Genomic DNA, 144,179 nt, shown 5'->3' with positions numbered 1-144,179 from the left:
GGCAGTCTTTGGCCAGGGACTCCCAGGTGTCGGTGGGAATGTTGCATTTTATCAAGGAGGCTTTGAGTGTATCCTTGAAAAACATCTGTGGAGAGGAAGCAGATTTAACGATTCTGGTCCAATCTGACCAAGGGTCATTGACCCGAAATGTTAACTCTGCTTCCTCTCCACAGATGCTGACTGACCTGCTGAGAATTCCAGCATTTTCTGGTTTTTATTAGAGATGTGACAGGTTTTAACCAACTGCAGGGATAGGGAAAGGTGGGGAGGGGCGCATTGGGGGGAGGAATGAACAAAAGGGAAGGTCTGTGATAGGGTGGAAAGCAGGAATGATGAAATAATAAGACGTATGATTGTACAAAGCAAAAGGAGATGGTAATGGGACAAGTAAAGAAAGAAAAGATAGGTCGAGAAGAGATGTATCTGGGAATATCAGAACAATCAATAGCTGCCATCCGAAAATATAGGGGCAGAGTTTATGGAATGAAATTGTAGATCTCGATGTTGAGTCCAGAAGTATGTAAAACATGAGCTGCTGTTCCCTGCGCTTACGGTGAGCTTCATTCGAACAGTGTAAGAAACCGAGGACCGAGAGGTCAGAGTGGGAGTGGAGTGGAGCGGAGAATTAAAGTGACATGCGACCGGAAGCTCAGGGTCACACTTACGGACTGAACAGAGTTGTTCCACAAAGCAGTCACCCAATCTGCGTTTGGTCTGCCCAATGTAGAGGATGTTTGGGGCCCTGAACGGTGGGAAGGGAGGTGGTAAAAGAGCGGGTGTTGCATCTCCTGCGCTTGCACAGGAAGATGCCGTGGGAAGGGGAGGGGGTGCTGGGGATGAGAGAGGAGACCAGGATGTCGCGGAAGGAGCGATCCCTTTGGAATGCTGCTGTTTTCGAGAAGGGGTCCACATTGGAAAGGCTGCTTTTATTGTCCATCTCTAATTCAAATTCCAGTGTTTATCACCCATTCCATGGAGAAGTGCTTCCGATCATCCGCCCTGAACCTGGCTTTTACTAGTTTATATCTCTGGCTCCTTGTCCCACATCGTGATTTACATTTACACAGTGATCTGTAATTTTGATTTTGTATTCCACATGTTGTACGGCAATGGTCGGCAAATCGATCGAGCTCAGTTACATGCTTTATTTGAAGGTTCTCGGTAGAAGCTTTGCAATCATGGCTGGGGACAGGTGAACAACAAAAGTGAGAGAATAATTCCAAACAGTGTTACCTGTTTGTGGGAGGGATCAGAATACCGTGGCTGTTTCAAGCTCATGGTGAAGAGGGCAACTGAAGTGTCTGATATTAGCTTACATGTACGCTAATGACAGCCAACTCTACCTCACCACCACCTCTCTCGATGTCTCCACAGTCTCTGAATTGTCATGTTGTTGTCGGACATCCATAGAAACATAGAAAGTAGGTGCAGGAGTAGGTCATTCGCACTTTGAGCCTGCACCACCATTCAATAAGATCATGGCTGATCATTCACCTCAGTACCCCTTTCCTGCTTTCTCTCCATACCCCTTAATTCCTTTAGTCGTAAGGGCATTATCTAACTCCCTCTTGAATATATCCAATGAACTGGCATCAACAACTCTCTGTGGCAGGGAATTCCACAGGTTAACAACTCTCTGAGTGAAGAAGTTTCTCCTCATCTCAGTCCGAAATGGCTTATCACTTATCCTTAGACTGTGACCCCTGGCTCTGGACTTCTCCAACATCGGGAACATTCTTCCTGCATCTAACCTGTCCAGTTCCGTCAGAATTTTATGTGTGTCTATGAGATCCCCTCTCATCCTTCTAAACTGAAGTGAATAAATGCCCAGTCGGTCCATTCTCTCCTCATATGTCAGTCCTGCCATCCCGGGAATCATTCTGGTGAACCTTCGCTGCACTCTCTCAAAAGCAAGAACGTCCTTCCTCAGATTAGGAGACCAAAACTGAACACAATGTTCCACGTGAGGCCTCATCAAGGCCCTCTCCAACTGCAGTAAGACCTCCCTGGTCCTATACTCAAATCCCCGAGCTATGAAGGCCAACATACCACTTGCCTTCTTCACTGCCTGCTCGACCTGCATGCCTACTTTCAATGACTTGATGTACCATGGCACCCAGGTCTCGTTGCACCTCCCCTTTTCCGAATTTGCTGCCATTCAGATAATATTCTGCTTTCATCTTTTTGCCACCAAAGTGGATAACCTCACATTTATCCATTATACTGCATCTGCCATGCATTTGCCCACTCACCTAACGTGTCCAAGTCACCCTGCAGCCTCTTAGCATTCTCCTCACAGCTCACACTGACAACCAGTTTAGTGTCATCTGCAAACTTGGAGATATTACACTCAAATCCTTCATCCAAATCATTAATGTATTTTGTAAATAGCTGGGGTCCCAGCACTGAGCCCTGTGGCACCTCACTGGTCACTGCCTGCCATTCTGAAAACAACCCGTTTATCCCAAATCTCTGCTTCCTGTCTGCCAACCAGTTCTCTATCCACGTCAGTGCATTACCCCCAATACCATGTGCTTTAATTTTGCACACCAATCTCTTGTGTGGGTCCTTGTCAAAAGCCTTTTGAAAGTCCAAATACACCACATCCACTGGATCTCCCTTGTCCACTCTACTAGTTACATCCTCAAAAAATTGTATAAGATTTGTCAAGCACTATTTCCCTTTCATAAATCCAGACTGACTTGGACCGATCCTGTCACTGCTTTTCAAATGCGCTCTTATTTCATCTTTAATAATTGATTGCAACATTTTCCCCACTACAGATGTCAGGCTAACTGGCCTATAATTCCCCGTTTTCTCTCTCCCATCTTTTTTTAAAAAGTGGTGTTACATTAGCTTCTCTCCAGTCCATAGGAACTGATCCAGAGTCGATAGACTGTTGGAAAATGATTACCAATGCATCCACTATTTCTAGGGCAACTTCCTTAAGTACTCTGGGATGCAGACTATCAGGCCCCGGGGATTTATCGGCCTTCAATCCTATCAATTTCCCTAACACAATTTCCGCCTCATAAGGATATCCTTCAGTTCCTTCTTCTCACTAGCCCCTCGATCCCCTAGTACTTCTGGAAGGTTATTTGTGTCTTCCTTTGTGAAGACAGAACCAAAGTATTTGTTCAACTGGTCTGCCATTTCTTTGTTCCCCATTATAACTTCACCTCAGTCTGACTGCAAGGGACCTACATTTGTCTTCACTAATCTTTTTCTCTTCACATATCTATACAAGCTTTTGCAGTCAGTTTTTATGTTCCTAGCAAGCTTTCTCTCATACTCTATTTTCGCCCTCCTAATTAAACACTTTGTCCTCTTCTGCTGAATTACAAATTTCTCCCAGTCCTTAGGTTTGCTGCTTTTTCTGGCCAATTCCTTGGATTTAACACTCTCCTTAATTTCCCTTGTTAGCCACGGTTGAGCCACCTTCCCCGTTTTATTTTATACTCAAGACAGGGATGTACAATTGTTGAAGTTCATTCTTGTGAACTTTAAATGTTTGCCATTGCCTATCCATCATCAACCCCTTAAGTATCATTTGCCAGTCTATTCCAGCCAATTCAGGTCTCATACCATCGAAGTTACCTTTCCTTAAGTTCAGGACCCTAGTCTCTGAATGAACTGCGTCACTTTACATCTTAATAAAGAATTCTACCATATTATGGTCACTCTTCCCCAAGGGGCCTCGCACAACAAGATTGCTAATTATTCCTTTCTCATTACACATCACCCAGTCTAGGATGGCCAACCCTCTATTTAGTTCCTCGACATATTGGTCCAGAAAACCATCCTTAATACACTCCAGGAAATCTTCCTCCATCGTATTGCTACCAGTTTGGTTCGACCAATCTATATGTCGATTAAAGTCGCCCATGATAACTGCTGTACCTTTATTGTATGCATTCCTAATTTCTTGTTTGATGCTGCCTAGTTGAGCAATAATTTTCACCAATTCAACATTGGGAAGACTGAAGCTGATGTTTTTGTTCCCTGCTACAAACTCTGTTCCCTAGCATTGACTTCATCCCTCTCCCTAATATCTTTCTGACACCGAACCAGACTGTTCACAATGTTGGTGTGATATTTGACCCTGAAATGAGCTTCCCACCACATATCTACAGCATAACTAAGACCGCCTATTTGCACCATTCTAACATGCCTCCATTGCTGAAGCACTCATCCATGCCATTGTTAGGTCCAGGCTTGACTATTCCAACGCACTTCCGGTTGGCATCAACATTCTTTGCTTAATAAACTAGAAGTGATCAAAACTCGGCTACCCAAGTCTTAAATCATACCACGTCCCGCTCACCCATCACCCTGGAGCTCACCATTGACCAGGACCTTAAATGGACCAGTCACATAAGTGTTGTGGCAATAAGAGCAGATCAGAGGCCGGGTATTCTGCGGCGCGTGTCTCACCTCCTGAATCTTCAATGCCTTTCCACCATCTACAAAGTACAAATCAGGAGTCCGATGGAATACTCTCAACTTGTCTGGATGAGTGCAGCTCCAACAACACTCAAGAATCTCGACAGCATGCAGGACAAAGCAGCCCACTTGATTGACATCCCATCCACCACTTTCAACATCCACTCCCTCCACCACCGGTGCACTGTGGCTGCAATGTGTACCATCTATAAGATGCACTGCAACAACTCATCAAAGGCTTCATCGGCAGCACCTCCAAAACCAGCGACCTCGATCACCTAGAAGATCAAAGTCAGCAGGCGCATGGGAACACCACCACCTGCAAGTTCCCCTCCAAGTTACACACCATCCTGACTTGGAAATATATCGGCCATTCCTGCATCGTGGCTCGGTCAAAAAATCCTGGAACTCACTCCCTAACAGCACTGTGGGAGCACCTTCACCACACGGACTGCAGCGGTTCAAGAAGACATGCTCAACATTATCTTCTCAAGGGTAATTATAATGGGCAATAAATTCTGTCTTACCAGCGATGCCCACATCCTGGAAAGAAGAAAAAAAACCTGTGCTCACTGACCAAATTGGCTCCCAGTTAAGCAAAGCCTCAATATCAAAATTCTCCTCCTTATTTTCAAATGCCTCCATGGCCTCGCCCCTCCATGCGGCAGAATTTGGTCAAGGCCTCTGCCCGGCCAAGTGACGGCCAACATTCCGCCGATGGCCGCCGAGGTACCGGACGGTATTTTGCGTGGGATTTTCATCATCGAGGTCCCTCGAAGGTCGGCGGGTGGCAAATGGACGACGTACACCACCAATCTGAGCGGCAGCGGGCAGGAGGTCTCATTCTCGGCGGCAGAGGCGCTTGCTGCCCAAGTGTCACCGAGGGTGGAGTCGGGCCCACGGAGGGTCGAAGAGATAAATATAAAAATCATCAACAAACAAAAAAAGAGGAACATCTGAGAACATCAGGAGACCCCATCCAGGTGAGTACCTGTAAAGAAATGATTTAAAACCATTTTTTACCGGATCTTGACACTCATCGTTCAGGATAGAGCAGCCTCAACGCAGCGGTCCACCGCCGACTCCCGCCTGCACCAAATCTGGCATCTCGGCGTGTGGGAGTCTACTCACATGCAACAACCATCCGCTGACGTCAGCGGGCGCTTGCTGGCGGCTCTCCCCTCCCGCCCGCTCCAGGCCACTGGCACTGGGCGGTTCGAGCAGAGGAATGTTGGCGGCAGTGGGCGGCAGTCGTCGGCAGTGGGCGGTGAGTTCATCAATATCGGCTCCCCCTGCTGTAAGGGGATGGTAGCATAGCGGTTGTGTTACTGGACTGCTAATCCCGATGCCTGGTTTAATGAACCAGAAAAGATGTGAGTTCCAATCCTGCAATGGCAACTGTGAAATTCAAATTTTGGTTAATTCGATAAATTTGGAATTAAAAAGCTCGTATTAGTAATGGTGAGCATGAAATAACAAAATTGTTGTAAAAACCCATCTGGTTCACCAATCTCTGTGAGGGAAGGAAACCTGCTGTCCTCACCCGGTCTGGCCTGTATGTGACTCTGGACTCTTAACTGTCATCTGAAATCACGTAGCAAGCCGTTCAATGGCACTTAGAGATGGAGAGTAAATGCTGGACTTGCCAGCAATACCCACATCCCATGAACGAATTGAAATAAAATATCTCCTCCAGCAGGACCCCCACCCTGCCGTGTGGTTCTTCTGCTTTCCTCTGGAGCATCCCAGATTATATTCGCTCAACCATTGGTGGCTGTGCCTTATGTTGCTCTGGAATTCTCCGCCTCTCTATCCTTCTTTAGGACGCACCTTAAAATCCACTTCTTCCACCAACTATGGCGTCACCTGCTCTACTTTCTCCTTATGTGGCTCGGTGTTAAATGTTTTCTCTTATAATATTACTGTGAAGAGCCTTGGGATAACTCACTACATTAAAGGTGCTATATAAATACAAGTAGTCGTGGTACAGCACACAAGGTGATGTATCTGATATTAGCATACATGTACAGGTGGTGAATGTGGAGTTCTTAATTGGGTAACTAACATCATTCAAGTTTAAAATTGAACCAATCCCAGGGGTGGTAAATGTGTTGTACCCTTTGTGCTAGAGAATCTGGGCCAAGGGGGAGACTAACCTATTATAGAATATTAGAAATTTACAGCACGAAAGGAGGCCATTTCGGCCCATCGTGTCCATGCCGGCCGACCAAGAGCTATCCAGCCTAATCTCACTTCCCCACTCTCAGTCCATAGCTCTGTAGGCTACAGCACGTTAGGTGCACATCCAGGTAATTGTTAAATGTGGTGAGGGTTACTGCCTCTACCACCCTTCATGCAGTGAGTTACAGACCTTCTCCACCCTCTGGGTGAAGAAATTTCCCCATATATCTCCTCTACACCTCCCCCCAATTAATTTTAATCTACACCCCCTGGTTGTTAACCCCTCTTCCAAGGGAAACAGGTCCTTCCTATCCAATATAACCAGGCCCCTCATAATTGTATACACCTCAATTAGTTCTCCGCTCAGCCTCCTCTGTTACAAAGAAGTCAGACCCAGCATCTCCAATCTTCCCTCAGAGCCAAAATGTTCCAGTCCGGCAACATTCTTGTGAATCTCCTCTGCACCCTTTGCAGTGCAATCACATCTTTCATGTAATGTGGTGACCAGAACTGCATGCAGTACTCCAGCTGTGGCCTAACAAGTGTTTTATACAGTTCAAGCAGAACCTCCCTCCTCTTTTACTCTATGCCTCTACTAATAAAGGCAAGCATTCCATATGCCTTCCTACCTACCTTATCTACCTGGCCTGCAACCTTAAGGGATCTGTGGATCTGCACTCCAAGGTCTCGTTGTTCCTGAACACTTTTCAGTGCCCTACCATTTAATGTGTATTCCCTTGCCTTGTTGGCCCTCTCCAAATGCATTAACTCATAATTATCCAGATTGAATTCCATTTGCCACTGTTCTGCCCACCTGAGCAGTACACTGATATCTTCCTGCGGTCCGCAGCTTTCTTTTCATTATCAACCACACAGCCCATTTTAGTGTCATTTGCAAACTTCTTAATCATACCCCCTACATCCAAGTAAGATTATCCTTGATCAATACTGCCACCGCCTCCCCCCCGCCCCCACCCCCGCACCCCCCTCCTTCCTGTCTTTTTCTCATCCCAATCCTTCCTGAATATATTATAGCCTGGAATGTTTAGTTCCAATTCTTTCCCATGTTGAAGCCAACTCTCCGCTTCAGCCACTATATCATAATCCTGTTTGATTTATCTCTCCATTTACTTCCTGCTCCTTTTACACTATTCTTTGCTCCGTTAATGGATGTCCATCCACAGCTTGCCACGGGAAACAGTTGCGAATACAACCCACATTCAAAATGCTGTCAATTTCTATTCTTGTGCGTTATTATTAGTGTCTCAGTGGATAGCACTCTCACACTGTGTGTCAGAGGTTTGCGGGTTTAAGGCCGACTCCAGGGACTTAAACAAAAAAATCGAGGCTTGGTACTCCAGTGCAGTACGAAGGGAACGCCGCACTGTCGGAGGTATTGCCTTTTGCAGGAGACGTTAAACCGAGGCCCCTTCTGCTCTTTCAGGTGGATTGAAAGGATCCCATGGCACTATTTCGAAGAAGATCAGTGGAGTTATCCCCAGTGTCCTGGCTAATATTCATCCCTCAATCAGCAGAAGTAAAAACAGATTATCTGGTCATTATCACATTGCTGGTTGTGGGAGCTTGCTGTGCGCAAATTGCCTGCTGCGTTTCCCTCATGACAACAGTGACTACGATTCAAAAGTACATCATTGGTTGAAACGCGCTTTGAGACGTCCAGTAGTCGTGAAAGGCGCTATATAAATTCTAGACTTTCTTTCATTCTCTGTTTAACATTGTCTATAGATCCACAATTTACTGATTAAACCTAAATACTGACTGATACTGTCCTGTGAGCGGATTGTTTCATTTTCCATCAACAGAATGTAACATTGAACAGCGAACATACGAAAAAACCAAACAGAAGAGTTCATCGGTTCTCCCCAGACTGTCCCATACAGTTGTGCTGCCTTCATGTGTCGTCACAGAGACACTCCAAACCCCCAGGGAGTCACATAATCTCCTGGGGGTGGGTAGAATCTGAAAAATTCCTCTCCGGCTCCTTTAGGTCATGAAAAGTAACCTAGGAGATCACACTGTCCCTAGCCATCAGGCTAGCTATCTGTGGTCCCAGGCCATCTCCTCCCCACCCAGAAACAGGTCCAACTCTCTCCTGAAGGAATCCCGTCAATCATCGCCCACTGTCAGCGGGCACCTGGATCCACAGGTCCAGTGTTCTCTGGGAAGAGATGAAGCGCTTAACGTCCTACTGGGAAATCTCCACACAAACAACGCTCCATCTTTTCCCTCGTGTATTCTAATGTCGGCGTTTACCTCTGAGCACTGGTAAACATCTCAGTGCTGAACAGGTCGGGCAGGTTTGTGTCGAAACTCGCTCTGGCTCCTCCCTTTAAACAAACATTGAAACTGGGAGCGGATTGAATCAGGAAGTGCTGAGAGAGAACATGACTTCCCCACAGCAGTCCCAGACTTTGTCCGAAGATTTAAATTGTCCCATTTGTCTGGATTTCTTCACCGACCCAGTAATGCTGGAGTGTGGGCACAATTTCTGCCGCTCCTGTATCACACAGTGTTGGGATAAGACGGAGACAAACTGCTGCCCGGAATGAAGAGAGGAGTTTCCGGAAATAAACCTCAAGGTTAATCGGGCCTTGGCGAATCTGGCGGAGAAAGTTCGAAAAATAACCGTGAATGCCAAAGATAGAGACAGTAAACATCTCTGTGGGGAACATCAGGAAGAACTGATGCTGTATTGTGAAACTGACAAGAAACTGATCTGTGTGAAGTGTCTGGTCGTGACAGAGGGCCCGGGGCATAAGACCCACAACTTCGTGGGACTGATGGAGGCTGCACAGATGTACAGGGTAACATGGAGGGTAGAATCTCTGGCAACATTTAAACATCTTGTGTTTAAACTTTACACTAATTTAATTTCTAATTGCAGGATAAACTGAAATCATCCCTGGAATCGGCGACAAAGAGAAAGGATTCGGCTCTGGACACCGCACGGCGACAGGAACAGCAGATTTCCGGAGTTAGGGTAAGGAACTGGACAGGTTCGATGCAGCAAGAATGTTCCGGATGTTGGGCAAGTCCAGAATCAGGGGCCTCAGTCTGAGGATAAGGGGTAAGCCATATAGGACCGAGATGAGGAGAAACTTTTTCACCCAGAGAGTGGTGCACCTGTGGAATTCTCTACCACAGAAAATTGTTGAGTCCAGTTGTTGGATATATTCAGGAGGGATTTAGATTTGGCTCTTACGGCTAAGGGATTCAGCGGTTATAGAGAGGAGGCGGGAGTGTTCTGAAGTTGAATGATCAGCCAATGAACATATTCAATGGCGGTGCAGGCTCGAAGGGCCGAATGGCCTGCTCCTGCACCTATTTTCTATGTTCCTATGTCTCCCTGTGCTGATTTTCTGGGATCTCGGTTAGTTTTGTTCCCTATTTCACGGTACATGAATTATGTTTCACATTTCATTTGGTAGGAACAGTCGAGCATTCTGCAGAACCACATAGCATCAGAGTTCGCTAAAATGCACCAGATTCTCAGTGATAAAGAGCAGCGTTTGATCAGAGATCTCAGGAAACAAGAGGGGAATATTCTAAAATCAATGGATGTGATCCTCAATGGAATCCAACAGAAGTTAAATGGTATTAATCGAGAGATATCCGAGTTAAAGAGACAGATGGAGGAGCAAGACACAATCTCATTTCTGAAGGTAATACCTTGTCTTATTTAAATACATTCAGTGACATCATCTGAAACACAACGTCACATGTGCTGATCTCACCCAGCTCACCTCGCGACCCCGGCAATGTTCTGGATGTGTCACGGTGCTTGTCCGATATCCAGAAGTGGAAGAATAGCAATTTCTTCCAACTAATTATTGGGATGGTCGAAGCCATTTTCTTTGGTCCTGCCACAAATTCCGTTCCCTCGACACCAACTCCACCCCTCTCCTCGGCCACTGTCTGAGGCTGATCCAGGCTGTTCACAACCTTGGCGTCTTATTTGACCGCGATATAGAATTCCGACCACATATCCACGCCATCATCAACACCACTTATTTGCACCTCCGTAACATCGCCCGTCACAGCCCCTGCCTCATCATCAGCTGCTGAAACCCTCATCTATGCTTTTGCTACCTATGAACTTGACTAAGTCCAATGCTCTGCAGGCTGGCCTGCGATTTTACACCCTCCATAAACTTGGGCTGATGCAGAACTCGGAGGCACATTTCCAAACTTACACCCAGTCCCGTCCAGCCATCACCCCTGTGCTCGCTGGCGCAAACTGTCTCCCGGTTAAGAAACATCTCAATTTTGACATTCTCATTCTTGTTTTCAACTCACTCCATGGCCTCTCCCCTCCCTATCTCTGCAACCTCCTCCAGGTAAACAACCCACCAAGATATCTGTGCTCCTCAAATTCTGAACTCTTTGCACATCCTAAATTTTGTAACAAGTAGTGTAAGCGGTTTTGATCTTAGCCCAAATGCTAGCCGGACGGTTCGAATCGCCTTACGAAAGTTCCAGACCCGGGAATTATTATTTAGAGTGTAAATGAAATGAGTCATGGTCAGTGATGGGCCATCCAACCCATGTGTATTTGGCTGATGGCTCTTAATCTGGGCATCTCTCTCAGTCTTTGTGTTGGGAAAGACCTGGCTCCTCTTTGTCTGACCAGGCTAGTGGGTTCATTGTTCTGCTTTCCTTCGGAGATGCAGGTGAGAAGTGCTTTTGCATGTTAGAGTGGCTTTGTCAGTGGCCCCCTTCCTGGCCGACAGCTCTTTTGTCAATATTCATGGCCCCCTTCCTTTAGCTGGGACTGGTGGGCAAACCCGTTCTGGATGACTGACAGTTCTTTTGTCACAGCTAACTGCCACGTGGTCTCTGGAGTGTTAACAACACCAGCTTTTTCACTGATCGGCACAGGGTGATCCCACCACAGGGAAAATACCCTCAGAAAAGCCCATAAAGTCCACGATATATTCTTGACTGAGTCCATTCTTTAAACCGAAACTTTGTGATCTCTTCAGTAGCTCCATTGTTTGTTTCTACATACCTTGTCTCACTTAAATAAGACCATGATATTATATCGTGTTGCCCCATAAATTGATTTTTTCTTTCTTCATATTTACATTTCCTGATTCCAGGCAGCATCCGAGACCATCTGTGCTGTCTCCACATTCAACCCAGATTAGCGTCACTCTGGTGTGGAGCCTAATACTGCATCATTGCCTGTTTATTTTATATGCTATATCTCTTGTGATACAACCTGTTATGGTGATAGATTTAGATGAGGAAAGACAGGAGGAGGCTCGAGTGGAGCATGAACGCCGGCATGGACAGGTTGGCCCGAGTGGCCTATTTCAGTGTCGTATATCCTATTTAATCCTATCTAACCTGGTATCCTATTAGGTTTTGTTAAACAGCATTGTCAAGCCTTGGAGCTGCCTTTAATGCTCTGTGAACCTATATCCCCAAATCCTTCTGCTCTTCTACCACACCAAGCCAACATCCATTCGGTGTGGGATTCCTGCTGTTACTTCCCCTGTCTCAGCCCACACTTACTGGCAGATAATTCTGACCAACAAAAATTTAGCCCATTCACGCATGTTCTTATTAACCCTTCACCACTTCTTTTGGTCTTGTATCAAATTAATTCTATCCCCAGAACGAAACACTGTGGGACCCGACTGCCCACCTCTATTCGCCCTGAAAACCCACCATTAATTCCTATTCTCTGATTTTATCCGAAGTAATTTCTAACCCAATTTGCTATCCTTCCCGAATTCCATATCCCACGAGCTTCTCTCGTCATCGCCTGTGTGGTACCTTATCAAGGCTTTCCTAAACTCCATGTACATTGCATTCACTGTATTGTCCCATCAACCATATGTATTCGATCCTCAAACATATCTATGAAGTATTTCCAACAAGGTCATCTCATTTGAAATCTGAGCTTTAATATAAATAGGCTTCTTGCTTCATTATTTTTCCATGGACATCAAAAATTACTAGCAATTGCATTCTGTTTTAACAGAATGCATTTATTCTACATTGTTCGAATCACATTTTAAAACATCCCATTTTTGATGTTCATTTCTGTGTATCTATCTTTCTTCTATTGCCTCAAGCTAGTTAGCTCGCTACTCATTTTACTGAAATCTGCCTCACTGCATTCTCATTTTCTTCCAAACGTTTCCATTTCATTTCGATCTTAATAAGTTATGCACCAACAGTTTGCTCATATACCTGATCATTACTTACAACCAGACCAGGCACCTGAAGGCACCAAAGTGACACTCAATGCCCTGAGTCCAAGCGGTGTAAGATCCCCAGGGATAAGCGCCCATCACGGTGCTACATGCACAGCGTAACTCCGGGTTGTGGGAGGTCCGGTTCAATAATTGCTATGGAAGTTCTTCCATCTCTCAGTTAGTTTGTGTAGAAAGTAGAATCGATCACATAAGAACATAAGAAATAGGAACAGGAGTAGGCTATACGGCCAGTCGAGCTTGCCCCTCGGTCAGCAGCCCTGAAGGTTACATATAAACCTATGAACAATGAATAATGACGGGAAGGCAAAGAGTACCCAGCCCAACCAGTCCACCCCACACAACTGCGACACCCCTTGCACTGAAACATTCTATACTCCACCCCAGCCAGAGCCATGTGATCTCCTGAGAAAGGCAAAAACCAGATAAAAATCCAGGCCAATTGGGGAACAAAGCGTGAAAATTCCTCTCTGTCCCATCCAGGCGATCGAAACTAGTCCAGGAGACCACCCGGTTCGTATTCAATGCCCTGCATGACTTACGATCGTATCTGCGCCAGCCAACAAAAGGTTATCCAGTCTAATCCCACTTACCAGCTCTAAGTCAGTAACCCTGCAGGTTACGGCCGTTTAAGTGCCCATTCAATCACCTTTTAAATGTGATGAGGGTTCCTGCATCCACCACCCTTCCAGGCAGTGAGTTCCAGACCCCCACAACCCTCTGTGTCAAGAAGACCCCCCCCTCAAATACCCTCTGAACCTACCACCAATCATCTTAATACTATGGCCCCTCGTAATTGATCCCTCCACCAAGGAAAATAGGCCCTTGCTATCTACTATATCCAGGATCCTCACAATGTTGTACACCTCAATGTCCCTTCTCAGCATCCTCTGTTCCAATCTTTCGTTGAGGTATTTTACAGCCTTCTGGACTCAACATCGAGTTCAACAATTTCAGAACATAACCTCTGCCCATATTTTGTTCTTTTTCCACTTTTTTTAACAAACCACCCTCCCCTCGTTTACTTTTATTGTTTCTCTCTTTCCCAAGGCAGCTGGAAGTTATTCCACCATTCACACACCATCTCGGCTCATATTTTGTTTCCTAACTTGTGCTATTACCAGCTCAATTTGGAGATCAATCCCTGTTGTCTCTAAAATTACTCCTGTCTTCCAGAATATCACAGACCTTCCGTTTTGTTCTTCCATCGTCTTCCCCTTTCAGTGCCCCTCCATTTATTTAACAATCTGTTTCTTTTCGGAGGTTTCCAGTTCTGACGAAGGCTCACAGACACAAAACATTTACTCTGTTTCGCTCCACAGATGCTGCCTGACTCACAGAGATTTCCAGCATTTTCTGTTTTTATTTATGAACTATTTCTCACTTGGTGCCATGTGTAGCGTATGACACTGAATTCTGAAATTTTGCCCCCAGACTCTCCCTGTGAACTCAGGTCTGTGTTTCTGTTTTATTTCAGGAGGCAGCTTCCCGGATGAGAAGGTATGAGGTTCACTTTACTGAATTGTTATTTCACCTGTTAAAGGAATGCACTGCGAGAATTCTAGAGTTGAATGTTTCATATTTTCAGAATCAGTGACGAGGGTAATATCCTTTCATTGGATGGCCGGAATCTGCCGCTGGGAATATTCAAAGGGCCCGGTCAATACAAAGCATGGAAAGAAATGATAGAGAACATCAGCCCAGGTAAAACGTTTTCAGCACCCCAATTTCAGACTTCGTAAAAATCTCGTTGCATGAATACATCGAAATAATGAAACACAGCTTCAGTATTTGTGCAATTAAATACAAAATATTATGTAATAATCTCCAAAAGGAGATTAAAACTGGTGTGTGAAATCAGTGTAACTGTTTGTGACCCTATATCAGATCCAGGAGTGCGGGTTCGATACAGAAGCAGTGTATGGTATTGTCGACACAGAACAATGTTCTCACCCTTCAGACTGACGGTGACTGCAGCGTCAGTAAAATACCCAGATTGCTCATCACAAAACAGGTTCAAGATATAACGGAATCCATGATTCCTCCTCTCCCGGCAACACGTCCCACCCCCCATCCCACGGAACTCCCCCGACTTTGAGGGGCTCATCGAGGAGGCGTGGGAGATTGGAGGGAGGCCGAGAAAAGGTCCGTTAGTCAGAGTAGTGGGAGTTCGTCGAGGAAATGCGGGAGATCGGAGGGAGGCCGATAAAAGGCCCATCAATCTGAGCGGCGGGAGTTCATCGACCAGGCGGAGGAGATCGGAGGGAGGCCTATAAAAGGCCCATCAGTCTGAGCGGCGGGAGTTCATCGACCAGGCGGAGGAGATCGGAGGGAGGCCTATAAGAGGCCCATCAGTCACAGTCGGGGAGCGGGAGTCGAGGAGGAGCCAGCTGGTACACCTGTAGCAGGGTGAGAAGGCAAAAAGGGACGGAGAAAGAAATCGAAGGGTGACGTCACAGCCAAGGGGGTAAGTGATTGGCTCGTAATTGGTGAGTAGCTTTTCTTCTTTTACTTTTTCTTTATCAGTAGGTAACCTTTATCATTGTTGCCAAATTAAATAAAGTTAATCTAAGGGTTAAGTGATGGCAGGAAATCTCGGACACGTGTCATGCTCCTCCTGTGCTATGTGGGAACTCAGGGTCGCTTCCAGAGTTCCTGATACTACATGTGCAGGAAGTATATCCTGCTGCAGCACCTGACAGACCACATTGCGGCACTGGAGCTGTGCATGGATTCAGTCTGGAGCATCCGCGATGTTGAGGATGTCGTGAATAACACGTTGAGTGAGTTCGACACACCGGACCTAAAGTTTACACAGCCAGATAGGGAATAGGTGATCAGCAGGAAGAGCAGTGGAAGGAAGGTAGTGCAGGGGCCCCCTGTGGTCAACCCCCACCAAAACAGACACAGCATTTTGGGGACTGTTGGGGGGATGAATCATCAGGTGAGGGCAGCAGCCAAGTTCATGGCACCGTGGGTGGCTCTGCTGCACAGGATGGCAGGAAATAGAGTGGAAGAGCTATAGTGGTAGGGGATTCTATTGTAAGGGGAATAGATAGACGTTTCTACGGCCAAAATTGAGACCCCAGGATGGTATGTTGCCTCCCTGGTGCAAGGGTCAAGGATGTCTTGGAGCAGGACATTTTGGAGGGTTAGGGTGAACAGCCAGTTGTCCGGCTGCATATAGGTACCAACGTTATAGGTAAAAAATGGGATGAGGTCCTACAAGCTGGATTTAGGGAGCTAGGAGTTAAATTAAAAAGTAGGACCTCAGGATTGCTACCAGTGCCACATGCTAGTCAGAATAGGAATTGCGGGATAGCTAAGATGAATACGTGGCTTGAGGAGTGGTGCAGAAAAGAGGGATTCAAATTACTGGGACATTGGAACCGGTTCTGGGGGAGGTAGGACCGGTACAAAACGGACGGTTTGCACCTGGGCAGGACCGGACACAATGTCCTACTGGGAGTGTTTGCTAGTGCTGTTGGGGAAGGGTTAAACTAATATGGCAGGGGGATGACAACCTATGCAGGGAGACAGAGTGAAGTGGAATGGGGGCAGAAACAAAAGATAGAAAGAAGAAAAGTAAAAGTGGAGGGCAGAGAAACCCAAGGCAAAAATCAAAAAGGGCCACTGTGGCAAAATTCTAAATGGGCAAAGTGTGTTAAAAAGGCAAGGCTGAAGACTCTGTGCCTCAATGCGAGGAGTATTTGTAATAAGGTGAATGAATTAACTGCACTGGCAGCAATTAACGAGTATGATATAATTGGCATCACGAAGACATGGCTCCAGGGTGACCAAAGCTGGGAACTCAACATCGAAGCATAGAAAATAGGTGCAGGAGTAGGCCATTCGGCCTTTCGAGCCCGCACCACCTTTCAATAAGATCATGGCTGATATTTCACCTCAAGACCCCTTTCCTGCTTTCTCTCAATGCCCCTTGATCCCTTTAGTCAAAAGCGCCATATCTAACTCCCTCTTAAATATATCCAATGAACTGACATCAACAACTCCAGCCCCCATCCCATATCACTAATCCGACTTTGAGGGGTTCCATCCCACTACACCACCCCCCCCCAACCTGTTCCCTCTCGAGGTCAGCCGCCGTCTTCCCGGTGCCATATGTTGCCATATGTTGCCACTTTGTTTCGGTAACAATGCTTTGATGGCCCAGCCTGATGATTGATTTTTACAAAGTATATACAGCACAGAAACAGGCCATTCAGCCCAACAGGTCCAAGCCGGTGTTTATGCTCCACACGAGCCTCCTCCCACCCCTCTTCATCTAACCATATCAGCATATCCTTCTGTCCCTTCCTCCCTCATGTGTTAATCTTGCTTCCCCTTAAATGCTTCTGTGCTATTTGCCTGAACTGCTTATCGTGGTCGTGAGTTCCACATTCTCACCACTCTGTGGATAAAGAGGTTTCTGCTAAATCCCCTGTTAGATTTATTACTTAATTTTACGTTTTTATGGTGTCTAGTTTTTGTCTCCTCACAAGTGGAAACGTCTTCTCTACATCGACCCTTTCAGACCCTTTCATAATATTAACGACCTCTGTCATTTAACCCCTCAGCTTTCCCATTTCTAGAGCCGATTCAATCTTTCCTGATAATTATAGCCTCTCACCTTTTTGTACTATTTCCTTGTAAATCTATTTTGCACTTCCTCCAATGCCTCTATATCCTAATTATAAAATGAAAACCTGTAATATCAAATAGTGCTCTATCTTTGTGCATTTACTTGAATGCGCGTCTTGCAATCCTTGAGTTTCATCCTCTCTGAATTTGATTAGTTTACCATTTACTTGTCTTTTCTATCTTAAATATAATTGCATCTTATTTGATCAATTTTTCTCTGTCATGTTCAGCTGGCCAGGCGTGCTGATCAATACTGAGACAAAGTAATTTTTCAATAATATGCAGAAAGCTGAGGATTTGAAGAAGGAATGTCACTCAGAGTTTGATTCTGTCACATCAATAAATTATCGGGGAATTTTTCGCGGGATCAGTGGGAAAAATAGCATTTGTTTCAGTGGGTCAAAGGTCTCCAGACGTCATCAGACCCGCTGCCTGCAATTGGCCGGCAAGCCCGCTGGGCGGGGCTTAACAGGTGTAATCAGGGAAGTAATTTCAGACAGCGGGCTGGAGCCAGCAGCGAGTCCGGGACCTGTCACCGACATCGCCCGCCACCGACCCGCCGAGACAGCGGAAATCGCGGCTTAAATCACTGACTGTGTTATTTTAACTTCCCCCCAGCTCCAGCCTCTCTGACTCTGGATCCGAACACAGCGAGTCCCTGGCTCATCCTGTCTGAGGACCGGACCAGTGTGAGACTCGGAGACAAACAGCAGCCGCTCCCTGACACCCCGGAGAGGTTTGATTACTGGCCCTGTGTCCTGGGATCGGAGGGATTCACATCAGGGAGACACTACTGGGAGGTGGAGGTGGGGGACAAGTCACAGTGGGGTCTGGGAGTGACCCGAGAGTCTGCCGGGAGGAAAGGGGCAATCACCCCGAGCCCAGAGACTGGATACTGGATTGTGGGGCTGAATGCCGGTAATGTTTATTCTGCCAGCACCTCCCCCTCACGGACCCCCCTCACCCCGAGTGTGAAGCCCCGGAAGATCGGGGTGCACCTGGACTATGAGGGCGGACAGGTCATTTTACAATGCGGACAACATGTCCCATCTCCACACTTTCACCCAGACTTTCGCTGAGAGAATCTTTCCCACCTTCAATCCGGGATGGAATTACAGCGGGGAAAACTCCGCACCACTGATAATCTGCGGGGTTAAATGACACTAACATTAATGGGTCTGTTTCCATCATTTTCCCTCCAATTCCAGTTTCTGACTCCATTCACTCCCCGGGTGTGTTTGTGTGATGAACATTTCCATTTGTATCTCAGTCTGTAATCAGTGTTTGACTGTAACCCCAGCAGGGCCGGGTCACTGAATAACCCTCCCATCCTCACCCTACAACATATCACCCCCCGCCCAACCTGTACTGGGATAGAGTCTCTCCCTCCAGGGACCACAGCCTGGCATTCCTCTGGAGATATTACCCGGATCGACATTTAACTTTATTCCCTGTGACCTTCCTTTGACTGTGGTTTTAGCGGAACCGTCAAGCCATTGAATATAAACAGCTCAGCGCCTTCATTAAGGAGCAGAGAGTGTGGGGTGTTGGTGCAATCTGTGCAGCACTCACTGGGGAACATCACAAACTGGGCCCCGTTCCCAGTGCGGGGGGAGTTCATTCTGAGGAGGGAGACACTGTCCAGAATTCCCGTGAGAGCGAAATCAGGAAGTCCAAGTGCGGTGGGCGGGGGCTGGGCAGCGCATCTTGAGGCGGAAACCTGGCGGATGTAAAGCCGGGCTGAATGGAGCTGGTGTGGAACGGGGAAATGGGGGGAGCAGGATCGGCAGGGTGAGCGATTGGGGTTAGGGTTACGGCTGCTGCCGAACGGAATCCGAAAATATAATCTTCCGTCTTGAAGCAGAATGGCGAGCTGTTGACCAGAAATTCCTGGCTTTGCGGCCAACGCCTGAGTTACGCTCCAGCTGCAGCAAGCGAGTCTGATACAGTCACTGATTCAAAGACCGAAAATAGACTCTATACTTGCCTTTCACCCTATCCCCTGTGCTATTGCTGTCCTCTCTGGTTTGGGGACCACCCATTGTCCCTGCCAACATGTGATCATTGCTGGATCTTCTCTGCTTTGATAATGTTGTGTACTGACACCAACTGGCTGATACCGGTTGTTACTTTTGTGCGGAATTTGATGAAACAAAAATGCGCAAGAATGTGTCACGGTATTTAGATCGTGTTTCAAGTAATATCGTGATCTTCAGAAAAAAATAGTGGCAATTCCTATGAAAACATCTCCGACAGTGCATCGGCCTCTCAGTGCAGCACTGTGATGCGGTGCTCAAGTCTCTGGAGTGGGACGTGAACCCACAACCTTCTGACTCAGAGGCGAAAGTGTTGCCCATTGAGCCACGGCTCGCAACTGTTGAGCATTTTGCTTTAAAACAACAATTAACTCGCTATCTGATCGTTATTAATGGAGAATGTAAGAGAATTGTAAAGGAGATTATATTGCAGAATCTTAATCAAAATAGATTTAAAAGGAACACTTTTCTACCTGTCTCCTGCTTTTTCTGAGTCATATGGAAACCTAAATAAGTCACAAACCAGTAGAAAGCTGCTTGGGTTGGTCTCGGATACCTGGTTAATTTCAAAGCTCTAAGTGGGAAAGGGCCGAATGATTCTTGACGCTGTCAGTCCGCAGACAGGTTTGCTATAATTTGTTACCATCTCCAATATTGTTCTATTATGCAACAGCCGCGAAGGTAGAAGGGGATTTTGGTGGCCCTCAGTCCTTTTCGGCTTGTGGTTCCTATGTCCATTTGTTTGCATCGGGCTAAACTGAATATTCCTGTCTCAAAGCGAGTTTGTCTCCCCAGGTCCCTGGTTTTAAGGCAGGACGACTTGCATTGGACAATACTGGGAACCGCTGCAGGCATCTCTGGCAGAACCGAGCGCCTGCTGTAACTGAGCAGACAACAGCGTCACCACGTGGCAGAATTGGGAAACAAACAAAAACACATTTTTCAACCTTGAGGAGTTCCTCTGTACGCTTCTCCGCCCGTCCGTCCGTCTCTTTTTTTTAATTCACTCATGTGATGCGGGCGTCGCTAATTGCCCCTTGAGAAGGTAGTGGATAGCACGTTCTTGAACCGCTGAGATAGTTGGACAGGTGACTAAATGCTTGCTCAAAGTGATAGGTTTTAAGGAGCGTCTCAAAGGTGTTCCCACAGTGCTGTGAGTGACCGAGTTCCAGGGTTTGGACCCAGCGATGAAGGAACGCCTGATTTATTTACACATCAGGATGGTGTGCAACTTGGAGGGGAACTTGGAGGTGATGGAGTTACAATGCACCTGCTGCCCTTGTCCTTCTGGTTGGAAAATATCTCGGAGTTGAGAGGTACTGCCGAAGAAGCCTTGGTGAGTTGCTGCAGGGCGTCTTGTAGATGGTACACATTGCAGCCACGATACAGCGGTGGTGGAGGGAGTGAATGTTACAATGTGGTGGATGGGGTGCCAATCAAGCGAGCTGCTTTGCCCTGGTCGGTGTTGAGATTCCTTTAAGAACAATAGAACGAAAGAAATAGGAGCAGGTGTCAGCCATTTCACCCCTCGAGCCTGCTCCGCAATTTAATAAGATCATGGCTAATCTGATCACGGACTCAGCTCTACTTCCCTGCCCGCTCCCCATAACCCTTTACTCCATTATCGCTCAAAAATCTGTCTATCTCCACCTTAAATATATTCAATGACTCAGCCTCCACAGCTTTCTGGAGCAGATAATTCCACAGATTCACGACCCTCTGAGAGAAGAAATTTCTCCTCATCTTAGTTTTAAGTGGCCGGACCCTTATTCTAAGACTATGTCCCATTGCTTTAGTTTCCATTATGAATGGGAATATCCTCTCTGCATCCACCTTGTCGAGCCCCCTCATTATCTTATAAGTTTCAATAATATCACCTCTCATTCTTCTGAACTTCAATGTGTATAGGCCCAACCTAATCAACATATCCTCATAAGTCAACTCCCTCATCTCCGGAATCAGTCGAGTGAACCTTCTCTGCAAGCATATCGGCCCTTCAATGCAGAGATCAAAACTGTAAGCAGTTTTCCAGATGTGGCCTCGCCAATAACCTGTTGAGTTGTAGCAGGACATCCGTGCTTTTATACTCTATCCGCCTTGCAATAAAGGCCAACATTCCATTCGCCTTCCTGATTACTTCCTGTGTTAGTTCACTTCTTGAATGTTGTTGGACCGACACTGATCCAGGCAGGTGGAGAGTATTCCATGAACTGTATCCCAGGCTGTTAAGAGAAGCAACAGTGGAAAAGGCAGAAGGTCTGACCATCATTTTTCAGTTTCCTCTGACAACAGTTGTGGTGCCAGAGGACTGGAGGACTGCTAATGGTGTACCTTTGTTTCAAAAGGGAGAAAGTGATAGACAGAGTAATTCCAGGCCAGTCAGCCTAAACTCAGTCGTGGAAAAATTAGAGGAAATATTCCTCAGGGACAGAATAAATCTTAATTTGGAAAGACATGGATTAACCAAGCATCGACTTGTTAAGGGAAAGTCGTGTCTGACTAACTTGATTGAAATTTTCGAGGAGGTATCTGGGACAGTCGAAGAGGCAGTGCATATAATGTAGTGTATATGGATTTTAGCAAAGCTTATGATAAGGTCCCACATGGCAGGCTGGTCACGGAAAGTAAACGCCCATAGGATCCAAAGCAAAGTGGCAAGTTGGAACCAAAATTGGCCCAGAGTCAGGAAGCTATATCCAGTGGGATTCCGCAAGTCTCAGTGCTGGGTCCCTTGCTTTCCATGGTATATAACAATAATTATACTTGAATGTTGGGGTTATGATTAAAACGTTTAGGGATGGCACTGCGTGGTTGAAAATGAAGAAAGCGGCAGACAGCAGGAAGATATCAATGAACTGGTCAGGTGGGCAGATCAGCGTCAAATTGAATACAATTAGATTAAGTGTGAGGTGATGTATTTGGGGAGATCTAACAAGGCAAGAGAGTACATATTAAATTGTATGACAATGAAAAGTAGAGGAATGAATGGACCTTGGAGTGCAGTTCCACAGGTCACTGAAGGAAGCAAGCCAGGTAGATAAGGGGGTTAAGAAGGCCTGTGTAATACTTGCTTTTAATACGTGATGCATGGAATACAAGAGCAAGGACTTTATGCTTAAAATATATCAAATACTGGTTAGGCCGCAGCTGGAATATTGTTTGCAGTTCCGGTCACCACATTATAGGTAAGATGTGATTGCACTGGAACGGGTGCAGAGGAGATTTCCAAGAATGCTGCATGGATTGGAGAATTCTACTTATGAGGAAAGATTGGAGATGCTTGGTCTGTTTTCTTTGGAACAGAGGAGGCTGAGTGTAGACCTGATTGAGGTTTATGAAATCATGTGGTGCCTAACTAGAGTGGGAAGGAAGAAATTGTTTCCCTTGGCAGAGGGGTCAACAACCAGGGGGCATAGATTTAAAGTAACTGGAGGGAGGTCGATGAGGGGAAATATCTCGACGCAGAGGGAGTTGGGGTCTGGAACTCACTGCCTGAAAGGATGGAAGAGGCAGAAAGCTTCACCCTATTTAAAAAGTACTTGGGTGTGTAGTAAGCTACAGAGCACGAGCTGGAAAGTTCTTATTCGGCATGCACGGACACGATGGGACCAAATGGCCTCTTTCTGTGCTGTAAATTTATATGATTCTATGCTGCGATACTGAAGTGTCTGGAGTGGGATATGAACCCACAACCTTCTGACACAAAGGCGAGAGTACCCCCCCACTGAGCCACGGCTGGCACTTGTCATGCACCTTGCTTTAATGCAACAATTAACTCGCTATCTGATTGTTATGAAAGCAAAATGTAAGAGAATTGTAAAGGAGCTTACATTGCAGCTTCATTATAAAAACGGATGTAGAAGCAACATTATACAATCTGTCTCCTGCTCTTGCTGAGTAAATTGGAAAGCCAAATAAGTCACAAATCAGTGGACAGCCGCTTGGGTTGATCTCTGTTACCTGTTTAATTTCAAGGCTCCAAGTGGCAAAGGGCCGAATCATTCTTGACGCTGTCAGTCCGCAGACAGGTTTGCTATGATTTGTCACCATCCCCAATATTGATCTATTATGTGACTGCCGCGATTGTACCAGGGGAACTTGGTGGACCTCCGTCCTTTTCGGCTTGGAATTCCTATGTCCCTTTGTTTGCATCCGGATAAACTGAAAATACCTGTCTCTGGGCGTGTTTGCCTCTCCCGGCCCCTGGGTTTAAGGCAGAACTATTTTCATTGTACATTATTACGAACCATTTCTGGCAGAACCGAGCGCCTGCTGTATCTGAACAGGCAACAGCGTCACCACGAGGCAGCAATGGTAAACACAGAAAAAAGCATCTATTTTGATCCATGAGGAGTCCCTCTGTCTGGCTGTCCGACCGTCCATCTCTCTCTTTATTAATTCGTTCATGCGATGTGGACGTCGCTGCCAAGGCCAACATTTATTGCCCAACACTAATTGCCCTTGAGAAGGTGGTGGTGAGCCGCCTTCTTGAACCGCTGCAGTCCGTGTGGTGATGGTATCGAAAGACTGCAAGTGGGAGGGTGTGAGCTATTGCTGAGACGTCAATACATTGTGCGAGGAATCAGTGCGAATAGCACTTCAACCTGGAGGTGGGGAACTGTAGGCTTTGATAGATTCACATATGTTGTCTTAACTATAACTCTGCGTTACTGACGTTGTGTTATTACTTGCTTTGTACACTGACTTTGTATTGTTACTTGTATTGATAAAGCGGAACCGTAACCAGAATGCAAGATAGGAAGGCTAATCTAATATGCTGTAAGCACTTGCATTAGTGAATAGGGTTCTGCTGAAGTGTGGTGACGTGGAATCGGCATGACTGTTGCTGAGGGACATGTTTTTCAATGTTAACATTTGTGTAATAACAATGGCAGAGACACTGTAATTCATCTGTACTTGTCTGCGAGAACTGACGATCCGAATAGACGGTTGAGAAATCGCAGGGTGGCAGTTAGACGAATTCTGAACTTTGTGTCACCAGCAAGATCAGAAAACAAGAACCACCCGTACGAGGTCTGCATGTTGGGACATGAGGAGATCAGGAAAGAACAACATGCGTCCATGATACAATCATTTCGGCCTACACGATACATGACCTAATGTGGGGAGGCACCAGCACCCCGAGCCGGATAAACTTGAGGCGACAGAAAATCGGTGGCACATCGAGAGGAAGAATATCGACTGCGGTCAACAGAACAGGAGATGGTGCCCCAGAGAGTTTGGAAGCAGGAACCGTCGGACTGAAGTCTCGCTGTATATCTATTGCCTTTGTTGAATATTAACTTTGTATATCTTTGTGATGCACAATAAATTATCTGGCTTGATTAAACAACGCGAGTCTGTACGTTGCAGGGCAAAATTGGTCAAGAATCCTAGGTGAGACCAGTTGGGTGTTCCCTGTTTCATGAAGATTAGCTTATTGAGGGTTCTCCCTCGGTGATTACTTACAGTGGTTTTCTTTTTCAGGGAAGTAACCTCATCCAAGTTCAAAATTGAAACAATATCCAGAAGTGGTGAATGTGTTGCGCCCTTTGTACTGCAGAGAATCTGGGCCAAGGGGAAGGCTCACACATCATAGCATCTTAGAAATTTACAGCTTGGAAGGAGGCCATATCGACTCATCGCGTCTGCACCAGCAAACCAAGAGCTACCCAGCCTAATCCTACTTTGCAGCTCTTGGTCCGAGTTCTGTAGGTTACGGCACTTTAAGTGCACATGCAGGTATTTTTTAAATGTGGTGAGGGTTTCTCCCTCTACAACCCATTCAGGCAGTGAGTTCCCGACCCCAACAATCTTCTGCGTGACGCGATTTTACCTCATATCACCTCTATACCTCCCTCCAATAACTTTTATTCCGTGGCCCCTGGTGGTTGACCCCTCTGCCAGCGGAAACAGCCCCTTACTTTCCACTCTATCTAGGCCCCTCATAATTATATACACCTCAATCAGGTCTCCCCTCAGCCTCCTCTGTTCCAAAGTAAACAGACTCAGCATCTCCAATCTTTCCTCATAGCCAAAATTCTTCAGTCCAGCCAACATTCTTGTAAATCTCCTCTGTACCCTCTCTAGTGCAGTCACATCTTTCCTGTAATGTGGTGATCAGAACCGCACACAGTACTCTAACTGTGGCCAAACCAGTGCTTTATTAACTTCAAGCATAACGTCCTTGCTGTTGTATTCTATGCCTCGACAAATAAAGGCAAGTATTCCATATGCCTTCTTCATCACCATATCTACCTGGCCTGCTTCCTTCAGGGAGCTGTGGACCTGCACTCCAAGGTCCTTTTATTGCTCTACACTTTTCAGCGTCATACGATTGAATATTTATTCCTTTGCCTTGTCAGACCTCCCCAAATGCATGACCTCCAACGTATGTGGATTTAATTCTATTTGCCATTGTTCTACCCATCTGACCAGTACATTGATATCTTCCTGTCGTCCGAAGCTTTCTTTCCATTTTCATCCACGCAGTCTATCTTTCTGTCATCTGAAAACGTCCTATTCATACCCTTAACATTCAAGCCCAAGTCATTGATATATACTACAAAAAGCCAACGTCCCAGCACTGAGCCCTGTGGAACCCCACTGGATACCGCCTTCCAGTTACAAAAACACATATCAACCTTTACCCATTGTCATTTTCCAGCGGCCCCCACCTTTCATATTTACGCATGCACACATGTCTCCGCTAATCAGTACTTCATCGGGTCCGCTCTGTCAGGGTGCAAATCCACATTTTTCTGTTAACACCTTAACCATTACCCTTGCCCCCACCTCGTGTACCAGTGCCGGGGGTTTTGTTCCTTTATCCTTGTCTTCCTCTTCCTCGTTATCGCACACATCCTTTCACATATCTTTCAACTGCCGACTCAGTTCCGTCACATACTTGCTAATTCTATAGTGTAAAGATCCGAACTCTACTTCTCCCTTCACTGTTTCCTTGGGAAGTTTTATTGCTCGTCCAGTTATTAGTACATAAGGGGTAAGTGCTGTTGTGCGGTTCGGTGTAGCACACAGTCTCATCAATAAGGTGGGCAGGAGTACCGGCCATGCTTGTCCGGTTCCCTGGATTGCTTTACTCAGGGAGGTTTTGCCTGCGCTTGGTTTCTGCATGCTCTCGGCGACAAGACTCGAGGTGCTCAGCGCCCTCCCGGATGCTCTTCCTCCACTTAGGGCAGTCTTTGGCCAGGGATTCCCAGGTGTCGGTGGGAATGTTGCATTTTATCAAGGAGGCTTTGAGTGTATCCTTGAAAAGCATCTGTGAAGAGGAAGCAGATTTAACGATTCTGGTCCGATCTGACCAAGGGTCATTGACCCGAAATGTTAACTCTGCTTCCTCTCCACAGATACTGACTGACCTGCTGAGAATTCCAGCATTTTCTGGTTTTTATTAGAGATGTGACAGGTTTTAACCAACTGCAGGGGTAGGGAAAGGTGGGGAGGGCGCGGCGGGGGGAGGAATGAACAAAAGGGAAGGTCTGTGATAGGGTGGAAAGCAGGAATGATGAAATAATAAGACGTATGATTGTAAAAAGCAAAAGGAGATGGTAATGGGACAAGTAAAGAAAGAAAAGATAGGTCGAGAAGAGATGTATCTGGGAATATCAGAACAATCAATAGCTGCCATCCGAAAAATATAGGGGCAGAGTTTATGGAATGAAATTGTAGATCTCGATGTTGAGTCCAGAAGTATGTAAAACATGAGCTGCTGTTCCCTGCGCTTACGGTGAGCTTCATTCGAACAGTGTAAGAAACCGAGGACCGAGAGGTCAGAGTGGGAGTGGAGTGGAGCGGAGAATTAAAGTGACATGCGACCGGAAGCTCGGGGTCACACGTACGGACTGAACGGAGTTGTTCTGCAAAGCAGTCACCCAATCTGCGTTTGGTCTGCCCAATGTAGAGGATGTTTGGGGCCCTGAACGGTGGGAAGGGAGGCGGTACAAGGGCATGTGTTGCATCTCCTGCGCTTGCACGGGAAGATGCCGTGGGAAGGGGAGGGGGTGCTGGGGATGATAGGGGAGTGGACCAGGATGTCGCGGAAGGAGCGATTCTTTTGGAATGCTGCTGTTTTCGAGAAGGGGTCCACATTGGAAAGGCTGCTTTTATTGTCCATCTCTAATTCAAATTCCAGTGTTTATCACCCATTCCATGGAGAAGTGCTTCCTATCATCCGCCCTGAACCTGGCTTTTACTAGTTTATATCTCTGGCTCCTTGTCCCACATCGTGAGTTACATTTACACAGTGATCTGTAATTTTGCTTTTGTATTCCACATGTTGTAAGGCAAATCGATCGAGCTCAGTTACATGCTTTATTTGAAGGTTCTCGGTAAAAGGTTTGCGATCATGGCTGGGGACAGGTGAACAACAAAAGTGAGAGAATAATTCCTGTTTGTGGGATGGATCAGAATACCGTGGCTGTTTCAAGCTCATGGCGAAGAGGGCAACTGAAGTGTCTGATATCAGCTTACATGTACACTAATGACAGCCAACTCTACCTCACCACCACCTCTCTCGATGTCTCCACAGTCTCTGAATTGTCATGTTGTTGTCGGACATCCATAGAAACATAGAAAGTAGGTGCAGGAGTAGGTCATTCGCACTTCGAGCCTGCACCACCATTCAATAAGATCATGGCTGATCATTCATCTCAGTACCCCTTTCCTGCTTTCTCTCCATACCCCTTAATTCCTTTAGTCGTAAGGGCATTATCTAACTCCCTCTTGAATATATCCAATGAACTGGCATCAACAACTCTCTGTGGCAGGGAATTCCACAGGTTAACAACTCTCTGAGTGAAGAAGTTTCTCCTCATCTCAGTCCGAAATGGCTTATCACTTATCCTTAGACTGTGACCCCTGGTTCTGGGCTTCCCCAACATCGGGAACATTCTTCCTGCATCTAACCTGTCCAGTCCCGTCAGAATTTTATGTGTGTCTATGAGATCCCCTCTCATCCTTCTAAACTGAAGTGAATAAATGCCCAGTCGATCTATTCTCTCCTCATATGTCAGTCCTGCCATCCCGGGAATCATTCTGGCGAAGCTTCGCTGCACTCTCTCAGTAGCAAGAACGTCCTTCCACAGATTAGGAGACCAAAACTGAACACAATGTTCCAGGTGAGGCCTCATCAACTGCAGTAAGACCTCCCTGCTCAAATCCCCAAGCTATGAAGGTCAGCATACCACTTGCCTTCTTCACTGCCTGCTCTACCTGCATGCCTACTTTCAATGACTTGATGTACCATGGCACCCAGGTCTCGTTGCACCTCCCCTTTTCCTAATCTGCTGCCATTCAGATAATATTCTGCTTTCAACTTTTTGCCACCAAAGTGGATAACCTCACATTTATCCATTATACTGCATCTGCCATGCATTTGCCCACACACCTAACGTGTCCAAGTCACTCTGCATCCTCTTAGCATCCTCCTCACAGCTCACACCGCCAACCAGTTTAGTGTCATCTGCAAACTTGGAGATGTTACACTCAAATCCTTCATCCAAATCATTAATGTATATTGTAAATAGCTGGGGTCCCAGCACTGAGCCCTGTGTCACCTCACTGGTCACTGCCTGCCATTCTGAAAACAACCCGTTTATCCCAAATCTCTGCTTCCTGTCTGCCAACCAGTTCTCTATCCACGTCAGTACATTACCCCCAAGACCATGTGCTTTAATTTTGCACACCAATCTCTTGTGTGGGTCCTTGTCAAAAGCCTTTTGAAAGTCCAAATACACCACATCCACTGGATCTCCCTTGTCCACTCTACTAGTTACAACCGCAAAAAATTGTATAAGATTTGTCAAGCACGATTTCCCTTTCATAAATCCAGACTGACTTGGACCGATCCTGTCACTGCTTTTCAAATGCGCTCTTATTTCATCTTTAATAATTGATTGCAACATTTTCCCCACTATAGATGTCAGGCTAACTGGCCTATAATTCCCCGTTTTCTCTCTCCCATCTTTTAAAAAAAAGTGGTGTTACATTAGCTTCTCTCCAGTCCATAGGAACTGATCCAGAGTCGATAGACTGTTGGAAAATGATTACCAATGCATCCACTATTTCTAGGGCCACTTCCTTAAGTACTCTGGGATGCAGACTATCAGGCCCCAGGGATTTATCGGCCTTCAATCCTATCAATTTCCCTAACACAATTTCCGCCTCATAAGGATATCCTTCAGTTCCTTCTTCTCACTAGCCCCTCGATCCCCTCGTACTTCTGGAAGGTTATTTGTGTCTTCCTTTGTGAAGACAGAACCAAAGTATTTGTTCAACTGGTCTGCCATTTCTTTGTTCCCCATTATAACTTCAGCTCAGTCTGACTGCAAGGGACCTACATTTGTCTTCACTAATCTTTTTCTCTTCACATATCTATACAAGCTTTTGCAGTCAGTTTTTATGTTCCTAGCAAGCTTTCTCTCATACTCTATTTTCGCCCTCCTAATTAAACACTTTGTCCTCTTCTGCTGAATTACAAATTTCTCCCAGTCCTTAGGTTTGCTGCTTTTTCTGGCCAATTCCTTGGATTTAACACTATCCTTAATTTCCCTTGTTAGCCACGGTTGAGCCACCTTCCCCATTTTATTTTATACTCAAGACAGGGATGTACAATTGTTGAAGTTCATCCTTGTGATCTTTAAATGTTTGCCATTGCCTATCCACCATCAACCCCTTAAGTATCATTTGCCAGTCTATTCCAGCCAATTCAGGTCTCATACCATCGAAGTTATCTTTCCTTAAGTTCAGGACCCTAGTCTCTGAATGAACTGCGTCACTTTACATCTTAATAAAGAATTCTACCATATTATGGTCACTCTTCCCCAAGGGGCCTCGCACAACAAGATTGCTAATTATTCCTTTCTCATTACACATCACCCAGTCTAGAATGGCCAACCCTCTATTTAGTTCCTCGACATATTGGTCCAGAAAACCATCCTTAATACACTCCAGGAAATCTTCCTCCATCGTATTGCTACCAGTTTGGTTTGACCAATCTATATGTAGATTAAAGTCGCCCATGATAACTGCTGTACCTTTATTGTATGCATTCCTAATTTCTTGTTTGATGCTGTCTCGATGAGCAATAATTTTCACCAATTCAACATTGGGAAGACTGAAGCTGATGTTTTTGTTCCCTGCTACAAACTCTGTTCACTAGCATTGACTCCATCCCTCTCCCTACTATCTTTCTGACACCGAACCAGACTGTTCACAATGTTGGTGTGATATTTGACCCTGAAATGAGCTTCCCACCACATATCTACAGCATAACTAAGGCCGCCTATTTGCACCATTCTAACATGCCTCCATTGCTGAAGCACTCATCCATGCCATTGTTAGGTCCAGGCTTGACTATTCCAACGCACTTCTGGTTGGCATCAACATTCTTTGCTTAATAAACTAGAAGTGATCAAAACTCGGCTACCCAAGTCTTAAATCATACCACGTCCCGCTCACCCATCACCCTGGAGCTCACCATTGACCAGGACCTTAAATGGACCAGTCACATAAATACTGTGGAAACAAGAGCAGATCAGAGGCTGGGTATTCTGCGGCGCGTGTCTCACCTCCTGAATCTTCGATGCCTTTCCACCATCTACAAAGTACAAATCAGGAGTCCGATGGAATACTCTCAACTTGTCTGGATGAGTGTAGCTCCAACAACACTCAAGAATCTCGACAGCATGCAGGACAAAGCAGCCCACTTGATTGACATCCCATCCACCATTTTCAACATCCATTTACTTCCTGCTCCTTTTACACTATTCTTTGCTCTGTTAATGGATGTCCATCCTCAGCTTGCCACGGGAAACAGATACTAAAACAATCCATATTCAAATACTATCAATTTCTTTTCTTGTGTGTTATTATTAGTGGCTCAGTGGGCAGCACTCTCACACGGTGTGTCAGAGGTTTGTGGGTTTAAGGCCGACTCCAGGGACTTAAACACAAAAATCGAGGCTTGGCACTCCAGTGCAGTACGAAGGGAACGCCGCACTGTCGGAGGTATCGTCTTTTGCAGGAGACGTTAAACCGAGGCCCCTTCTGCTCTTTCAGGTGGATTGAAAGGATCCCATGGCACTATTTCGAAGAAGATCAGTGGAGTTATCCCCAGTGTCCTGGCTAATATTTATCCCTCAATCAGCAGAAGTAAAAACAGATTATCTGGTCATTATCACATTGCTGGTTGTGGGAACTTGCTGTGCGCAAATTGCCTGCTGCGTTTCCCTCATGACAACAGTGACTACGATTCAAAAGTACATCATTGGTTGAAACGCGCTTTGAGAAGTCCAGTAGTCGTGAAAGGCGCTATATAAATTCTAGACTTTCTTTCATTCTCTGTTTAACATTGTCTATAGATCCACAATTTACTGATTAAACCTAAATACTGACTGATACTGTCCTGTGAGCGGATTGTTTCATTTTCCATCAACAGAATGTAACATTGAACAGCGAACATACGAAAAAACCAAACAGAAGAGTTCATCGGGTCTCCCCAGACTGTCCCATACAGTTGTGCTGCCTTCATGTGTCGTCACAGAGACACTCCAAACCCCCAGAGAGTCACATAATCTCCTGGGGGTGGGTAGAATCTGAAAAATTCCTCTCCGGCTCCTTTAGGTCATGTAAAGTAACCTAGGAGATCACACTGTCTCTAGCCATCAGTGTAGCTATCTCTGGTCCCAGGCCATCTCCTCCCCACCCAGAAACAGGACCAACTCTCTCCTGAAGGAATCCCGTCAATCATCGCCCACCGTCAGCGGGAACCCCTGGATCCACAGGTCCAGTGTTCTCTGGGAAGAGATGAAGCGCTTAACGTCCAATTGGGAAATCTCCACACACACAACGCTCAATCTTTTCCCTCGTGTATTCTAATGTAGGCGTTTACCTCTGAGCATTGGTAAACATCTCAGTGCTGAACAGGTCGGGCAGGTTTGTGCCGAAACTCGCTCTGGCTCCTCCCTTTAAACAAACATTGAAACTGAAAGCGGATTAAATCAGGAAGTGCTGAGAGAAAAATGGCATCTGGATGGCAGTCGGAGAGTTTGACCGAGGAGGCAATTTGTCCCATTTGTCTGGATTTCTTCACCGACCCAGTAATGCTGGAGTGTGGGCACAATTTCTGCCGCTCCTGTATCACACTGTGTTGGGATAAGGAGACAAACTGCTGCCCGGAATGTAGAGAGGAGTTTCAGGAAATAAACTTCAGGGATAATCGGGCCTTGGCGAATCTAGCCGAGAAAGCTCGAAAAATAACTGTGAATACCAAAGATAGAGACAGTAAACATCTCTGTGAGGAACATCAGGAAGAACTGACGCTGTTTTGTGAAACTGACAAGAAACTGATCTGTGTGAAGTGTCTGGTCGCGACAGAGGGCCCGGGGCACAAGTCCCACAACTTCGTGGGACTGACGGAGGCTGTACAGATGTACAGGGTAACATGGAGGGTAGAATCTCTGGCAACATTTAAACATCTTATGTTTAAACTTTACTCTAATTTAATTTCTAATTGCAGGATAAACTGAAATCATCCCTGGAATCGGCTACAAAGAGAAAGGATTCGGCTCTGGACACCGCACGGCGGCAGGAACAGCAGATTTCCGGAGTTAGGGTAAGAAACTGGACAGATTCGATGCAGCAAGAATGTTCCCGATGTTGGGCAAGTCCAGAACCAGGGGTCAGAGTCTAAGGATAAGGGATATAGGACCGAGATGAGGAGAAACTTTTACACCCAGAGAGTGGTGCACCTGTGGAATTCTCTCCCACAGAAAATTGTTGAGTCCAGTTGTTGGATATAGTCAGGAGGGATTTAGATGTGGCTCTTACGGCTAAGGGCGTCAGCGGGTATAGAGAGGAGGTGGGAGTGTTCTGAAGTTGCATGATCAGCCAATGAACATATTCAATGGCGGTGCAGGCTCGAAGGGCCGAATGGCCTGCTCCTGCACCTATTTTCTATGTTCCTATGTCTCCCTGTGCTGATTTTCTGGGATCTCGGTTAGTTTTGTTCCCTTTTTCACGGTACATGAATTATGTTTCACATTTCATTTGGTAGGAACAGTCGAGCATTCTGCAGACCCACATAGCATCAGAGTTCGCTAAAATTCACCAGATTCTCAGTGATAAAGAGCAGCAATGGATCAGAGATCTCAGGGAACAAGAGGGGAATATTCTAAAATCAATGGATGAAAACCTCAGTGGAATCCAACAGAAGTTAAATGGTATTAATCGAGAGATATCCGAGTTACAGAGACAGATGGAGGAGCAAGACACAATCTCATTTCTGAAGGTAATACCTTGTTTTATTTAAATACATTCGGTGAGATCATCTGAAACACAACATCATGTATGCTGACCTCACCCAGCTCACCTCGCAACCCCGGCAATGTTCCAGATGTGTCACGGTGCTTGTCCGATATCCAGAAGTGGAAGAATAGCAATTTCTTCCAATTAAATATTGGGATAGTCGAAGCCATTTTCTTTGGTCCCCGCCACAAATTCCGTTCCCTCGACACCAACTCCACCCCTCTCCTCGGCCACTGTCTGAGGCTGATTGAGGCTGTTCACAACCTTGGTGTCTTATTTGACCCCGATATGGGATTCCTACCACATATCCATGCCATCATCAACACCACTTATTTCCACCTCTGTAACATCTCCCGTCTCATCCCCTGCCTCATCATCAGCTGCTGAAACCCTCATCTATGCTTTTGCTACCTATGGACTTGACTAGTCCATTGCTCTCCAGGCTGGCCTCCGATTTTACACCCTCCATAAACTTGGGCTGATGCAGAACTCAGAGGCACATTTCCTAACTTACACCAAGTCCCGTCCAGCCATCACCCCTGTGCTCGCTGGCGCAAACTGTCTCCTGGTTAAGAAACATCTCAATTTTGACATTCTCATTCTTGTTTTCAACTCAATCCGTGGCCTCTCCCCTCCCTATCTCTGCAACCTCCTCCAGGTAAACAACCCACCAAGATATCTGTGCTCCTCCAATTCTGGATTCTTTGCACATCCTAAATTTTGTAACAAGTAGTGTAAGCGGTTTTGATTTTAGCCCAATTGCTAGATGGATGGTTCGAATCGCCTTACAAACGTTCTAGACCCGGGAATTATTATTCAGAGTGTAAATGAAATGAGTCATGGTCAGTGATGGACCATATGTATTGGGCTGATGGCTCTGAATCTGGGCATCTCTCTCAGTCTTTGTGTTGGGAAAGACCTGGCTCCTCTTTGTCTGAACAGGCTAGTGGGTTCATTGTTCTGCTTTCCTTCGGAGATGCAAGTGAGAAGTGCTTTTGCATGTTAGAGTGGCTTTGTCAGTGGCCCCCCTTCCTGGCCGACAGCTCTTTTGTCAATATTCATGGCCCCCTTCCTTTAGCTGGGACTGGTGGGCAAACCCGTTCTGGATGACTGACAGTTCTTTTGTCACAGCTAACTGCCATGTGGTCTCTAGAGTTTTAACAACACCAGCTTTTTCACTGATCGGCACAGGGTGATCCCACCACAGGGAAAATACCCTCAGAAAAGCCCATAAAGTCCACGAAATATTCTCGACTGAGTCCATTCTTTAAACCGAAACTTTGTGATCTCTTCAGTAGCTCCATTGTTTGTTTCTACATACCTTGTCTCACTTAAATAAGACTATGATATATCGTGTTGCCCCATAAATTGATTTTTTCTTTCTTTATATTTACATTTCCTGATTCCAGGCAGCATCCGAGACCATCTGTGCTGTCTCCGCATTCAACCCAGATTAGCGTCCCTCTGGTGTGGAGCCTAATACTGCATCATTGCCTGTTTATTTTATATGCTATATCCCTTGTGACACAACCTGTTATGGTGATAGATTTTGATGAGGAAAGACAGGAGGAGGCTCGAGTGGAGCATAAACGCCAGCATGGACTGGTTGGCCCGAATGGCCTATTTCAGTGTCGTATATCCTATTTAATCCTATGTAACCTGGTATCCTATTAGGTTTTGTTAAACAGCCTTATCAACCCGTGGAGCTGCCTTTAATGCTCTGTGAACCTATACCCCCAAATCCTTCTGCTCTTCTAACGCACTGAGCCAACATCCATTCGGTGTAGGATTCCTGCTGTTACTTCCCCTGTCTCAGCTCACACTTACTGGCAGATAATTCTGTCCAAAAATAATTTAGCCCATTCACACATGTTCTTATTAACTTCTTTTGGTCTTGTATCAAATTAATTCTATCCCCAGAGCGAAACACTGTGGGGCCCCACTGCCCACCTCTAATCACCCTGAAAACCCACCATTAAATGCTATTCTCTGATTTTATCCTAAGTAATTTGTTATCCAATTTGCTATCCTCCCCGAATTCCATATCCCACGAGCTTCTCTAGTCATCGCCTGTGAGGTACCTTATCAAGGCTTTCCTAAACTCCATGTACACTGCATTCAATGTATTGTCCCATCAACCACGTGTATTATATTCTCAAACATATCTATGAAGTATTTCCAACAAGATCATCTCATTTGAAATCTGAGCTTTAATTTAAATAGGCTTCTTGCTTCATTATTTTTCCATGGACCTCAAAAACTACTAGGAATTGCATTCTGTTTTAACAGAATACATTTATTCTACATTGTTCGAATCACTTTTTAAAACATCCCATTTTTGATATTCATTTCTGTGTATCTATCTTTCTTCTATTGCCTCAAGCTAGTTAGCTCGCTACTCGTTTTACTGAAATCTGCCTCACTGCAGTCTCATTTTCTTCCGACCGTTTACATTTCATTTCGATCTTAATAAGTTGTGCCGAAACAGTTTGATCATATACCTGATCATTACTTACGACCAGACCAGGCACCCGAAGGCACCAAAGTGACACTCAATGCCCTGAATCCAAGCGGTGTGAGATCCCCAGGGAGAAGCGCCCATCACGGTGCTACATGCACAGCGTAACTCCGGGTTGTGGGAGGTCCGGTTCAATAATTGCTATGGAAGTTCTTCCATCTCTCAGTTAGTTTGTGTAGAAAGCAGAATCGATCACATAAGAACATAAGAAATAGGAACTGGAGTAGGCCATACGGCCAGTCGAGCTTGCCCCTCAGTCAGCAGTCCTGAAGTTACATATAAACCTATGAACAATGAATAATGACGGGAAGGCAAAGAGCACCCAGCACAACCAGTCCACCCCACACAACTGCGACACCCCTTGCACCGAAACATTCTACACTCCACCCCAGCCAGAGCCATGTGATCTCCTGAGAGAGGCAAAAACCAGATAAAAATCCAGGCCAATTGAGGAACAAAGCTTGAAAATTCCTCTCCGTCCCATCCAGGCGATCGAAACTAGTCCAGGAGATTACCCGTGTCGTATTCGATGCCCTGCATGACTTACGATCGTATCTGCGCCAGCCAACAAAAGGTTATCCAGTCTAATCCCACTTACCAGCTCTAAGTCAGTAACCATGGAGGCTACAGCCCTTTAAGTGCCCATCCAATCACCTTTTAAATGTGATGAGGATTCCTGTTCCACCACCCTTCCAGGCAGTGAGTTCCAGAACCCCACAACCCTCTGGGTCAAGAAGCCCCCCCCCAGCCCCCTTAATTCCTCTCTGAACCTACCACCAACCACCTTAAAACTATGCCCCCTCGTAATTGAGCCCTCCACCAAGGGAAATAGGCCCTTGCTAGCCACTATATCCAGGATCCTCACAATGTTGTACACCTCAATGTCCCTTCTCAGCATCCTCTGTTCCAATCTTACGTTTAGGTATTTTACAGCCTTCTGGACTCAACATCGAGTTCAACAATTTCAGAACATAACCTCTGCCCATATTTTGTTCTCTTCCCTCCTTTTTTTTTTACAAACCACCCTCCCCTCTTTTACTGTTATTGTTTCTCTCTTTCCCAAGGCAGCTGGAAGTTATTCCACCATTCACACACCATCTCGGCTCATATTTTGTTTCCTAACTTGCGCCATTATCAGCTCAATTTGGCGATCATCCCTGTTGTCTCTAAAATTACTCCTGTCTTCCAGAATATCACAGACCTTCACTTTTGTTCTGTCCTGCCCTCCCCCTTTCAGTGCCCCTCCATTTACTTAACAATCTGTTTCTTTTCGGAGGTTTCCAATTCTGACGAAGGATCACAGACACAAAACATTTACTCTGTTTCGCTCCACAGATGCTGCCTGACTCATAGAGATTTCGAGCATTTTCTGTTTTTATTTATGAACTATTTCTCACTTGGTGCCATATGTAGCGTATGACACTGAATTCTGAAATTTTGCCCCCAGACCCTCCCTGTGAACTCAGGTCTGTGTTTCTGTTTTATTTCAGGAGGCAGCTTCCCGGATGAGAAGGTATGAGGTTCACTTTACTGAATTGTTATTTCATCTGTTAAAGGAATGCACTGCGAGAATTCTGTATTTGAATGTTTCATATTTTCAGAATCAGTGAAGAGCATAATCTCCTTTCATTGGATGGCCAAAATCTGCCGCTGGGAATATTCAAAGGGCCCGGTCAATACATAGCGTGGAAAGAAATGATAGAGAACATCAGCCCAGGTAAAACGTTTTCAGCACCCCAATTTCAGACTTCGTAAAAATCTCGTTGAGTGAATACATCAAAATAATGAAACACAGCTTCAGTGTTTGTGAAATTAAGAACAAAAATATTATGTAATAATCTGCAAAAGGAGATTGAAACTGGTTTGTGAAATCAGTGTAACTGTTTGTGACCTATATCAGATCCAGGAGTGCTGGTTCAATACAGAAGCAGTGTATGGTATTGACGACACAGAACAATGTTCTCACCCTTCAGACTGACGGTGACTGCAGCGTCAGTAAAATAGCCAGATTGCTCATCACAAAACAGGTTCAAGATATAACAGAATCCATGATTCCTCCTCGCCCGGCAACACGTCCCACCCCCCATCCCACGGAACTCCTCCGACTTTGAGGGGCTCATCGAGGAGGCGTGGGAGATTGGAGGGAGGCCTAGAAAAGGTCCGTGAGTCGGAGTAGTAGGAGTTCATCGAGGAAACGCGGGAGATCGGAGGGAGGCCTATAAAAGGCCCATCAGTCTGAGTGGCGGGAGTTCATCGACCAGGCGGAGGAGATCGGAGGGAGGCCTATAAAAGGCCCATCAGTCTGAGCGGCGGGAGTTCATCGACCAGGCGGAGGAGATCGGAGGCAGGCCTATAAAAGGCCCATCAGTCTGAGCGGTGGGAGTTCATCGACCAGGCGGAGGAGATCGGAGGGAGGCCTATAAAAGGCCCATCAGTCACAGTCGGGGAGCGGGAGTCGAGGAGGAGCCAGCTGGTACACCTGTAGCAGGGTGAGAAGGCAAAAAAGGACGGAGAAAGAAATCGAAGGGTGACGTCACAGCCAAGGGGGTAAGTGATTGGCTAGTGATTGGTGAGTAGCTTTTCTTCTTTTTCTTTTCCTTTATCAGTAGGTAACCTTTATCATTGTTGCCGAATTAAATAAAGTTAATCTCAGGGTTAAGTGATGGCAGGAAAGCTCGGACACGTGTCATGCTCCTCCTGTGCTATGTGGGAACTCAGGGATGCTTCCAGAGTCCCTGATACTACATGTGCAGGAAGTATATCCTGCTGCAGCACCTGACAGACCACATTGCGGCACTGGAGCTGTGCATGGATTCAGTCTGGAGCATCCGCGATGTTGAGGATGTCGTGAATAACACGTTGAGTGAGTTCGACACACCGGACCTAAAGTTTACACAGCCAGATAGGGAATAGGTGATCAGCAGGAAGAGCAGTGGAAGGAAGGTAGTGCAGGGGCCCCCTGTGGTCATTCCCCACCAAAACAGATACACCGTTTTGGGGACTGTTGGGGGGATGAATCATCAGGTGAGGGCAGCAGCAGCCAAGTTCATGGCACCGTGGGTGGCTCTGCTGCACAGGATGGCAGGAAATAGAGTGGAAGAGCTATAGTGGTAGGGGATTCTTTTGGAAGGGAAATAGATAGACGTTTCTACGGCCAAAATTGAGACTCCAGGATGGTATGATGCCTCCCTGGTGCAAGGGTCAAGGATGTCTTGGAGCAGCTGCTGGACATTTTGGAGGGTTAGGGTGAACAGCCAGTTATCGGGGTGGATATAGGTACCAACGTTATAGGTAAAAAATGGGATGAGGTCCTACAAGCTGAATTTAGGGAGCTAGGAGTTAAATTATAAAGTAGGACCTCAAAAGTAGTAATCTCAGGATTGCTACCAATGCCACATGCTAGTCAGAGAAGGAATTGCAGGATAGCTAAGATGAATACGTGGCTTGAGGAGTGGTGCAGAAAGGAGGGATTCAAATTCCTGGGACATTGGAACCGGTTCTGGGGGAGGTGGGACCGGTACAAACCGGACAGTTTGCACCTGGGCAGGACCAGACCCAATGTCCTTGGGGGAGTGTTTGCTAGTGCTGTTGGGGAAGTGTTAAACTAATATGGCAGGGGGATGACAACCTATGCAGGGAGACAGAGGGAAGTAGAATGGGGGCAGAAGCAAAAGATAGAAAGAAGAAAAGTAAAAGTAGAGGGCAGAGAAACCCAAGGCAAAAATCAAAAAGGGCCACATATGGCAAAATTCTAAATGGGCAAAGTGTGTTAAAAATGCAAGGCTGAAGGCTCTGTGCCTCAATGTGAGGAGTATTTGTAATAAGGTGAATGAATTAACTGCGCAGGCAGCAATTAACGAGTATGATATAATTGGCATCACGAAGACATGGCTCCAGGGTGACCAGAGCTGGGAACTCAACATAAAAACATAGAAACAGGGAAAATAGGTGCAGGAGTAGGCCATTCGGCCTTTCGAGCCTGCACCACCTTTCAATAAGATCATGGCTGATATTTCACCTCAAGACCCCTTTCCTGCTTTCTCTCAATGCCCCTTGATCGCTTTAGTCATAAGCGCCATATCTAACTCCCTCTTAAATATATCCAATGAACTGACATCAACAACTCCAGCCCCCATCCCATATCACCAATCCGACTTTGAGAGGTTCCATCCCACTACACCCTCCCCGCAACCTGTTCCCTCTCGAGGTCAGCCGCCATCTTCCCGGTGCCATATGTTGCCACTTTGTTTCGGTAACAATGCTTTGATGGCCCAGCCTGATGATTTATTTTTACAAAGTATATACAGCACAGAAACAGGCCATTCAGTCCAAGCCGGTGTTTATGCTCCACACGAGCCTCCTCCCACCCCTCTTCATCTACCCATATCAGCCTATCCTTCTGTCCCTTCCTCCCTCATGTGTTAATCTAGCTTCCCCTTAAATGCTTCTGTGCTATTTGCCTGAACTGCTCCGCATGGTAGTGAGTTCCACATTCTCACCTCTCTCTGGATAAAGAGGTTTCTCCTGAATCCCCTGTTAGATTTATTACTTAATTTTATGTTTTTATGGTGTCTAGTTTTTGTCTCCTCACAAATGGAACCGTCTTCTCTACCTCTACCCTATCAGACCCTTTCATAATATTAACGACCTCTATCATTTCACCCCTCAGTTTTCCCATTTCTAGAGCCGATTCAATCTTTCCTGATAATTATAGCCTCTCACCTTTTTGTACTCGTTCCTTGTAAATCTATTTTGCACTTCCTACAATGCCTCTATATCCTTATTATAAAATGAAAACCTGTAATATAAAATAGTGCTATATCTTTGTGCATTTATTTGAATGCGCGTCTTGCAATCCTTGAGTTTCATCCTCTCTGAATTTGATTAGTTTATCATTAACTTGTCTTTTCTGTCTTAAATATAATTGCATCTTATTTGATCTATTTTTCTCTGTCATGTTCAGCTGGCCAGACGTGCTGATCAATACTGAGACAAAGTAATTTTTCAATAATATGCAGAAAGCTGAGGATTAGAAGAAGGAATGTCACTCAGAGTTTGATTCTGTCACATCAATAAATTATCGGTGAATTTTTCGCGGGATCAGTGGGAAAAATAGCATTTGTTTCAGTGGGTCAAAGGTCTCCAGACGTCATCAGACCCGCTGCCTGCAATTGGCCGGCAAGCCCGCTGGGCGGGGCTTAACAGGTGTAATCAGGGAAGTAATTTCAGACAGCGGGCTGGAGCCAGCAGCGAGTCCGGGACCTGTCACCGACATCGCCCGCCACCGACCCGCCGAGACAGCGGAAATCGCGGCTTAAATCACTGACTGTGTTATTTTAACTTCCCCCCAGCTCCAGCCTCTCTGACTCTGGATCCGAACACAGCGAGTCCCTGGCTCATCCTGTCTGAGGGCCGGACCCGTGTGAGACACGGGAATAAACAGCAGCCGCTCCCTGACAATCCGGAGAGGTTTGATCTCTGGCCCTTTGTCCTGGGATCGGAGGGATTCACATCAGGGAGACACTACTGGGAGGTGGAGGTGGGGAACAAGTCACAATGGGGTCTGGGAGTGACCCGAGAGTCTGCCGGGAGGAAAGGGCCACTCACCCCGAGCCCAGAGACTGGATACTGGATTGTGTGGCTGGATCCCGGAAGTGACTATTTTGCCCGCACCTCCCCCTCACAGACCCCCCTCACCCCGATTGTGAAGCCCCGGAAGATCGGGGTGTACCTGGACTATGAGGGCGGACAGGTGTCATTTTACAATGCGGACAACATGTCCCATCTCCACACTTTCACCCACACTTTCACTGAGAGAATCTTTCCCATCTTCAGTCCGGGATGGTATGACGGGAAAAACTCCGCACCGCTGATAATCTGCGGGGTTAAAGGTCACTAACATTAATGGGTCTGTTTCCATCATTTTCCCTCCAATTCCAGTTTCTGACTCCATTCACTCCCCGGGTGTGTTTGTGTGATGAACATTTCCAATTGTATCTCAGTCTGTAATCAGTGTTTGACTGTAACCCCAGCAGGGCCGGGTCACTGAATAACCCTCCCATCCTCACCCTGCAACATATCACCCCCGCCCAACCTGTACTGGGATAGAGTCTCTCCCTCCAGGGCCCACAGCCTGGCATTCCTCTGGAGATATTACCCGGATCGACATTTAACTTTATTCCCTGTGACCTTCCTTTGGCTGCGGTTTTAGCGGAAACGTCCACCCACTGAATATAAACAGCTCAGCGCCTTCATTAAGGAGCAGAGAGTGTGGGGTGTTGGTGCAATCTGTGCAGCACTCACTGGGGAACATCACAAACTGGGCCCCGTTCCCAATCCGGGGAGAGGTCATTCTGAGTGGGCAAAGTCAGGATATCAATTGGGGGAGGAGCGCATCTTGAGGCGGAAACCGGGCGGATGTAAAGCCGGGCTGAATGGAGCTGGTGTGGAACGGGGAAATGAGGGGAGCAGGATCGGCAGGGCGAGCGATTGGGGTTAGGGATGTGGCTGCTGCCGATCGGAATCTGAAAATATAATCTTCCGTCTTGAAGCAGAATGGCGAGCCGTTGACCAGAAATTCCTGGCTTTGCGGGCAACGCCTGAGTTGCGCTCCAGCTGCAGCAAGCGAGTCTGGAACAGTCACTGATTCAAAGACCCAAAATAGACTCGATACTTGCCTTTCACCCTTTCCCCTGTGCTATTGCTGTCCTCTCTGGCCTGGGGACCACCCATTGTCCCTGCCAACATGTGATCGTTGCTGGATCTTCTCTGCTCTGATAATGTTGTATATTGACCACCCACTGGCTGATACCAGATGTTAGTTTTGTGCGGAATTTGATGAAACAAAAATGCGCAAGTATGTGTCATAGTATTTAGATCGTGTTTCAAGTAATATCGTGATCTTCAGAAAAAAACAGTGCCAATTCCAAAGAAAGCATCGCCGACAGTGCATCGCCCTCTCAATGCAGCACTGTGATGCGGTGCTCAAGTCTCTGGAGTGGGACGTGAACCCACAACCTTCTGCCTCAGAGGCGAAATTGTTGCCCATTGAGCCACGGCTCACAACTGTTGAGTATTTTGCTTTAAAACAATTAACTCGCTATCTGATTGTTATTGATGGAAAATGGAAGAGAATTGTGAAGGAGATTGTTTTGCAGAATCTTAATAAAAATGATATGAAAAGGAACACTTTTCTACCTGTCTCCTGCTTTTCCTGAGTCACATGGAAACCTAAATAAGTCAGAAACCAGTAGACAGCTGCTTGGGTTGGTCTCGGATACCTGGTTAATTTCAAAGCTCTAAGTGGGAAAGGGCCGAATGATTCTTGACGCTGTCAGTCCGCAGTCAGGTTTGCTATAATTTGTCACCATCTCCAATATTGTTCTATTATGCAACAGCCGCGAAGGTAGAAGGGGATTTTGGTGGCCCTCAGTCCTTTTCGGCTTGTGGTTCCTATGTCCATTTGTTTGCATCGGGCTAAACTGATTATACCGGTCTCTAAGCGAGTTTGCCTCCCCAGGTCCCTGGTTTTAAGGCAGGACTACTTGCATTGTACAATACTGGGAACCGCTGCAGGCATCTCTGGCAGAACCGAGCGCCTGCTGTAACTGAGCAGACAACAGCATCACCACGTGGCAGAATTGGGAAACAAAAACACATTTTTAAACCTTGAGGAGTTCCTCTGTACGCTTCTCCGTCCGTCCGTCCATCTCTTGTTTTTAATTCACTCATGTGATGCGGGCATCGCTAATTGCCCCTTGAGAAGGTAGTGGATAGCACGTTCTTGAACCGCTGAGATAGTTGGACAGGTGACTAAATGCTTGCTCAAAGTGATAGGTTTTAAGGAGCATCTCAAAGGTGCTCCCACAGTGCTGTTAGTGAGGGAGTTCCAGGGTTTGGACCCAGCGATGAAGGAACGCCCGATTTATTTACACATCAGGATGGTGTGTAACTTGGAGGGGAACTTGGAGGTGATGGAGTTACAATGCACCTGCTGCCCTTGTCCTAGGTGGTAAATATCTCGGGTTTGGGAGGTACTGCCGAAGAAGCCTTGGCGAGTTGCTGCAGTGCGTCTTGTAGATGGTACACAGTGCAGCCACGATACAGCGGTGATGGAGGGAGTGAATGTACAATGTGGTGGATGGGATGCCAATCAAGCGAGATGCTTTGTCCTGATCGGTGTTGAGATTCCTTTACGAACAAAAGAACGAAAGAAATAGGAGCAGGTGTCGGCCATTTCGCCCCTCGAGCCTGCTCCGCAATTTAATAAGATCATGGCTAATCTGATCACGGACTCAGCTCCACTTCCCTGCCCGCTCCCCATAACCCTTTACTCCATTATCGCTCAAAGATCTGTCGGTCCCCACCTTAAATATATTCAATGACTCAGTTTCCACAGCTTTCTGGAGCAGATAATTCCACAGATTCACGACCCTCTGAGAGAAGAAATTTCTCCTCATCTTAGTTTTAAGTGGCCGGACCCTTATTCTAAGACTATATCCCATTGCTTTAGTTTCCATTATGAATGGGAATATCCTCTCTGCATCCACCTTGTCGAGCCCCCTTATTATCTTATAAGTTTCAATAATATCACCTCTCATTCTTCTGAACTTCAATGTGTATAGGCCCAACCTAATCAACATATCCTCATAAGTCAACTCCCTCATCTCTGGAATCAGTCTAGTGAACCTTCTCTGAACGGCATATAATGCAAGCATATCGGCCCTTCAATGCAGAGATCAAAACTGTAAGCAGTATTCCAGATGTGGCCTCACCAATAACCTGTTGAGTTGTAGCAGGACATCCGTGCTTTTATACTCTATCCGCCTTGCAATAAAGGCCAACATTCCATTCGCCTTCCTGATTACTTACTGTGTTAGTTCACTTCTTGAATGTTGTTGGACCGACACTGATCCAGGCAGGTGGAGAGTATTCCATGAACTGTATCCCAGGCTGTTAAGAGAAGCAACAGTGGAAAAGGCAGAAGGTCTGACTGCCATTTTTCAGTTTTCTCTGACAACAGCTGTGCTGCCAGAGGACTGGAGGACTGCAAACGGTGTACCTTTGTTTCAAAAGGGAGAAAGTGATAGACAGAGTAATTACAGGCCAGTCAGCCTAATCTCAGTGGTGGAAAAATTAGAGGAAATATTCCTCAGGGACAGAATAAATCTTAATTTGGAAAGACATGGATTAACCAAGCATCGACTTGTTAAGGGAAAGTCGTGTCTGACTAACTTGATTGAAATTTTCGAGGAGGTATCTGGGACAGTCGAAGAGGCAGTGCATATAATGTAGTGTATATGGATTTTAGCAAAGCTTATGATAAGGTCCCACATGGCAGGCTGGTCACGGAAAGTAAACACCCATAGGATCCAAAGCAAAGTGGCAAGTTGGAACCAAAATTGGCCCAGAGTCAGGAAGCTATATCCAGTGGGATTCTGCAAGTCTCAGTGCTGGGTCCCTTGCTTTCCATGGTATATATCAATGATTATACTTGAATGTTGGGGTTATGATTAAAACGTTTAGGGATGGCACTGCGTGGTTGAAAATGAAGAAAGCGGCAGACAGCAGGAAGATATCAATGAACTGGTCAGGTGGGCAGATCAGCGTCAAATTGAATACAATTAGATTAAGTGTGAGGTGATGTATTTGGGGAGATCTAACAAGGCAAGAGAGTACATATTAAATTGTATGACAATGAAAAGTAGAGGAATGAATGGACCTTGGAGTGCAGTTCCACAGGTCACTGAAGGAAGCAAGCCAGGTAGATAAGGGGGTTAAGAAGGCCTGTGTAATACTTGCTTTTAATACGTGATGCATGGAATACAAGAGCAAGGACTTTATGCTTAAAATATATCAAATACTGGTTAGGCCGCAGCTGGAATATTGTTTGCAGTTCCGGTCACCACATTATAGGTAAGATGTGATTGCACTGGAACGGGTGCAGAGAAGATTTCCAAGAATGCTGCATGGATTGGAGAATTCTACTTATGAGGAAAGATTGGAGATGCTTGGTCTGTTTTCTTTGGAACAGAGGAGGCTGAGTGTAGACCTGATTGAGGTTTATGAAATCATGTGGTGCCGAACTAGAGTGGGAAGGAAGAAATTGTTTCCCTTGGCAGAGGGGTCAACAACCAGGGGGCATAGATTTAAAGTAATTGGAAGGAGGTAGATGAGGGGAAATATCTCGACGCAGAGGGAGTTGGGGTCTGGAACTCACTGCCTGAAAGGATGGAAGAGGCAGAAAGCCTCACCCTATTTAAAAAGTACTTGGGTGTGTAGTAAGCTACAAAGCTACGGACCACGAGCTGGAAAGTTCTTATTCGGCATGCACGGACACGATGGGACCAAATGGCCTCTTTCTGTGCTGTAAATTTATATGATTCTATGCTGCGATACTGAAGTGTCTGGAGTGGGATATGAACCCACAATCTTCTGACACAAAGGCGAGAGTACCCCCCCACTGAGCCACGGCTGGCACTTGTCATGCACCTTGCTTTAATGCAACAATTAACTCGCTATCTGATTGTTATGAAAGCAAAATGTAAGAGAATTGTAAAGGAGCTTACATTGCAGCTTCATTATGAAAACGGATGTAGAAGCAACATTATACAATCTGTCTCCTGCTCTTGCTGAGTAAATTGGAAAGCTAAATAAGTCACAAATCAGTGGACAGCCGCTTGGGTTGATCTCTGTTACCTGTTTAATTTCAAGGCTCCAAGTGGCAAAGGGCCGAATCATTCTTGACGCTGTCAGTCCGCAGACAGGTTTGCTATGATTTGTCACCATCCCCAATATTGATCTATTATGTGACTGCCGCGATTGTACCAGGGGAACTTGGTGGACCTCCGTCCTTTTCGGCTTGGAATTCCTATGTCCCTTTGTTTGCATCCGGATAAACTGAAAATACCTGTCTCTGGGCGTGTTTGCCTCTCCCGGCCCCTGGGTTTAAGGCAGAACTATTTTCATTGTACATTATTACGAACCATTTCTGGCAGAACCGAGCGCCTGCTGTATCTGAACAGGCAACAGCGTCACCACGAGGCAGCAATGGTAAACACAGAAAAAAGCATCTATTTTGATCCATGAGGAGTCCCTCTGTCTGGCTGTCCGACCGTCCATCTCTCTCTTTATTAATTCGTTCATGCGATGTGGACGTCGCTGCCAAGGCCAACATTTATTGCCCAACACTAATTGCCCTTGAGAAGGTGGTGGTGAGCCGCCTTCTTGAACCGCTGCAGTCCGTGTGGTGATGGTATCGAAAGACTGCAAGTGGGAGGGTGTGAGCTATTGCTGAGACGTCAATACATTGTGCGAGGAATCAGTGCGAATAGCACTTCAACCTGGAGGTGGGGAACTGTAGGCTTTGATAGATTCACATATGTTGTCTTAACTATAACTCTGCGTTACTGACGTTGTGTTATTACTTGCTTTGTACACTGACTTTGTATTGTTACTTGTATTGATAAAGCGGAACCGTAACCAGAATGCAAGATAGGAAGGCTAATCTAATATGCTGTAAGCACTTGCATTAGTGAATAGGGTTCTGCTGAAGTGTGGTGACGTGGAATCGGCATGACTGTTGCTGAGGGACATGTTTTTCAATGTTAACATTTGTGTAATAACAATGGCAGAGACACTGTAATTCATCTGTACTTGTCTGCGAGAACTGACGATCCGAATAGACGGTTGAGAAACCGTAGGGTGGCAGTTAGACGAATTCTGAACTTTGTGTAGCTTGCAAGATCGGAAAACAGGAATCACCCGTACGAGGTCTGCATGTTGGGACATGAGGAGATCAGGAAAGAACAACATGCGTCCATGATACAATCATTTCGGCCTACACGATACATGACCTAATGTGGGGAGGCACCAGCACCCCGAGCCGGGTAAACTTGAGGCGATAGAAAATCGGTGGCACATCGAGAGGAAGAATATCGACTGCGGTCAACAGAACAGGAGATGGTGCCCCAGAGAGTTTGGAAGCAGGAACCGTCGGACTGAAGTGTCGCTGTATATCTATTGCCTTTGTTGAATATTAACTTTGTATATCTTTGTGATGCACAATAAATTATCTGGCTTGATTAAACAACGCGAGTCTGTACGTTGCAGGGCAAAATTGGTCAAGAATCCTAGGTGAGACCAGTTGGGTGTTCCCTGTTTCATGAAGATTAGCTTATTGAGGGTTCTCCCTCGGTGATTACTTACAGTGGTTTTCTTTTTCAGGGAAGTAACCTCATCCAAGTTCAAAATTGAAACAATATCCAGAAGTGGTGAATGTGTTGCGCCCTTTGTACTGCAGAGAATCTGGGCCAAGGGGAAGGCTCACACATCATAGCATCTTAGAAATTTACAGCTTGGAAGGAGGCCATATCGACTCATCGCGTCTGCACCAGCAAACCAAGAGCTACCCAGCCTAATCCTACTTTGCAGCTCTTGGTCCGAGTTCTGTAGGTTACGGCACTTTAAGTGCACATGCAGGTATTTTTTAAATGTGGTGAGGGTTTCTCCCTCTACAACCCATTCAGGCAGTGAGTTCCCGACCCCAACAATCTTCTGCGTGACGCGATTTTACCTCATATCTCCTCTATACCTCCCTCCAATAACTTTTATTCCGTGGCCCCTGGTGGTTGACCCCTCTGCCAGCGGAAACAGCCCCTTACTTTCCACTCTATCTAGGCCCCTCATAATTATATACACCTCAATCAGGTCTCCCCTCAGCCTCCTCTGTTCCAAAGTAAACAGACTCAGCATCTCCAATCTTTCCTCATAGCCAAAATTCTTCAGTCCAGCCAACATTCTTGTAAATCTCCTCTGTACCCTCTCTAGTGCAGTCACATCTTTCCTGTAATGTGGTGATCAGAACCGCACACAGTACTCTAACTGTGGCCAAACCAGTGCTTTATTAACTTCAAGCATAACGTCCTTGCTGTTGTATTCTATGCCTCGACAAATAAAGGCAAGTATTCCATATGCCTTCTTCATCACCATATCTACCTGGCCTGCTTCCTTCAGGGAGCTGTGGACCTGCACTCCAAGGTCCTTTTATTGCTCTACACTTTTCAGCGTCATACGATTGAATATTTATTCCTTTGCCTTGTCAGACCTCCCCAAATGCATGACCTCCAACGTATGTGGATTTAATTCTATTTGCCATTGTTCTACCCATCTGACCAGTACATTGATATCTTCCTGTCGTCCGAAGCTTTCTTTCCATTTTCATCCACGCAGTCTATCTTTCTGTCATCTGAAAACGTCCTATTCATACCCTTAACATTCAAGCCCAAGTCATTGATATATACTACAAAAAGCCAACGTCCCAGCACTGAGCCCTGTGGAACCCCACTGGATACCGCCTTCCAGTTACAAAAACACATATCAACCTTTACCCATTGTCATTTTCCAGCGGCCCCCACCTTTCATATTTACGCATGCACACATGTCTCCGCTAATCAGTACTTCATCGGGTCCGCTCTGTCAGGGTGCAAATCCACATTTTTCTGTTAACACCTTAACCATTACCCTTGCCCCCACCTCGTGTACCAGTGCCGGGGGTTTTGTTCCTTTATCCTTGTCTTCCTCTTCCTCGTTATCGCACACATCCTTTCACATATCTTTCAACTGCCGACTCAGTTCCGTCACATACTTGCTAATTCTATAGTGTAAAGTTCCGAACTCTACTTCTCCCTTCACTGTTTCCTTGGGAAGTTTTATTGCTCGTCCAGTTATTAGTACATAAGGGGTAAGTGCTGTTGTGCGGTTCGGTGTAGCACACAGTCTCATCAATAAGGTGGGCAGGAGTACCGGCCATGCTTGTCCGGTTCTCTGGATTGCTTTACTCAGGGAGGTTTTGCCTGCGCTTGGTTTCTGCATGCTCTCGGCGACAAGACTCGAGGTGCTCAGCGCCCTCCCGGATGCTCTTCCTCCACTTAGGGCAGTCTTTGGCCAGGGACTCCCAGGTGTCGGTGGGAATGTTGCATTTTATCAAGGAGGCTTTGAGTGTATCCTTGAAAAACATCTGTGGAGAGGAAGCAGAGTTAACGATTCTGGTCCGATCTGACCAAGGGTCATTGACCCGAAATGTTAACTCTGCTTCCTCTCCACAGATGCTGACTGACCTGCTGAGAATTCCAGCATTTTCTGGTTTTTATTAGAGATGTGACAGGTTTTAACCAACTGCAGGGGTAGGGAAAGGTGGGGAGGGCGCGGCGGGGGGAGGAATGAACAAAAGGGAAGGTCTGTGATAGGGTGGAAAGCAGGAATGATGAAATAATAAGACGTATGATTGTAAAAAGCAAAAGGAGATGGTAATGGGACAAGTAAAGAAAGAAAAGATAGGTCGAGAAGAGATGTATCTGGGAATATCAGAACAATCAATAGCTGCCATCCGAAAAATATAGGGGCAGAGTTTATGGAATGAAATTGTAGATCTCGATGTTGAGTCCAGAAGTATGTAAAACATGAGCTGCTGTTCCCTGCGCTTACGGTGAGCTTCATTCGAACAGTGTAAGAAACCGAGGACCGAGAGGTCAGAGTGGGAGTGGAGTGGAGCGGAGAATTAAAGTGACATGCGACCGGAAGCTCGGGGTCACACGTACGGACTGAACGGAGTTGTTCTGCAAAGCAGTCACCCAATCTGCGTTTGGTCTGCCCAATGTAGAGGATGTTTGGGGCCCTGAACGGTGGGAAGGGAGGCGGTACAAGGGCATGTGTTGCATCTCCTGCGCTTGCACGGGAAGATGCCGTGGGAAGGGGAGGGGGTGCTGGGGATGATAGGGGAGTGGACCAGGATGTCGCGGAAGGAGCGATTCTTTTGGAATGCTGCTGTTTTCGAGAAGGGGTCCACATTGGAAAGGCTGCTTTTATTGTCCATCTCTAATTCAAATTCCAGTGTTTATCACCCATTCCATGGAGAAGTGCTTCCTATCATCCGCCCTGAACCTGGCTTTTACTAGTTTATATCTCTGGCTCCTTGTCCCACATCGTGAGTTACATTTACACAGTGATCTGTAATTTTGCTTTTGTATTCCACATGTTGTAAGGCAAATCGATCGAGCTCAGTTACATGCTTTATTTGAAGGTTCTCGGTAAAAGGTTTGCGATCATGGCTGGGGACAGGTGAACAACAAAAGTGAGAGAATAATTCCTGTTTGTGGGATGGATCAGAATACCGTGGCTGTTTCAAGCTCATGGCGAAGAGGGCAACTGAAGTGTCTGATATCAGCTTACATGTACACTAATGACAGCCAACTCTACCTCACCACCACCTCTCTCGATGTCTCCACAGTCTCTGAATTGTCATGTTGTTGTCGGACATCCATAGAAACATAGAAAGTAGGTGCAGGAGTAGGTCATTCGCACTTCGAGCCTGCACCACCATTCAATAAGATCATGGCTGATCATTCATCTCAGTACCCCTTTCCTGCTTTCTCTCCATACCCCTTAATTCCTTTAGTCGTAAGGGCATTATCTAACTCCCTCTTGAATATATCCAATGAACTGGCATCAACAACTCTCTGTGGCAGGGAATTCCACAGGTTAACAACTCTCTGAGTGAAGAAGTTTCTCCTCATCTCAGTCCGAAATGGCTTATCACTTATCCTTAGACTGTGACCCCTGGTTCTGGGCTTCCCCAACATCGGGAACATTCTTCCTGCATCTAACCTGTCCAGTCCCGTCAGAATTTTATGTGTGTCTATGAGATCCCCTCTCATCCTTCTAAACTGAAGTGAATAAATGCCCAGTCGATCTATTCTCTCCTCATATGTCAGTCCTGCCATCCCGGGAATCATTCTGGCGAAGCTTCGCTGCACTCTCTCAGTAGCAAGAACGTCCTTCCACAGATTAGGAGACCAAAACTGAACACAATGTTCCAGGTGAGGCCTCATCAACTGCAGTAAGACCTCCCTGCTCAAATCCCCAAGCTATGAAGGTCAGCATACCACTTGCCTTCTTCACTGCCTGCTCTACCTGCATGCCTACTTTCAATGACTTGATGTACCATGGCACCCAGGTCTCGTTGCACCTCCCCTTTTCCTAATCTGCTGCCATTCAGATAATATTCTGCTTTCAACTTTTTGCCACCAAAGTGGATAACCTCACATTTATCCATTATACTGCATCTGCCATGCATTTGCCCACACACCTAACGTGTCCAAGTCACTCTGCATCCTCTTAGCATCCTCCTCACAGCTCACACCGCCAACCAGTTTAGTGTCATCTGCAAACTTGGAGATGTTACACTCAAATCCTTCATCCAAATCATTAATGTATATTGTAAATAGCTGGGGTCCCAGCACTGAGCCCTGTGTCACCTCACTGGTCACTGCCTGCCATTCTGAAAACAACCCGTTTATCCCAAATCTCTGCTTCCTGTCTGCCAACCAGTTCTCTATCCACGTCAGTACATTACCCCCAAGACCATGTGCTTTAATTTTGCACACCAATCTCTTGTGTGGGTCCTTGTCAAAAGCCTTTTGAAAGTCCAAATACACCACATCCACTGGATCTCCCTTGTCCACTCTACTAGTTACAACCGCAAAAAATTGTATAAGATTTGTCAAGCACGATTTCCCTTTCATAAATCCAGACTGACTTGGACCGATCCTGTCACTGCTTTTCAAATGCGCTCTTATTTCATCTTTAATAATTGATTGCAACATTTTCCCCACTATAGATGTCAGGCTAACTGGCCTATAATTCCCCGTTTTCTCTCTCCCATCTTTTAAAAAAAAGTGGTGTTACATTAGCTTCTCTCCAGTCCATAGGAACTGATCCAGAGTCGATAGACTGTTGGAAAATGATTACCAATGCATCCACTATTTCTAGGGCCACTTCCTTAAGTACTCTGGGATGCAGACTATCAGGCCCCAGGGATTTATCGGCCTTCAATCCTATCAATTTCCCTAACACAATTTCCGCCTCATAAGGATATCCTTCAGTTCCTTCTTCTCACTAGCCCCTCGATCCCCTCGTACTTCTGGAAGGTTATTTGTGTCTTCCTTTGTGAAGACAGAACCAAAGTATTTGTTCAACTGGTCTGCCATTTCTTTGTTCCCCATTATAACTTCAGCTCAGTCTGACTGCAAGGGACCTACATTTGTCTTCACTAATCTTTTTCTCTTCACATATCTATACAAGCTTTTGCAGTCAGTTTTTATGTTCCTAGCAAGCTTTCTCTCATACTCTATTTTCGCCCTCCTAATTAAACACTTTGTCCTCTTCTGCTGAATTACAAATTTCTCCCAGTCCTTAGGTTTGCTGCTTTTTCTGGCCAATTCCTTGGATTTAACACTATCCTTAATTTCCCTTGTTAGCCACGGTTGAGCCACCTTCCCCATTTTATTTTATACTCAAGACAGGGATGTACAATTGTTGAAGTTCATCCTTGTGATCTTTAAATGTTTGCCATTGCCTATCCACCATCAACCCCTTAAGTATCATTTGCCAGTCTATTCCAGCCAATTCAGGTCTCATACCATCGAAGTTATCTTTCCTTAAGTTCAGGACCCTAGTCTCTGAATGAACTGCGTCACTTTACATCTTAATAAAGAATTCTACCATATTATGGTCACTCTTCCCCAAGGGGCCTCGCACAACAAGATTGCTAATTATTCCTTTCTCATTACACATCACCCAGTCTAGAATGGCCAACCCTCTATTTAGTTCCTCGACATATTGGTCCAGAAAACCATCCTTAATACACTCCAGGAAATCTTCCTCCATCGTATTGCTACCAGTTTGGTTTGACCAATCTATATGTAGATTAAAGTCGCCCATGATAACTGCTGTACCTTTATTGTATGCATTCCTAATTTCTTGTTTGATGCTGTCTCGATGAGCAATAATTTTCACCAATTCAACATTGGGAAGACTGAAGCTGATGTTTTTGTTCCCTGCTACAAACTCTGTTCACTAGCATTGACTCCATCCCTCTCCCTACTATCTTTCTGACACCGAACCAGACTGTTCACAATGTTGGTGTGATATTTGACCCTGAAATGAGCTTCCCACCACATATCTACAGCATAACTAAGGCCGCCTATTTGCACCATTCTAACATGCCTCCATTGCTGAAGCACTCATCCATGCCATTGTTAGGTCCAGGCTTGACTATTCCAACGCACTTCTGGTTGGCATCAACATTCTTTGCTTAATAAACTAGAAGTGATCAAAACTCGGCTACCCAAGTCTTAAATCATACCACGTCCCGCTCACCCATCACCCTGGAGCTCACCATTGACCAGGACCTTAAATGGACCAGTCACATAAATACTGTGGAAACAAGAGCAGATCAGAGGCTGGGTATTCTGCGGCGCGTGTCTCACCTCCTGAATCTTCGATGCCTTTCCACCATCTACAAAGTACAAATCAGGAGTCCGATGGAATACTCTCAACTTGTCTGGATGAGTGTAGCTCCAACAACACTCAAGAATCTCGACAGCATGCAGGACAAAGCAGCCCACTTGATTGACATCCCATCCACCATTTTCAACATCCATTTACTTCCTGCTCCTTTTACACTATTCTTTGCTCTGTTAATGGATGTCCATCCTCAGCTTGCCACGGGAAACAGATACTAAAACAATCCATATTCAAATACTATCAATTTCTTTTCTTGTGTGTTATTATTAGTGGCTCAGTGGGCAGCACTCTCACACTGTGTGTCAGAGGTTTGTGGGTTTAAGGCCGACTCCAGGGACTTAAACACAAAAATCGAGGCTTGGCACTCCAGTGCAGTACGAAGGGAACGCCGCACTGTCGGAGGTATCGTCTTTTGCAGGAGACGTTAAACCGAGGCCCCTTCTGCTCTTTCAGGTGGATTGAAAGGATCCCATGGCACTATTTCGAAGAAGATCAGTGGAGTTATCCCCAGTGTCCTGGCTAATATTTATCCCTCAATCAGCAGAAGTAAAAACAGATTATCTGGTCATTATCACATTGCTGGTTGTGGGAACTTGCTGTGCGCAAATTGCCTGCTGCGTTTCCCTCATGACAACAGTGACTACGATTCAAAAGTACATCATTGGTTGAAACGCGCTTTGAGAAGTCCAGTAGTCGTGAAAGGCGCTATATAAATTCTAGACTTTCTTTCATTCTCTGTTTAACATTGTCTATAGATCCACAATTTACTGATTAAACCTAAATACTGACTGATACTGTCCTGTGAGCGGATTGTTTCATTTTCCATCAACAGAATGTAACATTGAACAGCGAACATACGAAAAAACCAAACAGAAGAGTTCATCGGGTCTCCCCAGACTGTCCCATACAGTTGTGCTGCCTTCATGTGTCGTCACAGAGACACTCCAAACCCCCAGAGAGTCACATAATCTCCTGGGGGTGGGTAGAATCTGAAAAATTCCTCTCCGGCTCCTTTAGGTCATGTAAAGTAACCTAGGAGATCACACTGTCTCTAGCCATCAGTGTAGCTATCTCTGGTCCCAGGCCATCTCCTCCCCACCCAGAAACAGGACCAACTCTCTCCTGAAGGAATCCCGTCAATCATCGCCCACCGTCAGCGGGAACCCCTGGATCCACAGGTCCAGTGTTCTCTGGGAAGAGATGAAGCGCTTAACGTCCAATTGGGAAATCTCCACACACACAACGCTCAATCTTTTCCCTCGTGTATTCTAATGTAGGCGTTTACCTCTGAGCATTGGTAAACATCTCAGTGCTGAACAGGTCGGGCAGGTTTGTGCCGAAACTCGCTCTGGCTCCTCCCTTTAAACAAACATTGAAACTGAAAGCGGATTAAATCAGGAAGTGCTGAGAGAAAAATGGCATCTGGATGGCAGTCGGAGAGTTTGACCGAGGAGGCAATTTGTCCCATTTGTCTGGATTTCTTCACCGACCCAGTAATGCTGGAGTGTGGGCACAATTTCTGCCGCTCCTGTATCACACTGTGTTGGGATAAGGAGACAAACTGCTGCCCGGAATGTAGAGAGGAGTTTCAGGAAATAAACTTCAGGGATAATCGGGCCTTGGCGAATCTAGCCGAGAAAGCTCGAAAAATAACTGTGAATACCAAAGATAGAGACAGTAAACATCTCTGTGAGGAACATCAGGAAGAACTGACGCTGTTTTGTGAAACTGACAAGAAACTGATCTGTGTGAAGTGTCTGGTCGCGACAGAGGGCCCGGGGCACAAGTCCCACAACTTCGTGGGACTGACGGAGGCTGTACAGATGTACAGGGTAACATGGAGGGTAGAATCTCTGGCAACATTTAAACATCTTATGTTTAAACTTTACTCTAATTTAATTTCTAATTGCAGGATAAACTGAAATCATCCCTGGAATCGGCTACAAAGAGAAAGGATTCGGCTCTGGACACCGCACGGCGGCAGGAACAGCAGATTTCCGGAGTTAGGGTAAGAAACTGGACAGATTCGATGCAGCAAGAATGTTCCCGATGTTGGGCAAGTCCAGAACCAGGGGTCAGAGTCTAAGGATAAGGGATATAGGACCGAGATGAGGAGAAACTTTTACACCCAGAGAGTGGTGCACCTGTGGAATTCTCTCCCACAGAAAATTGTTGAGTCCAGTTGTTGGATATAGTCAGGAGGGATTTAGATGTGGCTCTTACGGCTGAGGGCGTCAGCGGGTATAGAGAGGAGGTGGGAGTGTTCTGAAGTTGCATGATCAGCCAATGAACATATTCAATGGCGGTGCAGGCTCGAAGGGCCGAATGGCCTGCTCCTGCACCTATTTTCTATGTTCCTATGTCTCCCTGTGCTGATTTTCTGGGATCTCGGTTAGTTTTGTTCCCTTTTTCACGGTACATGAATTATGTTTCACATTTCATTTGGTAGGAACAGTCGAGCATTCTGCAGACCCACATAGCATCAGAGTTCGCTAAAATTCACCAGATTCTCAGTGATAAAGAGCAGCAATGGATCAGAGATCTCAGGGAACAAGAGGGGAATATTCTAAAATCAATGGATGAAAACCTCAGTGGAATCCAACAGAAGTTAAATGGTATTAATCGAGAGATATCCGAGTTACAGAGACAGATGGAGGAGCAAGACACAATCTCATTTCTGAAGGTAATACCTTGTTTTATTTAAATACATTCGGTGAGATCATCTGAAACACAACATCATGTATGCTGACCTCACCCAGCTCACCTCGCAACCCCGGCAATGTTCCAGATGTGTCACGGTGCTTGTCCGATATCCAGAAGTGGAAGAATAGCAATTTCTTCCAATTAAATATTGGGATAGTCGAAGCCATTTTCTTTGGTCCCCGCCACAAATTCCGTTCCCTCGACACCAACTCCACCCCTCTCCTCGGCCACTGTCTGAGGCTGATTGAGGCTGTTCACAACCTTGGCGTCTTATTTGACCCCGATATGGGATTCCTACCACATATCCATGCCATCATCAACACCACTTATTTCCACCTCTGTAACATCTCCCGTCTCATCCCCTGCCTCATCATCAGCTGCTGAAACCCTCATCTATGCTTTTGCTACCTATGGACTTGACTAGTCCATTGCTCTCCAGGCTGGCCTCCGATTTTACACCCTCCATAAACTTGGGCTGATGCAGAACTCAGAGGCACATTTCCTAACTTACACCAAGTCCCGTCCAGCCATCACCCCTGTGCTCGCTGGCGCAAACTGTCTCCTGGTTAAGAAACATCTCAATTTTGACATTCTCATTCTTGTTTTCAACTCAATCCGTGGCCTCTCCCCTCCCTATCTCTGCAACCTCCTCCAGGTAAACAACCCACCAAGATATCTGTGCTCCTCCAATTCTGGATTCTTTGCACATCCTAAATTTTGTAACAAGTAGTGTAAGCGGTTTTGATTTTAGCCCAATTGCTAGATGGATGGTTCGAATCGCCTTACAAACGTTCTAGACCCGGGAATTATTATTCAGAGTGTAAATGAAATGAGTCATGGTCAGTGATGGACCATATGTATTGGGCTGATGGCTCTGAATCTGGGCATCTCTCTCAGTCTTTGTGTTGGGAAAGACCTGGCTCCTCTTTGTCTGAACAGGCTAGTGGGTTCATTGTTCTGCTTTCCTTCGGAGATGCAAGTGAGAAGTGCTTTTGCATGTTAGAGTGGCTTTGTCAGTGGCCCCCCTTCCTGGCCGACAGCTCTTTTGTCAATATTCATGGCCCCCTTCCTTTAGCTGGGACTGGTGGGCAAACCCGTTCTGGATGACTGACAGTTCTTTTGTCACAGCTAACTGCCATGTGGTCTCTAGAGTTTTAACAACACCAGCTTTTTCACTGATCGGCACAGGGTGATCCCACCACAGGGAAAATACCCTCAGAAAAGCCCATAAAGTCCACGAAATATTCTCGACTGAGTCCATTCTTTAAACCGAAACTTTGTGATCTCTTCAGTAGCTCCATTGTTTGTTTCTACATACCTTGTCTCACTTAAATAAGACTATGATATATCGTGTTGCCCCATAAATTGATTTTTTCTTTCTTTATATTTACATTTCCTGATTCCAGGCAGCATCCGAGACCATCTGTGCTGTCTCCGCATTCAACCCAGATTAGCGTCCCTCTGGTGTGGAGCCTAATACTGCATCATTGCCTGTTTATTTTATATGCTATATCCCTTGTGACACAACCTGTTATGGTGATAGATTTTGATGAGGAAAGACAGGAGGAGGCTCGAGTGGAGCATAAACGCCAGCATGGACTGGTTGGCCCGAATGGCCTATTTCAGTGTCGTATATCCTATTTAATCCTATGTAACCTGGTATCCTATTAGGTTTTGTTAAACAGCCTTATCAACCCGTGGAGCTGCCTTTAATGCTCTGTGAACCTATACCCCCAAATCCTTCTGCTCTTCTAACGCACTGAGCCAACATCCATTCGGTGTAGGATTCCTGCTGTTACTTCCCCTGTCTCAGCTCACACTTACTGGCAGATAATTCTGTCCAAAAATAATTTAGCCCATTCACACATGTTCTTATTAACTTCTTTTGGTCTTGTATCAAATTAATTCTATCCCCAGAGCGAAACACTGTGGGGCCCCACTGCCCACCTCTAATCACCCTGAAAACCCACCATTAAATGCTATTCTCTGATTTTATCCTAAGTAATTTGTTATCCAATTTGCTATCCTCCCCGAATTCCATATCCCACGAGCTTCTCTAGTCATCGCCTGTGAGGTACCTTATCAAGGCTTTCCTAAACTCCATGTACACTGCATTCAATGTATTGTCCCATCAACCACGTGTATTATATTCTCAAACATATCTATGAAGTATTTCCAACAAGATCATCTCATTTGAAATCTGAGCTTTAATTTAAATAGGCTTCTTGCTTCATTATTTTTCCATGGACCTCAAAAACTACTAGGAATTGCATTCTGTTTTAACAGAATACATTTATTCTACATTGTTCGAATCACTTTTTAAAACATCCCATTTTTGATATTCATTTCTGTGTATCTATCTTTCTTCTATTGCCTCAAGCTAGTTAGCTCGCTACTCGTTTTACTGAAATCTGCCTCACTGCAGTCTCATTTTCTTCCGACCGTTTACATTTCATTTCGATCTTAATAAGTTGTGCCGAAACAGTTTGATCATATACCTGATCATTACTTACGACCAGACCAGGCACCCGAAGGCACCAAAGTGACACTCAATGCCCTGAATCCAAGCGGTGTGAGATCCCCAGGGAGAAGCGCCCATCACGGTGCTACATGCACAGCGTAACTCCGGGTTGTGGGAGGTCCGGTTCAATAATTGCTATGGAAGTTCTTCCATCTCTCAGTTAGTTTGTGTAGAAAGCAGAATCGATCACATAAGAACATAAGAAATAGGAACTGGAGTAGGCCATACGGCCAGTCGAGCTTGCCCCTCAGTCAGCAGTCCTGAAGTTACATATAAACCTATGAACAATGAATAATGACGGGAAGGCAAAGAGCACCCAGCACAACCAGTCCACCCCACACAACTGCGACACCCCTTGCACCGAAACATTCTACACTCCACCCCAGCCAGAGCCATGTGATCTCCTGAGAGAGGCAAAAACCAGATAAAAATCCAGGCCAATTGAGGAACAAAGCTTGAAAATTCCTCTCCGTCCCATCCAGGCGATCGAAACTAGTCCAGGAGATTACCCGTGTCGTATTCGATGCCCTGCATGACTTACGATCGTATCTGCGCCAGCCAACAAAAGGTTATCCAGTCTAATCCCACTTACCAGCTCTAAGTCAGTAACCATGGAGGCTACAGCCCTTTAAGTGCCCATCCAATCACCTTTTAAATGTGATGAGGATTCCTGTTCCACCACCCTTCCAGGCAGTGAGTTCCAGAACCCCACAACCCTCTGGGTCAAGAAGCCCCCCCCCAGCCCCCTTAATTCCTCTCTGAACCTACCACCAACCACCTTAAAACTATGCCCCCTCGTAATTGAGCCCTCCACCAAGGGAAATAGGCCCTTGCTAGCCACTATATCCAGGATCCTCACAATGTTGTACACCTCAATGTCCCTTCTCAGCATCCTCTGTTCCAATCTTACGTTTAGGTATTTTACAGCCTTCTGGACTCAACATCGAGTTCAACAATTTCAGAACATAACCTCTGCCCATATTTTGTTCTCTTCCCTCCTTTTTTTTTTACAAACCACCCTCCCCTCTTTTACTGTTATTGTTTCTCTCTTTCCCAAGGCAGCTGGAAGTTATTCCACCATTCACACACCATCTCGGCTCATATTTTGTTTCCTAACTTGCGCCATTATCAGCTCAATTTGGCGATCATCCCTGTTGTCTCTAAAATTACTCCTGTCTTCCAGAATATCACAGACCTTCACTTTTGTTCTGTCCTGCCCTCCCCCTTTCAGTGCCCCTCCATTTACTTAACAATCTGTTTCTTTTCGGAGGTTTCCAATTCTGACGAAGGATCACAGACACAAAACATTTACTCTGTTTCGCTCCACAGATGCTGCCTGACTCATAGAGATTTCGAGCATTTTCTGTTTTTATTTATGAACTATTTCTCACTTGGTGCCATATGTAGCGTATGACACTGAATTCTGAAATTTTGCCCCCAGACCCTCCCTGTGAACTCAGGTCTGTGTTTCTGTTTTATTTCAGGAGGCAGCTTCCCGGATGAGAAGGTATGAGGTTCACTTTACTGAATTGTTATTTCATCTGTTAAAGGAATGCACTGCGAGAATTCTGTATTTGAATGTTTCATATTTTCAGAATCAGTGAAGAGCATAATCTCCTTTCATTGGATGGCCAAAATCTGCCGCTGGGAATATTCAAAGGGCCCGGTCAATACATAGCGTGGAAAGAAATGATAGAGAACATCAGCCCAGGTAAAACGTTTTCAGCACCCCAATTTCAGACTTCGTAAAAATCTCGTTGAGTGAATACATCAAAATAATGAAACACAGCTTCAGTGTTTGTGAAATTAAGAACAAAAATATTATGTAATAATCTGCAAAAGGAGATTGAAACTGGTTTGTGAAATCAGTGTAACTGTTTGTGACCTATATCAGATCCAGGAGTGCTGGTTCAATACAGAAGCAGTGTATGGTATTGACGACACAGAACAATGTTCTCACCCTTCAGACTGACGGTGACTGCAGCGTCAGTAAAATAGCCAGATTGCTCATCACAAAACAGGTTCAAGATATAACAGAATCCATGATTCCTCCTCGCCCGGCAACACGTCCCACCCCCCATCCCACGGAACTCCTCCGACTTTGAGGGGCTCATCGAGGAGGCGTGGGAGATTGGAGGGAGGCCTAGAAAAGGTCCGTGAGTCGGAGTAGTAGGAGTTCATCGAGGAAACGCGGGAGATCGGAGGGAGGCCTATAAAAGGCCCATCAGTCTGAGTGGCGGGAGTTCATCGACCAGGCGGAGGAGATCGGAGGGAGGCCTATAAAAGGCCCATCAGTCTGAGCGGCGGGAGTTCATCGACCAGGCGGAGGAGATCGGAGGCAGGCCTATAAAAGGCCCATCAGTCTGAGCGGTGGGAGTTCATCGACCAGGCGGAGGAGATCGGAGGGAGGCCTATAAAAGGCCCATCAGTCACAGTCGGGGAGCGGGAGTCGAGGAGGAGCCAGCTGGTACACCTGTAGCAGGGTGAGAAGGCAAAAAAGGACGGAGAAAGAAATCGAAGGGTGACGTCACAGCCAAGGGGGTAAGTGATTGGCTAGTGATTGGTGAGTAGCTTTTCTTCTTTTTCTTTTCCTTTATCAGTAGGTAACCTTTATCATTGTTGCCGAATTAAATAAAGTTAATCTCAGGGTTAAGTGATGGCAGGAAAGCTCGGACACGTGTCATGCTCCTCCTGTGCTATGTGGGAACTCAGGGATGCTTCCAGAGTCCCTGATACTACATGTGCAGGAAGTATATCCTGCTGCAGCACCTGACAGACCACATTGCGGCACTGGAGCTGTGCATGGATTCAGTCTGGAGCATCCGCGATGTTGAGGATGTCGTGAATAACACGTTGAGTGAGTTCGACACACCGGACCTAAAGTTTACACAGCCAGATAGGGAATAGGTGATCAGCAGGAAGAGCAGTGGAAGGAAGGTAGTGCAGGGGCCCCCTGTGGTCATTCCCCACCAAAACAGATACACCGTTTTGGGGACTGTTGGGGGGATGAATCATCAGGTGAGGGCAGCAGCAGCCAAGTTCATGGCACCGTGGGTGGCTCTGCTGCACAGGATGGCAGGAAATAGAGTGGAAGAGCTATAGTGGTAGGGGATTCTTTTGGAAGGGAAATAGATAGACGTTTCTACGGCCAAAATTGAGACTCCAGGATGGTATGATGCCTCCCTGGTGCAAGGGTCAAGGATGTCTTGGAGCAGCTGCTGGACATTTTGGAGGGTTAGGGTGAACAGCCAGTTATCGGGGTGGATATAGGTACCAACGTTATAGGTAAAAAATGGGATGAGGTCCTACAAGCTGAATTTAGGGAGCTAGGAGTTAAATTATAAAGTAGGACCTCAAAAGTAGTAATCTCAGGATTGCTACCAATGCCACATGCTAGTCAGAGAAGGAATTGCAGGATAGCTAAGATGAATACGTGGCTTGAGGAGTGGTGCAGAAAGGAGGGATTCAAATTCCTGGGACATTGGAACCGGTTCTGGGGGAGGTGGGACCGGTACAAACCGGACAGTTTGCACCTGGGCAGGACCAGACCCAATGTCCTTGGGGGAGTGTTTGCTAGTGCTGTTGGGGAAGTGTTAAACTAATATGGCAGGGGGATGACAACCTATGCAGGGAGACAGAGGGAAGTAGAATGGGGGCAGAAGCAAAAGATAGAAAGAAGAAAAGTAAAAGTAGAGGGCAGAGAAACCCAAGGCAAAAATCAAAAAGGGCCACATATGGCAAAATTCTAAATGGGCAAAGTGTGTTAAAAATGCAAGGCTGAAGGCTCTGTGCCTCAATGTGAGGAGTATTTGTAATAAGGTGAATGAATTAACTGCGCAGGCAGCAATTAACGAGTATGATATAATTGGCATCACGAAGACATGGCTCCAGGGTGACCAGAGCTGGGAACTCAACATAAAAACATAGAAACAGGGAAAATAGGTGCAGGAGTAGGCCATTCGGCCTTTCGAGCCTGCACCACCTTTCAATAAGATCATGGCTGATATTTCACCTCAAGACCCCTTTCCTGCTTTCTCTCAATGCCCCTTGATCGCTTTAGTCATAAGCGCCATATCTAACTCCCTCTTAAATATATCCAATGAACTGACATCAACAACTCCAGCCCCCATCCCATATCACCAATCCGACTTTGAGAGGTTCCATCCCACTACACCCTCCCCGCAACCTGTTCCCTCTCGAGGTCAGCCGCCATCTTCCCGGTGCCATATGTTGCCACTTTGTTTCGGTAACAATGCTTTGATGGCCCAGCCTGATGATTTATTTTTACAAAGTATATACAGCACAGAAACAGGCCATTCAGTCCAAGCCGGTGTTTATGCTCCACACGAGCCTCCTCCCACCCCTCTTCATCTACCCATATCAGCCTATCCTTCTGTCCCTTCCTCCCTCATGTGTTAATCTAGCTTCCCCTTAAATGCTTCTGTGCTATTTGCCTGAACTGCTCCGCATGGTAGTGAGTTCCACATTCTCACCTCTCTCTGGATAAAGAGGTTTCTCCTGAATCCCCTGTTAGATTTATTACTTAATTTTATGTTTTTATGGTGTCTAGTTTTTGTCTCCTCACAAATGGAACCGTCTTCTCTACCTCTACCCTATCAGACCCTTTCATAATATTAACGACCTCTATCATTTCACCCCTCAGTTTTCCCATTTCTAGAGCCGATTCAATCTTTCCTGATAATTATAGCCTCTCACCTTTTTGTACTCGTTCCTTGTAAATCTATTTTGCACTTCCTACAATGCCTCTATATCCTTATTATAAAATGAAAACCTGTAATATAAAATAGTGCTATATCTTTGTGCATTTATTTGAATGCGCGTCTTGCAATCCTTGAGTTTCATCCTCTCTGAATTTGATTAGTTTATCATTAACTTGTCTTTTCTGTCTTAAATATAATTGCATCTTATTTGATCTATTTTTCTCTGTCATGTTCAGCTGGCCAGACGTGCTGATCAATACTGAGACAAAGTAATTTTTCAATAATATGCAGAAAGCTGAGGATTAGAAGAAGGAATGTCACTCAGAGTTTGATTCTGTCACATCAATAAATTATCGGTGAATTTTTCGCGGGATCAGTGGGAAAAATAGCATTTGTTTCAGTGGGTCAAAGGTCTCCAGACGTCATCAGACCCGCTGCCTGCAATTGGCCGGCAAGCCCGCTGGGCGGGGCTTAACAGGTGTAATCAGGGAAGTAATTTCAGACAGCGGGCTGGAGCCAGCAGCGAGTCCGGGACCTGTCACCGACATCGCCCGCCACCGACCCGCCGAGACAGCGGAAATCGCGGCTTAAATCACTGACTGTGTTATTTTAACTTCCCCCCAGCTCCAGCCTCTCTGACTCTGGATCCGAACACAGCGAGTCCCTGGCTCATCCTGTCTGAGGGCCGGACCCGTGTGAGACACGGGAATAAACAGCAGCCGCTCCCTGACAATCCGGAGAGGTTTGATCTCTGGCCCTTTGTCCTGGGATCGGAGGGATTCACATCAGGGAGACACTACTGGGAGGTGGAGGTGGGGAACAAGTCACAATGGGGTCTGGGAGTGACCCGAGAGTCTGCCGGGAGGAAAGGGCCACTCACCCCGAGCCCAGAGACTGGATACTGGATTGTGTGGCTGGATCCCGGAAGTGACTATTTTGCCCGCACCTCCCCCTCACAGACCCCCCTCACCCCGATTGTGAAGCCCCGGAAGATCGGGGTGTACCTGGACTATGAGGGCGGACAGGTGTCATTTTACAATGCGGACAACATGTCCCATCTCCACACTTTCACCCACACTTTCACTGAGAGAATCTTTCCCATCTTCAGTCCGGGATGGTATGACGGGAAAAACTCCGCACCGCTGATAATCTGCGGGGTTAAAGGTCACTAACATTAATGGGTCTGTTTCCATCATTTTCCCTCCAATTCCAGTTTCTGACTCCATTCACTCCCCGGGTGTGTTTGTGTGATGAACATTTCCAATTGTATCTCAGTCTGTAATCAGTGTTTGACTGTAACCCCAGCAGGGCCGGGTCACTGAATAACCCTCCCATCCTCACCCTGCAACATATCACCCCCGCCCAACCTGTACTGGGATAGAGTCTCTCCCTCCAGGGCCCACAGCCTGGCATTCCTCTGGAGATATTACCCGGATCGACATTTAACTTTATTCCCTGTGACCTTCCTTTGGCTGCGGTTTTAGCGGAAACGTCCACCCACTGAATATAAACAGCTCAGCGCCTTCATTAAGGAGCAGAGAGTGTGGGGTGTTGGTGCAATCTGTGCAGCACTCACTGGGGAACATCACAAACTGGGCCCCGTTCCCAATCCGGGGAGAGGTCATTCTGAGTGGGCAAAGTCAGGATATCAATTGGGGGAGGAGCGCATCTTGAGGCGGAAACCGGGCGGATGTAAAGCCGGGCTGAATGGAGCTGGTGTGGAACGGGGAAATGAGGGGAGCAGGATCGGCAGGGCGAGCGATTGGGGTTAGGGATGTGGCTGCTGCCGATCGGAATCTGAAAATATAATCTTCCGTCTTGAAGCAGAATGGCGAGCCGTTGACCAGAAATTCCTGGCTTTGCGGGCAACGCCTGAGTTGCGCTCCAGCTGCAGCAAGCGAGTCTGGAACAGTCACTGATTCAAAGACCCAAAATAGACTCGATACTTGCCTTTCACCCTTTCCCCTGTGCTGTTGCTGTCCTCTCTGGCCTGGGGACCACCCATTGTCCCTGCCAACATGTGATCGTTGCTGGATCTTCTCTGCTCTGATAATGTTGTATATTGACCACCCACTGGCTGATACCAGATGTTAGTTTTGTGCGGAATTTGATGAAACAAAAATGCGCAAGTATGTGTCATAGTATTTAGATCGTGTTTCAAGTAATATCGTGATCTTCAGAAAAAAACAGTGCCAATTCCAAAGAAAGCATCGCCGACAGTGCATCGCCCTCTCAGTGCAGCACTGTGATGCGGTGCTCAAGTCTCTGGAGTGGGACGTGAACCCACAACCTTCTGCCTCAGAGGCGAAATTGTTGCCCATTGAGCCACGGCTCACAACTGTTGAGTATTTTGCTTTAAAACAATTAACTCGCTATCTGATTGTTATTGATGGAAAATGGAAGAGAATTGTGAAGGAGATTGTTTTGCAGAATCTTAATAAAAATGATATGAAAAGGAACACTTTTCTACCTGTCTCCTGCTTTTCCTGAGTCACATGGAAACCTAAATAAGTCAGAAACCAGTAGACAGCTGCTTGGGTTGGTCTCGGATACCTGGTTAATTTCAAAGCTCTAAGTGGGAAAGGGCCGAATGATTCTTGACGCTGTCAGTCCGCAGTCAGGTTTGCTATAATTTGTCACCATCTCCAATATTGTTCTATTATGCAACAGCCGCGAAGGTAGAAGGGGATTTTGGTGGCCCTCAGTCCTTTTCGGCTTGTGGTTCCTATGTCCATTTGTTTGCATCGGGCTAAACTGATTATACCGGTCTCTAAGCGAGTTTGCCTCCCCAGGTCCCTGGTTTTAAGGCAGGACTACTTGCATTGTACAATACTGGGAACCGCTGCAGGCATCTCTGGCAGAACCGAGCGCCTGCTGTAACTGAGCAGACAACAGCATCACCACGTGGCAGAATTGGGAAACAAAAACACATTTTTAAACCTTGAGGAGTTCCTCTGTACGCTTCTCCGTCCGTCCGTCCATCTCTTGTTTTTAATTCACTCATGTGATGCGGGCATCGCTAATTGCCCCTTGAGAAGGTAGTGGATAGCACGTTCTTGAACCGCTGAGATAGTTGGACAGGTGACTAAATGCTTGCTCAAAGTGATAGGTTTTAAGGAGCATCTCAAAGGTGCTCCCACAGTGCTGTTAGTGAGGGAGTTCCAGGGTTTGGACCCAGCGATGAAGGAACGCCCGATTTATTTACACATCAGGATGGTGTGTAACTTGGAGGGGAACTTGGAGGTGATGGAGTTACAATGCACCTGCTGCCCTTGTCCTAGGTGGTAAATATCTCGGGTTTGGGAGGTACTGCCGAAGAAGCCTTGGCGAGTTGCTGCAGTGCGTCTTGTAGATGGTACACAGTGCAGCCACGATACAGCGGTGATGGAGGGAGTGAATGTACAATGTGGTGGATGGGATGCCAATCAAGCGAGATGCTTTGTCCTGATCGGTGTTGAGATTCCTTTACGAACAAAAGAACGAAAGAAATAGGAGCAGGTGTCGGCCATTTCGCCCCTCGAGCCTGCTCCGCAATTTAATAAGATCATGGCTAATCTGATCACGGACTCAGCTCCACTTCCCTGCCCGCTCCCCATAACCCTTTACTCCATTATCGCTCAAAGATCTGTCGGTCCCCACCTTAAATATATTCAATGACTCAGTTTCCACAGCTTTCTGGAGCAGATAATTCCACAGATTCACGACCCTCTGAGAGAAGAAATTTCTCCTCATCTTAGTTTTAAGTGGCCGGACCCTTATTCTAAGACTATATCCCATTGCTTTAGTTTCCATTATGAATGGGAATATCCTCTCTGCATCCACCTTGTCGAGCCCCCTTATTATCTTATAAGTTTCAATAATATCACCTCTCATTCTTCTGAACTTCAATGTGTATAGGCCCAACCTAATCAACATATCCTCATAAGTCAACTCCCTCATCTCTGGAATCAGTCTAGTGAACCTTCTCTGAACGGCATATAATGCAAGCATATCGGCCCTTCAATGCAGAGATCAAAACTGTAAGCAGTATTCCAGATGTGGCCTCACCAATAACCTGTTGAGTTGTAGCAGGACATCCGTGCTTTTATACTCTATCCGCCTTGCAATAAAGGCCAACATTCCATTCGCCTTCCTGATTACTTACTGTGTTAGTTCACTTCTTGAATGTTGTTGGACCGACACTGATCCAGGCAGGTGGAGAGTATTCCATGAACTGTATCCCAGGCTGTTAAGAGAAGCAACAGTGGAAAAGGCAGAAGGTCTGACTGCCATTTTTCAGTTTTCTCTGACAACAGCTGTGCTGCCAGAGGACTGGAGGACTGCAAACGGTGTACCTTTGTTTCAAAAGGGAGAAAGTGATAGACAGAGTAATTACAGGCCAGTCAGCCTAATCTCAGTGGTGGAAAAATTAGAGGAAATATTCCTCAGGGACAGAATAAATCTTAATTTGGAAAGACATGGATTAACCAAGCATCGACTTGTTAAGGGAAAGTCGTGTCTGACTAACTTGATTGAAATTTTCGAGGAGGTATCTGGGACAGTCGAAGAGGCAGTGCATATAATGTAGTGTATATGGATTTTAGCAAAGCTTATGATAAGGTCCCACATGGCAGGCTGGTCACGGAAAGTAAACACCCATAGGATCCAAAGCAAAGTGGCAAGTTGGAACCAAAATTGGCCCAGAGTCAGGAAGCTATATCCAGTGGGATTCTGCAAGTCTCAGTGCTGGGTCCCTTGCTTTCCATGGTATATATCAATGATTATACTTGAATGTTGGGGTTATGATTAAAACGTTTAGGGATGGCACTGCGTGGTTGAAAATGAAGAAAGCGGCAGACAGCAGGAAGATATCAATGAACTGGTCAGGTGGGCAGATCAGCGTCAAATTGAATACAATTAGATTAAGTGTGAGGTGATGTATTTGGGGAGATCTAACAAGGCAAGAGAGTACATATTAAATTGTATGACAATGAAAAGTAGAGGAATGAATGGACCTTGGAGTGCAGTTCCACAGGTCACTGAAGGAAGCAAGCCAGGTAGATAAGGGGGTTAAGAAGGCCTGTGTAATACTTGCTTTTAATACGTGATGCATGGAATACAAGAGCAAGGACTTTATGCTTAAAATATATCAAATACTGGTTAGGCCGCAGCTGGAATATTGTTTGCAGTTCCGGTCACCACATTATAGGTAAGATGTGATTGCACTGGAACGGGTGCAGAGGAGATTTCCAAGAATGCTGCATGGATTGGAGAATTCTACTTATGAGGAAAGATTGGAGATGCTTGGTCTGTTTTCTTTGGAACAGAGGAGGCTGAGTGTAGACCTGATTGAGGTTTATGAAATCATGTGGTGCCGAACTAGAGTGGGAAGGAAGAAATTGTTTCCCTTGGCAGAGGGGTCAACAACCAGGGGGCATAGATTTAAAGTAATTGGAAGGAGGTAGATGAGGGGAAATATCTCGACGCAGAGGGAGTTGGGGTCTGGAACTCACTGCCTGAAAGGATGGAAGAGGCAGAAAGCCTCACCCTATTTAAAAAGTACTTGGGTGTGTAGTAAGCTACAAAGCTACGGACCACGAGCTGGAAAGTTCTTATTCGGCATGCACGGACACGATGGGACCAAATGGCCTCTTTCTGTGCTGTAAATTTATATGATTCTATGCTGCGATACTGAAGTGTCTGGAGTGGGATATGAACCCACAACCTTCTGACACAAAGGCGAGAGTTCCCCCCCACTGAGCCACGGCTGGCACTTGTCATGCACCTTGCTTTAATGCAACAATTAACTCGCTATCTGATTGTTATGAAAGCAAAATGTAAGAGAATTGTAAAGGAGCTTACATTGCAGCTTCATTATGAAAACGGATGTAGAAGCAACATTATACAATCTGTCTCCTGCTCTTGCTGAGTAAATTGGAAAGCTAAATAAGTCACAAATCAGTGGACAGCCGCTTGGGTTGATCTCTGTTACCTGTTTAATTTCAAGGCTCCAAGTGGCAAAGGGCCGAATCATTCTTGACGCTGTCAGTCCGCAGACAGGTTTGCTATGATTTGTCACCATCCCCAATATTGATCTATTATGTGACTGCCGCGATTGTACCAGGGGAACTTGGTGGACCTCCGTCCTTTTCGGCTTGGAATTCCTATGTCCCTTTGTTTGCATCCGGATAAACTGAAAATACCTGTCTCTGGGCGTGTTTGCCTCTCCCGGCCCCTGGGTTTAAGGCAGAACTATTTTCATTGTACATTATTACGAACCATTTCTGGCAGAACCGAGCGCCTGCTGTATCTGAACAGGCAACAGCGTCACCACGAGGCAGCAATGGTAAACACAGAAAAAAGCATCTATTTTGATCCATGAGGAGTCCCTCTGTCTGGCTGTCCGACCGTCCATCTCTCTCTTTATTAATTCGTTCATGCGATGTGGACGTCGCTGCCAAGGCCAACATTTATTGCCCAACACTAATTGCCCTTGAGAAGGTGGTGGTGAGCCGCCTTCTTGAACCGCTGCAGTCCGTGTGGTGATGGTATCGAAAGACTGCAAGTGGGAGGGTGTGAGCTATTGCTGAGACGTCAATACATTGTGCGAGGAATCAGTGCGAATAGCACTTCAACCTGGAGGTGGGGAACTGTAGGCTTTGATAGATTCACATATGTTGTCTTAACTATAACTCTGCGTTACTGACGTTGTGTTATTACTTGCTTTGTACACTGACTTTGTATTGTTACTTGTATTGATAAAGCGGAACCGTAACCAGAATGCAAGATAGGAAGGCTAATCTAATATGCTGTAAGCACTTGCATTAGTGAATAGGGTTCTGCTGAAGTGTGGTGACGTGGAATCGGCATGACTGTTGCTGAGGGACATGTTTTTCAATGTTAACATTTGTGTAATAACAATGGCAGAGACACTGTAATTCATCTGTACTTGTCTGCGAGAACTGACGATCCGAATAGACGGTTGAGAAACCGTAGGGTGGCAGTTAGACGAATTCTGAACTTTGTGTAGCTTGCAAGATCGGAAAACAGGAATCACCCGTACGAGGTCTGCATGTTGGGACATGAGGAGATCAGGAAAGAACAACATGCGTCCATGATACAATCATTTCGGCCTACACGATACATGACCTAATGTGGGGAGGCACCAGCACCCCGAGCCGGGTAAACTTGAGGCGATAGAAAATCGGTGGCACATCGAGAGGAAGAATATCGACTGCGGTCAACAGAACAGGAGATGGTGCCCCAGAGAGTTTGGAAGCAGGAACCGTCGGACTGAAGTGTCGCTGTATATCTATTGCCTTTGTTGAATATTAACTTTGTATATCTTTGTGATGCACAATAAATTATCTGGCTTGATTAAACAACGCGAGTCTGTACGTTGCAGGGCAAAATTGGTCAAGAATCCTAGGTGAGACCAGTTGGGTGTTCCCTGTTTCATGAAGATTAGCTTATTGAGGGTTCTCCCTCGGTGATTACTTACAGTGGTTTTCTTTTTCAGGGAAGTAACCTCATCCAAGTTCAAAATTGAAACAATATCCAGAAGTGGTGAATGTGTTGCGCCCTTTGTACTGCAGAGAATCTGGGCCAAGGGGAAGGCTCACACATCATAGCATCTTAGAAATTTACAGCTTGGAAGGAGGCCATATCGACTCATCGCGTCTGCACCAGCAAACCAAGAGCTACCCAGCCTAATCCTACTTTGCAGCTCTTGGTCCGAGTTCTGTAGGTTACGGCACTTTAAGTGCACATGCAGGTATTTTTTAAATGTGGTGAGGGTTTCTCCCTCTACAACCCATTCAGGCAGTGAGTTCCCGACCCCAACAATCTTCTGCGTGACGCGATTTTACCTCATATCTCCTCTATACCTCCCTCCAATAACTTTTATTCCGTGGCCCCTGGTGGTTGACCCCTCTGCCAGCGGAAACAGCCCCTTACTTTCCACTCTATCTAGGCCCCTCATAATTATATACACCTCAATCAGGTCTCCCCTCAGCCTCCTCTGTTCCAAAGTAAACAGACTCAGCATCTCCAATCTTTCCTCATAGCCAAAATTCTTCAGTCCAGCCAACATTCTTGTAAATCTCCTCTGTACCCTCTCTAGTGCAGTCACATCTTTCCTGTAATGTGGTGATCAGAACCGCACACAGTACTCTAACTGTGGCCAAACCAGTGCTTTATTAACTTCAAGCATAACGTCCTTGCTGTTGTATTCTATGCCTCGACAAATAAAGGCAAGTATTCCATATGCCTTCTTCATCACCATATCTACCTGGCCTGCTTCCTTCAGGGAGCTGTGGACCTGCACTCCAAGGTCCTTTTATTGCTCTACACTTTTCAGCGTCATACGATTGAATATTTATTCCTTTGCCTTGTCAGACCTCCCCAAATGCATGACCTCCAACGTATGTGGATTTAATTCTATTTGCCATTGTTCTACCCATCTGACCAGTACATTGATATCTTCCTGTCGTCCGAAGCTTTCTTTCCATTTTCATCCACGCAGTCTATCTTTCTGTCATCTGAAAACGTCCTATTCATACCCTTAACATTCAAGCCCAAGTCATTGATATATACTACAAAAAGCCAACGTCCCAGCACTGAGCCCTGTGGAACCCCACTGGATACCGCCTTCCAGTTACAAAAACACATATCAACCTTTACCCATTGTCATTTTCCAGCGGCCCCCACCTTTCATATTTACGCATGCACACATGTCTCCGCTAATCAGTACTTCATCGGGTCCGCTCTGTCAGGGTGCAAATCCACATTTTTCTGTTAACACCTTAACCATTACCCTTGCCCCCACCTCGTGTACCAGTGCCGGGGGTTTTGTTCCTTTATCCTTGTCTTCCTCTTCCTCGTTATCGCACACATCCTTTCACATATCTTTCAACTGCCGACTCAGTTCCGTCACATACTTGCTAATTCTATAGTGTAAAGTTCCGAACTCTACTTCTCCCTTCACTGTTTCCTTGGGAAGTTTTATTGCTCGTCCAGTTATTAGTACATAAGGGGTAAGTGCTGTTGTGCGGTTCGGTGTAGCACACAGTCTCATCAATAAGGTGGGCAGGAGTACCGGCCATGCTTGTCCGGTTCTCTGGATTGCTTTACTCAGGGAGGTTTTGCCTGCGCTTGGTTTCTGCATGCTCTCGGCGACAAGACTCGAGGTGCTCAGCGCCCTCCCGGATGCTCTTCCTCCACTTAGGGCAGTCTTTGGCCAGGGACTCCCAGGTGTCGGTGGGAATGTTGCATTTTATCAAGGAGGCTTTGAGTGTATCCTTGAAAAACATCTGTGGAGAGGAAGCAGAGTTAACGATTCTGGTCCGATCTGACCAAGGGTCATTGACCCGAAATGTTAACTCTGCTTCCTCTCCACAGATGCTGACTGACCTGCTGAGAATTCCAGCATTTTCTGGTTTTTATTAGAGATGTGACAGGTTTTAACCAACTGCAGGGGTAGGGAAAGGTGGGGAGGGGCGCGGTGGGGGGAGGAATGAACAAAAGGGAAGGTCTGTGATAGGGTGGAAAGCAGGAATGATGAAATAATAAGACGTATGATTGTACAAAGCAAAAGGAGATGGTAATGGGACAAGTAAAGAAAGAAAAGATAGGTCGAGAAGAGATGTATCTGGGAATATCAGAACAATCAATAGCTGCCATCCGAAAATATAGGGGCAGAGTTTATGGAATGAAATTGTAGATCTCGATGTTGAGTCCAGAAGTATGTAAAACATGAGCTGCTGTTCCCTGCGCTTACGGTGAGCTTCATTCGAACAGTGTAAGAAACCGAGGACCGAGAGGTCAGAGTGGGAGTGGAGTGGAGCGGAGAATTAAAGTGACATGCGACCGGAAGCTCAGGGTCACACTTACGGACTGAACAGAGTTGTTCCACAAAGCAGTCACCCAATCTGCGTTTGGTCTGCCCAATGTAGAGGATGTTTGGGGCCCTGGACGGTGGGAAGGGAGGTGGTAAAAGAGCGGGTGTTGCATCTCCTGCGCTTGCACGGGAAGATGCCGTGGGAAGGGGAGGGGGTGCTGGGGATGAGAGAGGAGACCAGGATGTCGCGGAAGGAGCGATCCCTTTGGAATGCTGCTGTTTTCGAGAAGGGGTCCACATTGGAAAGGCTGCTTTTATTGTCCATCTCTAATTCAAATTCCAGTGTTTATCACCCATTCCATGGAGAAGTGCTTCCGATCATCCGCCCTGAACCTGGCTTTTACTAGTTTATATCTCTGGCTCCTTGTCCCACATCGTGATTTACATTTACACAGTGATCTGTAATTTTGATTTTGTATTCCACATGTTGTACGGCAATGGTCGGCAAATCGATCGAGCTCAGTTACATGCTTTATTTGAAGGTTCTCGGTAGAAGCTTTGCAATCATGGCTGGGGACAGGTGAACAACAAAAGTGAGAGAATAATTCCAAACAGTGTTACCTGTTTGTGGGAGGGATCAGAATACCGTGGCTGTTTCAAGCTCATGGTGAAGAGGGCAACTGAAGTGTCTGATATTAGCTTACATGTACGCTAATGACAGCCAACTCTACCTCACCACCACCTCTCTCGATGTCTCCACAGTCTCTGAATTGTCATGTTGTTGTCGGACATCCATAGAAACATAGAAAGTAGGTGCAGGAGTAGGTCATTCGCACTTTGAGCCTGCACCACCATTCAATAAGATCATGGCTGATCATTCACCTCAGTACCCCTTTCCTGCTTTCTCTCCATACCCCTTAATTCCTTTAGTCGTAAGGGCATTATCTAACTCCCTCTTGAATATATCCAATGAACTGGCATCAACAACTCTCTGTGGCAGGGAATTCCACAGGTTAACAACTCTCTGAGTGAAGAAGTTTCTCCTCATCTCAGTCCGAAATGGCTTATCACTTATCCTTAGACTGTGACCCCTGGCTCTGGACTTCTCCAACATCGGGAACATTCTTCCTGCATCTAACCTGTCCAGTTCCGTCAGAATTTTATGTGTGTCTATGAGATCCCCTCTCATCCTTCTAAACTGAAGTGAATAAATGCCCAGTCGGTCCATTCTCTCCTCATATGTCAGTCCTGCCATCCCGGGAATCATTCTGGTGAACCTTCGCTGCACTCTCTCAAAAGCAAGAACGTCCTTCCTCAGATTAGGAGACCAAAACTGAACACAATGTTCCACGTGAGGCCTCATCAAGGCCCTCTCCAACTGCAGTAAGACCTCCCTGGTCCTATACTCAAATCCCCGAGCTATGAAGGCCAACATACCACTTGCCTTCTTCACTGCCTGCTCGACCTGCATGCCTACTTTCAATGACTTGATGTACCATGGCACCCAGGTCTCGTTGCACCTCCCCTTTTCCGAATTTGCTGCCATTCAGATAATATTCTGCTTTCATCTTTTTGCCACCAAAGTGGATAACCTCACATTTATCCATTATACTGCATCTGCCATGCATTTGCCCACTCACCTAACGTGTCCAAGTCACCCTGCAGCCTCTTAGCATTCTCCTCACAGCTCACACTGACAACCAGTTTAGTGTCATCTGCAAACTTGGAGATATTACACTCAAATCCTTCATCCAAATCATTAATGTATTTTGTAAATAGCTGGGGTCCCAGCACTGAGCCCTGTGGCACCTCACTGGTCACTGCCTGCCATTCTGAAAACAACCCGTTTATCCCAAATCTCTGCTTCCTGTCTGCCAACCAGTTCTCTATCCACGTCAGTGCATTACCCCCAATACCATGTGCTTTAATTTTGCACACCAATCTCTTGTGTGGGTCCTTGTCAAAAGCCTTTTGAAAGTCCAAATACACCACATCCACTGGATCTCCCTTGTCCACTCTACTAGTTACATCCTCAAAAAATTGTATAAGATTTGTCAAGCACTATTTCCCTTTCATAAATCCAGACTGACTTGGACCGATCCTGTCACTGCTTTTCAAATGCGCTCTTATTTCATCTTTAATAATTGATTGCAACATTTTCCCCACTACAGATGTCAGGCTAACTGGCCTATAATTCCCCGTTTTCTCTCTCCCATCTTTTTTTAAAAAGTGGTGTTACATTAGCTTCTCTCCAGTCCATAGGAACTGATCCAGAGTCGATAGACTGTTGGAAAATGATTACCAATGCATCCACTATTTCTAGGGCAACTTCCTTAAGTACTCTGGGATGCAGACTATCAGGCCCCGGGGATTTATCGGCCTTCAATCCTATCAATTTCCCTAACACAATTTCCGCCTCATAAGGATATCCTTCAGTTCCTTCTTCTCACTAGCCCCTCGATCCCCTAGTACTTCTGGAAGGTTATTTGTGTCTTCCTTTGTGAAGACAGAACCAAAGTATTTGTTCAACTGGTCTGCCATTTCTTTGTTCCCCATTATAACTTCACCTCAGTCTGACTGCAAGGGACCTACATTTGTCTTCACTAATCTTTTTCTCTTCACATATCTATACAAGCTTTTGCAGTCAGTTTTTATGTTCCTAGCAAGCTTTCTCTCATACTCTATTTTCGCCCTCCTAATTAAACACTTTGTCCTCTTCTGCTGAATTACAAATTTCTCCCAGTCCTTAGGTTTGCTGCTTTTTCTGGCCAATTCCTTGGATTTAACACTCTCCTTAATTTCCCTTGTTAGCCACGGTTGAGCCACCTTCCCCGTTTTATTTTATACTCAAGACAGGGATGTACAATTGTTGAAGTTCATTCTTGTGAACTTTAAATGTTTGCCATTGCCTATCCATCATCAACCCCTTAAGTATCATTTGCCAGTCTATTCCAGCCAATTCAGGTCTCATACCATCGAAGTTACCTTTCCTTAAGTTCAGGACCCTAGTCTCTGAATGAACTGCGTCACTTTACATCTTAATAAAGAATTCTACCATATTATGGTCACTCTTCCCCAAGGGGCCTCGCACAACAAGATTGCTAATTATTCCTTTCTCATTACACATCACCCAGTCTAGGATGGCCAACCCTCTATTTAGTTCCTCGACATATTGGTCCAGAAAACCATCCTTAATACACTCCAGGAAATCTTCCTCCATCGTATTGCTACCAGTTTGGTTCGACCAATCTATATGTCGATTAAAGTCGCCCATGATAACTGCTGTACCTTTATTGTATGCATTCCTAATTTCTTGTTTGATGCTGCCTAGTTGAGCAATAATTTTCACCAATTCAACATTGGGAAGACTGAAGCTGATGTTTTTGTTCCCTGCTACAAACTCTGTTCCCTAGCATTGACTTCATCCCTCTCCCTAATATCTTTCTGACACCGAACCAGACTGTTCACAATGTTGGTGTGATATTTGACCCTGAAATGAGCTTCCCACCACATATCTACAGCATAACTAAGACCGCCTATTTGCACCATTCTAACATGCCTCCATTGCTGAAGCACTCATCCATGCCATTGTTAGGTCCAGGCTTGACTATTCCAACGCACTTCCGGTTGGCATCAACATTCTTTGCTTAATAAACTAGAAGTGATCAAAACTCGGCTACCCAAGTCTTAAATCATACCACGTCCCGCTCACCCATCACCCTGGAGCTCACCATTGACCAGGACCTTAAATGGACCAGTCACATAAGTGTTGTGGCAATAAGAGCAGATCAGAGGCCGGGTATTCTGCGGCGCGTGTCTCACCTCCTGAATCTTCAATGCCTTTCCACCATCTACAAAGTACAAATCAGGAGTCCGATGGAATACTCTCAACTTGTCTGGATGAGTGCAGCTCCAACAACACTCAAGAATCTCGACAGCATGCAGGACAAAGCAGCCCACTTGATTGACATCCCATCCACCACTTTCAACATCCACTCCCTCCACCACCGGTGCACTGTGGCTGCAATGTGTACCATCTATAAGATGCACTGCAACAACTCATCAAAGGCTTCATCGGCAGCACCTCCAAAACCAGCGACCTCGATCACCTAGAAGATCAAAGTCAGCAGGCGCATGGGAACACCACCACCTGCAAGTTCCCCTCCAAGTTACACACCATCCTGACTTGGAAATATATCGGCCATTCCTGCATCGTGGCTCGGTCAAAAAATCCTGGAACTCACTCCCTAACAGCACTGTGGGAGCACCTTCACCACACGGACTGCAGCGGTTCAAGAAGACATGCTCAACATTATCTTCTCAAGGGTAATTATAATGGGCAATAAATTCTGTCTTACCAGCGATGCCCACATCCTGGAAAGAAGAAAAAAAACCTGTGCTCACTGACCAAATTGGCTCCCAGTTAAGCAAAGCCTCAATATCAAAATTCTCCTCCTTATTTTCAAATGCCTCCATGGCCTCGCCCCTCCATGCGGCAGAATTTGGTCAAGGCCTCTGCCCGGCCAAGTGACGGCCAACATTCCGCCGATGGCCGCCGAGGTACCGGACGGTATTTTGCGTGGGATTTTCATCATCGAGGTCCCTCGAAGGTCGGCGGGTGGCAAATGGACGACGTACACCACCAATCTGAGCGGCAGCGGGCAGGAGGTCTCATTCTCGGCGGCAGAGGCGCTTGCTGCCCAAGTGTCACCGAGGGTGGAGTCGGGCCCACGGAGGGTCGAAGAGATAAATATAAAAATCATCAACAAACAAAAAAAGAGGAACATCTGAGAACATCAGGAGACCCCATCCAGGTGAGTACCTGTAAAGAAATGATTTAAAACCATTTTTTACCAGATCTTGACACTCATCGTTCAGGATAGAGCAGCCTCAACGCAGCGGTCCACCGCCGACTCCCGCCTGCACCAAATCTGGCATCTCGGCGTGTGGGAGTCTACTCACATGCAACAACCATCCGCTGACGTCAGCGGGCGCTTGCTGGCGGCTCTCCCCTCCCGCCCGCTCCAGGCCACTGGCACTGGGCGGTTCGAGCAGAGGAATGTTGGCGGCAGTGGGCGGCAGTCGTCGGCAGTGGGCGGTGAGTTCATCAATATCGGCTCCCCCTGCTGTAAGGGGATGGTAGCATAGCGGTTGTGTTACTGGACTGCTAATCCCGATGCCTGGTTTAATGAACCAGAAAAGATGTGAGTTCCAATCCTGCAATGGCAACTGTGAAATTCAAATTTTGGTTAATTCGATAAATTTGGAATTAAAAAGCTCGTATTAGTAATGGTGAGCATGAAATAACAAAATTGTTGTAAAAACCCATCTGGTTCACCAATCTCTGTGAGGGAAGGAAACCTGCTGTCCTCACCCGGTCTGGCCTGTATGTGACTCTGGACTCTTAACTGTCATCTGAAATCACGTAGCAAGCCGTTCAATGGCACTTAGAGATGGAGAGTAAATGCTGGACTTGCCAGCAATACCCACATCCCATGAACGAATTGAAATAAAATATCTCCTCCAGCAGGACCCCCACCCTGCCGTGTGGTTCTTCTGCTTTCCTCTGGAGCATCCCAGATTATATTCGCTCAACCATTGGTGGCTGTGCCTTATGTTGCTCTGGAATTCTCCGCCTCTCTATCCTTCTTTAGGACGCACCTTAAAATCCACTTCTTCCACCAACTATGGCGTCACCTGCTCTACTTTCTCCTTATGTGGCTCGGTGTTAAATGTTTTCTCTTATAATATTACTGTGAAGAGCCTTGGGATAACTCACTACATTAAAGGTGCTATATAAATACAAGTAGTCGTGGTACAGCACACAAGGTGATGTATCTGATATTAGCATACATGTACAGGTGGTGAATGTGGAGTTCTTAATTGGGTAACTAACATCATTCAAGTTTAAAATTGAACCAATCCCAGGGGTGGTAAATGTGTTGTACCCTTTGTGCTAGAGAATCTGGGCCAAGGGGGAGACTAACCTATTATAGAATATTAGAAATTTACAGCACGAAAGGAGGCCATTTCGGCCCATCGTGTCCATGCCGGCCGACCAAGAGCTATCCAGCCTAATCTCACTTCCCCACTCTCAGTCCATAGCTCTGTAGGCTACAGCACGTTAGGTGCACATCCAGGTAATTGTTAAATGTGGTGAGGGTTACTGCCTCTACCACCCTTCATGCAGTGAGTTACAGACCTTCTCCACCCTCTGGGTGAAGAAATTTCCCCATATATCTCCTCTACACCTCCCCCCAATTAATTTTAATCTACACCCCCTGGTTGTTAACCCCTCTTCCAAGGGAAACAGGTCCTTCCTATCCAATATAACCAGGCCCCTCATAATTGTATACACCTCAATTAGTTCTCCGCTCAGCCTCCTCTGTTACAAAGAAGTCAGACCCAGCATCTCCAATCTTCCCTCAGAGCCAAAATGTTCCAGTCCGGCAACATTCTTGTGAATCTCCTCTGCACCCTTTGCAGTGCAATCACATCTTTCATGTAATGTGGTGACCAGAACTGCATGCAGTACTCCAGCTGTGGCCTAACAAGTGTTTTATACAGTTCAAGCAGAACCTCCCTCCTCTTTTACTCTATGCCTCTACTAATAAAGGCAAGCATTCCATATGCCTTCCTACCTACCTTATCTACCTGGCCTGCAACCTTAAGGGATCTGTGGATCTGCACTCCAAGGTCTCGTTGTTCCTGAACACTTTTCAGTGCCCTACCATTTAATGTGTATTCCCTTGCCTTGTTGGCCCTCTCCAAATGCATTAACTCATAATTATCCAGATTGAATTCCATTTGCCACTGTTCTGCCCACCTGAGCAGTACACTGATATCTTCCTGCGGTCCGCAGCTTTCTTTTCATTATCAACCACACAGCCCATTTTAGTGTCATTTGCAAACTTCTTAATCATACCCCCTACATCCAAGTAAGATTATCCTTGATCAATACTGCCACCGCCTCCCCCCCGCCCCCACCCCCGCACCCCCCTCCTTCCTGTCTTTTTCTCATCCCAATCCTTCCTGAATATATTATAGCCTGGAATGTTTAGTTCCAATTCTTTCCCATGTTGAAGCCAACTCTCCGCTTCAGCCACTATATCATAATCCTGTTTGATTTATCTCTCCATTTACTTCCTGCTCCTTTTACACTATTCTTTGCTCCGTTAATGGATGTCCATCCACAGCTTGCCACGGGAAACAGTTGCGAATACAACCCACATTCAAAATGCTGTCAATTTCTATTCTTGTGCGTTATTATTAGTGTCTCAGTGGATAGCACTCTCACACTGTGTGTCAGAGGTTTGCGGGTTTAAGGCCGACTCCAGGGACTTAAACAAAAAAATCGAGGCTTGGTACTCCAGTGCAGTACGAAGGGAACGCCGCACTGTCGGAGGTATTGCCTTTTGCAGGAGACGTTAAACCGAGGCCCCTTCTGCTCTTTCAGGTGGATTGAAAGGATCCCATGGCACTATTTCGAAGAAGATCAGTGGAGTTATCCCCAGTGTCCTGGCTAATATTCATCCCTCAATCAGCAGAAGTAAAAACAGATTATCTGGTCATTATCACATTGCTGGTTGTGGGAGCTTGCTGTGCGCAAATTGCCTGCTGCGTTTCCCTCATGACAACAGTGACTACGATTCAAAAGTACATCATTGGTTGAAACGCGCTTTGAGACGTCCAGTAGTCGTGAAAGGCGCTATATAAATTCTAGACTTTCTTTCATTCTCTGTTTAACATTGTCTATAGATCCACAATTTACTGATTAAACCTAAATACTGACTGATACTGTCCTGTGAGCGGATTGTTTCATTTTCCATCAACAGAATGTAACATTGAACAGCGAACATACGAAAAAACCAAACAGAAGAGTTCATCGGTTCTCCCCAGACTGTCCCATACAGTTGTGCTGCCTTCATGTGTCGTCACAGAGACACTCCAAACCCCCAGGGAGTCACATAATCTCCTGGGGGTTGGTAGAATCTGAAAAATTCCTCTCCGGCTCCTTTAGGTCATGAAAAGTAACCTAGGAGATCACACTGTCCCTAGCCATCAGGCTAGCTATCTGTGGTCCCAGGCCATCTCCTCCCCACCCAGAAACAGGTCCAACTCTCTCCTGAAGGAATCCCATCAATCATCGCCCACTGTCAGCGGGCACCTGGATCCACAGGTCCAGTGTTCTCTGGGAAGAGATGAAGCGCTTAACGTCCTACTGGGAAATCTCCACACAAACAACGCTCCATCTTTTCCCTCGTGTATTCTAATGTAGGCGTTTGCCTCTGAGCACTGGTAAACATCTCAGTGCTGAACAGGTCGGGCAGGTTTGTGTCGAAACTCGCTCTGGCTCCTCCCTTTAAACAAACATTGAAACTGGGAGCGGATTGAATCAGGAAGTGCTGAGAGAGAACATGACTTCCCCACAGCAGTCCCAGACTTTGTCCGAAGATTTAAATTGTCCCATTTGTCTGGATTTCTTCACCGACCCAGTAATGCTGGAGTGTGGGCACAATTTCTGCCGCTCCTGTATCACACAGTGTTGGGATAAGACGGAGACAAACTGCTGCCCGGAATGCAGAGAGGAGTTTCCGGAAATAAACCTCAAGGTTAATCGGGCCTTGGCGAATCTGGCGGAGAAAGTTCGAAAAATAACCGTGAATGCCAAAGATAGAGACAGTAAACATCTCTGTGGGGAACATCAGGAAGAACTGATGCTGTATTGTGAAACTGACAAGAAACTGATCTGTGTGAAGTGTCTGGTCGTGACAGAGGGCCCGGGGCATAAGACCCACAACTTCGTGGGACTGATGGAGGCTGCACAGATGTACAGGGTAACATGGAGGGTAGAATCTCTGGCAACATTTAAACATCTTGTGTTTAAACTTTACACTAATTTAATTTCTAATTGCAGGATAAACTGAAATCATCCCTGGAATCGGCGACAAAGAGAAAGGATTCGGCTCTGGACACCGCACGGCGACAGGAACAGCAGATTTCCGGAGTTAGGGTAAGGAACTGGACAGGTTCGATGCAGCAAGAATGTTCCGGATGTTGGGCAAGTCCAGAATCAGGGGCCTCAGTCTGAGGATAAGGGGTAAGCCATATAGGACCGAGATGAGGAGAAACTTTTTCACCCAGAGAGTGGTGCACCTGTGGAATTCTCTACCACAGAAAATTGTTGAGTCCAGTTGTTGGATATATTCAGGAGGGATTTAGATTTGGCTCTTACGGCTAAGGGATTCAGCGGTTATAGAGAGGAGGCGGGAGTGTTCTGAAGTTGAATGATCAGCCAATGAACATATTCAATGGCGGTGCAGGCTCGAAGGGCCGAATGGCCTGCTCCTGCACCTATTTTCTATGTTCCTATGTCTCCCTGTGCTGATTTTCTGGGATCTCGGTTAGTTTTGTTCCCTATTTCACGGTACATGAATTATGTTTCACATTTCATTTGGTAGGAACAGTCGAGCATTCTGCAGAACCACATAGCATCAGAGTTCGCTAAAATGCACCAGATTCTCAGTGATAAAGAGCAGCGTTTGATCAGAGATCTCAGGAAACAAGAGGGGAATATTCTAAAATCAATGGATGTGATCCTCAATGGAATCCAACAGAAGTTAAATGGTATTAATCGAGAGATATCCGAGTTAAAGAGACAGATGGAGGAGCAAGACACAATCTCATTTCTGAAGGTAATACCTTGTCTTATTTAAATACATTCAGTGACATCATCTGAAACACAACGTCACATGTGCTGATCTCACCCAGCTCACCTCGCGACCCCGGCAATGTTCTGGATGTGTCACGGTGCTTGTCCGATATCCAGAAGTGGAAGAATAGCAATTTCTTCCAACTAATTATTGGGATGGTCGAAGCCATTTTCTTTGGTCCTGCCACAAATTCCGTTCCCTCGACACCAACTCCACCCCTCTCCTCGGCCACTGTCTGAGGCTGATCCAGGCTGTTCACAACCTTGGCGTCTTATTTGACCGCGATATAGAATTCCGACCACATATCCACGCCATCATCAACACCACTTATTTGCACCTCCGTAACATCGCCCGTCACAGCCCCTGCCTCATCATCAGCTGCTGAAACCCTCATCTATGCTTTTGCTACCTATGAACTTGACTAAGTCCAATGCTCTGCAGGCTGGCCTGCGATTTTACACCCTCCATAAACTTGGGCTGATGCAGAACTCGGAGGCACATTTCCAAACTTACACCCAGTCCCGTCCAGCCATCACCCCTGTGCTCGCTGGCGCAAACTGTCTCCCGGTTAAGAAACATCTCAATTTTGACATTCTCATTCTTGTTTTCAACTCACTCCATGGCCTCTCCCCTCCCTATCTCTGCAACCTCCTCCAGGTAAACAACCCACCAAGATATCTGTGCTCCTCAAATTCTGAACTCTTTGCACATCCTAAATTTTGTAACAAGTAGTGTAAGCGGTTTTGATCTTAGCCCAAATGCTAGCCGGACGGTTCGAATCGCCTTACGAAAGTTCCAGACCCGGGAATTATTATTTAGAGTGTAAATGAAATGAGTCATGGTCAGTGATGGGCCATCCAACCCATGTGTATTTGGCTGATGGCTCTTAATCTGGGCATCTCTCTCAGTCTTTGTGTTGGGAAAGACCTGGCTCCTCTTTGTCTGACCAGGCTAGTGGGTTCATTGTTCTGCTTTCCTTCGGAGATGCAGGTGAGAAGTGCTTTTGCATGTTAGAGTGGCTTTGTCAGTGGCCCCCTTCCTGGCCGACAGCTCTTTTGTCAATATTCATGGCCCCCTTCCTTTAGCTGGGACTGGTGGGCAAACCCGTTCTGGATGACTGACAGTTCTTTTGTCACAGCTAACTGCCACGTGGTCTCTGGAGTGTTAACAACACCAGCTTTTTCACTGATCGGCACAGGGTGATCCCACCACAGGGAAAATACCCTCAGAAAAGCCCATAAAGTCCACGATATATTCTTGACTGAGTCCATTCTTTAAACCGAAACTTTGTGATCTCTTCAGTAGCTCCATTGTTTGTTTCTACATACCTTGTCTCACTTAAATAAGACCATGATATTATATCGTGTTGCCCCATAAATTGATTTTTTCTTTCTTCATATTTACATTTCCTGATTCCAGGCAGCATCCGAGACCATCTGTGCTGTCTCCACATTCAACCCAGATTAGCGTCACTCTGGTGTGGAGCCTAATACTGCATCATTGCCTGTTTATTTTATATGCTATATCTCTTGTGATACAACCTGTTATGGTGATAGATTTAGATGAGGAAAGACAGGAGGAGGCTCGAGTGGAGCATGAACGCCGGCATGGACAGGTTGGCCCGAGTGGCCTATTTCAGTGTCGTATATCCTATTTAATCCTATCTAACCTGGTATCCTATTAGGTTTTGTTAAACAGCATTGTCAAGCCTTGGAGCTGCCTTTAATGCTCTGTGAACCTATATCCCCAAATCCTTCTGCTCTTCTACCACACCAAGCCAACATCCATTCGGTGTGGGATTCCTGCTGTTACTTCCCCTGTCTCAGCCCACACTTACTGGCAGATAATTCTGACCAACAAAAATTTAGCCCATTCACGCATGTTCTTATTAACCCTTCACCACTTCTTTTGGTCTTGTATCAAATTAATTCTATCCCCAGAACGAAACACTGTGGGACCCGACTGCCCACCTCTATTCGCCCTGAAAACCCACCATTAATTCCTATTCTCTGATTTTATCCGAAGTAATTTCTAACCCAATTTGCTATCCTTCCCGAATTCCATATCCCACGAGCTTCTCTCGTCATCGCCTGTGTGGTACCTTATCAAGGCTTTCCTAAACTCCATGTACATTGCATTCACTGTATTGTCCCATCAACCATATGTATTCGATCCTCAAACATATCTATGAAGTATTTCCAACAAGGTCATCTCATTTGAAATCTGAGCTTTAATATAAATAGGCTTCTTGCTTCATTATTTTTCCATGGACATCAAAAATTACTAGCAATTGCATTCTGTTTTAACAGAATGCATTTATTCTACATTGTTCGAATCACATTTTAAAACATCCCATTTTTGATGTTCATTTCTGTGTATCTATCTTTCTTCTATTGCCTCAAGCTAGTTAGCTCGCTACTCATTTTACTGAAATCTGCCTCACTGCATTCTCATTTTCTTCCAAACGTTTCCATTTCATTTCGATCTTAATAAGTTATGCACCAACAGTTTGCTCATATACCTGATCATTACTTACAACCAGACCAGGCACCTGAAGGCACCAAAGTGACACTCAATGCCCTGAGTCCAAGCGGTGTAAGATCCCCAGGGATAAGCGCCCATCACGGTGCTACATGCACAGCGTAACTCCGGGTTGTGGGAGGTCCGGTTCAATAATTGCTATGGAAGTTCTTCCATCTCTCAGTTAGTTTGTGTAGAAAGTAGAATCGATCACATAAGAACATAAGAAATAGGAACAGGAGTAGGCTATACGGCCAGTCGAGCTTGCCCCTCGGTCAGCAGCCCTGAAGGTTACATATAAACCTATGAACAATGAATAATGACGGGAAGGCAAAGAGTACCCAGCCCAACCAGTCCACCCCACACAACTGCGACACCCCTTGCACTGAAACATTCTATACTCCACCCCAGCCAGAGCCATGTGATCTCCTGAGAAAGGCAAAAACCAGATAAAAATCCAGGCCAATTGGGGAACAAAGCGTGAAAATTCCTCTCTGTCCCATCCAGGCGATCGAAACTAGTCCAGGAGACCACCCGGTTCGTATTCAATGCCCTGCATGACTTACGATCGTATCTGCGCCAGCCAACAAAAGGTTATCCAGTCTAATCCCACTTACCAGCTCTAAGTCAGTAACCCTGCAGGTTACGGCCGTTTAAGTGCCCATTCAATCACCTTTTAAATGTGATGAGGGTTCCTGCATCCACCACCCTTCCAGGCAGTGAGTTCCAGACCCCCACAACCCTCTGTGTCAAGAAGACCCCCCCCTCAAATACCCTCTGAACCTACCACCAATCATCTTAATACTATGGCCCCTCGTAATTGATCCCTCCACCAAGGAAAATAGGCCCTTGCTATCTACTATATCCAGGATCCTCACAATGTTGTACACCTCAATGTCCCTTCTCAGCATCCTCTGTTCCAATCTTTCGTTGAGGTATTTTACAGCCTTCTGGACTCAACATCGAGTTCAACAATTTCAGAACATAACCTCTGCCCATATTTTGTTCTTTTTCCACTTTTTTTAACAAACCACCCTCCCCTCGTTTACTTTTATTGTTTCTCTCTTTCCCAAGGCAGCTGGAAGTTATTCCACCATTCACACACCATCTCGGCTCATATTTTGTTTCCTAACTTGTGCTATTACCAGCTCAATTTGGAGATCAATCCCTGTTGTCTCTAAAATTACTCCTGTCTTCCAGAATATCACAGACCTTCCGTTTTGTTCTTCCATCGTCTTCCCCTTTCAGTGCCCCTCCATTTATTTAACAATCTGTTTCTTTTCGGAGGTTTCCAGTTCTGACGAAGGCTCACAGACACAAAACATTTACTCTGTTTCGCTCCACAGATGCTGCCTGACTCACAGAGATTTCCAGCATTTTCTGTTTTTATTTATGAACTATTTCTCACTTGGTGCCATGTGTAGCGTATGACACTGAATTCTGAAATTTTGCCCCCAGACTCTCCCTGTGAACTCAGGTCTGTGTTTCTGTTTTATTTCAGGAGGCAGCTTCCCGGATGAGAAGGTATGAGGTTCACTTTACTGAATTGTTATTTCACCTGTTAAAGGAATGCACTGCGAGAATTCTAGAGTTGAATGTTTCATATTTTCAGAATCAGTGACGAGGGTAATATCCTTTCATTGGATGGCCGGAATCTGCCGCTGGGAATATTCAAAGGGCCCGGTCAATACAAAGCATGGAAAGAAATGATAGAGAACATCAGCCCAGGTAAAACGTTTTCAGCACCCCAATTTCAGACTTCGTAAAAATCTCGTTGCATGAATACATCGAAATAATGAAACACAGCTTCAGTATTTGTGCAATTAAATACAAAATATTATGTAATAATCTCCAAAAGGAGATTAAAACTGGTGTGTGAAATCAGTGTAACTGTTTGTGACCCTATATCAGATCCAGGAGTGCGGGTTCGATACAGAAGCAGTGTATGGTATTGTCGACACAGAACAATGTTCTCACCCTTCAGACTGACGGTGACTGCAGCGTCAGTAAAATACCCAGATTGCTCATCACAAAACAGGTTCAAGATATAACGGAATCCATGATTCCTCCTCTCCCGGCAACACGTCCCACCCCCCATCCCACGGAACTCCCCCGACTTTGAGGGGCTCATCGAGGAGGCGTGGGAGATTGGAGGGAGGCCGAGAAAAGGTCCGTTAGTCAGAGTAGTGGGAGTTCGTCGAGGAAATGCGGGAGATCGGAGGGAGGCCGATAAAAGGCCCATCAATCTGAGCGGCGGGAATTCATCGACCAGGCGGAGGAGATCGGAGGGAGGCCTATAAAAGGCCCATCAGTCTGAGCGGCGGGAGTTCATCGACCAGGCGGAGGAGATCGGAGGGAGGCCTATAAGAGGCCCATCAGTCACAGTCGGGGAGCGGGAGTCGAGGAGGAGCCAGCTGGTACACCTGTAGCAGGGTGAGAAGGCAAAAAGGGACGGAGAAAGAAATCGAAGGGTGACGTCACAGCCAAGGGGGTAAGTGATTGGCTCGTAATTGGTGAGTAGCTTTTCTTCTTTTACTTTTTCTTTATCAGTAGGTAACCTTTATCATTGTTGCCAAATTAAATAAAGTTAATCTAAGGGTTAAGTGATGGCAGGAAATCTCGGACACGTGTCATGCTCCTCCTGTGCTATGTGGGAACTCAGGGTCGCTTCCAGAGTTCCTGATACTACATGTGCAGGAAGTATATCCTGCTGCAGCACCTGACAGACCACATTGCGGCACTGGAGCTGTGCATGGATTCAGTCTGGAGCATCCGCGATGTTGAGGATGTCGTGAATAACACGTTGAGTGAGTTCGACACACCGGACCTAAAGTTTACACAGCCAGATAGGGAATAGGTGATCAGCAGGAAGAGCAGTGGAAGGAAGGTAGTGCAGGGGCCCCCTGTGGTCAACCCCCACCAAAACAGACACAGCATTTTGGGGACTGTTGGGGGGATGAATCATCAGGTGAGGGCAGCAGCCAAGTTCATGGCACCGTGGGTGGCTCTGCTGCACAGGATGGCAGGAAATAGAGTGGAAGAGCTATAGTGGTAGGGGATTCTATTGTAAGGGGAATAGATAGACGTTTCTACGGCCAAAATTGAGACCCCAGGATGGTATGTTGCCTCCCTGGTGCAAGGGTCAAGGATGTCTTGGAGCAGGACATTTTGGAGGGTTAGGGTGAACAGCCAGTTGTCCGGCTGCATATAGGTACCAACGTTATAGGTAAAAAATGGGATGAGGTCCTACAAGCTGGATTTAGGGAGCTAGGAGTTAAATTAAAAAGTAGGACCTCAGGATTGCTACCAGTGCCACATGCTAGTCAGAATAGGAATTGCGGGATAGCTAAGATGAATACGTGGCTTGAGGAGTGGTGCAGAAAAGAGGGATTCAAATTACTGGGACATTGGAACCGGTTCTGGGGGAGGTAGGACCGGTACAAAACGGACGGTTTGCACCTGGGCAGGACCGGACACAATGTCCTACTGGGAGTGTTTGCTAGTGCTGTTGGGGAAGGGTTAAACTAATATGGCAGGGGGATGACAACCTATGCAGGGAGACAGAGTGAAGTGGAATGGGGGCAGAAACAAAAGATAGAAAGAAGAAAAGTAAAAGTGGAGGGCAGAGAAACCCAAGGCAAAAATCAAAAAGGGCCACTGTGGCAAAATTCTAAATGGGCAAAGTGTGTTAAAAAGGCAAGGCTGAAGACTCTGTGCCTCAATGCGAGGAGTATTTGTAATAAGGTGAATGAATTAACTGCACTGGCAGCAATTAACGAGTATGATATAATTGGCATCACGAAGACATGGCTCCAGGGTGACCAAAGCTGGGAACTCAACATCGAAACATAGAAAATAGGTGCAGGAGTAGGCCATTCGGCCTTTCGAGCCCGCACCACCTTTCAATAAGATCATGGCTGATATTTCACCTCAAGACCCCTTTCCTGCTTTCTCTCAATGCCCCTTGATCCCTTTAGTCAAAAGCGCCATATCTAACTCCCTCTTAAATATATCCAATGAACTGACATCAACAACTCCAGCCCCCATCCCATATCACTAATCCGACTTTGAGGGGTTCCATCCCACTACACCACCCCCCCCCAACCTGTTCCCTCTCGAGGTCAGCCGCCGTCTTCCCGGTGCCATATGTTGCCATATGTTGCCACTTTGTTTCGGTAACAATGCTTTGATGGCCCAGCCTGATGATTGATTTTTACAAAGTATATACAGCACAGAAACAGGCCATTCAGCCCAACAGGTCCAAGCCGGTGTTTATGCTCCACACGAGCCTCCTCCCACCCCTCTTCATCTAACCATATCAGCATATCCTTCTGTCCCTTCCTCCCTCATGTGTTAATCTTGCTTCCCCTTAAATGCTTCTGTGCTATTTGCCTGAACTGCTTATCGTGGTCGTGAGTTCCACATTCTCACCACTCTGTGGATAAAGAGGTTTCTGCTAAATCCCCTGTTAGATTTATTACTTAATTTTACGTTTTTATGGTGTCTAGTTTTTGTCTCCTCACAAGTGGAAACGTCTTCTCTACATCGACCCTTTCAGACCCTTTCATAATATTAACGACCTCTGTCATTTAACCCCTCAGCTTTCCCATTTCTAGAGCCGATTCAATCTTTCCTGATAATTATAGCCTCTCACCTTTTTGTACTATTTCCTTGTAAATCTATTTTGCACTTCCTCCAATGCCTCTATATCCTAATTATAAAATGAAAACCTGTAATATCAAATAGTGCTCTATCTTTGTGCATTTACTTGAATGCGCGTCTTGCAATCCTTGAGTTTCATCCTCTCTGAATTTGATTAGTTTACCATTTACTTGTCTTTTCTATCTTAAATATAATTGCATCTTATTTGATCAATTTTTCTCTGTCATGTTCAGCTGGCCAGGCGTGCTGATCAATACTGAGACAAAGTAATTTTTCAATAATATGCAGAAAGCTGAGGATTTGAAGAAGGAATGTCACTCAGAGTTTGATTCTGTCACATCAATAAATTATCGGGGAATTTTTCGCGGGATCAGTGGGAAAAATAGCATTTGTTTCAGTGGGTCAAAGGTCTCCAGACGTCATCAGACCCGCTGCCTGCAATTGGCCGGCAAGCCCGCTGGGCGGGGCTTAACAGGTGTAATCAGGGAAGTAATTTCAGACAGCGGGCTGGAGCCAGCAGCGAGTCCGGGACCTGTCACCGACATCGCCCGCCACCGACCCGCCGAGACAGCGGAAATCGCGGCTTAAATCACTGACTGTGTTATTTTAACTTCCCCCCAGCTCCAGCCTCTCTGACTCTGGATCCGAACACAGCGAGTCCCTGGCTCATCCTGTCTGAGGACCGGACCAGTGTGAGACTCGGAGACAAACAGCAGCCGCTCCCTGACACCCCGGAGAGGTTTGATTACTGGCCCTGTGTCCTGGGATCGGAGGGATTCACATCAGGGAGACACTACTGGGAGGTGGAGGTGGGGGACAAGTCACAGTGGGGTCTGGGAGTGACCCGAGAGTCTGCCGGGAGGAAAGGGGCAATCACCCCGAGCCCAGAGACTGGATACTGGATTGTGGGGCTGAATGCCGGTAATGTTTATTCTGCCAGCACCTCCCCCTCACGGACCCCCCTCACCCCGAGTGTGAAGCCCCGGAAGATCGGGGTGCACCTGGACTATGAGGGCGGACAGGTCATTTTACAATGCGGACAACATGTCCCATCTCCACACTTTCACCCAGACTTTCGCTGAGAGAATCTTTCCCACCTTCAATCCGGGATGGAATTACAGCGGGGAAAACTCCGCACCACTGATAATCTGCGGGGTTAAATGACACTAACATTAATGGGTCTGTTTCCATCATTTTCCCTCCAATTCCAGTTTCTGACTCCATTCACTCCCCGGGTGTGTTTGTGTGATGAACATTTCCATTTGTATCTCAGTCTGTAATCAGTGTTTGACTGTAACCCCAGCAGGGCCGGGTCACTGAATAACCCTCCCATCCTCACCCTACAACATATCACCCCCCGCCCAACCTGTACTGGGATAGAGTCTCTCCCTCCAGGGACCACAGCCTGGCATTCCTCTGGAGATATTACCCGGATCGACATTTAACTTTATTCCCTGTGACCTTCCTTTGACTGTGGTTTTAGCGGAACCGTCAAGCCATTGAATATAAACAGCTCAGCGCCTTCATTAAGGAGCAGAGAGTGTGGGGTGTTGGTGCAATCTGTGCAGCACTCACTGGGGAACATCACAAACTGGGCCCCGTTCCCAGTGCGGGGGGAGTTCATTCTGAGGAGGGAGACACTGTCCAGAATTCCCGTGAGAGCGAAATCAGGAAGTCCAAGTGCGGTGGGCGGGGGCTGGGCAGCGCATCTTGAGGCGGAAACCTGGCGGATGTAAAGCCGGGCTGAATGGAGCTGGTGTGGAACGGGGAAATGGGGGGAGCAGGATCGGCAGGGTGAGCGATTGGGGTTAGGGTTACGGCTGCTGCCGAACGGAATCCGAAAATATAATCTTCCGTCTTGAAGCAGAATGGCGAGCTGTTGACCAGAAATTCCTGGCTTTGCGGCCAACGCCTGAGTTACGCTCCAGCTGCAGCAAGCGAGTCTGATACAGTCACTGATTCAAAGACCGAAAATAGACTCTATACTTGCCTTTCACCCTATCCCCTGTGCTATTGCTGTCCTCTCTGGTTTGGGGACCACCCATTGTCCCTGCCAACATGTGATCATTGCTGGATCTTCTCTGCTTTGATAATGTTGTGTACTGACACCAACTGGCTGATACCGGTTGTTACTTTTGTGCGGAATTTGATGAAACAAAAATGCGCAAGAATGTGTCACGGTATTTAGATCGTGTTTCAAGTAATATCGTGATCTTCAGAAAAAAATAGTGGCAATTCCTATGAAAACATCTCCGACAGTGCATCGGCCTCTCAGTGCAGCACTGTGATGCGGTGCTCAAGTCTCTGGAGTGGGACGTGAACCCACAACCTTCTGACTCAGAGGCGAAAGTGTTGCCCATTGAGCCACGGCTCGCAACTGTTGAGCATTTTGCTTTAAAACAACAATTAACTCGCTATCTGATCGTTATTAATGGAGAATGTAAGAGAATTGTAAAGGAGATTATATTGCAGAATCTTAATCAAAATAGATTTAAAAGGAACACTTTTCTACCTGTCTCCTGCTTTTTCTGAGTCATATGGAAACCTAAATAAGTCACAAACCAGTAGAAAGCTGCTTGGGTTGGTCTCGGATACCTGGTTAATTTCAAAGCTCTAAGTGGGAAAGGGCCGAATGATTCTTGACGCTGTCAGTCCGCAGACAGGTTTGCTATAATTTGTTACCATCTCCAATATTGTTCTATTATGCAACAGCCGCGAAGGTAGAAGGGGATTTTGGTGGCCCTCAGTCCTTTTCGGCTTGTGGTTCCTATGTCCATTTGTTTGCATCGGGCTAAACTGAATATTCCTGTCTCAAAGCGAGTTTGTCTCCCCAGGTCCCTGGTTTTAAGGCAGGACGACTTGCATTGGACAATACTGGGAACCGCTGCAGGCATCTCTGGCAGAACCGAGCGCCTGCTGTAACTGAGCAGACAACAGCGTCACCACGTGGCAGAATTGGGAAACAAACAAAAACACATTTTTCAACCTTGAGGAGTTCCTCTGTACGCTTCTCCGCCCGTCCGTCCGTCTCTTTTTTTTAATTCACTCATGTGATGCGGGCGTCGCTAATTGCCCCTTGAGAAGGTAGTGGATAGCACGTTCTTGAACCGCTGAGATAGTTGGACAGGTGACTAAATGCTTGCTCAAAGTGATAGGTTTTAAGGAGCGTCTCAAAGGTGTTCCCACAGTGCTGTGAGTGACCGAGTTCCAGGGTTTGGACCCAGCGATGAAGGAACGCCTGATTTATTTACACATCAGGATGGTGTGCAACTTGGAGGGGAACTTGGAGGTGATGGAGTTACAATGCACCTGCTGCCCTTGTCCTTCTGGTTGGAAAATATCTCGGAGTTGAGAGGTACTGCCGAAGAAGCCTTGGTGAGTTGCTGCAGGGCGTCTTGTAGATGGTACACATTGCAGCCACGATACAGCGGTGGTGGAGGGAGTGAATGTTACAATGTGGTGGATGGGGTGCCAATCAAGCGAGCTGCTTTGCCCTGGTCGGTGTTGAGATTCCTTTAAGAACAATAGAACGAAAGAAATAGGAGCAGGTGTCGGCCATTTCACCCCTCGAGCCTGCTCCGCAATTTAATAAGATCATGGCTAATCTGATCACGGACTCAGCTCTACTTCCCTGCCCGCTCCCCATAACCCTTTACTCCATTATCGCTCAAAAATCTGTCTATCTCCACCTTAAATATATTCAATGACTCAGCCTCCACAGCTTTCTGGAGCAGATAATTCCACAGATTCACGACCCTCTGAGAGAAGAAATTTCTCCTCATCTTAGTTTTAAGTGGCCGGACCCTTATTCTAAGACTATGTCCCATTGCTTTAGTTTCCATTATGAATGGGAATATCCTCTCTGCATCCACCTTGTCGAGCCCCCTCATTATCTTATAAGTTTCAATAATATCACCTCTCATTCTTCTGAACTTCAATGTGTATAGGCCCAACCTAATCAACATATCCTCATAAGTCAACTCCCTCATCTCCGGAATCAGTCGAGTGAACCTTCTCTGCAAGCATATCGGCCCTTCAATGCAGAGATCAAAACTGTAAGCAGTTTTCCAGATGTGGCCTCGCCAATAACCTGTTGAGTTGTAGCAGGACATCCGTGCTTTTATACTCTATCCGCCTTGCAATAAAGGCCAACATTCCATTCGCCTTCCTGATTACTTCCTGTGTTAGTTCACTTCTTGAATGTTGTTGGACCGACACTGATCCAGGCAGGTGGAGAGTATTCCATGAACTGTATCCCAGGCTGTTAAGAGAAGCAACAGTGGAAAAGGCAGAAGGTCTGACCATCATTTTTCAGTTTCCTCTGACAACAGTTGTGGTGCCAGAGGACTGGAGGACTGCTAATGGTGTACCTTTGTTTCAAAAGGGAGAAAGTGATAGACAGAGTAATTCCAGGCCAGTCAGCCTAAACTCAGTCGTGGAAAAATTAGAGGAAATATTCCTCAGGGACAGAATAAATCTTAATTTGGAAAGACATGGATTAACCAAGCATCGACTTGTTAAGGGAAAGTCGTGTCTGACTAACTTGATTGAAATTTTCGAGGAGGTATCTGGGACAGTCGAAGAGGCAGTGCATATAATGTAGTGTATATGGATTTTAGCAAAGCTTATGATAAGGTCCCACATGGCAGGCTGGTCACGGAAAGTAAACGCCCATAGGATCCAAAGCAAAGTGGCAAGTTGGAACCAAAATTGGCCCAGAGTCAGGAAGCTATATCCAGTGGGATTCCGCAAGTCTCAGTGCTGGGTCCCTTGCTTTCCATGGTATATAACAATAATTATACTTGAATGTTGGGGTTATGATTAAAACGTTTAGGGATGGCACTGCGTGGTTGAAAATGAAGAAAGCGGCAGACAGCAGGAAGATATCAATGAACTGGTCAGGTGGGCAGATCAGCGTCAAATTGAATACAATTAGATTAAGTGTGAGGTGATGTATTTGGGGAGATCTAACAAGGCAAGAGAGTACATATTAAATTGTATGACAATGAAAAGTAGAGGAATGAATGGACCTTGGAGTGCAGTTCCACAGGTCACTGAAGGAAGCAAGCCAGGTAGATAAGGGGGTTAAGAAGGCCTGTGTAATACTTGCTTTTAATACGTGATGCATGGAATACAAGAGCAAGGACTTTATGCTTAAAATATATCAAATACTGGTTAGGCCGCAGCTGGAATATTGTTTGCAGTTCCGGTCACCACATTATAGGTAAGATGTGATTGCACTGGAACGGGTGCAGAGGAGATTTCCAAGAATGCTGCATGGATTGGAGAATTCTACTTATGAGGAAAGATTGGAGATGCTTGGTCTGTTTTCTTTGGAACAGAGGAGGCTGAGTGTAGACCTGATTGAGGTTTATGAAATCATGTGGTGCCTAACTAGAGTGGGAAGGAAGAAATTGTTTCCCTTGGCAGAGGGGTCAACAACCAGGGGGCATAGATTTAAAGTAACTGGAGGGAGGTCGATGAGGGGAAATATCTCGACGCAGAGGGAGTTGGGGTCTGGAACTCACTGCCTGAAAGGATGGAAGAGGCAGAAAGCTTCACCCTATTTAAAAAGTACTTGGGTGTGTAGTAAGCTACAGAGCACGAGCTGGAAAGTTCTTATTCGGCATGCACGGACACGATGGGACCAAATGGCCTCTTTCTGTGCTGTAAATTTATATGATTCTATGCTGCGATACTGAAGTGTCTGGAGTGGGATATGAACCCACAACCTTCTGACACAAAGGCGAGAGTACCCCCCCACTGAGCCACGGCTGGCACTTGTCATGCACCTTGCTTTAATGCAACAATTAACTCGCTATCTGATTGTTATGAAAGCAAAATGTAAGAGAATTGTAAAGGAGCTTACATTGCAGCTTCATTATAAAAACGGATGTAGAAGCAACATTATACAATCTGTCTCCTGCTCTTGCTGAGTAAATTGGAAAGCCAAATAAGTCACAAATCAGTGGACAGCCGCTTGGGTTGATCTCTGTTACCTGTTTAATTTCAAGGCTCCAAGTGGCAAAGGGCCGAATCATTCTTGACGCTGTCAGTCCGCAGACAGGTTTGCTATGATTTGTCACCATCCCCAATATTGATCTATTATGTGACTGCCGCGATTGTACCAGGGGAACTTGGTGGACCTCCGTCCTTTTCGGCTTGGAATTCCTATGTCCCTTTGTTTGCATCCGGATAAACTGAAAATACCTGTCTCTGGGCGTGTTTGCCTCTCCCGGCCCCTGGGTTTAAGGCAGAACTATTTTCATTGTACATTATTACGAACCATTTCTGGCAGAACCGAGCGCCTGCTGTATCTGAACAGGCAACAGCGTCACCACGAGGCAGCAATGGTAAACACAGAAAAAAGCATCTATTTTGATCCATGAGGAGTCCCTCTGTCTGGCTGTCCGACCGTCCATCTCTCTCTTTATTAATTCGTTCATGCGATGTGGACGTCGCTGCCAAGGCCAACATTTATTGCCCAACACTAATTGCCCTTGAGAAGGTGGTGGTGAGCCGCCTTCTTGAACCGCTGCAGTCCGTGTGGTGATGGTATCGAAAGACTGCAAGTGGGAGGGTGTGAGCTATTGCTGAGACGTCAATACATTGTGCGAGGAATCAGTGCGAATAGCACTTCAACCTGGAGGTGGGGAACTGTAGGCTTTGATAGATTCACATATGTTGTCTTAACTATAACTCTGCGTTACTGACGTTGTGTTATTACTTGCTTTGTACACTGACTTTGTATTGTTACTTGTATTGATAAAGCGGAACCGTAACCAGAATGCAAGATAGGAAGGCTAATCTAATATGCTGTAAGCACTTGCATTAGTGAATAGGGTTCTGCTGAAGTGTGGTGACGTGGAATCGGCATGACTGTTGCTGAGGGACATGTTTTTCAATGTTAACATTTGTGTAATAACAATGGCAGAGACACTGTAATTCATCTGTACTTGTCTGCGAGAACTGACGATCCGAATAGACGGTTGAGAAACCATAGGGTGGCAGTTAGACGAATTCTGAACTTTGTGTAGCTTGCAAGATCGGAAAACAGGAATCACCCGTACGAGGTCTGCATGTTGGGACATGAGGAGATCAGGAAAGAACAACATGCGTCCATGATACAATCATTTCGGCCTACACGATACATGACCTAATGTGGGGAGGCACCAGCACCCCGAGCCGGATAAACTTGAGGCGACAGAAAATCGGTGGCACATCGAGAGGAAGAATATCGACTGCGGTCAACAGAACAGGAGATGGTGCCCCAGAGAGTTTGGAAGCAGGAACCGTCGGACTGAAGTGTCGCTGTATATCTATTGCCTTTGTTGAATATTAACTTTGTATATCTTTGTGATGCACAATAAATTATCTGGCTTGATTAAACAACGCGAGTCTGTACGTTGCAGGGCAAAATTGGTCAAGAATCCTAGGTGAGACCAGTTGGGTGTTCCCTGTTTCATGAAGATTAGCTTATTGAGGGTTCTCCCTCGGTGATTACTTACAGTGGTTTTCTTTTTCAGGGAAGTAACCTCATCCAAGTTCAAAATTGAAACAATATCCAGAAGTGGTGAATGTGTTGCGCCCTTTGTACTGCAGAGAATCTGGGCCAAGGGGAAGGCTCACACATCATAGCATCTTAGAAATTTACAGCTTGGAAGGAGGCCAGATCGACTCATCGCGTCTGCACCAGCAAACCAAGAGCTACCCAGCCTAATCCTACTTTGCAGCTCTTGGTCCGAGTTCTGTAGGTTACGGCACTTTAAGTGCACATGCAGGTATTTTTTAAATGTGGTGAGGGTTTCTCCCTCTACAACCCATTCAGGCAGTGAGTTCCCGACCCCAACAATCTTCTGCGTGACGCGATTTTACCTCATATCACCTCTATACCTCCCTCCAATAACTTTTATTCCGTGGCCCCTGGTGGTTGACCCCTCTGCCAGCGGAAACAGCCCCTTACTTTCCACTCTATCTAGGCCCCTCATAATTATATACACCTCAATCAGGTCTCCCCTCAGCCTCCTCTGTTCCAAAGTAAACAGACTCAGCATCTCCAATCTTTCCTCATAGCCAAAATTCTTCAGTCCAGCCAACATTCTTGTAAATCTCCTCTGTACCCTCTCTAGTGCAGTCACATCTTTCCTGTAATGTGGTGATCAGAACCGCACACAGTACTCTAACTGTGGCCAAACCAGTGCTTTATTAACTTCAAGCATAACGTCCTTGCTGTTGTATTCTATGCCTCGACAAATAAAGGCAAGTATTCCATATGCCTTCTTCATCACCATATCTACCTGGCCTGCTTCCTTCAGGGAGCTGTGGACCTGCACTCCAAGGTCCTTTTATTGCTCTACACTTTTCAGCGTCATACGATTGAATATTTATTCCTTTGCCTTGTCAGACCTCCCCAAATGCATGACCTCCAACGTATGTGGATTTAATTCTATTTGCCATTGTTCTACCCATCTGACCAGTACATTGATATCTTCCTGTCGTCCGAAGCTTTCTTTCCATTTTCATCCACGCAGACTATCTTTCTATCATCTTAAAACGTCCTATTCATACCCTTAACATTCAAGCCCAAGTCGTTGATATATACTACAAAAAGCAAATGTCCCAGCACTGAGCCCTGTGGAACCCCACTGGATACCGCCTTCCAGTTACAAAAACACATATCAACCTTTACCCATTGTCATTTTCCAGCGGCCCCCACCTTTCATATTTACGCATGCACACATGTCTCCGCTAATCAGTACTTCATCGGGTCCGCTCTGTCAGGGTGCAAATCCACATTTTTCTGTTAACACCTTAACCATTACCCTTGCCCCCACCTCGTGTACCAGTGCCGGGGGTTTTGTTCCTTTATCCTTGTCTTCCTCTTCCTCGTTATCGCACACATCCTTTCACATATCTTTCAACTGCCGACTCAGTTCCGTCACATACTTGCTAATTCTATAGTGTAAAGATCCGAACTCTACTTCTCCCTTCACTGTTTCCTTGGGAAGTTTTATTGCTCGTCCAGTTATTAGTACATAAGGGGTAAGTGCTGTTGTGCGGTTCGGTGTAGCACACAGTCTCATCAATAAGGTGGGCAGGAGTACCGGCCATGCTTGTCCGGTTCCCTGGATTGCTTTACTCAGGGAGGTTTTGCCTGCGCTTGGTTTCTGCATGCTCTCGGCGACAAGACTCGAGGTGCTCAGCGCCCTCCCGGATGCTCTTCCTCCACTTAGGGCAGTCTTTGGCCAGGGATTCCCAGGTGTCGGTGGGAATGTTGCATTTTATCAAGGAGGCTTTGAGTGTATCCTTGAAAAGCATCTGTGAAGAGGAAGCAGATTTAACGATTCTGGTCCGATCTGACCAAGGGTCATTGACCCGAAATGTTAACTCTGCTTCCTCTCCACAGATACTGACTGACCTGCTGAGAATTCCAGCATTTTCTGGTTTTTATTAGAGATGTGACAGGTTTTAACCAACTGCAGGGGTAGGGAAAGGTGGGGAGGGCGCGGCGGGGGGAGGAATGAACAAAAGGGAAGGTCTGTGATAGGGTGGAAAGCAGGAATGATGAAATAATAAGACGTATGATTGTAAAAAGCAAAAGGAGATGGTAATGGGACAAGTAAAGAAAGAAAAGATAGGTCGAGAAGAGATGTATCTGGGAATATCAGAACAATCAATAGCTGCCATCCGAAAAATATAGGGGCAGAGTTTATGGAATGAAATTGTAGATCTCGATGTTGAGTCCAGAAGTATGTAAAACATGAGCTGCTGTTCCCTGCGCTTACGGTGAGCTTCATTCGAACAGTGTAAGAAACCGAGGACCGAGAGGTCAGAGTGGGAGTGGAGTGGAGCGGAGAATTAAAGTGACATGCGACCGGAAGCTCGGGGTCACACGTACGGACTGAACTGAGTTGTTCTGCAAAGCAGTCACCCAATCTGCGTTTGGTCTGCCCAATGTAGAGGATGTTTGGGGCCCTGGACGGTGGGAAGGGAGGCGGTACAAGGGCATGTGTTGCATCTCCTGCGCTTGCACGGGAAGATGCCGTGGGAAGGGGAGGGGGTGCTGGGGATGATAGGGGAGTGGACCAGGATGTCGCGGAAGGAGCGATTCCTTTGGAATGCTGCTGTTTTCGAGAAGGGGTCCACATTGGAAAGGCTGCTTTTATTGTCCATCTCTAATTCAAATTCCAGTGTTTATCACCCATTCAATGGAGAAGTGCTTCCTATCATCCGCCCTGAACCTGGCTTTTACTAGTTTATATCTCTGGCTCCTTGTCCCACATCGTGAGTTACATTTACACAGTGATCTGTAATTTTGCTTTTGTATTCCACATGTTGTACGGCAAATCGATCGAGCTCAGTTACATGCTTTATTTGAAGGTTCTCGGTAAAAGGTTTGCGATCATGGCTGGGGACAGGTGAACAACAAAAGTGAGAGAATAATTCCTGTTTGTGGGAGGGATCAGAATACCGTGGCTGTTTCAAGCTCATGGCGAAGAGGGCAACTGAAGTGTCTGATATCAGCTTACATGTACACTAATGACAGCCAACTCTACCTCACCACCACCTCTCTCGATGTCTCCACAGTCTCTGAATTGTCATGTTGTTGTCGGACATCCATAGAAACATAGAAAGTAGGTGCAGGAGTAGGTCATTCGCACTTCGAGCCTGCACCACCATTCAATAAGATCATGGCTGATCATTCACCTCAGTACCCCTTTCCTGCTTTCTCTCCATACCCCTTAATTCCTTTAGTCATAATGGCATTATCTAACTCCCTCTTGAATATATCCAATGAACTGGCATCAACAACTCTCTGTGGCAGGGAATTCCACAGGTTAACAACTCTCTGAGTGAAGAAGTTTCTCCTCATCTCAGTCCGAAATGGCTTATCACTTATCCTTAGACTGTGACCCCTGGTTCTGGACTTCCCCAACATCGGGAACATTCTTCCTGCATCTAACCTGTCCAGTCCCGTCAGAATTTTATGTGTGTCTATGAGATCCCCTCTCATCCTTCTAAACTGAAGTGAATAAATGCCCAGTCGATCCATTCTCTCCTCATATGTCAGTCCTGCCATCCCGGGAATCATTCTGGTGAAGCTTCGCTGCACTCTCTCAGTAGCAAGAACGTCCTTCCTCAGATTAGGAGACCAAAACTGAACACAATGTTCCAGGTGAGGCCTCATCAACTGCAGTAAGACCTCCCTGCTCAAATCCCCAAGCTATGAAGGCCAGCATACCACTTGCCTTCTTCACTGCCTGCTCGACCTGCATGCCTACTTTCAATGACTGATGTACCATGGCACCCAGGTCTCGTTGCACCTCCCCTTTTCCGAATCTGCTGCCATTCAGATAATATTCTGCTTTCAACTTTTTGCCACCAAAGTGGATAACCTCACATTTATCCATTATACTGCATCTGCCATGCATTTGCCCACTCACCGAACATGTCCAAGTCACCCTGCAGCCTCTTAGCATCCTCCTCACAGCTCACAACGCCAACCAGTTTAGTGTCATCTGCAAACTTGGAGATGTTACACTCAAATCCTTCATCCACATCATTAATGTATATTGTAAATAGCTGGGGTTCCAGCACTGAGCCCTGTGGCACCTCACTGGTCACTGCCTGCCATTCTGAAAACAACCCGTTTATCCCAAATCTCTGCTTCCTGTCTGCCAACCAGTTCTCTATCCACGTCAGTACATTACCCCCAAGACCATGTGCTTTAATTTTGCACACCAATCTCTTGTGTGGGTCCTTGTCAAAAGCCTTTTGAAAGTCCAAATACACCACATCCACTGGATCTCCCTTGTCCACTCTACTAGTTACAACCTCAAAAAATTGTATAAGATTTGTCAAGCACGATTTCCCTTTCATAAATCCAGACTGACTTGGACCGATCCTGTCACTGCTTTTCAAATGCGCTCTTATTTCATCTTTAATAATTGATTGCAACATTTTCCCCACTATAGATGTCAGGTTAACTGGCCTATAATTCCCCGTTTTCTCTCTCCCATCTTTTAAAAAAAAGTGGTGTTACATTAGCTTCTCTCCAGTCCATAGGAACTGATCCAGAGTCGATAGACTGTTGGAAAATGATTACCAATGCATCCACTATTTCTAGGGCCACTTCCTTAAGTACTCTGGGATGCAGACTATCAGGCCCCGGGGATTTATCGGCCTTCAATCCTATCAATTTCCCTAACACAATTTCCGCCTCATAAGGATATCCTTCAGTTTCTTCTTCTCACTAGCCCCTCGATCCCCTCGTACTTCTGGAAGGTTATTTGTGTATACCTTTGTGAAGACAGAACCAAAGTATTTGTTCAACTACTCTGCCATTTCTTTGTTCCCCATTATAACTTCAGCTCAGTCTGACTGCAAGGGACCTACATTTGTCTTCACTAATCTTTTTCTCTTCACATATCTATACAAGCTTTTGCAGTCAGTTTTTATGTTCCTAGCAAGCTTTCTCTCATACTCTATTTTCGCCCTCCTAATTAAACACTTTGTCCTCTTCTGCTGAATTACAAATTTCTCCCAGTCCTTAGGTTTGCTGCTTTTTCTGGCCAATTCCTTGGATTTAACACTCTCCTTAATTTCCCTTGTTAGCCACGGTTGAGCCACCTTCCCCGTTTTATTTTATACTCAAGACAGGGATGTACAATTGTTGAAGTTCATCCTTGTGATCTTTAAATGTTTGCCATTGCCTATCCACCATCAACCCCTTAAGTATCATTTGCCAGTCTATTCCAGCCAATTCAGGTCTCATACCATCGAAGTTACCTTTCCTTAAGTTCAGGACCCTAGTCTCTGAATGAACTGCGTCACTTTACATCTTAATAAAGAATTCTACCATATTATGGTCACTCTTCCCCAAGGGGCCTCGCACAACAAGATTGCTAATTATTCCTTTCTCATTACACATCACCCAGTCTAGGATGGCCAACCCTCTATTTAGTTCCTCGACATATTGGTCCAGAAAACCATCCTTAATACACTCCAGGAAATCTTCCTCCATCGTATTGCTACCAGTTTGGTTCGACCAATCTATATGTAGATTAAAGTCGCCCATGATAACTGCTGTACCTTTATTGTATGCATTCCTAATTTCTTGTTTGATGCTGTCTAGATGAGCAATAATTTTCACCAATTCAACATTGGGAAGACTGAAGCTGATGTTTTTGTTCCCTGCTACAAACTCTGTTCACTATCATTGACTCCATCCCTCTCCCTAATATCTTTCTGACACCGAACCAGACTGTTCACAATGTTGGTGTGATATTTGACCCTGAAATGAGCTTCCCACCACATATCTACAGCATAACTAAGACCACCTATTTGCACCATTCTAACATGCCTCCATTGCTGAAGCACTCATCCATGCCATTGTTAGGTCCAGGCTTGACTATTCCAACGCACTTCTGGTTGGCATCAACATTCTTTGCTTAATAAACTAGAAGTGATCAAAACTCGGCTACCCAAGTCTTAAATCATACCACGTCCCGCTCACCCATCACCCTGGAGCTCACCATTGACCAGGATCTTAAATGGACCAGTCACATAAGTGCTGTGGCAACAAGAGCAGATCAGAGGCTGGGTATTCTGCGGCGCGTGTCTCACCTCCTGAATCTTCAATGCCTTTCCACCATCTACAAAGTACAAATCAGGAGTCCGATGGAATACTCTCAACTTGTCTGGATGAGTGTAGCTCCAACAACACTCAAGAATCTCGACAGCATGCAGGACAAAGCAGCCCACTTGATTGACATCCCATCCACCATTTTTAACATCCATTTACTTCCTGCTCCTTTTACACTATTCTTTGCTCTGTTAATGGATGTCCATCCTCAGCTTGCCACGGGAAACAGATACTAAAACAACCCATATTCAAATACTATCAATTTATTTTCTTGTGCGTTATTATTAGTGGCTCAGTGGGTAGCACTCTCACACTCTGTGTCAGAGGTTTGTGGGTTTAAGGCCGACTCCAGGGACTTAAACACAAAAATCGAGGCTTGGCACTCCAGTGCAGTACGAAGGGAACGCCGCACTGTCGGAGGTATCGTCTTTTGCAGGAGACATTAAACCGAGGCCCCTTCTGCTCTTTCAGGTGGATTGAAAGGATCCCATGGCACTATGTCGAAGAAGATCAGTGGAGTTATCCCCAGTGTCCTGGCTAATATTTATCCCTCAATCAGCAGAAGTAAAAACAGATTATCTGGTCATTATCACATTGCTGGTTGTGGGAACTTGCTGTGCGCAAATTGCCTGCTGCGTTTCCCTCATGACAACAGTGACTACGATTCAAAAGTACATCATTGGTTGAAACGCGCTTTGAGACGTCCAGTAGTCGTGAAAGGCGCTATATAAATTCTAGACTTTCTTTCATTCTCTGTTTAACATTGTCTATAGATCCACAATTTACTGATTAAACCTAAATACTGACTGATACTGTCCTGTGAGCGGATTGTTTCATTTTCCATCAACAGATTGTAACATTGAACAGCGAACATACGAAAAAACCAAACAGAAGAGTTCATCGGGTCTCCCTAGACTGTCCCATACAGTTGTGCTGCCTTCATGTGTCGTCACAGAGACACTCCAAACCCCCAGAGAGTCACATAATCTCCTGGGGGTGGGTAGAATCTGAAAAATTCCTCTCCGGCTCCTTTAGGTCATGTAAAGTAACCTAGGAGATCAAACTCTCTCTAGCCATCAGGGTAGCTATCTCTGGTCCCAGGCCATCTCCTCCCCACCCAGAAACAGGTCCGACTCTCTCCTGAAGGAATCCCGTCAATCATCGCCCACCGTCAGCGGGCACCTTGATCCACAGGTCCAGTGTTCTCTGGGAAGAGATGAAGCGCCTAACCTCCAATTGGGAAATCTCCACACACACACAGGTCAATCTTTTCCCTCGTGTATTCTTATGTCGGCGTTTACCTCTAAGCACTGGTAGACATCTCAGTGCTGAACAGGTCGGGCAGGTTTGTGCCAAAACTCGCTCTGGCTCCTCCCTTTAAACAAACATTGAAACTGAAAGCGGATTGAATCAGGAAGTGCTGAGAGAGAACATGACTTCCCCACAGCAGTCCCAGAGTTTGTCCGAAGATTTAAATTGTCCCATTTGTCTGGATTTTTTCACCGACCCAGTAATGCTGGATTGTGGGCACAATTTCTGCCGCTCATGTATCGCACAGTTTTGGGATAAGGAGACAAACTGCTGCCCGGAATGCAGAGAGGAGTTTCCGGAAATAAACCTCAAGGTTAATCGGGCCTTGGCGAATCTGGTGGAGAAAGTTCGAAAAATTACCGTGAATGCAAAAGATAGAGACAGTAAACATCTCTGTGGGGAACATCAGGAAGAACTGACGCTATTTTGTAAAACTGACAAGAAACTGATCTGTGTGAAGTGTCTGGTCCCGACAGAGGGGCGGAGTCACAAGACCCACAACTTCGTGGGACTGACGGAGGCTGCACAGATGTACAGGGTAACATGGAGGGTAGAATCTCTGGCAACATTTAAACATCTTGTGTTTAAACTTTACACTAATTTAATTTCTAATTGCAGGATAAACTGAAATCATCCCTGAAATCGGCTACAAAGAGAAAGGATTCGGCTCTGGACACCGCACGGCGACAGGAAAAGCAGATTTCCGGAGTTAGGGTAAGGAACTGGACAGGTTAGATGCAGCAAGAATGTTCCCGATGTTGGGCAAGTCCAGAATCAGGGGCCACAGTCTGAGAATAAGGGATATAGGACCGAGATGAGGAGAAACTTTTTCACCCAGAGAGTGGTGCACCTGTTGAATTCTCGACCACAGAAAATTGTTGAGTCCAGTTGTTGGATATATTCAGGAGGGATTTAGATGTGGCCCTTACGGCTAAGGGGTTCAGCGGGTATAGAGAGGAGGCGGGAGTGTTCTGAAGTTGCATGAACTGCCAATGAACATATTCAATGGCGGTGCAGGCTCGAAGGGCCGAATGGCCTGCTCCTGCACCTATTTTCTATGTTCCTATGTCACCCTGTGCTGATTTTCTGGGATCTCGGTTAGTTTTGTTCCCTTTTTCACGGCACATTAATTATGTTTCACATTTCATTTGGTAGGAACAGTCGAGCATTCTGCAGACCCACATCGCATCAGAGTTCGCTAAAATGCACCAGATTCTCAGTGATAAAGAGCAGCGTTTGATCAGAGATCTCAGGGAACAAGAGGGGAATATTCTAAAATCAATGGATGTGAACCTCAGTGGAATCCAACAGAAGTTAAATGGTATTAATCGAGAGATATCCGAGTTACAGAGACAGATGGAGGAGCAAGACACAATCTCATTTCTGAAGGTAATACCTTGTTTTATTTAAATACATTCAGTGACATCATCTGAAACACAACGTCACATATGCTCATCTCACCCAGCTCACCTCGCGACCCCGGCAATGTTCCAGATGTGTCACGGTGCTTGTCCGATATCCAGAAGTGGAAGAATAGCAATTTCTTCCAACTAATTATTGGGATAGTCGAAGCCATTTTCTTTGGTCCCGCCACAAATTCCGTTCCCTCGACACCAACTCCACCCCTCTCCTCGGCCACTGTCTGAGGCTGATCCAGGCTGTTCTCAACCTTGGCGTCTTATTTGACCGCGATATGGGATTCCTACCACATATCCACGCCATCATTAACACCACTTATTTCCACATCTGTAACATCGCCCGTCACAGCCCCTGTCTCAACATCAGCTGCTGAAACCCTCATCTATGCTTTTGCTACCTATGAACTTGACTAAGTCCAATGCTCTGCAGGCTGGCCTGCGATTTTATACCCTCCATAAACTTGGGCTCATCCAGAACTCGGAGGCACATTTCCTAACTTACACCAAGTCCCGTCCACCCATCACGCCTGGGCTCGCTGGCGCAAACTGTCTCCTGGTTAAGAAACATCTCAATTTTGACATTCTCATTCTTGTTTACAACTCACTCCGTGGCCTCTCCCCTCCCTATCTCTGCAACCTCCTCCAGCTAAACAACCCACCAAGATATCTGTGCTCCTCAAATTCTGAACTCTTTGCACATCATAAATTTTGTAACAAGTAGTGTAAGCGGTTTTGATCTTAGCCCAATTGCTAGATGGACGGTTCGAATCGCCTTACGAAAGTTCCAGACCCGGGAATTATTATTCAGAGTGTAAATGAAATGAGTCATGGTCAGTGATGGGCCATCCAACCCATATGTATTGGGCTGATGGCTCTTAATCTGGGCATCTCTCTCAGTCTTTGTGTTGGGAAAGACCTGGCTCCTCTTTGTCTGACCAGGCTAGTGGGTTCATTGTTCTGCTTTCCTTCGGAGATGCAGGCGAGAAGTGCTTTTGCATGTTAGAGTGGCTTTGTCAGTGGCCCCCCTTCCTGGCCGACAGCTCTTTTGTCAATATTCATGTCCCCCTTCCTTTAGCTGGGACTGGTGGGCAAACCCGTTCTGGATGACTGACAGTTCTTTTGTCACAGCTAACTGCCATGCGGTCTCTGGAGTTTTAACAACACCAGCTTTTTCACTTATCGGCACAGGGTGATCCCACCACAGGGAAAATACCCTCAGAAAAGCCAATAAAGTCCACGAAATATTCTCGACTGAGTCCATTCTTTAAACCGAAAGTTTGTGATCTCTTCAGCAGCTCCATTGTTTGTTTCTACATACCTTGTCTCACTTAAATAAGTCCATGATATTATATCGTGTTGCCCCATAAATTGATTTTTTCTTTCTTCACATTTACATTTCCTGATTCCAGGCAGCATCCGAGACCATCTGTGCTGTCTCCACATTCAACCCAGATTAGCGTCACTCTGGTGTGGAGCCTAATACTGCATCATTGCCTGTTTATTTTATATGCTATATCTCTTGTGATACAACCTGTTATGGTGATAGATTTAGATGAGGAAAGGCAGTAGGAGGCTCGATTGGACCTTAAACGCCGGCATGGACTGGTTGGCCCGAGTGGCATATTTCAGTGTCGTATATCCTATTTAATCCTATGTAACCTAGTATCTTATTAGCTTTTGTTAAACAGCCTTATCAACCCTTGGAGCTGCCTTTAATGCTCTGTGAACCTATATCCCCAAATCCTTCTGCTCTTCTACCGCACTGAGCCGACATCCATTCGGTGTAGGATTCCTGCTGTTACTTCCCCTGTCTCAGCTCACACTTACTGGCAGATAATTCTGTCCAACAAAATTTAGGCCATTCACGCATGCTCTTATTAACCCTTCACCACTTCTTTTGGTCTTGTATCAAATTAATTCTATCCCCAGAACGAAACATTGTGGGACCCCACTGCCCACCTCTAATTGCCCTGAAAACCCACCCTTAATTGCTATTCTCTGATTTTATCCTAAATAATTTCTAATCCAATTTGCTATCCTCCCCGAATTCCACATCCCACGAGCTTCTCTAGTCATCGCCTGTCTGGTACCTTATCAAGGCTTTCCTAAACTCCATGTACACTGCATTCAATGTATTGTCCCATCAACCATGTTTATTTTATCCTCAAACTTATCTGTGAAGTATTTCCAACAAGATCATCTCAGTTGAAATCTGAGCTTTAATTTAAATAGGCTTCTTGCATCGTTATTTTTCCATGGACCTCAAAAACTACTAGCAATTGCCTTCTGTTTTAACAGAATACATTTATTCGACATTGTTCGAATCACTTTTTAAAACATCCCATTTTTGATGTTCATTTCTGTGTATCTATCTTTCTTCTATTGCCTCAAGCTAGTTAGCTCGCTTCTCGTTTGACTGAAATCTGCCTCACTGCATTCTCATTTTCTTCCGACCGTTTACATTTTATTTCGATCTTAATAAGTTGTGCACAAACAGTTTGCTCATATACCTGATCATTACTTACAACCAGACCAGGCACCTGAAGGCACCAAAGTGACACTCAATGCCCTGAATCCAAGTGGTGTGAGATCCCCAGGGAGAAGCGCCCATCACGGTGCTACATGCACAGCGTAACTCCGGGTTGTGGGAAGTCCGGTTGAATAAATGCTATGGAATTTCTTCCGTCTCTCAGTTAGTTTGTGTAGAAAGTAGGATTGATCAGATAAGAACATAAGAAATAGGAACAGGAGTAGGCCATAAGGCCAGTCGAGCTTGTCCCTCGGTCAGCAGCCCTGAAGGTTACATATAAACCAATGAACAATGAACAATGACGGGAAGGCAAAGAGCACCCAGCCCAACCAGTCCACCCCACACAACTGCGACACCCCTTGCACCAAAACATTCTACACTCCACCCCAGCCAGAGCCATGTGATCTCCTGAGAGAGGCAAAAACCAGATAAAAATCCAGGCCAATTGGGGAACAAAGCTTGAAAATTCCTCTCCGTCCCATCCAGGCGATCGAAACTACTCCAGGAGATCATCCGGCTCGTATTCGATGCACTGCGTGACTTATGATTGTATCTGCGCCAGCCAACAAAAGGTTATCCAGTCGAATCCCACTGACCAGCTCTAAGTCAGTAACCGTGCAGGCTACGGCCCTTTAAGTGCCCATCCAATCACCTTTTAAATGTGATGAGGATTCCTGCATCCACCACCCTTCCAGGCAGTGAGTTCCAGACCCCCACAACCTTCTGTGTCAAGAAGCCCCTCCCCCCCGCCACCTCACATCCCCTCTGAACCTACCATCAATCATCTTAATACTAAGGCCCCTCGTAATTGACCCCTCCACCAAGGGAAATAAGCCCTTGATGTCCACTATATCCAGGATCCTCACAATGCTGTACACCTCAATGTCCCTTCTCAGCATCCTCTGTTCCAATCTTTCGTTTAGGTATTTTACAGCCTTCTGGACTCAACATCGAGTTCAACAATTTCAGAACATAACCTCTGCCCATATTTTGTTCTCTTTCCTCGTTTTTTTTTTACAAACCACCCTTCCCTCTTGTATCTTTATTGTTTCTCAATTTCCCAAAGCAGCTGGAAGTTATTCCACCATTCACACACCATCTCGGCTCATATTTTGTTTCCTAACTTGTGCTATTACCAGCTCAATTTGGCGATCATCCCTGTTGTGTCTAAAATTACTCCTGTCTTCCAGAATATCACAGACCTTCCCTTTTGTTCTTCCAACCCCTCCCCCTTTCAGTGCCCCTCCATTTACTTAAAAATCTGTTTCTTCTCGTAGGTTTCCAGTTCTGATGTAGGGTCACAGACACAAAACATTTATTCTGTTTCGCTCCACAGATGCTGCCTGACTCACAGAGATTTCCAGCATTTTCTGTTTTTATTTATGAACTATTTCTCACTTGGTGCCATGTGTAGCGTATGACACTGATTCTGAAATTTTGCCCCCAGACCCTCCCTGTGAACTCAGGTCTGTGTTTCTGTTTTATTTCAGGAGGCAGCTTCCCGGATGAGAAGGTATGAGGTTCACTTTACTGAATTGTTATATCATTTGTTAAAGGAATGCACTGCGAGAATTCTAGAGTTGAATGTTTCATATTTTCAGAATCAGTGATGAATTTAATCTCCTTTCGTTGGATGGCCGGAATCTGCCGCTGGGAATATTCAAAGGGCCCGATCAATACAAAGCGTGGAAAGAAATGATAGAGAACATCAGCCCAGGTAAAACGTTTTCAGCACCCCAATTTCAGACTTCATAAAAATCTCGTTGCGTCAATACATCGAAATAATGAAACACAGCTTCAGTGTTTGTGCAATTAGATACAAAAATATTATGTAATAATCTCCAAAAGGAGATTGAAACTGGTGTGTGAAATCAGTGTAACTGTTTGTGACCCTATATCAGATCCAGGAGTGCGGGTTCGATACAGAAGCAGTGTATGGTAATGTCGACAGAGAACAATGTTCTCACCCTTCAGACTGACGGTGACTGCAGCGTCAGTAAAATACCCAGATTGCTCATCACAAAACAGGTTCAAGATATAACAGAATCCATGATTCCTCCTCGCCCGGCAACACGTCCCACCCCCCATCCCACGGAACTCCCCCGACTTTGAGGGGCTCATCGAGGAGGCGTGGGAGATTGGAGGGAGGCCGAGAAAAGGTCCGTTCATTGGAGTAGTGGGAGTTCGTCGAGGAAACGCGGGAGATCGGAGGGAGGCCTATAAAAGGCCCATCAGTCTGAGCGGCGGGAGTTCATCGACCAGGCGGAGGAGATCGGAGGGAGGCCTATAAAAGGCCCATCAGTCTGAGCGGCGGGAGTTCATCGACCAGGCGGAGGAGATCGGAGGGAGGCCTATAAAAGGCCCATCAGTCTGAGCGGCGGGAGTTCATCGACCAGGCGGAGGAGATCGGAGGGAGGCCTATAAAAGGCCCATCAGTCACAGTCGGGGAGCAGGAGTCGAGCAGGAGCCAGCTGGTACACCTGCAGCAGGGTGAGAAGGCAAAAAAGGACGTAGATAGAAATCGAAGGGTGACGTCACAGCCAAGGCGGTAAGTGATTGGCTAGTGATTGGTGAGTAGTTTTTCTTCTTTTTCTTTTCCTTTATCAGTCGGTAACCTTGATCATTTTAGCCAAATTAAATAAAGTTAATCTAAGCGTTAAGTCATGGCAGGAAAGCTCGGACACGTGTCATGCTCCTCCTGTGCTATGTGGGAACTCAGGGACGCTTCCAGAGTCCCTGATACTACATGTGCAGGAAGTATATCCTGCTGCAGCACCTGACAGACCACATTGCGGCACTGGAGCTGTGCATGGATTCAGTCTGGAGCATCCGCGATGTTGAGGATGTCATGAGTAGCACGTTTAGTGAGTTCGACACAGCGGACCTAAAGTTTACACAGCCAGATAGGGAATGAGTGATCAGCAGGAAGAGCAGTGGAAGGAAGGTAGTGCAGGGGCCCTCTGTGGTCATCCCCCACCAAAACAGATACACCGTTTTGGGTACTGTTGGGGGGATGAATCATCAGGTGAGGGCAGCAGCAGCCAAGTTCATGGCACCGTGGGTGGCTCTGCTGCACAGGATGGCAGGAAATACAGTGGAAGAGCTATAGTGGTCGGGGATTCTATTGTAGGGGGAATAGATAGACCTTTCTGCGGCCAAAATCGAGACTCCACGATGGTATGTTGCCTCCCTGGTGCAAGGGTCAAGGATGTCTTGGACCAGCTGCAGGACATTTTGGAGGGTTAGTGTGAACAGCCAGTTGTCGGGGTGGATATAGGTACCAATGTTATAGGTAAAAAATGGGATGAGGTCCTACAAGCTGGATTTAGGGAGCTAGGAGTTAAATTTAAAAATCTCAGGATTGCTACCAGTGCCACGTGCTAGTCAGAATAGGAATTGCAGGATAGCTAAGATGAATACGTGGCTTGAGGAGTGGTGCAGAAAGGAAGGATTCAAATTCGTGGGACATTGGAACCGGTTCTGGGGGAGGTGGGACTGGTACAAACCGGACGGTTTGCACCTGGGCAGGACCACACCCAATGTCCTCGGGGGTGTGTTTGCTAGTGCTGTTGGGGAAGGGTTGAACTAATATGGCAGGGGGATGACAACCTATGCAGGGAGACACAGGGAAGTAGAATGGGGTCAGAAGCAAAAGATAGAAAGAAGAAAAGTAAAAGAGGAGGGCAGAGAATCCCAAGGCAAAAATCAAAAGGGCCACATATGGCAAAATTCTAAATGGGCAAAGTGTGTTAAAAAGGCAAGGCTGAAGGCTCTGTGCCTCAATGCGAGGAGTATTTGTTATAAGGTGAATGAATTAACTACGCAGGCAGCAATTAATGAGTATGATATAATTGACATCACGAAGACATGGCTCCAGGGTGACCAAAGCTGGGAACTCAACATAAAAACATAGAAACAGGGAAAATAGGTACAGGAGTAGGCCATTCGGCCTTTCGAGCCTCCACCACCTTTCAATAAGATCATGGCTGATATTTCACCTCAAGACCGCTTTCCTGCTTTCTCTCAATGCCCCTTGATCGCTTTAGTCATAAGCTCCATATCTAACTCCCTCTTGAATATATCCAATGAACTGACATCAACATCTCCACAGCCCCCATCCCTTATCACCAATCCGACTTTGAGAGGTTCCATCCCATTACTCCCTCCCTGCAACCCTGTCTCCTCTCGAGGTCAGCCACCGTCTTCCCGGTCCCATATGTTGCCACTTCGTTTTGGTAAAAATGCTTTGAATGCGCAGCCTGATGATTTATTTTTACAAAATATATACAGCACAGAAACAGGCCATTCAGCCCAACAGGTCCAAGCCGGTGTTTATGCTCCACAACAGCCTCCTCCCACCCCTCTTCATCTAACCATATCAGCACATCCTTCTGTCCCTTCCTCCCTCATGTGTTAATCTAGCTTCCCCTTAAATGCTTCTGTGCTATTTGCCTGAACTGCTTCTCGTGGTAGTGAGTTCCACATTCTCACCACTCTGTGGATAAAGAGGTTTCTCCTGAATCCCTTGTTAGATTTATTACTTAATTTTATGCTTTTATGGTGTCTAGTTTTTGTCTCCTCACAAGTGGAAACGTCTTCTCTACATCTACCCTATCAGACCCTTTCATAATATTAACGACCTCTATCATTTCACCCCTCAGCTTTCCCATTTCTAGAGCCTATTCAATCTTTCCTGATAATTATAGCCTCTCACCTTTTTGTACTATTTCCTTGTAAATCTATTTTGCACTTCCTCCAATGCCCCTATATAATTATAAAATGAAAGCCTGTAATATAAAATAGTGCTATATCTTTGTGCATTTATTTGAATGCGCGTCTTGCAATCCTTGAGTTTCATCCTCTCTTCTGAATTTGATTAGTTTACCATTAACTTGTCTTTTCTATCTTAAATATAATTGCATCTTATTTGATCTATTTTTCTCTGTCATGTTCAGCTGGCCAGACGTGCTGATCAATACTGAGACAAAGTAATTTTTCAATAATATGCAGAAAGCTGAGGATTTAGAAGAAGGAATGTCACTCAGAGTTTGATTCTGTCACATCAATAAATTATCGGGGAATTTTTCGCGGGATCAGTGGGAAAAATAGCATTTGTTTCAGTGGGTCAAAGGTCTCCAGACGTCATCAGACCCGCAGCCTGCAATTGGCCGGCAAGCCCGCTGGGCGGGGCTTAACAGGTGTAATCAGGGAAGTAATTTCAGACAGCGGGCTGGAGCCAGCAGCGAGTCCGGGACCTGTCACCGACATCGCCCGCCACCGACCCGCCGAGACAGCGGAAATCGCGGCTTAAATCACTGACTGTGTTATTTTAACTTCCCCCCAGCTCCAGCCTCTCTGACTCTGGATCCGAACACAGCCCATCCCCGGCTCATCCTGTCTAAGGACCGGACCCGTGTGAGACTCGGAGACAAACAGCAGCCGCTCCCTGACACCCCGGAGAGGTTTGATCTCATGTCCTTTGTCCTGGGATCGGAGGGATTCACATCAGGGAGACACTACTGGGAGGTGGAGGTGGGGGACAAGTCACAATGGGGTCTGGGAGTGACCCGAGAGTCTGCCGGGAGGAAAGGGGCAATCACCCCGAGCCCAGAGACTGGATACTGGATTGTGTGGCTGGATCCCGGAACTGTCTATGCTGCCTTCACCTCCCCCTCACAGACCCGCCTCACCCCGAGTGTGAAGCCCCGGAAGATCGGGGTGTACCTGGACTATGAGGGCGGACAGGTGTCATTTTACAATGCGGACAACATGTCCCATCTCCACACTTTCACCCACACTTTCACTGGGAGAATCTTTCCCTTCTTCAATCCGGGATGGAAATACAGCGGGAAAAACTCCGCACCGCTGATAATCTGCGGGGTTAAATGACACTAACATTAATGGGTCTGTTTCCATCATTTTCCCTCCAATTCCAGTTTCTGACTCCATTCACTCCCCGGGTGTGTTTGTGTGATGAACATTTCCAATTGTATCTCAGTCTGTAATCAGTGTTTGACTGTAACCCCAGCAGGGCCGGGTCACTGAATAACCCTCCCATCCTCACCCTACAACATATCACCCCCGCCCAACCTGTACTGGGATAGAGTCTCTCCCTCCAGGGACCACAGCCTGGCATTCCTCTGGAGATATTACCCAGATCGACATTTAACTTTATTCCCTGTGACCTTCCTTTGGCTGCTGTTTTAGCGGAACCGTCAACCCATTGAATATAAACAGCTCAGCGCCTTCATTAAGGAGCAGAGAGTGTGGGGTGTTGGTGCAATCTGTGCAGCACTCACTGGGGAACATCACAAACTAGGCCCCGTTCCTAGTGCGGGGGGGAGCTCATTCTGAGTGGGCAAAGTCAGGATATCAATTGAGGGAGGAGCGCATTTTGAGGCGGAAACCCGACGGATGTAAAGCCGGGCTGAATGAAGCTGGTGTGGAACGGGAAAATGGCGGGAGTTGGATCGGCAGGGCGATCGATTGGGGTTAGGGATGTGGCTGCTGCCGAACGGAATCCGAAAATATAATCTTCCGTCTTGAAGCAGAATGGCGAGCCGTTGACCAGAAATTCCTGGCTTTGCGGGCAACGCCTGAGTTACGCTCCATCTGCAGCAAGCGAGTCTCAAGTAATATCGTGATCTTCAGGAAAAGACAGTGCCAATTCCAAAGAAAGCATCTCCGACAGTGCATCGCCCTCTCAGTGCAGCACTGTGATGCGGTGCTCAAGTCTCTGGAGTGGGACGTGAACCCACAACCTTTTGACTCAGAGGTGAAATTGCTGCCCATTGAGCCACGGCTAGCAACTGTTGAGCATTTTGCTTTAAAACAACAATTAACTCGCTATCTGATTGTTATTAATGGAAAATGGAAGAGAATTGTAAAGGAGATTATATTGCAGAATCTTAATAAAAATGGATTTAAAAGGAATACTTTTCTACCTGTCTCCTGCTTTTCCTGAGTCATATGGAAACCTAAATAAGTCACAAACCAGTAGACAGCTGCTTGGGTTGGTCTCGGATACCTGGTTAATTTCAAAGCTCTAAGTGGGAAAGGGCCGAATGATTCTTGACGCTGTCAGTCCGCAGACAGGTTTGCGATGATTTGTTACCATCTCCAATGTTGTTCTATTATGCAACAGCCGCGAAGGTAGAAGGGGATTTTGGTGGCCCTCAGTCCTTTTCGGTTTGTGGTTCCTATGTCCATTTGTTTGCATCGGGCTAACCTGAATATTCCTGTCTCTAAGCGAGTTTGCCTCCCCAGGTCCCTGGTTTTAAGGCAGGACTACTTGCATTGGACAATACTGGGAACCGCTGCAGGCATCTCTGGCAGAACCGAGCGCCTGCTGTAACTGAGCAGACAACAGCGTCACCACGTGGCAGAATTGGGAAACAAACAAAAACACATTTTTAAACCTTGAGGAGTTCCTCTGTACGCTTCTCCGTCCGTCCGTCTCTCTCTTTTTTAATTCACTCATGTGATGTGAGCGTCGCTAATTGCCCCTTGAGAAGGTAGTGGATCGCACGTTCTTGAACCGCTGAGATAGTTGGACAGGTGACTAAATGCTTGCTCAAAGTGATAGGTTTTAAGGAACGTCTCAAAGGTGTTCCCACAGTGCTGTTAGTGAGGGAGTTCCAGGGTTTGGACCCAGCGATGAAGGAACGCCCGATTTATTTACACATCAGGATGGTGTGTAACTTGGACGGGAACTTGGAGATGATGGAGTTACAATGCACCTGCTGCTCTTGTCCTTCTAGGTGGTAAATATCTCGGGTTTGGGAGGTACTGCCGAAGAAGCCTTGGCGAGTTGCTGCAGTGCGTCTTGTAGATTGTACACAGTGCAGCCACGATACAGCGGTGGTGGAGGGAGTGAATGTTCAATGTGGTGGATGGGGTGCAAATCAAGCGAGCTGCTTTGTCCTGATCGGTGTTGAGATTCCTTTACGAACAAAAGAACGAAAGAAATAGGAGCAGGTGTCGGCCATTTCGCTCCTCGAGCCTGCTCCGCAATTTAATAAGATCATGGCTAATCTGATCACGGACTCAGCTCCACTTCCCTGCCCGCTCCCCATAACCCTTTACTCCATTATCACTCAAAAATCTGTCGGTCCCCACCTTAAATATATTCAATGACTCAACCTCCACAGCTTTCTGGAGCAGATAATTACACAGATTCACGACCCTCTGAGAGAAGAAATTTCTCCTCATCTTAGTTTTAAGTGGCCGGACCCTTATTCTAAGACTATGTCCCATTGCTTTAGTTTCCATTATGAATGGGAATATCCTCTCTGCATCCACCTTGTCGAGCCCCCTCATTATCTTATAAGTTTCAATAATATCATCTCTCATTCTTCTGAACTTCAATGTGTATAGGCCCAACCTAATCAACATATCCTCATAAGTCAACTCCCTCATCTCCGGAATCAGTCTAGTGAATCTTCTCTGCAACCATATCGGCCCTTCAATGCAGAGATCAAAACTGTAAGCAGTATTCCAGATGTGGCCTCGCCAATAACCTGTTGAGTTGTAGCAGGACATCCATGCTTTTATACTCTATCCGCCTTGCAATAAAGGCCAACATTCCATTCGACTTCCTGATTACTTACTGTGTTAGTTCACTTCTTGAATGTTGTTGGACCGACACTGATCCAGGCAGGTGGAGAGTATTCCATGAACTGTATCCTAGGCTGTTAAGAGAAGCAACAGTGGAAAAGGCAGAAGGTCTGACCATCATTTTTCAGTTTTCTCTGACAACAGCTGTGGTGCCAGAGGACTGGAGGACTGCTAATGGTGTACCTTTGTTTCAAAAGGGAGAAAGTGATAGACAGAGTAATTACAGGCCAGTCAGCCTAACCTCAGTGGTGGAAAAATTAGAGGAAATATTCCTCAGGGACAGAATAAATCTTAATTTGGAAAGACATGGATTAACCAAGGACATTCAGCATCGACTTGTTAAGGGAAAGTCGTGTCTGACTAACTTGATTGAAATTTTCGAGGAGGTATCTGGGACAGTCGAAGAGGCAGTGCATATAATGTAGTGTATATGGATTTTAGCAAAGCTTATGATAAGGTCCCACATTGCAGGCTGGTCACGGAAAGTAAACGCCCATAGGATCCAAAGCAAAGTAGCAAGTTGGAACCAAAATTGGCCCAGAGTCAGGAAGCTATATCCAGTGGGATTCCGCAAGTCTCAGTGCTGGGTCCCTTGCTTTCCATGGTATATATCAATGATTATACTTGAATGTTGGGGTTATGATTAAAACGTTTAGGGATGGCACTGCGTGGTTGAAAATGAAGAAAGCGGCAGACAGCAGGAAGATATCAATATACTGGTCAGGTGGGCAGATCAGCGTCAAATTGAATACAATTAGATTAAGTGTGAGGTGATGTATTTGGGGAGATCTAACAAGGCAAGAGAGTACATATTAAATTGTATGACAATGAAAAGTAGAGGAATAAAGGGACCTTGGAGTGCAGTTCCACAGGTCGCTGAAAGAAGCCAGCCAGGTAGATAAGGGGGTTAAGAAGGCCCGTGGAATACTTGCCTATATAACGCGATGCATGGAATACAAGGGCAAGGACTTTATGCTTAAAATATATCAAATACTGGTTAGGCCGCAGCTGGAATACTGTTTGCAGTTCTGGTCACCACATTACAGGTAAGATTTGATTGCACTGGAACGGGTGCAGAGGAGATTTACAAGAATGTTGCATGGACTGGAGAATTCTGGTTATGAGGAAAGATTGGAGATGCTGGGTCTGTTTTCTTTGGAACAGAGGAGGCTGAGTATAGACCTGATTGAGGTTTATGAAATTACGTGGTGCCTAAGTAGAGTGGGAAGGAAGCACTTGTTTCCCTTGGCAGAGAGTTTTTCACCGACCCAGTAATGCTGGATTGTGGGCACAATTTCTGCCGCTCTGAACGGTGGGAAGGGAGGTGGTAAAAGAGCGGGTGTTGCATCTCCTGCGCTTGCACGGGAAGATGCCGTGGGAAGAAGAGGGGGTGCTGGGGATGATAGGGGAGTGGACCAGGATGTCGCGGAAGGAGCGATTCCTTTGGAATGCTGCTGTTTTCGAGAAGGGGTCCACATTGGAAAGGCTGCTTTTATTGTCCATCTCTAATTCAAATTCCAGTGTTTATCACCCATTCCATGGAGAAGTGCTTCCTATCATCCACCCTGAACCTGGCTTTTACTAGTTTATATCTCTGGCTCCTTGTCCCACATCGTGAGTTACATTTACACAGTGATCTGTAATTTTGCTTTTGTATTCCACATGTTGTACGGCAATGGTCGGCAAATCGATCGAGCTCAGTTACATGCTTTATTTGAAGGTTCTCGGTAAAAGGTTTGCGATCATGGCTGGGGACAGGTGAACAACAAAAGTGAGAGAATAATTCCTGTTTGTGGGAGGGATCAGAATACCGTGGCTGTTTCAAGCTCATGGCGAAGAGGGCAACTGAAGTGTCTGATATTAGCTTACATGTACGCTAATGACAGCCAACCCTACCTGACCACCACCTCTCTCGATGTCTCCACAGTCTCTGAATTGTCATGTTGTTGTCGGACATCCATAGAAACATAGAAAGTAGGTGCAGGAGTAGGTCATTCGCACTTCGAGCCTGCACCACCATTCAATAAGATCATGGCTGATCATTCACCTCAGTACCCCTTTCCTGCTTTCTCTCCATACCCCTTAATTCCTTTAGTCGTAAGGGCATTATCTAACTCCCTCTTGAATATATCCAATGAACTGGCATCAACAACTCTCTGTGGCAGGGAATTCCACAGGTTAACAACTCTCTGAGTGAAGAAGTTTCTCCTCATCTCAGTCCGAAATGGCTTATCACTTATCCTTAGACTGTGACCCCTGGTTCTGGACTTCCCCAACATCGGGAACATTCTTCCTGCATCTAACCTGTCCAGTCCCGTCAGAATTTTATGTGTGTCTATGAGATCCCCTCTCATCCTTCTAAACTGAAGTGAATAAATGCCCAGTCGATCCATTCTCTCCTCATATGTCAGTCCTGCCATCCCGGGAATCATTCTGGTGAAGCTTCGCTGCACTCTCTCAGTAGCAAGAACGTCCTTCCTCAGATTAGGAGACCAAAACTGAACACAATGTTCCAGGTGAGGCCTCATCAACTGCAGTAAGACCTCCCTGCTCAAATCCCCAAGCTATGAAGGCCAGCATACCACTTGCCTTCTTCACTGCCTGCTCGACCTGCATGCCTACTTTCAATGATTTGATGTACCATGGCACCCAGGTCTCGTTGCACCTCCCCTTTTCCTAATCTGCTGCCATTCAGATAATATTCTGCTTTCAACTTTTTGCCACCAAAGTGGATAACCTCACATTTATCCACATTATACTGCATCTGCCATGCATTTGACCACTCACCTGACGTGTCCAAGTCACTCTGCATCCTCTTAGCATCCTCCTCACAGCTCACACCGCCAACCAGTTTAGTGTCATCTGCAAACTTGGAGATGTTACACTCAAATCCTTCATCCAAATCATTAATGTATATTGTAAATAGCTGGGGTCCCAGCACTGAGCCCTGTGGCACCTCACTGGTCACTGCCTGCCATTCTGAAAACAACCCGTTTATCCCAAATCTCTGCTTCCTGTCTGCCAACCAGTTCTCTATCCAAGTCAGTACATTACCCCCAAGACCATGTGCTTTAATTTTGCACACCAATCTCTTGTGTGGGTCCTTGTCAAAAGCCTTTTGAAAGTCCAAATACACCACATCCACTGGATCTCCCTTGTCCACTCTACTAGTTACAACCTCAAAAAATTGTATAAGATTTGTCAAGCACGATTTCCCTTTCATAAATCCAGACTGACTTGGACCGATCCTGTCACTGCTTTTCAAATGCGCTCTTATTTCATCTTTAATAATTGATTGCAACATTTTCCCCACTATAGATGTCAGGCTAACTGGCCTATAATTCCCCGTTTTCTCTCTCCCATCTTTTAAAAAAAAGTGGTGTTACATTAGCTTCTCTCCAGTCCATAGGAACTGATCCAGAGTCGATAGACTGTTGGAAAATGATTACCAATGCATCCACTATTTCTAGGGCCACTTCCTTAAGTACTCTGGGATGCAGACTATCAGGCCCCGGGGATTTATCGGCCTTCAATCCTATCAATTTCCCTAACACAATTTCCGCCTCATAAGGATATCCTTCAGTTCCTTCTTCTCACTAGCCCCTCGATCCCCTCGTACTTCTGGAAGGTTATTTGTGTCTTCCTTTGTGAAGACAGAACCAAAGTATTTGTTCAACTGGTCTGCCACTTCTTTGTTCCCCATTATAACTTCAGCTCAGTCTGACTGCAAGGGACCTACATTTGTCTTCACTAATCTTTTTCTCTTCACATATCTATACAAGCTTTTGCAGTCAGTTTTTATGTTCCTAGCAAGCTTTCTCTCATACTCTATTTTCGCCCTCCTAATTAAACACTTTGTCCTCTTCTGCTGAATTACAAATTTCTCCCAGTCCTTAGGTTTGCTGCTTTTTCTGGCCAATTCCTTGGATTTAACACTATCCTTAATTTCCCTTGTTAGCCACGGTTGAGCCACCTTCCCCATTTTATTTTATACTCAAGACAGGGATGTACAATTGTTGAAGTTCATCCTTGTGATCTTTAAATGTTTGCCATTGCCTATCCACCATCAACCCCTTAAGTATCATTTGCCAGTCTATTCCAGCCAATTCAGGTCTCATACCATCGAAGTTACCTATCCTTAAGTTCAGGACCCTAGTCTCTGAATGAACTGCGTCACTTTACATCTTAATAAAGAATTCTACCATATTATGGTCACTCTTCCCCAAGGGGCCTCGCACAACAAGATTGCTAATTAGTCGTTTCTCATTACACATCACCCAGTCTAGGATGGCCAACCCTCTATTTAGTTCCTCGACATATTGGTCCTGAAAACCATCCTTAATACACTCCAGGAAATCTTCCTCCATCGTATTGCTACCAGTTTGGTTCGACCAATCTATATGTAGATTAAAGTCACCCATGATAACTGCTGTACCTTTATTGTATGCATTCCTAATTTCTTGTTTGATGCTGTCTAGATGAGCAATAATTTTCACCAATTCAACATTGGGAAGACTGAAGCTGATGTTTTTGTTCCCTGCTACAAACTCTGTTCACTAGCATTGACTCCATCCCTCTCCCTAATATCTTTCTGACACCGAACCAGACTGTTCACAATGTTGGTGTGATATTTGACCCTGAAATGAGCTTCCCACCACATATCTACAGCATAACTAAGGCCACCTATTTGCACCATTCTAACATGCCTCCATTGCAGAAGCACTCATCCATGCCATTGTTAGGTCCAGGCTTGACTATTCCAACGCACTTCTGGTTGGCATCAACATAAACTAGAAGTGATCAAAACTCGGCTACCTAAGTCTTAAATCATACCACGTCCCGCTCACCCATCACCCTGGAGCTCACCATTGACCAGGACCTTAAATGGACCAGTCACATAAGTGCTGTGGCAACAAGAGCAGATCAGAGGCTGGGTATTCTGCGGCACGTGTCTCACCTCCTGAATCTTCAATGCCTTTCCACCATCTACAAAGTACAAATCAGGAGTCCGATGGAATACTCTCAACTTGTCTGGATGAGTGTAGCTCCAACAACACTCAAGAATCTCGACAGCATGCAGGACAAAGCAGCCCACTTGATTGACATCCCATCCACCATTTTCAACATCCATTTACTTCCTGCTCCTTTTACACTATTCTTTGCTCTGTTAATGGATGTCCGTCCTCAGCTTGCCACGGGAAACAGATACTAAAACAATCCATATTCAAATACTATCAATTTCTTTTCTTGTGCGTTATTATTAGTGGCTCAGTGGGCAGCACTCTCACACTGTGTGTCAGAGGTTTGTGGGTTTCAGGCCGACTCCAGGGACTTAAACACAAAAATCGAGGCTTGGTACTCCAGTGCAGTACGAAGGGAACGCCACACTGTCGGAGGTATCGTCTTTTGCAGGAGACGTTAAACCGAGGCCCCTTCTGCTCTTTCAGGTGGATTGAAAGGATCCCATGGCACTATTTCGAAGAAGATCAGTGGAGTTATCCCCAGTGTCCTGGCTAATATTTATCCCTCAATCAGCAGAAGTAAAAACAGATTATCTGGTCATTATCACATTGCTGGTTGTGGGAGCTTGCTGTGCGCAAATTGCCTGCTGCGTTTCCCTCATGACAACAGTGACTACGATTCAAAAGTACATCATTGTTTGAAACGCGCTTTGAGACGTCCAGTAGTCGTGAAAAACGCTATATAAATTCTAGACTTTCTTTCATTCTCTGTTTAACATTGTTTACAGACCCACAATTTACTGATTAAACCTAAATACTGATTGATACTGTCCTGTGAGCAGAGTGTTTCATTTTCCATCAACAGAATGTAACATTGACCAGCGAACATACGAAAAAAACAAACAGAAGAGTTCATCGGGTCTCCCCAGACTGTCCCATACAGTTGTGCTGCCTTCATGTGTCGTCACAGAGACACTCCAAACCCCCAGAGAGTCACATAATCTCCTGAGGGTGGGTAGAATCTGAAAAATTCCTCTCCTGCTCCTTTAGGTCATGGAAAGTAATGCAGGAGATCACACTGTCTCTAGCCATCAGGGTAGCTATCTCTGGTCCCAGGCCATCTCCTCCCCACCCAGAAACAGATCCAACTCTCTCCTGAAGGAATCCCGTCAATCAGCGCTCACCGTAAGCGGGCACCTTGATCCAGAGGTCCAGTGTTCTCTGGGAAGAGATGAAGCGCCTCACCTCCAATTGGGAAATCTCCACACACACACAGGTCAATCTTTTCCCTCGTGTATTCTTATGTAGGCGTTTGCCTCTGAGCACTGGTAGACATCTCAGTGCTGAAAAGGTCGGGCAGGCTTGTGCCGAAACTCGCTCTGGCTCCTCCCTTTAAACAAACATTGAAACTGAAAGCGGATTGAATCAGGAAGTGCTGAGAGAGAACATGGCTTCCACACAGCAGTCGGAGAGTTTGTCCGAAGATTTAAATTGTCCCATTTGTCTGGATTTCTTCACCGACCCAGTAATACTGGAGTGTGGGCACAATTTCTGCCGCTCCTGTATCACAGTGTTGGGATAAGACGGAGACAAACTCCTGCCCGGAATGTAGAGCAGAGTTTCCGGAAATCAACCTCAAGGTTAATCGGGCCTTGGCGAATCTGGCGGAGAAATTTCGAAAAATAACCGTGAACGCCAAAGATAGAGACAGTAAACATCTCTGTGGGGAACATCAGGAAGAACTGACGCTGTTTTGTGAAACTGACAAGCAACTGATCTGCATGAAGTGTCTGGTCGTGACAGAGGGCCCGGGGCACAAGACCCACAACTTCGTGGGACTGACGGAGGCTGCACAGATGTACAGGGTAACATGGAGGGTAGAATCTCTGGCAACATTTAAACATCTTGTATTTAAACTTTACACTAATTTAATTTCTAATTGCAGGATAAACTGAAATCATCCCTGGAATCGGCTAGAAAGAGAAAGGATTCGGCTCTGGACACCGCACGGCGGCAGGGACAGCAGATTTCCGGAGTTCGGGTAAGGAACTGGACAGGTTAGATGCAGCAAGAATGTTCCCGATGTTGGGCAAGTCCAGAACCAGGGGCCACAGTCTGAGGATAAGGGATATAGGACAGAGTTGAGGAGAAACTTTTACACCCAGAGAGTGGTGCACCTGTGGAATTCTCTCCCACAGAAAATTGTTGAGTCCAGTTGTTGGATATATTCAGGAGGGATTTAGATGTGGCCCTTACGGCTAAGGGGTTCAGCGGGTATGGAGAGGAGGCGGGAGTGTTCTGAAGTTGCATGATCAGCCAATGGCGGTGCAGGCTTGAAGGGCCGAATAGCCTGCTCCTGCACCTATTTTCTATGTTCCTATGTCTCCCTGTGCTGATTTTCTGGGATCTCGGTTAGTTTTGTTCCCTTTTTCACGGTACATGAATTATGTTTCACATTTCATTTGGTAGGAACAGTCGAGCATTCTGCAGACCCACATCGCATCCGAGTTCGCTAAAATGCACCAGATTCTCAGTGATAAAGAACAGCGTTTGATCAGAGATCTCAGGGAACAAGAGGGGAATATTCTAAAATCAATGGATGTAAACCTCAGTGGAATCCAACAGAAGTTAAATGGTATTAATCGAGAGATATCCGAGTTACAGAGACAGATGGAGGAGCAAGACACAATCTCATTTCTGAAGGTAATACCTTGTTTCATTTAAATACATTCAGTGACATCATCTGAAACACAACGTCATGTGTGCTGATCTCACCCAGCTCACCTCGCGACCCCGGCAATGTTCCAGATGTGTCACGGTGCTTGTCCAATATCCAGAAGTGGAAGAATAGGAGTTTCTTCCAACTAAATATTGGGATGGTCGAAGCCATTTTCTTTGGTCCCGCCACAAATTCCGTTCCCTCGACACCAACTCTACACCTCTCCTCGGCCACTGTCTGAGGCTGATCCAGGTTGTTCACAACCTTGGCGTCTTATTTGACCCCGATATGGGATTCCTACCACATATCCACGCCATCATCAACACCACTTATTTCCACCTCTGTAACATCTCCCGTCTCAGCTCCTGCCTCAACATCAGCTGCTGAAACCCTCATCTATGCTTTTGCTACCTATGGACTTGACTAAGTCCAATGCTCTCCAGGCTGGCCTGCGATTTTACACCCTCCATAAACTTGGTCTGATCCAGAACTCAGAGGCACATTTCCTAACTTACACCAAGTCCCGTCCAGCTATCACCCCTGTGCTCGCTGGCGCAAACTGTCTCCTGGTTAAGAAACATTTCAATTTTGACATTCTCATTCTTGTTTTCAACTCACTCCGTGGCCTCTCCCCTCCCTATCTCTGCAACCTCCTCCAGCTAAACAACCCAGCAAGATATCTGTGCTCCTCAAATTCTGAACTCTTTGCACATCATAAATTTTGTAACAAGTAATGTAAGCGGTTTTGATCTTAGCCCAATTGCTAGATGGACGGTTCAAATCGCCTTACGAATGTTCCAGACCCGGGAATTATTATTCAGAGTGTAAATGAAATGAGTCATGGTCTGTGATGGGCCATCCAACCCATATGTATTGGGCTGATGGCTCTTAAACTGGGCATCTCTCTCAGTCTTTGTGTTGGTAAAGACCTGGCTCCTCTTTGTCTGACCAGGCTAGTGGGTTCATTGTTCTGCTTTCCTTCGGAGATGCAGGTGAGAAGTGCTTTTGCATGTTAGAGTGGCTTTGTCAGTGGCCCCCCTTCCTGGCCGACAGCTCTTTTGTCAATATTCATGGCCCCCTTCCTTTAGCTGGGACTGGTGGGCAAACCCGTTCTGGATGACTGAAAGTTCTTTTGTCACAGCTAACTGCCATGCGGTCTCTGGAGTTTTAACAACACCAGCTTTTTCACTTATCGGCACAGGGTGATCCCACCACAGGGAAAATACCCTCAGAAAAGCCCATAAAGTCCACGAAATATTCTTGACTGAGTCCATTCTTTAAACCAAAACTTTGTGATCTCTTCAGTAGCTCCATTGTCTGTTTCTACATACCTTGTCTCACTTAAATAAGTCCATGATATTATATCGTGTTGCCCCATAAATTGATTTTTTTCTTTCTTCATATTTACATTTCCTGATTCCAGGCAGCATCCGAGACCATCTGTGCTGTCTCCGCATTCAACCCAGATTAGCGTCACTCTGGTGTGGAGCCCAATACTGCATCATTGCCTGTTTATTTGATATGCTATATCCCTTGTGATACAACCTGTTATGGTGATAGATTTAGATGAGGAAAGGCAGGAGTAGGCTCGAGTGGAGCATCAACGCCGGCATGGACTGGTTGGTCCGAATGACCTACTTCAGTGTCGTATATCCTCTTCAATCCTATGTAACCTGGTATCCTATTAGGTTTTGTTAAACAGCCTTATCAACTCTGGAGCTGCCTTTAATGCTCTGTGAACCTATATCCCCAAATCCTTCTGCTCTTCTACCACACCAAGCCAACATCCATTCGGTGTAGGATTCCTGCTGTTACTTCCCCTGTCTCAGCTCACACTTACTGGCAGATAATTCTGACCAACATAAATTTAGCCCATTCACGCATGTTCTTATTAACCCTTCACCACTTCTTTTGGTCTTGTATCAAATTAATTCTATCTCAGAAAGAATCACTGTGGGACCCCACTGCCCACCTCTAATCGCCCTGAAAACCCACCATTAATTCCTATTCTCTGATTTTATCCGAAGTAATTTCTAACCCAATTTGCTATCCTCCCCGAATTCCATATCCCACGAGCTTCTCTAGTCATCGCCTGTGTGGTACCTTATCAAGGCTTTCCTAAACTCCATGTACATTGCATTCACTGTATTGTCCCATCAACCATATGTATTCGATCCTCAAACATATCTATGAAGTATTTCCAACAAGATCATCTCATTTGAAATCTGAGCTTTAATTTAAATAGGCTTCTTGCTTCATTATTTTTCCATGGACCTCAAAAACTACTCGCAATTGCATTCTGTTTTAACAGAATACATTTATTCTACATTGTTCGAATCACTTTTTAAAACATCCCATTTTTGATGTTCATTTCTGTGTATCTATCTTTCTTCTATTGCCTCAAGCTAGTTAGCTCGCTACTCGTTTTACTGAAATCTGCCTCACTGCATTCACATTTTCTTCCAAACGTTTCCATTTCATTTTGATCTTAATAAGCTGTGCACAAACAGTTTGATCATATACCTGATCATTACTTACAACCAGACCAAGCACCTGAAGGCACCAAAGTGACACTCAATGCCCTGAATCCAAGCGGTATGAGATCCCCAGGGAGCACATCACGGTCCTACATGGACAGCGTAACTCCGGGTTGTGGGAGGTCCGGTTCAATAATTGCTATGGAAGTTCTTCCATCTCTCAGTTAGTTTGTGTAGAAAGTAGAATCGATCACATAAGAACATAAGAAATAGGAACAGGAGTAGGCCATACGGCCAGTCGAGCTTGCCCCTCAGTCAGCAGCCCTGAAGGTTACATATAAACCAATGAACAATGAACAATGACGGGAAGGCAAAGAGTACCCAGCCCAACCAGTCCACCCCACACAACTGCGACACCCCTTGCACCGAAACATTCTACGCTCCACCCCAACCAGAGCCATGTGATCTCCTAAGAGAGGCGAAAAACAGATAAAAATCCAGGCCAATTGGGGAACAAAGCATGAAAATTCCTCTCCGTCCCATTCGGGCGATCGAAACTAGTCCAGGAGACCAGCCGGATCGTATTTGATGCCCTGCATGACTTACGATCGTATCTGTGCCAGCCAACAAATGGTTATCGAGTCTAATCCCACTTACCAGCTCTAAGTCAGTAACCCTGCAGGCTACTGCCCTTTAAGTGCCCATCCAATCACCTTTTAAATGTGATGAGGGTTCCTGCATCCACCGCCCGTCCAGGCAGTGAGTTCCAGACCCCCACAACCCTCTGTATCAAGAAGCCCCCCCCACTCAAATCCCCTCTGAACGTACCAACAACCATCTTAACACTATGGCCCCTCATAATTGATCCCTCCACCAAGGGAAATAGGCCCTTCCTATCTACTATATCCAGGATTCTCACAATGTCCCTTCTCAGCATCCTCTGTTCCAATCTTTCGTTTAGGTATTTTACAGCCTTCTGGACTCAACATCGAGTTCAACAATTTCAGAACATAACCTCTGCCCATATATTGTTCTCTTTCCTCTTTTTTTTTCAAACCACCCTCCTCTCTTTTACTTTTATTGTTTCTCTCTTTCCCAATGCAGCTGGAAGTTATTCCACCATTCACACACCAACTCAGCTCATATTTTGTTTCCTAACTTGTGCTATTACCAGCTCAATTTGGCGATCATCCCTGTTGTCTCTTAAATTACTCCTGTCTTCCAGAATATCACAGACCTTCCCTTTTGTTCTTCCCTCCCCTCCTCTTTTCAGTGCCCCTCCATTTACTTAAAAATCTGTTTATTTTCGCAGGTTTCCAGTTCTGACAAAGGGTCACAGATACAAAACATTTACTCTGTTTCGCTCCACAGATGCTGCCTGACTCACAGAGATTTCCAGCATTTTCTGTTTTTATTTATGAACTATTTCTCACTTGGTGCCATGTGTAGCGTATGACACTGATTCTGAAATTTTGCCCCCAGACTCTCCCTGTGAACTCAGGTCTGTGTTTCTGTTTTATTTCAGGAGGCAGCTTCCTGGATGAGAAGGTATGAGGTTCACTTTACTGAATTGTTATTTCATCTGTTAAAGGAATGCACTGCGAGAATTCTAGAGTTGAATGTTTCATATTTTCAGAATCAGTGAAGAGTTTAATCTGTTTTCGTTGGATGGCCGGAATCTGCCGCTGGGAATATTCAAAGGGCCCAATCAATACATAGCGTGGAAAGAAATGATAGAGAGCATCAGCCCAGGTAAAACGTTTTCAGCACCCCAATTTCAGACTTCGTAAAAATCTCGTTGCGTGAATACATCGAAATAATGAAACACAGCTTCAGTGTTTGTGCAATTAGATACAAAAATATTATGTAATAATCTCCAAAAGGAGATTGAAACTGGTTTGTGAAATCAGTGTAACTGTTTGTGACCCTATATCAGATCCAGGAGTGCGGGTTCGATACAGAAGCAGTGTATGGTATTGACAACACAGAACAATGTTCTCACCCTTCAGACTGACGGTGACTGCACCATCAGTAAAATAGCCAGATTGCTCATCACAAAACAGGTTCAAGATATAACGGAATCCATGATTCCTCCTCGCCCGGCAACCTGTCGCACCCCCCATCCCATGGAACTCCCGCGACTTTGAGGGGCTCATCGAGGAGGCGTGGGAGATTGGAGGGAGATGTAGAAAAGGTCCGTTAGTTGGAGTACTGGGAGTTCGTCGAGGAAACGCGGGAGATCGGTGGGAGGCCTATAAAAGGCCCATCAGTCTGAGCGGCGGGAGTTCATCGACTAGGTGGAGGAGATCGGAGGGAGGCCTATAAAAGGCCCATCAGTCTGAGCGGTGGGAGTTCATCGACCAGGCGGAGGAGATCGGAGGCAGGCCTATAAAAGGCCCATCAGTCACAGTCGGGGAGCGGGAGTCGAGGAGGAGCCAGCTGGTACACCTGCAGCAGGGTGAGAAGGCAAAAAAGGACGTTGAAAGAAATCGAAGGGTGACCTCACAGCCAAGGGGGTAAGTGATTGGCTCGTGATTGGTGAGTAGTTTTTCTTCTTTTTCTTTTTCTTTATCAGTAGGTAACCTTTATCATTGCTGCCAATTTAAATAAAGAAATTTAAGGGTCAAGTCATGGCAGGAAAGCTCGGACACGTGTCATGCTCCTCCTGTGCTATGTGGGAACTCAGGGACGCTTCCAGAGTCCCTGATACTACATGTGCAGGAAGTGTATCCTGCAGCAGCACCTGACAGACCACATTGCGGCGCTGGAGCTGTGCATGGATTCAGTCTGGAGCATCCGCGATATCGAGGATGTCGTGAATAGCACGTTTAGTGAGTTCGACACACTGGATCTAAAGTTTACACAGCCAGATAGGGAATGGGTGATCAGCAGGAAGAGCAGTGGAAGGAAGGTCGTGCAGGGGCCCCCTGTGGTCATCCCCCATCAAAACAGATACACCGTTTTGGGTACTGTTGGGGGGGATGAATCATCAAGTGAGGGCAGCAGCAGCCAAGATCATAGCACCGTGGGTGGCTCTGCTGCACAGGATGGCAGGAAATATAGTGGAAGAGCTATAGTGGTAGGGGATTCTATTGTAAGGGGAATAGATAGACGTTTCTACGGCCAAAATTGAGAGTCCAGGATGGTATGTTGCCTCCCTGGGCAAGGGTCAAGGATGTCTTGGAACAGCTGCAGGACATTTTGGAGGGTTAGGGTGAACAGCCAGTTGTCGGGGTGGATATCGGTACCAACGTTACAGGTAAAAAATGGGATGAGGTCCTACAAGCTGGATTTAGGGAGCTAGGAGTTAAATTAAAAAGTAGGACCTCAAAGGTAGTCATCTCAGGATTGCTACCAGTGCCACATGCTAGTCAGAATACGAATTGCAGGATAGCTCAGAAGAATACGTGGCTTGAGGAGTGATGTAGAAAGGAGGGATTCAAATTCCTGGGACATTGGAACCGGTTCTGGGGGAGGTGGGACCGGTACAAACCGGACAGTTTGCACCTGGGCAGGATCAGACCCAATGTCCTCGGGGGAGTGTTTGCTAGTGCTGTTGGGGAAGGGTTAAAATAATATGGCAGGGGGATGTCAACCGATGCAGGGAGACAGAGGGATGTAGAATGGGGGCAGAACAAAAGATAGAAAGAAGAAAAGTAAAAGTGGAGGGCAGAGAAACCCAAGGCAAAAATCAAAAAGGGCCACATATGGCAAAATTCTAAATGGGTAAAGTGTGTTAAAAAGGCAAGGCTGAAGGCTCTGTGCCTCAATGCGAGGAGTATTTGTAATAAGGTGAATGAATTAACTGCGCAGGCAGCAATTCACGAGTATGAAATAATTGGCATCACAAATACATGGCTCCAGGGTGACCAAAGCTGGGAACTCAACATAAAAACATAGAAACATAGAAAATAGGTGCAGGAGTAGGCCATTCGGCCTTTCGAGCCTGCACCACCTTTCAATAAGATCATGGCTGATATTTCACCTCAAGACCCCTTTCCTGCTTTCTCTCAAAGTCCCTTGATCCCTTCAGTAATAAGCGCCATATCTAACTCCCTATTGAATATATCCAATGAACTGACATCAACAACTCCCCAGTCCCCATCCCATATCACCAATCCGCCTTTGAGGGGTTCCATACCACTACACCCTCCCCCCAACCCTGTTCCCTCTCGAGGTCAGCCGCCGTCTTCCTGGTCCCATATGTTGCCACTTTGTTTCGGTAACAATGCTTTGATGGCCCAGCCTGACGATTTATTTTTACAAAGTATATACAACATAGAAACAGGCCATTCAGCCCAACAGGTCCAAGCCGGTGTTTATGCTCCACATGAGCCTCCCCCCACCCCTCTTCATCGAACCATATCAGCATATCCTTCTGTCCCTTCCTCCCTCATGTGTTAATCTCGCTTCCCCTTAAATGCTTCTGTGCTATTTGCCTGAACTGCTTCTCGTGGTAGTGAGTTCCACATTCTCACCACTCTGTGGATAAACAGGTTTCTCCTGAATCCCCTGTTAGATTTATTACTTAATTTTATGTTTTTATGGTGTCTAGTTTTTGTCTCCTCACAAGTGGAAACGACTTCTCTACATCTACCCTATCAGACCCTTTCATAATATTAACGACCTCGATCATTTCACCCCTCAGCTTTCCCATTTCTAGAGCCGATTCAATCTTTCCTGATAATTATAGCCTCTCACCTTTTTGTACTCGTTTTTGTAAATCTATTTTGCACTTCCTCCAATGCCTCTATATCTTAATTATAAAATGAAAACCTGTAATATAAAATAGTGCTATATCTTTGTGCATTTATTTGAATACGCGTCTTGCAATCCTTGAGTTTCATCCTCTCTGAATTTGATCAGTTTATCATTAACTTCTCTTTTCTATCTTAAATATAATTGCATCTTATTTGATCCATTTTTCTCCTGTCATGTTCAGCTGGCCAGACGTGCTGATCAATACTGAGACAAAGTAATTTTTCAATAATATGCAGAAAGCTGACGATTAGAAGAAGGAATGTCACTCAGAGTTTGATTCTGTCACATCAATAAATTATCGGGGAATTTTTCGCGGGATCAGTGGGAAAAATAGCACTTGATTCAGTGGGTCAAAGGTCTCCAGACGTCATCAGACCCGTTGCCTGCAATTGGCCGTCAAACCCGCTGGGCGGGGCTTAACAGGTGTAATCAGGGGAAGTAATTTCAGACAGCGGGCTGGAGCCAGCAGCGAGTCCGGGACCTGTCACCGACATCGCCCGCCACCGACCCGCCGAGACAGCGGAAATCGCGGCTTAAATCACTGACTGTGTTATTTTAACTTCCCCCCAGCTCCAGCCTCTCTGACTCTGGATCCGAACACAGCCCATTCCCGGCTCATCCTGTCTGAGGACCGGACCAGTGTGAGATTCGGAGGCAAACGGCAGCCGCTCCCTGACACCCCGGAGAGGTTTGATCTCTGGCACTGTGTCCTGGGATCGGAGGGATTCACATCAGGGAGACACTACTGGGAGGTGGAGGTGGGGGACAAGAGCTGGTGGGGTCTGGGAGTGACCCGAGAGTCTGCCGGGAGGAAAGGGCCAATCACCCCGAGCCCAGAGACCGGATACTGGATTGTGTGGCTGAGACCCGGAACTGTCTATGTTGCCAGCACCTCCCCCTCACAGACCCCCCTCACCCCGAGTGTGAAGCCCCGGAAGATCGGGGTGTACCTGGACTATGAGGGCGGACAGGTGTCATTTTACAATGCGGACAACATGTCCCGTCTCCACACTTTCACCCACACTTTCACTGAGAGAATCTTTCCCATCTTCGATCCCGGATGGTATGATGGCAGGAAAAACTCCGCACCGCTGATAATCTGCGGGGTTAAAGGACACTGACATTAATGGGTCTGTTTCGATCATTTTCACTCCAATTCCAGTTTCTGACTCCATTTACTCCCCGGGTGTGTTTGTGTGATGAACATTTCCATTTGTATCTCAGTCTGTAATCAGTGTTTGACTGTAACCCCAGCAGGGCCGGGTCACTGAATAACCCTCCCATCCTCACCCTGCAACATATCACCCCCGCCCAACCTGTACTGGGATAGAGTCTTTCCCTCCAGGGACCACAGCCTGGCATTCCTCTGGAGATATTACCCAGATCGACATTTAACTTTATTCTCTGTGACCTTCCTTTGACTGCGGTTTTAGCGGAACCGTCAACGCATTGAATGTAAACAGCTCAGCGCCTTCATTAAGGAGCAGAGAGTGTGGGGTGTTGGTGCAATCTGTGCAGCACTCACTGGGGAACATCACAAACTGGGCCCCGTTCCCAGTGCGTGGGGAGTTCATTGTGAGTGGGCAAAGTCAGGATATCAATTGGGGGAGGAGCGCATTTAGAAGCGGAAACCGGGCGGATGTTAAGCCGGGCTGATTGAAGCTGGTGTGGAACGGGAAAATGGGGGGAGTTGGATCGGCAGGGCGAGCGATTGGGGTTAGGGATGTGGCTGCTGCCGAACGGAATCCGAAAATATAATCTTCCGTCTTGAAGCTGAATGGCGAGCCGTTGACCAGAAATTCCTGGCTTTGCGGGCAACGCCTGAGTTACGCTCCAGCTGCAGCAAGCGAGTCTGGAACAGTCAATGATTCAAAGACCCAAAATAGACTCTATACTTGCCTTTCACCCTCGCCCCTGTGCTATTGCTGTCCTCTCTGGCCCGGGGACCACCCATTGTCCCTGCCAACATGTGATCGTTGCTGGATCTTCTCTGCTCTGATAATGTTGTGTATTGACCACCCTCTGGCTGATACCGGATGTTAGTTTTGTGCGGAATGTGATGAAACAAAAATGCGCAAGAATGTGTCACAGTATTTAGATCGTGTTTCAAGTAATATCGTGATCTTCAGAAAAAAAAGTGCCAATTCCAAAGAAACCATCGCCCTCTCAACGCAGCACTGTGATGCGGTGCTCGAGTCTCTGGAGTGGGACATGAACCCACAACCTTCTGACTCAGAGGCGAAATTCCTGCCCATTGAGCCACGGCTAGCAACTGTTGAGCATTTTGCTTTAAAACAACAATTAACTCGCGATCTGATTGTTATTAATGGAGAATGTAAGAGAATTGTAAAGGAGATTATATTGCAGAATCTTGACAAAAATGGATTAAAAAGGAACATTATTCTACCTGTCTCCTGCTTTTCCTGAGTCATATGGAAACTTAAGTAAGTCACAAATCAGCAGACAACGGCTTGGGTTGGTCTCAGATACTTGATTAATTTCAAGGTTATAAGTGGGAAAGGGCCGAATGATTCTTGACGCTGTCAGTCCGCAGTCAGGTTTGCTATAATTTGTTACCATCTCCAATATTGTTCTATTATGCGACAGCCGCAATGGTAAAAGGGGATTTTGCTGGACCTCAGTCCTTTTCGGTTTGTGGTTCATATGTCCATTTGTTTGCATCGGGCTAAACTGATTATACCTGTCTCATAGCGAGTTTGCCTCCCCAGGTCCCTGGTTTTAAGGCAGGACTACTTGCATTGTACAATACTGGGAACTGCTGCAGGCATCTCTGGCAGAACCGAGTGACTGCTGCAACTGAGCAGACAACAGCGTCACCACGTGACAGAATTTGGAAACACAAAAAAAAAGCACATTTTTAACCCTTGAGGAATCCCTCTGTACGCTTCTCCGGCCATTCGTCTCTTTTTTAAAATTCGTTAGTGTGATTCGGGCGTCGCTGGCAAGGCCAACATTTATTGTCCATCACTAATTGCCCCTTGAGAAGGTAGTGGATAGTCACTTTCTTGAACCGCTCAGATAGTTGGACTGGTGACTAAATGCTTGCTCAAAGTGATAGGTTTTAAGGAGCGTCTCAAAGGTGTTCCCACAGTGCTGTTAGTGACCGAGTTCCAGGGTTTGGACACAGCGATGAAGGAACGCCCGAGTTATTTACACATCAGGATGGTGTGTAACTTGGAGGGGAACTTGGAGGTGATGGAGTTACAATGCACCTGCTGCCCTTGTCCTTCTAGGTGGTAAATATCTCGGGTTTGGGAGGTACTGCCGAAGAAGCCTTGGTGAGTTGCTGCAGTGCGTCTTGTGGTGGTACACAGTGCAGCCACGGTGCGTCGGTGGTGGAGGGAGTGAATGTTGAAGGTGGTGGATGGGGTGCCAATCAAGCGGGCTGCTTTGTCCTGGTCGGTGTTGAGATTCCTTTAAGAACACAAGAACGAAAGAAATAGGAGCAGGTGTCGGCCATTTCGCCCCTCGAGCCTGCTCCGCAATTTAATAAGATCATGGCTAATCTGATCACGGACTCAGCTCCACTTCCCCGCCCGCTCCCCATAACCCTTTACTCCATTATCGCTCAAAAAACTGTCGATCTCCACCTTAAATATATTCAATGACTCAGCCTCCACAGCTTTCTGGAGCAGATAATTCCACAGATTCACCACCCTCTGAGAGAAGAAATTTCTCGTCATCTTAGCTTTCAGTGGCCGGACCCTTATTCTAAGACTATGTCCCATTGCTTTAGTTTCCATTATGAATGGGAATATCCTCTCTGCATCCATCTTGTCGAGCCCCCTCATTATCTTATAAGTTTCAATAATATCACCTCTCATTCTTCTGAACTTCAATGTGTCTAGGCCCAACCTAATCAACATATCCTCATATGTCAACACCCTCTTCTCCGGAATCAGTTTGGTGAACCTTCTCTGAATGGCATATAATACAAGCATATCGGCCCTTCAATAGAGAGACCAAAACTGTAAGCAGTACTCCAGATGTGGCCTCACCAATAACCCGTACAGTTGTAGCAGGACTTCAGTGCTTTTATACTCTATCCGGCTTGCAATAAAGGCCAACATTTCATTCGCCTTTCTGATTACTTACTGTGTTAGTTCACTTCTTGAATGTTGTTGGACCTACACTGATCCAGGCAGGTGGAGAGTATTCCATGAACTGTATCCTAGGCTGTTAAGAGAAGCAACAGTGGAAAAAGCAGAAGGTCTGACCATCATTTTTCAGTTTTCTCTGGCAATAGCTGTGGTGCCAGAGGATTGGAGGACTGCTAATGGTGTACCTTTGTTTCAAAAGGGAGAAAGGGACAGACCGAGTAATTGCAGGTCAGTCAGCCTAACCTCAGTGATGGAAAAATTGGAGGAAATATTCCTCAGGGACAGAATAAATCTTCATTTGGAAAGACATGGATTAACCAAGGACATTCAGCATCGACTTGTTAAGGGAAAGTCGTGTCTGTCTAACTTGATTGAAGTTTTCGAGGAGGTATCTGGGACAGTCGAAGAGGCAGTGCATATAATGTAGTGTATATGGATTTTAGCAAAGCTTATGATAAGGTCCCACATGGGAGGCTGGTCACGGAAAGTAAACGCCCATGGGATCCAAAGCAAAGTGGCAAGTTGGAACCAAAATTGGCCCAGAGTCAGGAAGCTATATCCAGTGGGATTCCGCAGGTCTCAGTGCTGGGTCCCTTGCTTTCCATGGTATATTTCAATGAATTATACCTGAATGTTGGGGATATGATTAAAACGTTTAGGGATGTCACTGCGTGGTTGAAAATGAAGAAAGCGGCAGACTGCAGGAAGATATCAATGTACTGGTCAGGTGGGCAGATCAGCGTCAAATTGAATACAATCAGATTAAGTGTGAGGTGATGTATTTGGGGAGATCTAACAAGGCAAGAGAGTACATATTAAATTGAATGACAACGAAAAGTAGAGGAATAAAGGGAGTCACATGCAATAAGTTACTTTAAACACGAAATTATCTGTGTCCCAAAATCATGTTAACTGTGCGAAAATTTCTGGAACTTTACACTTTATGTTTTATAATTAATCAACGAAATAGTAATAACATTGTTCAGTAACAAATAATCCTTTCTCCATCGTTGCCGACCATAACTCATTCAGGAGGTAGCGGAGAGATGGCCCGTGATCGGTGTTTCTCACACAGGGCTGGGAAAGTGAATGGGAGCCGACTGTTATATCGGGTATATCAGCATAGAGAATATTATCGGTCAGTAATAAAAATGGCAAACGCTGGGAATATCAGCAAGTCAGGCAGCACCTGTGGAGACAGAAACATAGTTAACATTTCAGATTTGTGGCCTTCGTTGGAACTGGAAATATTTAGAGATGTGACGGGGTTTAAGAAATTCCAGAGGCAGGGAACGTGGGGAGTGGAGCAAGGAACAAAAGGGAAGATGTATGATTGGGTGGAAGGCCGGAGTGATTATATGACCAACGGGATGATGGGGCAAGGCAAAAGGAAATGGTAATGGGACGAATAAAGGAATAAAAGATGGGTGCAGAAGAGTACATGGGACTCGCAGAAACATACACAGCTGTCGTCCGTGTAAATGACGGCAGCGGTTATGGTGTGTAATTGTTGAACTCAATGCTGAGTCGCGAAGTCTGTAAACTGCATAATGGAAAGATTTTCGAACTTAAGTTGGGGATCGTTGGAACAATTTAAGAGGCCGAGGACCGAGACGTCGGACCTATAAAGGCCCAACGTCGGAGGAGAAGCGGCAGGTCGAGCAGCGGGGAGTCCGGGCGCGGCCTATAAAGGCCAGCTTGAGCAGTTGCAGCAGGGAGAGAAGGCAAGAAAGAAGTAGAAAGAAATTGAAAGGTGACGTCACAGCCAAGGTGGTAAGTGATTGGCTGGTGATTGGTAAGTAGCTTGTCTTTTTCTTTTCTTTATCAGTAACATTTAGCATTGTTGCTGCCAAATTAAGTTAATCTAAGGGTTAAGTCATGGCAGGAGAGCTCGGACACGTGTTATGCTCCTCCTGTACCATGTGGAAAATCAGGGACGCCTCTGGTGACCCTGACGACTACGTGTGCGGGTAAGTGTATCCGCCTCAAGCTCCTGACGAACCGCGTTGCGGAACAGGAGCTGCGGGTGGATTCACTCTGGAGCATGCACGATGCTGAGAATGATGTGAATAGCGCATTTAGTGAGTTGGTCATACCGCAGGTAAAGGGTCCACAGCCAGATAGGGAATGGAAGACCAACAGGAAGAGTAGTGCAAGGAAGGTAGTGCAGAGGTCCCCTGCGGTCATCCATCTGCAAAACAGATACACCGCTTTGGATACTGTTGTGGGGGATGACTCTTCAGGGGAGAGCAGCAGCAGCCAGGTTCATGGCACCGTGGCTGGCTGTCCTGCACAAGAGTCACAGAAAAAAGATTGGGACAGCAATAGTGATAGGGGATTCGATTGTAAGGGGAATAGATAGGCGCTCCTGCGGCCGAAACTGAGACTCCAGGATTGTATATTGCCTCCCTGGTGCAAGGGTCAAGGATGTCTCGGAGAGGGTGCAGGACATTCTGAAAAGGGAGGGTGAACAGCCAGTTGTTGTGGTGCATATAGGTACCAACGATAGATTTAAAAATCGGGATGAGGTCCTACGAGACGAATTTAGCGAGCTAGGAGTTAAATTAAAATGTAGGACCTCAAAATTAGTAATCTCAGGATTGCTACCAGTGCCACGTGCTAGTCAGAGTAGGAATATCAGGATAGCTCAGATAAATACGTGGCTTGAGCAGTGGTGCAGAAGGGAGGGATTCAAATTCCTGGGAGATTGGAACCGGTTCTGGGGGAGGTGGGACCAGTACAAACCAGATGGTCTGCACCTGGGCAGGACCGGAACCAACCTCCTCGGGGGAGTGTTTGCTAGTGCTGTTTGGGAGTAGTTAAAATAATATGGCAGGGGGATGGGAGCCTATGCAGGGAGACAGAGGGGATTAAAATGGAGACAGAAGAAAAAGATAGAAAGGAGAATAGTAAAAGTGGATGGCAGAGAAACCCAAGGCAAAAAAAGGGCCACTTTACAGCAGAATTCTAAAGGGTCAAAGTGTGTTCAAAAGACAAACCTGAAGGCTCCGTGCCTCAATGCAAGGAGTATTCGGAATAAGGTGGACGAATTAACTGCGCAGATAGCAGTTAATGGGTATGATGTGCTTGGCATCACGGAGACATGGCTCCAGGGTGACCAAGGCTGGGAACTCAACAGTAAGGGGTATTCAGCATTTAGGAAGGATAGACCGAAAGGAAAAGGAGGCGGGGTGGCGTTGCTGGTTAAAGAGGAAATTAATGCAATTGTAAGGAAGGACATCAGCTTGGATGATGTGAAATCGGTATGGGTGGAGCGACGGAATACCAAAGGGCAGACAACGCTAGTGGGAGTTGTGTACAGGCCACCAAATATAAGTCATCAGCATCAAACAAGAAATAAGGGATGCATGCAATAAAGGTACAGCAGTAATCATGGGCGACTTTAATCTACATATTGATTGGGCTAACCTAACTGGTAGCAATGCGCTGGAGGAGGATTTCCTGGAGTGTATTAGTGATGGTTTTCTAGACCAATATGTCGAGGAACCAACCAGAGAGCTGGCCATCTTAGAATGGGTGATCTGTAATGAGAAGTGACTAATTAGCAATCTTATTGTGCAAGGCCCCTTGGGGAAGAGTGACCATAATATGGTCGACTTCTTTATTAAGATGGAGAGTGACAAAGTTAATTCAAAAACTAGGGTCCTGAATTTAAGGAAAGGTAACTTTGATGGTATGAGGTGCGAATTGGCTAGATTAGACTGGCAAATGATACTTAAAGGGTGGACGGTGGATAGGCAATGGCAAACCTTTAAAGATCATATGGACGAACTTCAACAATTATACATACCTGTCTGGAGTAAAAATAAAACGGGGAAGGTGGCTCAACCGTGGCTAACAAGGAAACTTAAGGATAGTATTAAATCCAAGAAAGAGGCATACAAATTAGCCAGAAAAAGTAGTAAGCCGGAGGACTGGGAAAAATTTATAATACAGCTGAGGAGGACAAAAGGTTTAATTAAGAGCGGGAAAATAGAGTACGAGAGGAAGCTTGCCGGAAACATAAAAAATGACTGCAGAACCTTCTATAGATATTGAAGAGAAAAAGATTAGTGAAGACAAAAGTTGGTCCCTTGCAGTCGGATTCGGGTGAAACTATAATGCGGAACAAAGAAATGGCAGACCAATTGAACAAGTACTTTGGTTCTGTCTTCACAAAGGAAGTCACAAATAACCTTCCCGATGTACTCGGGGTCCGAAGGTCTAGTGAGAAGGAGGAACTGAAGGAAATCCTTATTAAGCGGGAAATCGTGTTAGGGAAATTGACGGGATTGAAGGCCGATAAATCCCCAAAGCCAAATAGGCTACACCCCAGAGTACTTAAGGAAGTGTCCCTAGAAATAGTGGATGCATTGGTGATAATTTTCCAACAGTCTATCGACTCTGTATCAGATCCTATGGACTGGAGGGTTGCTAATGTAACACCATTTTTAAAAAAAGGAGGGAGAGAGAAAATGGGTAATTATAGACCAGTTAGCCTGACATCAGTAGTGGGGAAGATGTTGGAATCAATCATTAAGGATGAAATAGCAACACATTTGGAAAGCAGTGATAGGATTAGTCCAAGTCAGCATGGATTTATGAAGGGGAAATCCTGCTTGACAAATCTTCTGGAATTTTTTGAGGATGTAACTAGCAGAGTGGACTGGGGAGAATGGATGTGGTGTATTTGGACTTTCAAAAGGCTTTTGAGAAGGTCCCACACAAGAGATTGGTGTGCAAAATCAAAGGACATGTTATTGGACGTAATGTACTGACGTGGATAGAGAACTGGTTGGCAGACAGGAAGCAGAGAGTCAGGATTAACGGGTCCTTTTCAGAATGGAAGACAGTGACTAGTGGAGTGCCGCAGGACTCAGTGCTGGGACCCCAGCTCTTTACAATATATATTAATGATCTGGATGACGGAATTGAGTGTAATATCTCCAAGTTTGCAGATGTCACTAAACTGGGTGGCGGTGTGAGCTGTGAGGAGGACGCTAAGAGGCTGCAGGGTAACTTGGACAGGTTAGGCGAGTGGGCAAATGCATGGCAGATGCAGTATAATGTGGATAAATGTGAGGTTATCCGCTTTGGGGGCAAAAACACGAAGGCAGAATATTATCTGAATGGCGGCAGATGAGGTAAAGGGGAGGTGAAGCGAGACCTGTGTGTCATGATTCGTCAGTCACTGAACGTTGGCATGCAGGTACAGCAGGCGCTGAAGAAGGCAAATGGTATGTTGACCTTCCTAGCAAGAGGATTCGAGTATAGGAGCAGGGAAGTCTTACTGCAGTTGTACAGGGCCTTGGTGAGGCCCCACCTGGAATATTGTTGGTCCCCTAATCTGAGGAAGGACGTTCTTGCTATTGAGGGAGTGCAGCGGAGGTTCACCAGACTGATTCCTGGGATGGCAGGACTGGGCCTGTATTCACTGGGGTTTAGAAGGATGAGAGGGGATCTCATAGAAACATATAAAATGCTGACGGGACTGGACAGGTTAGATGCAGGTAGAATGTTCCCGATGTTGGAGAAGTCCAGAATCAGGGGACATAGTCTTAGGGCAAGGGGTAAGCCATTTAGGGCGGAGATGAGGAGGAACTTCTTCACTCAGAGATTTGTTAACCTATGGAATTGCCTACTATAGAGAGTTGTTGATGCCAGTTCATTGGATATATTCAAGAGGGAGTTAGATATGGCCCTTGCGGCTAAAGGGATCAAGGGGTATGGGGAGAAAGCAGGAAAGCGGTCTTGAGGTGAAATATCAGCATAATAATAATGTGGCTGGGACTGCAGAATTTTTGTGATGAAGAAAGATTGGCGATGCTGGGTGTCTTTTCTGTTTAACAGAGGAGGCTGAGAGCAGACCTGATTGAAGTGTATGCAATTACCAGGGACCTAATTAGAGTGGAAATTAACGTCCTGTTTCCCTTGGTAGAGGGATAAACAGCCAGAGGCATAGATTTAATTAATTAGGGGGAGATATATGAGGGGAAATATCTTTACCCAGAGGGGTTGGTGGTCGGGAACTCACTACCTGAATGGATAGTAGAGGCAGAAAGCCTCACCACATTTAAAAAGTACTTGGATGTGCAATTAACGTGCTGTAAGCTACAAGGCTACGGATCACGAGTTGGAAAGTGACATTAGGCTGAATAGCTGTTGGTCCTCCGGCACACACACGATGGGCCCAAATGACCTCCGTCCGTGC

General features: G+C 46.0%; 3 protein-coding genes and 2 pseudogenes across 3 annotated transcripts; all 5 read left to right on the top strand.

Annotated features, from left to right (window-relative positions):
* The first annotated feature begins 5,160 nt into the window (after positions 1–5,160).
* LOC139230621 (nuclear factor 7, brain-like) lies at positions 5,161–14,611 on the top strand. Its single transcript, XM_070862437.1, has 6 exons — positions 5,161–5,222; positions 9,197–9,449; positions 9,530–9,625; positions 10,074–10,307; positions 14,347–14,369; positions 14,458–14,611. Exons 1-6 carry the CDS (start codon positions 5,161–5,163, stop codon positions 14,609–14,611), a joined length of 822 nt encoding a protein of 273 aa, XP_070718538.1.
* Positions 14,612–15,534: 923 nt separating this feature from the next.
* LOC139230620 (E3 ubiquitin-protein ligase TRIM39-like) lies at positions 15,535–20,180 on the top strand (annotated as a pseudogene).
* A 12,399-nt stretch (positions 20,181–32,579) lies between these two features.
* Positions 32,580–43,568, top strand: LOC139229624 (zinc-binding protein A33-like). Its single transcript, XM_070861134.1, has 6 exons — positions 32,580–33,003; positions 33,084–33,179; positions 33,621–33,854; positions 37,880–37,902; positions 37,991–38,106; positions 41,741–43,568. Exons 1-6 carry the CDS (start codon positions 32,587–32,589, stop codon positions 42,286–42,288), a joined length of 1,434 nt encoding a protein of 477 aa, XP_070717235.1. The 5' UTR covers positions 32,580–32,586; the 3' UTR covers positions 42,289–43,568.
* Positions 43,569–56,160: 12,592 nt separating this feature from the next.
* LOC139230619 (uncharacterized) lies at positions 56,161–117,212 on the top strand. The gene is made up of 20 exons (XM_070862435.1): positions 56,161–56,584; positions 56,665–56,760; positions 57,202–57,435; positions 61,461–61,483; positions 61,572–61,687; positions 65,322–65,866; positions 79,372–79,653; positions 83,058–83,351; positions 83,432–83,527; positions 83,976–84,209; positions 88,249–88,271; positions 88,360–88,475; positions 92,031–92,330; positions 97,424–97,476; positions 106,469–106,903; positions 106,984–107,079; positions 107,521–107,754; positions 111,804–111,826; positions 111,915–112,030; positions 115,658–117,212. The coding sequence occupies exons 1-20, from the start codon at positions 56,168–56,170 to the stop codon at positions 116,200–116,202; spliced, it is 4,278 nt and encodes a 1,425-aa protein (XP_070718536.1). The 5' UTR covers positions 56,161–56,167; the 3' UTR covers positions 116,203–117,212.
* Positions 117,213–125,328: 8,116 nt separating this feature from the next.
* On the top strand, positions 125,329–136,257 carry LOC139230329 (zinc-binding protein A33-like; annotated as a pseudogene).
* Positions 136,258–144,179: the final 7,922 nt, after the last annotated feature.

The sequence above is a fragment of the Pristiophorus japonicus genome, chromosome 19, assembly GCF_044704955.1.
Source record: "Pristiophorus japonicus isolate sPriJap1 chromosome 19, sPriJap1.hap1, whole genome shotgun sequence".
Lineage (NCBI taxonomy): Eukaryota > Metazoa > Chordata > Chondrichthyes > Pristiophoridae > Pristiophorus > Pristiophorus japonicus.
Note: the sequence above shows the minus strand (reverse complement) of the source record. Positions and strands in the feature narration are given on the sequence as shown.

What these genes read in the sequence shown, in the direction of transcription:
- LOC139230621 (XM_070862437.1), top strand. Translation starts at nt 5,161, where the DNA reads ATGGCCGCCGAGGTACCGGACGGTATTTTGCGTGGGATTTTCATCATC. An exon ending in ATCATCGAGGTCCCTCGAAG is followed by an intron (nt 5,223 to 9,196) that starts GTCGGCGGGTGG and finishes CCCGGAATGAAG; the next exon opens with AGAGGAGTTTCCGGAAATAA. An exon ending in GCAGCTTCCCGGATGAGAAG is followed by an intron (nt 14,370 to 14,457) that starts GTATGAGGTTCA and finishes TCATATTTTCAG; the next exon opens with AATCAGTGACGAGGGTAATA.
- LOC139229624 (XM_070861134.1), top strand. Translation starts at nt 32,587, where the DNA reads ATGGCATCTGGATGGCAGTCGGAGAGTTTGACCGAGGAGGCAATTTGT. An exon ending in AGGCTGTACAGATGTACAGG is followed by an intron (nt 33,004 to 33,083) that starts GTAACATGGAGG and finishes TTCTAATTGCAG; the next exon opens with GATAAACTGAAATCATCCCT. An exon ending in AGCAGATTTCCGGAGTTAGG is followed by an intron (nt 33,180 to 33,620) that starts GTAAGAAACTGG and finishes TTCATTTGGTAG; the next exon opens with GAACAGTCGAGCATTCTGCA.
- LOC139230619 (XM_070862435.1), top strand. Translation starts at nt 56,168, where the DNA reads ATGGCATCTGGATGGCAGTCGGAGAGTTTGACCGAGGAGGCAATTTGT. An exon ending in ACACAATCTCATTTCTGAAG is followed by an intron (nt 84,210 to 88,248) that starts GTAATACCTTGT and finishes GTTTTATTTCAG; the next exon opens with GAGGCAGCTTCCCGGATGAG. An exon ending in AGGCTGCACAGATGTACAGG is followed by an intron (nt 106,904 to 106,983) that starts GTAACATGGAGG and finishes TTCTAATTGCAG; the next exon opens with GATAAACTGAAATCATCCCT.